Source organism: Vigna umbellata, chromosome 4 (genome assembly GCF_029865625.1).
Source record: "Vigna umbellata cultivar VRB3 chromosome 4, Vumbellata_1.0, whole genome shotgun sequence".
In the NCBI taxonomy this organism is placed as follows: domain Eukaryota; kingdom Viridiplantae; phylum Streptophyta; class Magnoliopsida; order Fabales; family Fabaceae; genus Vigna; species Vigna umbellata.
The window spans coordinates 25,544,730-25,666,625 of record NC_142168.1 but is presented as its reverse complement, the minus strand read 5'-3'; the positions used below and the strand labels follow the sequence as shown (position 1 = coordinate 25,666,625).

Sequence of the window (121,896 nt, the reverse complement as noted above, 5' to 3'; positions counted from 1 at the left end):
ATAGAGTGCTTCAGAAGATGGTGGCAAATTGCTTATTAATCTTTTATTGAAATATTTGTTAAATTGAGGGCTGCATAAATTACTCATAATTCCAATATTAAAACTTTACGACAAAAAGGGAAAATATTATTTCATGGCTGTTGTTTCATTTTTCATTTAGCTTTTAATCACGTAAAAGAAAAAAAAAACATTTTTAAATAATCCATTCAGACTATTCAATACACCGTTTTTCCACCGATTTTCATAGGCACTTAAGTAGTTCGATTAGTTCTTCTTAGTTTCCACCTGAAAAAACTAATCTCATTTTGTAGAACAGAATCTAAACAGAAGAAATAATCTCTATAAGAAACAAAGGGAATTTAAACGAATTATCTCTATAACAATACGTGAGATCTAATATATTCTCAATAATCTAATATAAACCGAAAAAACCGCTTTCAGTTTCCTTGAATCTTGGAAAATAGACTGAGTGTACAAAAAGCCTCGCATTTACGTAAGGTATTTCATGAATCTAAGACCTTTTTTTCCTTTGATCCATGGAAGAAGCAAAAGAAACCATGGAAGAGTTGAAGACACAAACCAACAAGAGACACAGAAAACTGGAAGAGAGAGAGAAGAGAGGGACTTTCTCGGTGGGTTGCCTCACGATGTTTTTCTTCACATTATCCATTTCATGAACACAGATGCCGCAGTTCGAACCTCTCTCTCATCGAAACGATGGAACAACCTTTGGAAATCTCTCACCACTCTCTCTTTCAGACGCCGCAATTTCAAAAACCTAGGCAACTACAACCAGTTTGTCTACCACGTTGTCTCCCATAGAGACACTTCCATTAGTTTGCATCGTCTTGATTTCGACGCATGCATCGCAACACAAGAGCTTCTCAACCTTTTCATTCCTCTTCTGCATTATGTCCCAAATTTGAGAATCTATCTCGATCACCTATCTACAAAATTTGTTTCTTATTCCATACCTATCATCTTTTCTTCACCCTCTCTCACATCTCTCACTCTCGCTGTTTCAAACCGTATCATCTTTAAATTTCCACAATCTCTAGAACTACCTGCTCTCAAAACCTTGAGTCTCACTAATGTCTCCTTCACCGCAAGGAACAGAGATGAGTGCGCCGAACCCTTTTCATCCTGTTTCTTGTTGAACAGTTTGGTCCTTATGGGGTGTTCTTTGAGCAACCCTGCCAAAGTCATCAGCATATCAAATCCCAACCTTTCTCGTTTCACCATGAAAAGGTACTCCGAAGTGAAGTACAAGATTGTGCTTTCTACTCCGAATCTCACCCATCTAGCTATCAGAAGTTGGATAACCTTTCACGAGGTCTCCTCCACTTGTGATCTTGCACTTCTTGAAGAAGCCAACATTGAGATCTCTATGTGTGCTTCTCATGTAATCGTTCTAAGATTGCTGAAAATGTTATACTATGCAAATATATTGATAATCTCTCAGTGCGTCCTTGCAGCATTTATACGCGAGTTACTTTTGTTCTGTGTTTTCTTCTCCCCTTGTTTGCATTCTTACGTCAATTTTTTTAACATAATCACAGTATCCATTATATGTGCTCTGATTGTGTAGGGTGTGCCAGAAGATGATATGTTTCAAAATGCAAGTATCCTACCCCCGCCCTTTGTTAGACTACAGACATTGAAGGTTGAAAACGGACAGAAGTTTTAATGAAGTACTTACTTCAGAACTCTCAACTGACCAAGTTGAAATCATAATTTTTTGAAATTTATAACTCTTTACAACCTCTATTAAGGCTGGACATAATTAACTTAGTTATTATACTGTTTTTTGGTGCAGTTTAAAAAAACTAAACTATTTTTATTAAGAGTATAGTTAACTGTTTTAAACTCTGAACTATGCTGTTTCATTTTTTTTCTTCAAAATAAATAAACATTGAATTATCTTTTAGATTATATATATATATATATATATATATATATATAATATGGACAAATAAATAAATAACAGACTTTATAAAGTTAACTATAATAATTATTATAATAAAATAATATTATTAAATTTATACTAAAATTCATTAAATATTTTAAAAGAACTAAATTCTATTAAATTGAAATTATAAATCAATAATTATTTTGTAAATTAATAAAATTAAATATATATATATATATATATATATATATAATATAGATAAATAAATAAATAACTGTTTTTAAATTATTTAAAAAGTTAATATAATAATTATTAAAATAAAATAATATTATTAAATTTATACTAAAATTCATTATATATTTTAAAAGAACTAAATTTTATTAAATTATAATTATGAATCGATAATTATTTTGTAAATTAATAAAACTAAATATATAGATATATATATATATATATATATATAATATGAATAAATAAATAAATAACTGTTTTTAATGTTCTTTAAAAAGTTAATATAATAATTATTAAAATAAAATAATATTATTAAATTCATACTAAAATTCATTATATATTTTAAAAGAATTAAATTTTATTAAATTGTAATTATGAATCGATAATTATTTTGTAAATTAATAAAATATATATATATATATAGTATGGATAAATAAATAAATAACTGTTTTTAAAGTTCTTTAAAAAGTTAATATAATAATTATTAAAATAAAATAATATTATTAAATTCATACTAAAATTCATTATATATTTTAAAAGAACTAAATTTTATTAAATTGTGATTATGAATTGGTAATTATTTTTTAAATTAATAAAACTAAATATATTTGTAAAATGAAAAGATAAAAGTGTGTATGAGAAAATAATTATAAAATATAATACAATTATATATATATTTTTCTATTTTGTGTGTGGTGTAAGTAATGATTAGTATTTTCTCTATATTATAAATATTCAATATTATTAATATATAAGCAAGATCGGTATATGTACGTAAAAATTCATTAGATTTCAAAATTTATTAATATAGATAAATAAATAAATGTTCTTTTTCAAGTCTCTTAAAAAGTTAACTATTATTATAATAATTATTAAAATAAAATGATATTATTAAATTTATACTAAAATAATTATATATTTTAAAAAAAACTAAATTCTATTATATTGTAATTATATTTCAAAAACTGGTAATTACTTTTATAACTTAATAAAATTAACTATAATTGTAAAAATAAAAAGATAAAAGTACTTATGTAAATAATTATGAAATATGATATTATATATATATTTCATTAACTCTCATCTTTCTTCTCTTCTCACCTTTTTCTGAATTCATATATATATATATATATATATATATATATATATATATATATATATATATATATATATATATATATATATATATATATATGAGAATTCAGAAAAAGGTGAGAAGAGAAGAAAGATGAGAGTTTTTATATTAAACTAGATAATTGTCAAAATTAAAAATATTTCGAATAACGCAAAACAGAGATAAACAGAAATATTTTTTAGAGATTAAGTTTTTAATCTATATAAAATAATATATAAACAAATTTATATTATTAAATTAAACTATATTTAATATGAGAATCAAATTTTAGACATTTTATATTTTTAAATTAATAATAAATAGTAATGATAAATAATTATAGTTATTAATTTAATTTTAATAATATGATAAAATAGTACCAATAATATTTCATTAATTTTTTTAAATTTTTTATTATAATTATTTACTAATTCTAATTATATAGATTTATAATTTAATTTTTTTAAATGATGTGATGTTATTGAATATTAATTTATTTGTTTGTAATTATTAAAAAAAAATCAAATTGAACTAATTCTTTTAACTCTATCGATAATTAGCCATTGACAGTTGTACAAGTGCAAAACTACATTTATTTATTAGAAAAAGGTGCATTGTAGTTAAGTGAATTGTTTTGTAGTTAACTGAACTAAAAAATAGTTTAGTTCAGTTTTTTTGAACTATTTTCTAGTGCAGTTCAGTTTTTTTAAACTATTTTATAGTTAATTGTAATAGATTTATAGTGCAGTACAAATAGTGCATTTGCCCACCCCTAACCTCTATAGATCTATATTCTTAGGTAGATAAATACTTTTACAAATTTTAATTTTAATTCATTTTATATTTCCTTCTTAGTATTTAATGGAGGTTATTTATCATACTAATATCTTAGTTGTCGGTTTTGTTTTCGATTTTTTTTTTCTTTTTCCGTGAGTAAAACCCTTGAAAGACTATGAGGATTACACACTTGCCTTGTGCTGAAACATTACATTAGATGACTTAATTAAATAATATGATTTTTTTATATGGGTTATGTTTTTGTGAAGCTATATGAAGTTCGTCCACATAAATGAACACCGGAGAATTTGACATTTGTTATTAGTTTATCTTAGACTTAATTGCTTATTTGGTTCCTACATTTAGAGGGTTTTTTTTTTCTCTTTAGTATCCGTTTTTAAAAATGTCTCTATTTTATTTTAAAATAGTATAAATTTTTCTCTCCTCTACTCTTCTCTAGCTTTTTCTCCCTCTTCTATTTCTAACACAGGTAACTTATCATCTTCCACAACACTTGAAACTTCACTAACCGATTCATACTCAATTTCCTTATTCTCGCACGAAACTTCTCAGGCAAGAGCTTCTTCACCTTCCTCGACCCAAACCTTTTGGAAGCACGATTCCACCACAGAACTCGAAATCACACGCCGCCCCACGTATTCTAGAAGTAGAATCGCGAACGTCGACACAGTGATTCCAATGGTGAGCCTCTTCACGCTCGTGACCACAATCAGCACCATCATAATCTTCACAACTAAACCGCGACTTGATTCGAAATCAAAGCGACGACATTTTGTTCAGTCTGAGGGTTTAGGAGACGAGGATCAGGTTGCGACGGCGGCATCAGTGAAGAGTTGGCCGGAGAGGGAGGTGGGGAAGCCCGTCTCGGCGACAATGGAGCCGCCTCATTTTGGCAATTGGAGATCATAGGAGATTTGACCAAATAAGAAATTAAGTCTTTATCTTAAAATATCCCATGTTTTCCTTTCTTATTAATTCAACGATTAACTTGCCATGTTACCCCGACTGAGAGCAATGCACCGAAGAAAGCACTAGTGCAGAAATCACTTTAAACGTATGTTAGTTTGGGATTTTAACGTCCGACCCCTACCCAACGTCTATATGGGTGACGTTGATGGGACGTCTAACTGTACAGGTCGGACATCTATATAGACGTCTGACTTGTACAGGTCGGACATCTATATAGACGTCTGACTGTACAGGTCGAACGTCTAAGACCCTAGAACGTGTTTGGCCTCTGTAATTCATTGGACGTCTTTGTATACACTGGCAGACATCTGTAGACGTCTGATGTGACATTAATAGACGTTTACTGGGTATTTTTTTTTTTAAAAAAAATTGATTTATTTTTGCAATAAAACTACATATGAAAAGTAGAAAATTGTCCCAGAACATTATAATATAATATATAAACTAGTTTCAAGTTAACAAAGTACTAAAAAACAATCCAAAACCTAAACTATCAAAAGTTAAAGTTAAACTAAATGTAAATATGTTCAACAACAATAATAAATCTTCCTATCTAAGTCTATCTTTGCAGAAGATAAGTTGTCCACTCCTGTCTTATCTTCTTAATTACGTCTTCTGGTATAGCAGATGTACTCTTGAAGCGTTGCAAAATGAATGCATTATGTACCTAAAACAACAAAGTTAAGTTGTTAGAAACTAATCTAAATAAGTTAAGCATCATTACCTCATTCCAGTCATCTGTAATGACAACTCGAATGATGGTTTTAATCAAAGACATGACATAGTAGCCACATTCCCCTGTTTTTACACTAAAATGACAAACTAAATAGTCAAGCATTTAGATCATTCAATAACTAGTAAAATAACTTAGAACTATAAATGACTTACAACCTTTGGATATAGGACGGATACTAGCTGACCTCGGTTTTTACTCATTACTCTATTTACATTGAAAACACAAGGTAATATTAATATAAATATATTTATCATAAAAGTTGAAGGTCAAAATGAATTTGAAACATAAAAAGAGAAACACTTACCCTTGAAGCATGTTTCTCAAATCATTTTTCATCTTCCTGTGCAACGACAAAAACCATACAATTTTACATTGTTTGGGAATGATGAGCATCAGTTGCCAGTGAGACCTATCATTATTCATAAATAGTTAGTAAACTAATTAAGAAAACTTTAATGAAATTTTACATAAAGCAACCCACAGCCATCAATGTATGGCACAAAGTATATGTCTCTATTTGACTTAGCCATTCATGTTTTCAAATATATTTGTTTGCTCTCAATTGTGCTACCAGAAGGTTGGATGGTCTGAGGTTCAACAAATTCATACATGGAAGACCGACCTTGATCCACAATGATTGTGTCCATGTACCTAAAACAACAAAGTTAAGTTGTTAGAAACTAAGAATGTAAATAAGTTTAATATGAAAGACAAAATTAACTATCTTACATACACCCATAGTTGAAGGATGGAAATATTTAACATCTTGTCTCCTCCAATGATCTCCAGTGCATCATTGAATGTGATATATACTGGGACATGGGGGATGCCAACTACTCTATTATCCTAGTACACTTATACTAGTCCTCTGTTCAACCTGGGTAATTTTGTCATGAGTTTTTTTTTCGATTTTGTTTTCTTAGTTGTCGGTTTTGTTTTCGATTTTTTTTTTCTTTTTCCGTGAGTAAAACCCTTGAAAGACTAGAGGATTACACACTTGCCTGTGATGAAACATTAGATTAGATGACTTAATTAAATAATATGATTTTTTTATATGGGTTGTGTTTTTGTGAAGGTTTATGAAGTTCGTCCCACGTAAATGAACACAGGAGAATTTGACATTTTTGTATTTGGTATTAGTTTATCTTAAAATATCCCATGTTTTCGTTTCTTATTATTTCAACGATTAACTTGCCATGTTACTCCCACTGAGAGCATTGCACGGAAGAAAGATGAGATGGTAATTTGGTGTTCTTAATTACTTCGAATTGCCGGTACCAAGATTATGTTGAATATTATTGGGTACTATAACAATTTTTTTTATAATTATTTCAAACTTATGATTTAACACTAATAGGATTACAAGTATAATTTGTTAGTAATTTGGGTTACTTTACCAAGTAGCTCACAAGATCCCAAACAGCAAAAACATCTCCTGCAGAGTACCCTTTTCTAAAACGATCTGACAATGCCAATGAAAACATTGATAAGTAGAAATAAAAAAAAAACTTACAAGGATCACATGCAAGTAGGAATCAAATGAGACGAAGCCTCAAGGAACAAATTGTGAGAAAACTAAAAGAGAAGGAAAACAACTTTTAATTAGAAAATAGATTCTATATAAGTAGAATATTTTTACATAATGAGACCTTTTTTTTTTATATTTCTAGTTATACTTAAACATTTTATCATTAAAATAATAAAGTATCATTACTTTTAAAAATAACTAGATAAACAACTCAAAATTATAAAAAATTATGTGTTTAAAATAGTTAATAAAAATATACTAACTGAAAATATTCATAATTTAAAAATAAACATATTTAAAATTATTAATTGCAAACAATGAAAATAAAGTGCACCGCATAATAACAATAAATATTTAAATAAACATAAGATACTAATTAATTTTAATTTATGTTTATTTTAGAAGCTAATAAATATTTGGACTGTTATATTAAACATTGTATTAAAATTAATTAGTATCTTATGTGTATTTAAAATAAATATTTGTTCCTTTATTGAAAAGTTGTAATAGGTAGTAGAACGTTATATTAAACATTGTACAGGAAATGTTGTATTATTTGGACTGTTGTCAGCCAAATCTCCCAAAGCGAAAGTCAAAATTCGCACGACTAGAAGAGGCAATTCGCAGTACCTGTTGCGAATATCATAAGTTGAAGTGTAGCAGTTAAGAAAATTCGTACAGCGCATACACACATGTGCGCTGAGCGAATTAATGAAGTTAAGTGGTTTAAAAAGATGTGACAAAAAGATAGAAACTATCTTCGGACACAAACAAAGCGAGAAAAATACTGTAGAACTTCAGGAGACGCTTAGGAGACATTTCAAGACATCAAAGACTTCACTTTCTACAAGGAATTGTTGTAAAGAGTACGTTTGAGATGTCTAGGATAGACTAAATTTTCTGTTCATTGAAATTAGTTGTATGACAATACAAGAATCTCTCATTTGAATGTTGCCAAGCGCATCCTAAGGTACTTGAAAGGTACACGTACCTATGGAATACTGCTGCCAAGAGGAGAACCAGGAAACGAGGTACAAATTACCTCTTATTTTGATGCAGATTGGTGTGGGGATAAATGTGACAGGAAGAGTACAACTGGGTATGTTTTCTTCCTTAGGGGAGCGCCAATTTCATGGAGCTCGACAAAGGAACCCGTAGTGGCTTTATCTTCCTGTGAGGCAGAATACATTGCTGCCTATGAAGCCACTTGTCAAGCAGCTTGGCTGAGTTCACTGTGGAAAGGGCTGAAGGTTGTTTCAACTGGAAAGATAAAGCTATTTATTGATAACAAGTCAACTATTAATCTAGCTAAACATCTTGCTTCTCATGGGAGAAGTAAGCATATAGAAACCATATTTCATTATATTAGAGAGCAAATGAGTATAGGGAAGCTGGAGGTCGTATACTACAGATCCGAAGACCAAATCGCAGATATACTGACCAAAGCACTAAAATGTGGAAATCTCTGATTTCAAAATCCAAATGTTAAAGGAATTTGAAATGAGTGATTTGGGAAGGTTGAGCTATTTTCTTGGGATTGAGTTTACTGAGACTGATGGTGGAATTGTGATGCATCAGTCAAGATATGCGCTGGAAATGTTAAAGAAATTTGACATGATGAATTGAAATTATGCAAATACTCCAGCAGAAGTGGATGTGAGGCTAGAGAAAGATCCCGAAGAAGAAGGAGTAGAGCCTACAAATTATAGGAAGATGGTTGGTAGCCTAAAGTATCTATGTAATACTAGGCCTGATCTCAGCTACAATGTAGGAGTTATAAGCAGATACATGCAGAGTCCAAGAATTTTTCATTTGAATGCTGCCAAGCGCATCCTAAGGTACTTGAAAGGTACACATACTTATGGAATACTGCTGCCAAGAGGAGAACCAGGAAAAGAGGTACAAATTACCTCTTATTCTGATGCAGATTGGTATGGGGATAAATATGACAGGAAGAGTATAGCTGAGTATGTTTTCTTCCTTGGTGGAGCGCAAACCCTCTATTCCATATTCTTAGGTAGATAAATACTTTTACAAATTTTAATTTTAGTTCATTTTATATTTCCTTCTTAGTTTTTAATGGAGGTTATTTACCATACTAATATCTTAGTTGTTACGTTTAATTGCAGATCATCCTGGAGAGAGACATGGTAACTCCCTTGGCTCGGATACAAGTTGATTATGCCATTAAGGCGGCTTAAGGTGGCAATTGTTTTTTTAGGCTTCTTCATTCTTTAATTTGAACATTAAAGCTGAATTATATAACTAGATTTGTACAAAATTATACTATAGTTTCAAATATAAGTTTATAATTTGATTTGTTTTCACAAAAATTAACATATAAAATTAGGATTGAGCAAAGCTTATAAGTACCGCTCATATCTTTTACAATAGGGCTGAACTTCCGCTATCAAAATTGAAATTAAGTAACTGAAAATACTATTAATATTAGGATAAACTTAAATTTTAGAGATTTATTAGTAATTTTGTTTAAATCTTATTTTAAATAATTGAAGATATGATTAATATTTGGATAAACTTAAATTTTTGAGATTTATTAGTAATTTTGTTTAAATATTATTTTATCATTTTAAATTTAATAATATTTAGTTTGATTTTGATAAAGATAAAATAAAGATATTACTTTTTTATTATTCATTTATTTAGATATAGTATTATTTTATTTATTTTATATAAGATAGAAATAGATTAAGAAAGTGTTTTTATTATGAGTTAATTGATATTTTAGTTTTTATTATTTTTATTTATCTAAGATTCTATGCTAAGATTACCAAAATTCAATGAAAATAATTATGAATTGAAGAGCCTAATTACTTTTTTCTATTTTTTCTTTAACAATTAAAGGGATGAGAAGTGAGAACAAGTTACATAACTTGCAGTATCAACCTTCAAAGATTTGCGCTTTTATGTTGACTTGTATTTTTTTTTCGGTTTTGTTTTCCTTTTTGTTTTTCTTTTTCCGTGAATGAAAACCCTTGAAAGACTAGAGGATTACACACTGGCCTGTGCTGAAACATTACATTAGATGACTTAATTAAATTCTGTGATTTTTTTTTATACATATGGGTTGTGTTTTTGTGAAGGTTTATGAAGTTCGTCCCGCATAATGAACACGGGAGAATTTGACCTTTTTTGTATTTGGTATTAGTTTATCTTAAAATGTCCCATGTTTTCCTTTCTTATTAATAATTCAACGATTAACTTGCCATGTTACTCCCACCGAGGGCATCGCACGGAAGAAAGATGAGATGGTAATTTGGTGTTCTTTACTTCGGATTGCCGGTACCAGGATTATGTTGAATATTATTGGGTACTGTAACAATTTTGATAATTATTTCAAACTTATGATTTGATACTAATAATAGGATTAACAAATATAATTTGAATCATATATATATAACAAATTATTAAATTTGTTACGATCATTATATTTTATTAACTAATATATTGAAAAGAGAAAATATAGGAAGAAAACTAAATTACACAGACAAAATTGATTGATGAGTTAACTGTAAAATTATTCTGTTTTAAATTATGAAACTCATTTATAAAAAAATTATTTATATTAAAATATTTTAATATTAAAATAAATGAGTTTTATTATTTTTAAATTACTGTTAATTTAAAACACAATTTTTTGTGTCTTTATAAATAAACAAATATATTTAATTTTTTAAATTAAGAAACGAAATAAAAAATCTCAATTATAAAAAATTATGTATTTAAAATAAATTAATATATTAATTAAAATAATTAATAAAAATATACTAACTGAAAATATTCATAAAACACGTTTAATAATAAATATATTTAAAATTATTAATTACAAACAATAAAAATAAAGTGCAACACGTAGTAAAATGAAATATTTAAATAATTGCATAACATACCTCATTAAATTTTAATTTATATTTAGTTTAAATACTAATAAATATTAATAAAAAATTAAAATCTTTTTATGAATATAACTATATTTATTATTTTAATGTATTTAAAATAATATGTTCTATTTATAAATTTATAAAAAATCATAGAAATTTAAAATATAAATAAGAATGTTGGGGTAGAGAAAGTTTTAAAAACTACATTCTTAAATAAAAAAAAATTAATTATTAATTTAACGGCAAGGGTTCATTCCATATTTAATATCAGAACTATCAATTGTCCATATGCTATGACAAAACAAAAATATATATGAATTAATATAAAAGACAAAATTATATTTTTATATTAAAAGAATAATTGCTACACTAATTTGTATTAAACATTTTGTAGGTCGGAATCTAAACAGAAGAAATATTCTCTTAAAAAAATACAGTGAATTTAAACAGAATTATCTCTAACAACACGTTGAAAATCTTAAAAGAAGATATTATTTCAAATTACCTTAATATAAACGGAGGAAAGTCCTTTGAATCTTGGGAAATAGACTGAGTGAACAAAAAACCTGCCATTCTTTAGGGAGTTTATATACGTAAGGTATATGATGAATCTAACACCTTTTGTCCTTTCATCCATGGAAGAAGAAAAAGAAAGCATGGGAGAGTTGAAGCCACAAACCAAGAAGAAACAGAATATCAGAAGAGAGAAAGATAAGATGGACTTCCTCAGTGAGTTGTCTGACGATGTTCTTCTCCACATTATGCATTTCATGGACACAACTACAGCAGTTCGAACGTCTCTCTTATCCAAACGATGGAACAAAGTTTGGAAATGTCTCACCACTCTCTGTTTCAAACGCAGCGACTTCAAAACTCTCGACAGCTACGACCAATTTGTCTACCATGTTGTCTCCAAGAGAGACACTTCCATTAGTTTGCATCGTCTTGATCTAGAAGCATGCACCTTAACACAAGAGCTTCTCAACCATATCACTCCTCTTCTGCATTACGTGCCAAATTTGAGCATCTATCTCGATTACTTTTCTCCAAAAGAGTTTTATCATTCCATACCTGTCATCTTTTCTTCACCCTCTCTCACATCTCTCACTCTTTCATGTACTCTTGGTATCTTGAAACTTCCACAATCTCTAGAACTACCTTCGCTCAGAACCTTGAATCTCACAAATGTCACTTTCACCGGAAGTGACGGTGATGAGTGCGCCGAACCCTTTTCATCCTGTTTTTTGTTGAACAGTTTGGTCCTTATGGGGTGTTCTTTGAGCAACCCTGCCAAAGTCCTCAGCATATCAAATCCCAATCTTTCTCGTTTCACCACGATAAGGTACTCCGAAGTGAAGTACAAGATTGTGCTTTCTACCCCGAATCTCACCCATCTCGATATCAGAAGTTCGATAGCCTGTCATGAGGTCTCCTCCACGTGTGACTTTGCCCTTCTTGAACAAGCCGTCATTGAGAGCTCTGTTTGTCCTTTAATCGTTTTAAGGTTGCTGAAAATGTTGTCCTATGTAAAGATAGTAACATTCTCTTATCCTGTCACATACTACTTGTTTCGAGAACCGTTCCTCCACACTTTTCGTGTTCCTCCAGACTTTTTGTTAATTCTTTTCGTCTTACACGAGTCTCTCTCATAATGTTTCTCAATTTTCTTTTCTTCAAAGTCAAGTCTACCTTTGGGATTTGTTAGATTGGAGAAATTGAAGTGGGGAAAACATTCAGCAAACAGGAGTGTTGATGAAGTACTTGCTTAAGAATTTTCTTATAAAATTTTGAAAGTTAGACCTGATTATAACCTCTATATTCTCTTATGTAAAATGAATACTTATATAATGTTTAATTTTAATTCATTTTATACTTCTCATCTTCTTCAACAAATTATTGGGTGTGTTATAATGTCTTTGTTTATACTTCATGAATTGTGGTGATGATTTCGATTCTTCATGAATTCACCTTAAAAGCTTTTGCTGTTGACTTGTTAAACATTACACAACATCCATGACATAGCGCAACATACTCATCACAATAATACTCATCACAATATCTTTCTTTCGATTAAGATAATCAATAAAAATCTCTTTAGCATTTGAGTAAATTTTTGTCTCTGTCTCCTTGAAGACTTTGATATCAGAAATCTAAAATTTCATTAGATATCTCTTGCCTCAAATAAATATTTTGGGTTAACATAATCAAAATATCAATATTCGTTCAATTACAAGAAAAAACAAAATTATTAATTCGTCAAGTCAATAGTAAGATAAATATATTGATAAAAGGAAATTTTTTTACAAGAAAAGATTATCAAAAATTTGTCTATTGACAAACACTACAAATTTTTTTTATAATTACCTAATAAAAAATTTGTGTACAAATATTGACCAATATGTTATTTAATAATTATTGTCGATCAATTATTTATATCTATATATATATATATTATATTATATTATATTATATTATACTATATTATATTATATTATATTATGTTATATTATGTTATATTATATTATATTATATTATATTGACAGAATATTTCTTCAATAATTATTGAATGAAATATTTGTCAATAATTACTAAAAAACAATTTCGTAGATAATTTAATTAATGTTGAAATATATACAAATACAGATGAAATTATTTGTTGATAATTTTAAAATATTTGGTAATGCAATTTGTTGTCAAGAGTACAAAAAGAGCTACGACCCCCGTTCAAAATACACTGATATTATATTGGAAGTAGTTAATTGATGTCAAAAATGACAATTTCAGAAATAAATTGATGTTAGAAACGATTATTTTCATATGTTAATTGAAGTCGAAAAATGTTCATTTATGATGTCAACTAATGTTTGAAAATGATCATTTCAAACGTTCATTAACGTCTTGAAGATTACCATTTTCGACCTTAAATGAGTTAAATAAGGTTCAAAAATGCACTTCCAAACGTCTCTTATCTTTGTCTTTTTTAATAAATGAATCATTTTAGAGTTTTTCTGAACCTACAAAACAGAAAACCAACAAATATAGTTCAGTTTTAGCATTTCATATATCTATAACTTATTTTCAAATTTATAGTCCAGTTTTGATGTTTTTAGAGCCATTTAAATTCACAAATGAGAAAGACTAATTCTATATTTTTGCTAATATTTGTTAATTGGTGTTGTGAATTGTGAATGTGATGTTTTAAGTTATGAATAAGTATTCCTTTACGATATGAATTGCATGTTTAACTTTAAAGTGGTGAATTTAAATGTATTTATGAGCCAATGATTTGATTTTGAAGTAGAGGTATGAAAAATTCTTTCTGACTTGTTTTGGATTGGAGAAATGCATTGAAACCGATTAATATGACGTTGAGAATGCCCCTTTGAGCGTGAATTGGGTAATTTGACATTGGTTGAGCCAAAAGGAGCTAGTTTTGTGATTATTGAAATGTTTAAACACTAAGAATCAACTCAAGGAGTGTCAAATTACATGAATCAAACTCAAAAGGACAAATGAAGATTTTTTTATATTGTTAGGTGCTACAGATAGAGTTGAGTGCCACTATGGTAGTGACTTCTCTAAGTTTGTTGTCGTTGGAGGAGGGTTCTTCTCACTTAGGCATACCAAAGTTAAATAGCTCACTGACTTGTCACTAGGTGCTAATCAGGACTATTGGGTACCAAAAATTTAATTATAATCTAGTGTCAACACCCAATTTCGTCCAGGTAATTGAATAAATAAAAATAAAGGATTAGAGAATAATAATTAATGGTGGGTAAGGAAAAAAAGGATGAAGAAAATAATAAAGTAAATTTCCCTAAAAAAATGTATACCTAATTTTCAAACTTTAAAATATTTTTGAAATATTAGTCTAATATGATAATAATTTGAATTAATATTATGCCAATAATTATAAGCAATAATTAAAATAATATATTGATATATTTTGCTGCGTCAGTTTCTTTTAAAGAGAAAAATATGATTTTAAAAATGGACAAAATTTTCTGACAATAATTATAATCAATGTCTTGAATATTATTTGATTTGTTTTTCGTGGAATCTAACACTTTTTCTTTTCCTATTTTGTTCGTTGTTAATTAATTCACAAGGCAAGATTACCATAATATTACAATGTTTGTATATAAATGCGCACACTATCATAGAAAAAAAGGGAAGGAAAGAAAAGAGAGATACTCAGAAATAATAGATAAAAAGAGTGAGAGAATATAGAGGAAAACAAGTTCTCACGCTAGAGGAATTCCGCCAACAAAAACTACCCACGAAGAATTAGGGGAGTACTAAAAGCTAAAAATGTATGTCACCTGTGCACCCTTCGTTTACTTTTTTTATTGTACTTTGAAGGTTTTTCTAAAGGTTTTATTTTTTTTACTACATATAAATAACGTTTTTCTAAATAATAAATTTTGGAATATAAGTATGGCCGGTTTCTTTCTTTTTTCTTACCATTCTTGAAATAAAAAAAATACAAAATCTTTAAAACAAAAAAATGTCAATTTTGTTAAACCAAACTTTTTGTTTACTAGAACTACGTGATCCCTAATTTTTCATCATGAATGGATATACATAGGAGCAAGATCATTGTCGGGTTCATAAAACAAAAAATATTTTTTTGTTTTTTATTAGTTTCTTTATATTATTATTTTTTAGAGAAAATTAAATATTTTGAAAATTTTCGTCAACTTTATACATTTAATTAAATGTACTGCTTTTGGACAGACACAATAGGGTGCTAATACCTTCCTTACATGTAACCGATTTTTGAACCTAAAATCTAGTTTTCGTAGACTACAGTTTTATTTTATGGTTTTTCATAGTTTTTCCAGAATAAATTATGGTGGTGACTCCCAAAATCTTTTCTTAAACTTGTTCATTTTTGGTTCGTTGTCCCGTCGCGATCTTGGTTGTGACACTTAGGAGTTCCAAGGGTCCTTTTGCTGGGCGACCACTAGGCACTTAGGCTGGTGTTAGGTGCCACTTAGGTTGCGCTGGGTGTTACTCTTTCAGGGACTCCTGTTTGAGTGGTGTTGGGCGATAGTAAGTGATGTTAGGTGATGGTTGAGTGACTTTAAAAATGGTTTCTAAACTTCACAATGTGTTATTTGAGGTATATATGTGTAGATGTTTATTTATTGATGCTACAAATGTATGAAATATGTTAAGTTATGATTTATGTAGATGAATGGATTTTGAACGAGCTAATGATTATATGAATGAAGTAAAGTGTGGTTGTTTTGGAGAAAGGAATTGCATGGAGAAGTTCCATTTGTTGTGTAATGTATGCATTGATGTTGGAGTCTAAGGTTAGAGGTTATTCTGACACTCTAATAATCATTCTGACTCAGGTAGAGTAGGATATGTGTATGTGGTGAGAATTACAAGAGGTCCTAGTTTAAAAAACAATGTAGTTCTTATGATAGTAGATGATTAACCTTGTTAGTGCTAGGTTGAGACCTATCCTCTACAATGTAGTAAACTATAAGTGTAAAACCTCCCAAGATTCGACATCAATGTTTGTATTTGGATAATTGAGTTTAGAATAGTCTTTGATTTTATATTTTATATCTCTATGAGATGTTGGAGTGCATTGTATTGTGATATAGCATGTTTTATGAATATATGATGTTCCTTTTGTATATTAACTTATCCTCTCTTGTTTGTTTGTATTTTTTTGCAATGATCACCTTATGAGCAGATAAAGATACAAGTTTAGGGCTTTCTCTAAGATATGATGAACTAGTTGTTTGAGTCATGGAACGATTATAGATCATGTTAAGTATATCTTTGAAATAGAACCGTAGTTAAAAACTTGAGATGTGCATGTTTTATATTATTATATGTGGATCACTATACTAATATGATAAATACATTGGATAAACTATTTTATGAATATTTATAATAAAATGTTTTATTTAGGATGATTATGTTTTTAAAATGAAATGTTACATATTTTATTTGTATATTAATTATTTTAATTTATAGTCATATTTTTCATATTATTAATAGTATTTTATATCTTAAATTTTTTTTAGTGAAGTTTAACATTAAGTACGTTAAATATATATGAAATATTTCCTTTAATAACAAAGGTGTTGGTTTAAAATGAGGAAGTTAACATTGTAATATTAAAATAATAGTTATAATAATAGAAAAAATAAACTAACACTAGTGCAGTCAAGAAAAACGACAACGGTTTATTTTCGCCCCTAGGCAACGATTCCTGAACCGAGACATATACAGGCGAGGTAAAAAGGGGTAGACCTTTTGCCTTGGTTCAGAACCAAAACAAAATGGGGTAGGATTTTGCCTCGATTTACAGGTAACTGAAGCAATAGGGTTATTTTTTGAAGAACTTTTTGCCTCGGTTCCTTCTGAACCGAGGCAGTAAAGCGTTTTTTTTACTTTTTCGCTTTCTACATCTTAGCTCCAAACGGTGATCAAGCATTTTTTAATTTTTTTCCTTTTCTTTAAATATCTGAGATCAAGCCTTTGTCCATCATCTCAAATGATGTATTGGGTCTTGAGCCTACTACATATTGATTTGATTTGATAGGTCTTCTAGATCTTTGAGTAGCCTGCAAAAATAAATAACAACTAATCAATACTTCATCAAAAATTAAAAAGCTGATGAAGATTACAGGAGGTATATATCCATAGTAAAAAGTGAAAACATCATGATTCTTACCACTCTTGTTCATGTGTATTCCTCTTATATTTCAATAACCTATTATTAATTCAATAAAGTAAACAAAAGTAATATTTCCATTAACGAGAATATTTCCATTTGGCCGTGAGACACGATGACCAAGTTCATCTTTGTTTTACTCTCCTCAGGTGGCTGATACCTTCCAATATTAATATTTGTTCTCAACCACAAGTATAAAAATTTGCATCAGTACTTAACTTCATAACTTTGATTCCTGAACAACATATACGTATTAATATTACCAGTGATTCTATCATACACATTAGCCGTGGATTCTCCATCCAAAAATCGGTAGAAGAAACAACCATAAAGCTCCCGAAGTGCCTTTTCCACTCACATTTTTTCTTTGTTTTGAAAATCCCCTTTTGAATCACCAAAAGTATATATATGTTCCTCTCCTGGCTCTTGAGATTCTCACTGTTCCTGATGATCATAGCCAGCCGACAGCCATCCACAATGAACCTACCATGTGCCGCCGACAGCCATCACTGCAACCTAGCACCACCACTGATCATCTTCACGGTCAATGCCGCCGTCATCAAACCCTAATTTGCACCACCACCGTCAATCTAGACCTGCAATCAGAAAAACCCCAATCGAAAGTCGCCGCACTCATCTTCTTCACCACCTAGCACCACCATCAATCCATGTTTGTTTCCATGGCACAACCCCGTTCAACCTCCATTCATCTTCACCAGGCAACGTAAACCTGCAAAATCAAACCAAACCCAGAAATAGATAAATCCTAAATCCCAAGTCGCACCTCCATGACTGAAACCACAAAGCTTCAACCTCCAACGAGAAAAGTACCATACAAAAATCGAAACCTATAAGGGATGGTCTGAACCCTAAAATCATAGTGAAGAGGGGGAACCTTGACTTTTTTGGTGTTGATGCCGAGGATTGAGCCTCCACCGTGGAAGGGTCCCAAGCTCTAACAAGCCACCTGGAGCCACCCTCCGGAAGCGCAACCGAGGTCGAGAACGGTAGCGCCACGGTTGATTATGTGGTGTTGCTTCTGAATCTGAAGCAGTTTGAAGGTGGGGCCCATCTCTCCCCATGCTTCTAAATTATCCAACTAATGTGCTTCGGGTCCCTAGGAGGCAGAATATCAGGATTCATTCAAAAAGCAATTTTTCAGGTGTTAAGGCATCAGTTGAAATTTTAACCGAGGTCATATGGTGTATATAACTCGGTTCCCCTTGAACCGAGGCAAAAGAGGTTCGACTAAACTACGAAAATGCCACCACGTTTTGATAGGCTTTTGTTGCTCCTATACCGAAGCCTATTGTGCGAGTTTAAATCCTTTTTTTTACTAGTGTAAGTATATTATTATCATTAATTTTTTGATGTATAATATTTAATGAATAAATTAAATATTGAAAATATGATATCATTACAATAAAAGTATAATGAATAAATATAAAACTACATTTAAAAATCATTTTTGTATTCAAAATTATCCTCAAGAAGTGAAATTATATATAAAATAGTGTTTTATAATGTCATGGTAACGATTCTTTTATTATACAAATATACTAGTATAAAACTATTAAATATATGATAATACTGAACATAACAGTAATACTAGTATATAAGATGTTCTACATTTAGTATATAAGATGTTCTACATTTGCAACTCAAGGAACTTAAACTAGTAATGGATATTGCATAGTTTTTCAAAACACTGAAAAAAAAACATGGTTTCCATGATTCTATATTCATATAACTGCATCATCTTCTTCTTAAGCTAGTTCAACCCTTATATCCTCACGCCAATGAATGGTGACTATCACAAAAGAAGAAGATACAAACCACACAAACCACAAAATTTGCAAGGGTAAGCTAAGTTTAAAAAGAAATATCATACATTAATGAATCATATTGTATCACAATACAATGCACTCAAATCATTCATGTTATTATTTCAATTCAAGGTAAACTAACAACCAAACATTCAAACTATACATTTCAAATGCAAGGTAAAATTAAACCCAATTGTATACATGCATTGAATGTCGGAATCATTAGAGACATGCACTTGTGGTTCTGCAAAGCCATTATTAATGAGTTTCATTCTACCACTCACAAGGTTAATCCCTTCCGTGTCTGAAGCCATTATCATGCCTTCAGACTAGGATCTCTTACTACTCGAACCATATAATTCATTCTAATTTACATAAGTATGAATGATTATCAAAGTATCAAGATACCCCTTTACTTGAATCCTTACATCAATGCATACACTAAAGGGACAATACCATAAAATATTCCTACAAGATTCCTGAAATTATGCTAAACATATACTTCCCTCCATAAATATGATGCCACACCAAGATCCTAATACCAAACAATCACCCATATTTGTATTCATTTATGCTAAATGATATCATATTCATGATAAATTACAACTAACATATATTTTCATATTTCATCATACTTATCAATCTCAATATATAAATACTAGTACAAAAATACGTACAACGTCGAATATTCTGGGCTTTTAACGGCGAATTCGCGAACGACGTCATATTAGGAGACGTTAAATTTACGTCGAATTTAAAAAGTTTGGCATTAAATTAACGCCGAATTTTGTTAATATACGTCATTAACTTAACGTCCAATCTTGTCAATATTCGACGTTAATCAATTTTTTTTGTTGTTTTTAATTAATTGTGATCCTTTTTTACAACTCTACGATACCTGAAAAGCAAAAAAACAACAAATTTTAGTTTTTGGTATATTTTATAAAAGCATGAACTATGAACATGTAGTGTATGTAGTATCAACAACAAACAATAATAACCAACAACAAAGAAGTTCAATCAAACAACAACAACAACAAACAAGTTCAACTAAACAACAACAACAAACAAGTTCAACAAAAAAAACAACAAACAAATTCAACAAATAAGTTCTTCAAAACGAAAACTAACCTTCAAAAGGTGGGTACGTCGGAATAAAGTTTCGTTACAGTGAGAGAGAAAGCAGAATGCACCTATGAAGAACAAGAGCATGAAAATAATTGGTTAAAACAAACAAAAATCATACATAAAGTAATTACTTAACATGCATTTGTATCAAATGAAAGAAAGATTACATGTGATGTTCGTCAAACTTCGTTCGAGAAAAGTTTGAGAAGAGAAGAGGGTATCGCGCGCTAAGATAAAGTGAATGAATTTTCAATCTCCCGCTCAAAATTTTATTGAATTCACTAACCTTTTGACGTCGAATTTAAAAGTCATTCGACGTTTTATATCCTTTTACGTCGAATTACAATTCTAAACGACGTTTAATAATTTCATTTATTTACAAAAATGCCACCGCTCATTTTTAACGTTTGTTATTTAGTGGTTCGACGTTAAACACGTGACGTTATATGCTGTTTTTGTATTAGTGATACATACATTATGTCCTTGTTTCACCAAGTTTAAAATCCATATTACCCCTACAATAAATTACATTCATCATAAACTCTCATACCACTTTCTTAAATATATTTCACAACAACTTAAAAACACATATATGAATGGATCAGGATTTTAGAAGAAAAAAACTACAACTTCCAAAAAAAATAAAAAATTTATGTTCTTTCATTCAAATTAAAGATAATTAAATAAAGAATGAAATGAAAAAAAAATCAACTCATCCAACTAAAATAAAACAATTTCATCCCATAACCATACTATAAAAGTTTAATTTATCAACTTAAAACTAGAAAATTATTAAAATTAAACTAGTTTTTGTTACCTTGTGATAGACACTTCCTACTTCCTCAAGGTTGCTCCAACACTCACAATCTCACAAGAAATTTCTATCGAAGGTTTTGATAAGTTGGAATCAAAGATTTCTTAATCGCGATCCCAACGTTGGGAGTGAAAAAAAGTTTTTTGGAGAATGAAAGACAAGAGAGAGTGAGAACTATGGAATGTGAGATGATTACAATGAGTCTCCTCCTCATTCACCGTGCTGTTGTGAATTATATTGAAGTGGTGAAGTGATTATGGACTCTATTTTGTTACAAGTTTCTCTTTTTCTTAATTATGAAGAGAAGACAAAATTAAAAAGAATGTGATCCAATAACCATTCCTTCACGGACAAAGTCATTAATTTTAGCTTTAGCATTTATTTATTTATAGTGCTATATTAGTCGATACATTATGTTTGGACAAGGAAATAAAGAAATAATATACATAAAAAGAAAAAGATAAGAAAGTGGGATGATACAAAATAATGAAGTGTTCACGGGTATTACAATTTTTTTCGACAACAAAATTTTTTTATCTCGAAAATTAAATTTACCAGAAAACAAATATGGGTATGATTTCCTCATATCCTCACTACAATAAAAACGCTTATTACCAAAGGGCATTTACCGACGGTCTTTAAGCCTTCGGTAATGGGATGATTACCAAAGGATTTATCGGCGACCTACTTTTCTATCTTTATAGACGGCCTTTGGCCTTCGGTAATGTCCACAGTGCATTAAATTCGACATTGGGGTATTCCTTCCCCAAATTCCCCAAAATCAATTTCAGTACTCCTTCTCCTCCCTTCCTTGTTCTCTCGACGTAAACCTTGTGTGGGCGCAAGGTTGGTGTTCCCTAGCCTGTTTGAAGAGCGTGGTGGTCCGGACGGTGGCAGCGGTTCGTTGGTGGGTGGGTGTCTTCCCTTCCCTTCAAAGATTCGTGCATATTGGCTTCAATTAGCGCGAGGTTGGTCGCCCTAAGCCGGTTTCAAGAGGTTGTTCTTGGGGACGGTGACGGTGGTTCCTTGGTGGCTGGTTTACGAGTTGGGTGGCTAGGGTTCTTCTTCTTCGTTCTATGTGTTGCGGCAGGGGTTGTGGTTTGTGGAGCTTGGTGTCAGGAGGGCTTTGCCGTGAAGTTAGGTTGGTTGTTGCGTAGTGCTTTGTTGACACATTTTTGTAGTCAGGTTTGGTTTGGTATTTTGTCACATTTTTTTGAAGCACTAATAATAATATTCATGATTTATAAAATGTCCACGAAATGGTAGGTGTTAATGATGCTCAAATGTTAGGAATGATTTATAAAATGTATGGTGTTTGTGACAATTGTGGCATAAATAGAGATGTTAATGATGTTGAAATTTTTTGAATGTTGACTTTGTTGTAATGGTGGATAATATATTGTTATTTGAAGATGATAATGTATTATTATGTTGCTTTAAAATCAGTGTGAAAGTATGTGTAATGTATATGGGATGATTGAAGGTGTACTTTATGGTTTGTATGTGCTTATAAAGTGTTTAAACCATGATGTTCACTGGGAATATGAAAGAGATTGAATATAAATGTTAGAAATGTTAACTATATGAACCTAGAAAGCAAGGTCAACCTTGGTGAAAACAGGACAACCACTAAGTAATCCTAGAATCAACAATTAAAAAGTATCCTAACAAGTTTAGAATAAAACCTAGCTAATTAAAAACTCACTACAAAAGGTACCTAAAACTCAAAATATGACAACCTAGAACCTAAAACTAGTACTTAGAATACACTAAAAGTACTAAAAATGCAAAGTGTATTAAAGTACTAACCAAAACAATAAACTAATTATCTAGACAAGTTTTAAAACAAAAAAGAAAGATACAAATGAGGTGACAATTCCAAAATACCAAGAAAATCAAAATTTAACCATTGAGTACCTAAACTTAGAGCTGTCAAAACGGGTAACCCGGCCCACCACGGGTTGACCATTTAGTGAACCAACCCAACCCGGCTCATTTATTAGCGAGCCAAAAAAATTCGAACCCGACCCGACCCACCACGGGTTGGTGGGTAAAACGGGTTGGCTCATTGGCTCACTTAATTAACTTTTTTTTTCACCCTTTTCTTCTGAGATTCTTATAACATGTTACTTTGAACGATCAAATTGAAACAATAATAATTGAACCAATTGATATAAGAGAAAATGAAACAAAAGAAATATATTGTTATATATATATTCTAAGCTATCAAGCATAACATTTTGCCAATTTAGTTGAATGAGACATACACAACTATTTGACCAAGAAACTACATATAGCCGTTAACAAAAATATATAGTGCAAGATAAAACTGTCATGCTTGTAGATAGGTCTAAAAACAAGGTAAATTCACAGTATTATCCATTTATTAAATTGGAGTCCTAAATGGATAAATTCACAGTATTATGCTCTCTTGAAGCGTCTTCTTCTTTATCTCCATCTATAATTATCCTATCTATAATCTTAGGGTTTTATTTGTAGAGGGGAACTTTTGGAAAGACAACAGCACGAAAGGCTCTATTGCTAAATAAAGGTTGTGCGTTTTGAATAATTAATTTAATTAATTTGGTTTCAATAAAAAAATAGGATTTGAATAATTAATTTAATTAATTTGATTTAATTAAAAAAAAGGTGGATTGGTGAGCCAACCCGACCCACCACGAGTTCAACCTGTGTGAGTTGGGTTCTTAGTGAACCGGGTCAAAATTGGCTCGCATCAAAATTTTTGCATTTTTTTCCCAACCCAACCCGGCTCAAACCCGTGGTGAGCCGGGTTAGCTCACGGGTTTCAACCCATTTTGACGGCACTACCTAAAATTACACTAGAATATGTGATAAATTCGAAATTAACCTAAATTAGCCTAAGAATGGGTAATCTTCATATCCTAACAAGTTTAAACTAGTAAAATGAAGCTAAGAAACATGTCAAATTGGATCAAGTACCTAAAACTCAAAATTGCACTACTTAAAACCTAAAAAAGTGTACTAAATAGGTGAGAAATTGGAAATTCACCTAAAGTAACTGAAGAATGTGTATTCTACACATCCTAACAAGTTTAAAGTTGGTAAATGAAGGTATGAAACATGTCAACTTAGATCAAGTAGCTAAATCTCAAAGTTTGGCTACTTGAAACCCAAAAAAGTGTACTAAATAGGTGGGAAATTGAGAATTCACCTAAAGTAACCTAAGAACGTGTATTCCACACATCCTGCCAACTTTAAAGTAGTGAAATGAAGTTAATAAACATGTCAAATTAGATCAAGTACCTAAAACTCAAAATTGGATTAGTTAAAACCTATAGAAGTGTACTAAATAGGTGAGAAATTGGGAATTCACCTAATGTAAACTAACAATAAATAATGTTAATATTCTAACAAGTCTAAAGTAGTTAAATGAACCTAGGAAACTACTAAAATGATAAGAACTACTTAAAACTCAAAGTTTGAGTATTTAGAACCTAAAAAGGTCTACTAAAAGGATGAGAAAGTGGGAATTCACCTAAAATAGACTAACAATAACTAATCTTAATATCCTAACAAGTCTAAAGTAGTGAAATGACACTACCAAACTACTGAAAAGCAAACAAATTCGTAAAACTAAAGGTTTTAGTAGTTAGAACCTAAAAAATGTAGACAATTCACCTAAAGTAGACTAATTTTAATTAATGTTAATATCCTAATAAGTCTAAAGTAGTCAAATGAAGGTAAGAAACTACTCAAAAGCAAACAAATACCTAAAACTCAAAGTTTGAGTAGTTTGAACCAAAAAAATTCACTTAAAGGGTGACAAAAGTTCACTTGAATCTGTCCAGTTTAGAACTTCCTGCTGGACATCTTTTAATTCCTTCCTAGAGTTTTGTTCAACTTTTAATCACTATCCTAGAGTCATATTAATTGTTTCCAGATCAGTTTGATTCATCTATTGAATTTTGATTGGTGAATTGGCTTAAATTTTGGTGTTAAGAGCAACTCAAACAATGAAATTATGATTTGCAAGTATTTAGCCTCTGATGGAAGCTTACACAAGTCTTACTTGGTAAAACAAAGTTGCTCAAATCATAAAATTAAGTGTCCAAACTCGTTTGAGCAAAATTGCCATTCATACCACCAAATTTTCAACATTTTTCTTATATGAGCTGCAAAATTTCTTGAATCTGTGTTGCTGTGATTATTGCACTGAATTTCATCTTAAATTGGTAGCAAAAGCTTGGTTCAATTGATTAAAAAGAAGTGCACAATTCAAAATTAACAAACAGCCTGCATTGTAAAAAGTGCGTCAACTAGTGCCAAGCCAAAGTTTCAAAATTTGATGCATATATTTTATAGCAGCTCTCTTATGCATTTCATCAAACACTTTTGCCTATTTTAAAATTGAGTTCGAATTAGCTATATCTTCAACTTATAATTGTTTCTTGCTTTTTAAATCCACTTTAGAGTCTCTCCTAAGTTCATTTTGAGTGCCACCTTTCGTTGCAAGCCTATTAATTGCTTGATTTAATTTGTTGGAAAATCCTACACCTAAACTGTTTGATGAAAGTCCAGTGGTGCATTTTGGTTTAGCATTTTCTAGCAGCAACAAAGCTGATTTTCTAGCTTCTTAATTGTTTTTTTTCCGTTGGTAATTACAGAAGGCTTTTGTCCTAAGTTCCTAGTGATGGACTTTTCTCTAAGTTTCTTTGTCTAATAGTCATTTATACCACTAGGCTACACCTTCACTAGGAAATTTTCTCTAACTTGCACATCTTTTACTTTGAGAACATGAAACAGATTAGACACACAGTTTCTTCACACTTGTCCATCCAAGCAAACAATTGATCTTTGCGAGTCAATTATGTTAAAGGAACCACTATTTTAAAAAATTATTCTATAAATCTTCTATAAAATTCAATAGACAAATAAAACTTATGATTTCCATCATAAACTTAGGTCGCTTCCATTACAAAATTTCAACTTTAGTTGGGTCCACAATTATCCCTTGAGTTGATATCACATGTCCTAGAAACTATACTTCCATCATCCAAAACTCAAACTTGGATAATTTGACATACAACTTCTTCTCCCTTAGAAGGCCAAGCATCATCCTTAAGTGTCAGTATGCTCCTCGTGAATCTTGGAATAGATAAGAATGTCGTCTATAAAGACTATGACAAACTTATCTAAGAAAGATCGAAAGATCCTGCTCATATAGTCAATGAACAGTGTAAGAGCACTAGTTACATCAAAAGGCATAAGTACATACTCATAGTTTCCATATCTAGACTTGAAGGCTATCTTTTGCACATCATTAGCCTTAACCAAAATCTAATGGTACCCCAATCTTAGATCAATCCTTGAAAACACCACAACACCATGCATGTGATCCCTCGGATCAACTATTCTCGACAATGGATACTTGTTCTTTATGGTTAACTTGTTTACTGTCTGTAATCAACACACAACCCAGAGCTACTATCTTTCTTCTTCACCAACAACACAGGTGCTTCCTATGGTGACACGCTTGGCCTTATGAACTGCTTCTCCAAGAGCTCCTTTATGTGCTTATTTAACTCAACCAACTTTGTTGGAGCCATACAGTATGGGGCCATTGATATTGGTCCTGCTCTTGATACAAGATCAATTAATAGTTCCATTTCTCTCCTAGGAGGAAACCCCGGTACTCCATTCGAAAGTACATCTTCAAACTCCCTCACAACAAGTATCTTTACACTTTCTATCATCTTTCACAACCTCTAAGTGAGTTAAGATAATAAATCATTAAGACTCTCCTTTAAAACTTGATGAGATGATAATAACTTTAATTCTTGTATGCTAAGAAACAACAACTTCTTCTCATTGCAATCAATAAGAATGTAATTGGCAGATAATCATCCATTCCTAAGATCACATTTAATCCCTATAATGGTATGCATATCAAGTTGAGTTTCTCTAACACTACCAGACATCTAATACATAATGCAAACATCTGGACTAAACTTGAAGTTGGAGTAGATACCATTAGATCATACTACAACTCCTTCACAAGAAATCCAACTCTTGAACACAAAATTTTGGCACAAAGGAGTGTGTCGCTCTAGAGTCTTACAAAACACTCAAATTCCTACCAACTGTAAAAAAAAATCCAATTATAAGGTAACCTAAACTAGCTGCCTTTTCTCCGGTCATAGCATAAACTCTTCCTAATGCCTAAGGTATGCCGCCTCCCTTATTCTACTAGGTTGAGATCTTGCTATAGCATTCCTATTAGAAGGACATTATTTTGCAAAGTGCCCCTCTTTCCCACACATATTTCACTTCCTTAAACCAACCAATTAAGGCAGACACTCCTTAGATGTAGGCCTCTACACTAAAAGCACTAAATCTTGCATTGATGAAACTGCTACTAAGAAGAAAACCCCTCTAGACCCCTAAGGCTGAGGCTAGAGTATGATTTCTTCCTCTGTTCTACTTAGGCTTGGACCCAGATGGTCCTTCAACCTTGTATTGTTGCCTTTGTTGAGCTTCAACTTTCACCTTCAACTTCTCCATCACCCTTTCTTTTTATACTAAGGCGATAAATTATTTAATAGAGAAAGGTGCCATTATCAACTTGACATCACCTCTTAAACCATTCTCAAACTTTCTACAATGTCATTCTTCATCCATGATTATGGTGTGTAAACGCCTCAAGTGTCTAGACCCTTTGACATACTCAACAACAGACGTGTTCCCTTTGCACAAGCTCTAGAAACTTCGCTTCTTTAGCATATCTCATACTATTTGGGAAATATTTAGCAATGAAGTTTTGTTTGAATAGATCCTAGGTCACCACTTCTCCATTCTCCTCTAACACCATCCTCATACTAGCCCAATGATGTCTTGCTTCTCTAATGAGCATGTATATGGTATAAGTCAATCTGTTCTCATACAAGCACTTCTTAGCATAAAAAACTCTCTCCATATCTTTCATCCTTTGATCCACTTTATTTGGACTTGTCTTCCCATTTAACTTTGTTGAATGATGCTACAAAAAATCTTCTAAGCTCCACTCTTATGGGTGGAGGGGTGAAGCTTGGAAACGAAAAGTTGTTTCAACTACATTAATGCAATCCGGTGTCGTTCCTTGGTTGCCTCGTGAGACATTCATCCTTAAGACACTACAAAAATAATATAATATAGTAGGGGTTTTTTTTTGAGTTTCTAAAAACTTCTATTAACTTCCTGCGGTTTAATAAAAACTCCGGTTAAGTTTTATTTTTTCCTAAATAAAATTTTCGACGGTTTAGTACACATAACCGCAACTGAGTTTTTTTATTTCTAATCTTAAATTATTATTTTTTGAAAAGCGTTAGTGTTAAAATCTTTGCCACTTTCCTTTTTCTTTTTCACCACTTCCGAGTCTTTACATTTCCATGCATACTCTTCATTTTTCTTTCTTTCCTTCTCAGCTTCCCTTATCACTAACCCTTTTTATTCAAATTTCTCAATACCTTTCAGATTCTTTACCACTCATTATCTTCCTCTGGTAACTCTTTCTCTATTTCTTCGATGGGGGCACAAAAGGTGAAACGCTGCGCCGCGACGAAACAACCCGCAACGGCTTCTCTGCTGTAATCCGGCATTGGCCGAGTCGCCAACAATGCCACCTCGCCGAACGCTAATGTTAGCAATGTTTCCCATCATAAACCACATAGCCCTAGCAAGATTGAATTATTTCTGCCCCAATCAGAGGGTTATGAGTACTCCACAATCAAGCTCGAATGTGAGCGTGCTTTCAGCACACTCTGCCGCGGGAACCACAACAAGACAATGACGCTGTTGCGGGAGATTTGTGCTAGTGAGGAGGGTTCGCCACACTCCGCGTTCGTCTAATGTCACGTGTTTCAAGAAGACTCTTCACTTCACAGGCTCTTCACTCTTCCTGGCTCTTCAATTTTATCCCTTGCTTCTCCTTTCAGCATCCACATTTATCCAATTTAGGATTTATGAAGTTGATTTTGCTCACTTTGTTTTTTGTCTTCTTTTCTTTTGGAGTGGAGTGTATTTTGCAGAGTTTCGTCAACACACCAGTTATTCTGGAGAGGTTTGTTAGCCTTGAAAACGAAATTCTTCATATTGAAAGTTCATTTCAAGCAAATGCTTTATCGATGTCCAATGGAACTCCTTATGAAGGTACGACTGGAAGCTGCATCTTAAGAATGTTTTAAGGATATTGCTCCATGAATTGCTTATTGTTAGGTGGTATAATTAAATTCCAACCGCTGTATTTATTAAGTCAAACAATCATGATTGAATGAAGTATGTGCACATAATATTTTCTTCAAAAGAATTTTCTCTTGCTTCTGGTTATTAACTTCGATGACTCATCATTCCAAGATGCTATATCTTTTGTGGATTTTGTAGATAATTTTTTGTCTTGCAGAGATACTTCCATCAATGTTTTCAATGTTAATTTGAAGTGTCACCATGACCTTGATGATGGACATTTGGTAGATGCCATCATTGACCATGTTATTGATACATCATCCATCACCACTACCATTGAGGTATTTACAATCCTTGCTGAGTGTTTTGTGAGCAACCTTCTTAAACTCTCTGTATGTACATCTCTCACTACTCTCAAACTTTATTACATATCTACTGAGTAGGGGTGGGCAAATTGTCTTATAGTGTACTGCACTGTAAAAGTTTATAGTTAACTATAAACCAATTTAGGAAAACTGCACTGAACTAAAAAATAGTTCAGAGTAACTAAACTGAACTATTTTTTAGTTCACTTATAATCAGTGCGGTTCAGTTAACTATTTTTATAGTGCAGTATACTGCTCACAGTCCAACCAACTCTTTCAACACATTAAGAGTTTTCCTTCCTTTCAAGCTTAGTTCTTTCTACAATACTGAAGCCTGCTCCTCTAGTTTTTCAACGCTGAGCTCTACTGTGGGGATAAGTGAGATACTTAAAAATTTAACTCAACCAAATACTTAAAAAGGAAATTTAACGAAAAATCAATATTAACCGATAAAGTAAGTATAATGCCAAGGACAAAACGTAGATAGAAATCCCTTAGTGCTTTTGGTGTTCTCTGATCAAAATTAAAGTTTCAATTTAGTAATTGGCATAATATAGGTTTGGGTTAAAGATCAACACAGTTAATGATGTATTTAAATTTTTTCCTTAAAACACCAATAGTTTCATTCCAATTTACCAATCAAGAAATCAATACAAATAGCATTTTTTATCTTTTTTTCCTTAGATTTTAACAATATTATGCATAAATGACTTAAACTACAGTTCATGGGATCCAATCCTCATACAACACAAATATAAAAACAAGGAAGGAGAGAGAGATTTGAATAAAATTTGTTGTTTGCTTCAAAGGTTTAGAGGGAAGGGAAAATGAGGAACTCAAATACCTCCCCTCCAATTAAGAGTTTTCTTATAGAAAAAGATGTTTTTTATTTTTTTCCAGTTCCTCTCCTCACTTGAAACTAAACCATAAGTCCAAGGTTCTAAATTGCAACTATAGTGATGGTTTTGTCACAATCCAAGACATTACCGAAAACTAAATAAATAGAACAAATGCGGCTCCATTTATAACTGGAGACCCCAAAAAGCTTTGAAATTGTGGCACAATTGCATCTGCAAATCATTTTTGAAACCTTGAAAGAGTCTGTAGATCTTTTAAACCCTTGAACAAGATTTTAAAAAAATAGTCCACAACCACGCTGCAATTTCCTGCAATACCAAGAACTCAACAAAAATAGACTCTGCGACCATAATTTAGAACCTTAATCTTCAAAGAGTTCCTTAATCTTAATCCACGAGCCAAAGGAAACAAAGAGAAACAACCTAGAATCACAAAAAAAAAAACCAATTTTTCAAGAACAAACATTAAGGAAACAGCACAAATGGGTCCATACACTGTAACATATCACAACTTACTACAGGAACAGAAAAAAAAAAAAACAAAAGAACCCCAGTTTCTCCCACTCCACACAAGTAAAACAACAGAGACACTCATCAAAATTCCATAAAAAAAAGTACCACCTTTTCCACTGAAAAGGGAGAGAGGCATACCAAAACAAAGAAATGGCAGCATTTCAGCTTGTGCGGTGCTATACGTAGCAATGCCACAACATTAGAGAGACAGCGGCAAAACTTCGATGGCGGCAAACCTTCGACGGCGACGACCCTTCGGTGATGGTGGTAGAGCCAACCGTTCGGCGACGACAAAATGCGGAAAAACCTTCGGTGAGTCTTCAACGGCGGTGAGCCTTCGACGGTGGAGAGCCTTCGACGGCGGAGAGCCTTCGACAGCGGCGAACCTTGGACGGCGGCAAGCTTTCAATAGGGCAAGAGTTGAGAAAGCAATGTAGGATGTAGGAGACGGGGAGAAAATTGTGATAAAAAATGACCTAAACCACAGTTCACAATTAACTGTACTATTAAACAGTACAATTGGGTTTTAGTAATTGGTTTTTAAACTGAACTATTAAACAGTATAATTGGTTTTTAGTAAAAATAGTTTAAGTTTTTTAAGTACAAAACAATATAGATAAACTGTAGTTTAGTGTTTTTAAGGAAACTGTGCCCAGTCCTACTACTGAGCCCGCAACTTTTGATCTTCCTTCTCTTAAAAACATGTACATCTGTGGTTGCCGATTTGAGTGTGGATGGGAAAATTCTTTTGATTCATTTAAGGGTTGTGTCAATTTTGAATCTCTATATTTTGATAGTTGTATATACTATGGGGAAATCAATACCTTCAAAATCTCTGCCTCCCACCTTGTAGACTTAAATATATTAGGCTTTAGAGAATTTTAATAGTTGTTGGATTCCTCTGGGAGAAAGCTTCAACAGCACCAGAGAATTTTCCCAATCTCTTTCCCAACCGAAATGGGTAAGTATTTGTCATCTATATCTTTGTAGTAAGTATTTTTCTTTTGTCAAATTATAATACTTTACAATATCATTGTAGCCTAATGTGATAATTCATTTTCTTTTTGTAGGTTTTATCTATGTTTTCTGATCAATTAGAGGATAAATGTTCTCCTTTCACTAGAATGCAAACTTTTAAGTTAATATGTGATGCATCTTCCTCCTCTGCATGCCTCAGGATGTAAAAGAATATTTATTTGGTGCATCTTGTTGATTTAATTTACATGGATGTGAAGGTAAGTTATACTGAAAGTGTTTTTTTAATATAAAAACACACTTATTTCTATTTCTAAATATTATGGTGTTTATTTTGGTTACAGGAGCAAAATGGAAAAACCAATATCGTTGATGTCTTTTTGCGGAGAAGTTAAACGGAATTAGATGTTATAAAATGGCTTCATTGACTCTTTCATTGTCTGGATCATGAGGAATTGTACTTGAAAGTGATATAATCACCAATGACCAGAATAGCATTGCTTCTGATGAAAAAAGTACTTTTTTTAACTCTTTCTTCCTTTTCCTTTACCTTGACATTTTTTAACTCTGCCAGAAGAAGCTACACCAGTTAAGTATGTAATGTAATAGTCCAATAAATTATTTTTCTTTTTAAAATAATGATATTAATCATCTTACTAGACAGTTTTTGTATCTTTTTGGATTTTAAAATTCTTACTTGGCTTAAGTTTCTATCAAGGGTTCTCAAATTCCTTACACTTTATTAAAAAAATATTTTCTACATTAATTAATTTTTTATTTATTTTCTAGATCCATTTTCAGTTCTTATAAATCCATTCAGTATAAAAAAAATAGTGTTTTCAAATCTGATTATTGAATTAGTATAAGAAATGTTAAAGGTTAATTACTCATATTCATGTGTTCTGATATAAAAAATGTTAAAGGTTATTGAATCTGCCACAATGTTATTTGCTGCTTATTTTTTAGTAAAGAAAAAAAATAGTAGAATTTATGCATTATATGTTACTTTACTGTCTCCAGTTCATTATATGATTTTATATTTTTATATGCTAAAGTTTAATTTGTATTATTATTTTTATTAAATATATTATCGACTAAATATTATGTTATATTACAGGTATGTCAAACCATGAAAGTAACAAGAAGAACAAAATTAGACATTGTTTCTTTTTTAGTAATGTAATGAACATCTTAGTCATATTTTTAGTATTTTAATTTAGTATTGAACATCTTTCTTTTAATATTGAACAATTAATTATATGAACATATTAATATGTTGAACAATGTAATTTATTTAATATATAATATTCAGTTTTAGTTCATATTATTTCATAGTCTATTTGGTTAATAAAACTAATTTTATCATAATTTCATTTTATTACAATAAAAAACAAAAAAAAATGTACACGTTTTCGGCGGTTTTAGAATTCCGATTGGGTAAACCCTACAAATAGGGGCAGTTTTAGAAACCTTAGTACCAATAGTTTTAACAAACGCTGGTTAGTTTTTATCGACAGTTTTATCAAACCCCGGTTAAATCGGTGGTGTCAGCAAAACTCACGCTAAATCCAGCGGTTCCAACAAAACTCCCGCTAATTTCGACAGTTTTCTCAAAACTCTTGAAAATTGCGACGGTTTCTAAAAAAACGTCGATAATTACTTAGCGACACAACTTTTTCCAATAATTTTTCTAACCTCGAGTAACGCACTTTTTAAGAGTTAAAACTATTGGAAATGAAAAAAATAACTCTCGAAAAAAATCTATATTTTTGTAGTGGGAGTAAACTATTCTTTTTGCCATTTGCTTTTGTATTTCTATAATTTTTACCTCCATCTTCATAGTTTTATATCTTTAAAATAAAATTATTTTATATTTTAGATTGTGTATTTGAGAATATAAAATAAGAAATACATTTTACTTTATTCAACAGACAAATATTAATTACTAATATAATATCATAAAATTTACACATTAAGATTTATTTAAATAATTAATTTAAGATAAACTATTTTTTCTATAACTCAAATTATTCTACTAATTTTTCAGAAAAAAATATATAAATCACCTTAAAAAATTTAAATATGTAAATAATATGGATAAATTAACCAAAAATTAAAAAAATATAGTATATTTAGAAGAGTATAACTTCAAATAACTAACATAATTAAAGTGTATAGTTAAAAGTGTAATATATATTTACACGAAGTCAACTTAAAGGTGAAAAATGGAATAAAAGATTGAAATAGATGAGTCAAAATGTAGACAATCTCTGCTGCAGTTTTCATGACAGCATTTTCTCTAGCAGCATCTTGAACTTCTAAGTTCTCTGCTCCTTTTTCTGAATAACTTTCGTTGTTATACCAACTATGGACTTTAGACAAAGGTTTTCTATATTTCTCTTTTTCACAACTTTTTTGACAGTATCCTGCACATCAGAATTATACAATATCCATAACTTATTATTAAAGCATAAACACAATTAATATTTTATTAAGAAAAGTGTAAAAAGTCAATAATATTAGTGCCTCATGGAGAACTCACCCAGAAATGTTACAACTAAGCCCTATTTCTTGGGATAACTCCTTCACAATGAGTGGATAATTGATCATCAAAATTGCGTAAAGCTTTCAAAAGATAGCCAAAAAGAATTCAAAAAATTCTATAAATGGATTATATAGTATTGCCTGCAAAAACCAAGACCAAATACTTCAAAAGTAAATCATATATACAATGTTAGAATAGCCACTTTGTAATCCAGATGCACATGTACAACAACAGATTCTACACAAATCTGTCATACATTTTCCTAATTGCATTTTTCTCAAAAACAAAACAGGATAAAATGTCAAACTTGGTATAGTTCATTGGATAAAGCGGGCAAGGAAGAAGGAACCAACATCATGAAGAAATCACACAAATGGATACATAAAGAAAGTTGCAGATAAATACAATCAACACTCCTTAGAGTAACACAGTGAGAAAACTATATGATGTTACTTTTTCCTGGTTTAATCCTAATAGGCCTTCAACACGAATGTTAGATACACAAATATATGTCACACACAATTGATGATGAATGGTACTATCTCTCTATATATATCTTTGATGGTATCTCCTTTCTTTGCACCTGTTTTTCGGTTCATAACATCAACATTATGGTTCTAACTCAAAAAGACTACCTATAACTTGAAATGGCTACGCATATATTTCAATTCAAAACTAAAACATGTTGATTCATTTTAAACCTTTACGAATTTATTGACTCACAATCAATTTCTTCTTCAAAAGTTTTGTTTCCAAATTGTATGTTTTAAAACACATCTTATTCATTTCGAGATAAGCTTTCAAGTTATGGTTAGCACATCATTGAATATAAAATTAAATAATAATGATCCGCTTATAGATATTTTTTTTAAATTATATCTAAGGTGTAACTAAATTTTAGTTACCTTTTAAATTTGGATATGCTGGAGTGAATTATTTTTTAATTTATATGTAAATAATATAATATTTTAATTTATATTTTTATCTTTATATAAATATTTTCTTTTCATTATTTTAGGAACTCTATGACTAATACCTTACAGTATACGCGTGCTAAACCATGTGTCATCATGAGAATTCAAGCTAATTTTTATCTTAAGTAATTCAAATGAACTATATTTGAGTTCCATAAAATGAACTATAAATTTACATGTTGCTTCCTGTAAATTTTACATGTGTCTAAGACACATGCAATTTGTGACTGAGGATCTAATTTTCTAAAATAGAAAGATGTGCAAGAAGATATATGAAATAACTAGAAAATTCTCGGGCTACTGTGATTTCCCTTAATTCTAATGATACATTTACCATAATTTCAAACAGAACGTGGTTTCTAACATAAGTTATCAAATTATAATACTATTTTTAAGAAAATCTCAGTATTAAGTAGTATTTAAGTGGAATTAAAATAATTTTGAGTCGTCTATCAATGAATAGGAAATTGTTTTTCAATATTTAACTCTTATGAAGGTTATGCAATGTTCAAGAATAAAAGTGAGAAAATATGCTAATGAAGTTAATGTTTGGAGAATGTTTGAAAAACAAATAGGAAACATAGAAACCAATCAAAATTTCTAGATTATTCACAATAAATTCAACTAAACTACATTCTCAATTAAATCCTATTTTGTTTAATCATGTCTATTCTTAAATCTCCTAACCAAATTAAAAACTAATTAATCAAAGTAAATTTTCAATTAATTATAGTTGAAATTATTACCACCAATCAAAGTACATTCTCAATTGATAGCAAAAACTCATTTAATCATATGAAAGTTCCTAAATTCAATCAAAGTAGATTCTCAATCAAACCTAGAAACCCTTGAACTCATATGATTAATATGCATGTGGATTCAAACACCTTATGATGCAAAAATCATTGGTTTTAATATGATTAAGAGATGAAAGACATAGAAGAAAAATAATTCAAATCAATAATGAAAAGAAAAAAATTCATCAATTCAACTTAACCCCAAAATCCATAATGAAATTATAGTGGAATAGCCCTAGAAGCTTAACCCTCCATGAATGGAGTGAAGCACATGATAAAATAAAAGTGAAAGGAGGGATGAATGATAGCCTCTAGTGGATGAGTCTGAGAGAATGAATGAGTTGTGATTTTTGTCTCTCCTAGATCTCTTTATATAGGGCTTGATTGAACTTAAACTCTGAATATTTTGTTGATAAAATATTTTATCTTATATCTTATATCCTTCAAATATTCATCAGATTTAATTAGTTGTTAAGAATATTTTATAGATATTTAAATTAGTTATAAACTGAATTGTCCTTGAAATTCCTTTTACGTCCTTTTGAATTTTTCAAAATTGTAGAAAAACCTCTGAAAGTTATTCTAATTGTACTTTAGCCCCTTCTGAATTTTCCAAAATTTCACCAGAACCTCTGTTTGATTACCTTTGACCAAAGAAGACTTGTTGACCAGCTTTGACTGAGACGTTACGTGACCAATGAGGGATGCCACGTGTAAGCCTCTTCCCTACCCCAAAATTAAGGTTTTGTAGATTGGGGGAGTGAGAATTTTCGCCTGCTTCTACAAAATAGATTATGCCCCTTTCGGCGACGAGAACGCGAGGGAGCCAAGGTCTCCACGGTGCTATGCAACAAGGTCTTGAATAACACTGGAGTTGATGTCAAACTATACACTGCTCGACGTTATATTAACATCACCCTGTACATTGATCGACGTTAAACCATTTACAATGGATTACCATCAGAATGCAACGCTGGACGAGTTTCTCTCTAGCTCAGCAAGGGTAACATCGACCATCCAGCAAATTCGACGTCAACTTTGCATCTAGTCCTTATACAGAGGACGCCAAATTTTCCTCTAAATATAACTATTTATTCACATATTTGACGTCCAACTCTTCATTGCTTGACGTTTTTATAAATAAGTAAAGTCGGTTTACATAATTCGATGTCAAATTTATGTTCAACCTTTTTCTATTGAATGTCTCGTCCCCTTACAGTGGACGTCAAATCTTCCTTTAAATATAACTATTTATTCACATATAAAACGTCGTATTCTTTACTACTCGACGTGTATATAAACAAGTAACTTAGGCCTATAATCTTCGACGTCAAACTTACGTTTGAATTTTATGGTTTAATGTTTATCCATATCCTTTGCTTATTGGTTGATTGAAATCTTATGATTGATTGAAATCTTATGATTGATTGGATGTTGGATATCTGATTGGAATCATTGTGTGAATGATTGGATATGATTAAAAGATTGAAACTGTTTGTATGAATGCAATATTACACTTTGTATGAATGCAATCATAAACAGCTGGTGTGTTCTCAGTCAAAAGCAGCGGTAAATAAGAGTAACACAAAAAACAGTATTGAAATTCAGCCAAAAATAAATGGTCAACATATAAAATTACGCTGTCACGTTTAAGGAACAATTACAATTTTATCAACCACCTACAATAGTCTAACGATATACTCTAGACCATTAAAAGGACAATAACTTCTAACTTTCCTAAATCCAACTTTAAACCAAATTCAAGGTTCCAGATTTGAGGTCTGAGAATAAATCACAAAATTAAGTTTTAAGCGTGTTGTAGACTTGTATCACAAACATTTTCTTTGCAGTCAGAAAAAGTATCTCAAGTTTAGAAAATGAACAATGAGTCATTTAATAGAGCTTAACCATGAAAAGCAAGATGTAATGTAGGACATATTTTACAGCTAGAGATACATAAATTAATCAAAAGAGATGGTTGCATATCTGGTCCCTAGACTCCAAAGAAGTTAGGTTTAAAATATAACACATCGAGCTGATTACAGCCACTTAATAACTTTGATGTCTTTCAATCACTTTTGTATTAAGCATTGGGCCGTTAAGTGATTCGCTCTAGTTACTATCATTGTCATTTGAAAGGTAGTAAACAGATCAATTTCAAAGGTTTCTTAATGCAGTTTCAATTCAGTAGTTTCAAAGGTAATAAATAAAATTTTTTAATGCAGTTTCAATTCAGTAGTAAACAGATCATTTTCCTCATCATTTCAAAGCCTCCAAAACCAACATCAAAACAATGAAAATTGTGTTTCAAACACTGTTCCTCTTAGGGGTAGCTTATTAAATTTTATAATTTTTATCTGCTAAATTGAAAGAAAAAAAAAGTACATTGAAGACACGCAAACACAATCCATAACTTGCTACATAAGTGCAAAAATAGAAACATGAACAAAGTAAAACTGAACAATTTGAAAAGTTTTATACCCCAAGAGCTAAGCATGTATATCTCTTTCATCAATCAACGTAGTCATACTCAATTTTGGTCATTGGAGAGTTCTGAAGTAGGTATTTCAATGATCTTTTTAATCTATCATCAGATGGCTCTTCGTATGGTAGTTTCCTCACCATCAATGCCTTCAATTGACGGAAACGAGGAGGTTGAAGGCCCGCTGAGAGAGGTTTTGATAGATCCTACAGATATAGAGAAAATTGGAATTGAAGACATACTTTGATCAACATTCTTAATTGCAAGACTAAGTCATAGAAAAAAGATGGCACAAGAACAAAAGAATCTTATGAGCCTTACGAAAAAATAAAGAGGTAAAGAGTAAAAGCATAGTAACTAACTTGTAGTATTATGTCAAGAGCACTCAGAGACACTGTCATTAACTTTACATTTCTTATCCCTTCCAGCCAGCTTATGATGAGTAACTCTGTCTTGTGATAACATATACTTCCACGTGACTCAATGGTTACCTCCTCGAGTAAAGAAAGATTGGGTGAGCCAATTAATGGATGATCAGTATGACCCGATAGAGTGAGAGAAGTAAGGTTTGGAGTACAAAGATCAATTGGGAAAAATCCTGCTTCAAAGCTACCATCCAGGGTCAGATTGGAAAGGTTTGAATTAGATATACGGAGGAAATTTTGATTTTTATGCAAGGAACAACCTTCAAGTATCAAAGTATTCAACACGGGACAATAACAAAATGGCTCAGCATAGTCACAGCCATATGCAGTAAAAGTGACAGACTGAAGTTGCATGGTTCTTATTGCTGGCATGTACAGATACTCTGGAAGTACTATCATAGAAGGATCATAAGTATTAACATAAAGCTTAAGAAATGTCAAGGTGTCACAGGAAAAGATGTAAGGGCGAAAATCAAAACTGCATTTGTTATTCAAAGTTATAAAGATTGTCAACTGTTGAACATTGTGCCACGATGCATATTTCATGAGCCTATTCAGGAGGTGGGGTTGAGCATAACCGCGACGAGTGAATTCAAGATTAAGCAGGGAAATGGAACCATCACGTTTAGACAGAACGTGAGACACAAATTTGCTGAAATTGACAACATTATTAAAGAAGGATGTGTTAAATGCAAGAGTGGTGAGCTGTTTCCAGAGATCTTTCCATCTTTTAGACAATACACAGGTTTGAACAGCATGCTTTGTGTCCATAAACTCCATCATGTGGATCAGAACACAATCAGGCAATTCACTCAGCCTGTCCCTCTTCCCTTCTCTATCTTTTCTACTTGGCCTCTGTCTCTTCTTCCTTGTCTTCATAATCAACTTTCCTACTTTTCCTTCTATTGATACCTGACCAAAGAAATGTTAGAAACAATATTCTTTATCTCATATATGCTTTAAATTGAAGGAAATTAATAACCTCTCTAAGAGTATTTTTCATTTTTATAGGAAAACAACCATTTTATTCATATAAAGGTGTAAAACAATATCACATTAGCATATGAAAATAAGAAAATTCAAACCAAATCCTCTTGTTGTCACTTTAGTCTTTAAACTTAATTACTTATTGTCACTTTAGTCACAAAGGATCTGATTGCATGCAAGTTATAGTAAAAAAGGATCTGATTTTACATGCAAGTTATAGTCACAAAGGATCTGATTACATGCAAGTTATAGTCACAAAGATCGGATTAAGTTAAGGTCACAAAAGGATCTGATTGCATGCAAGTTATGGTCACAAAGGATCTGATTGCAAGCAAGTTATAATCATAAAGGATCTGATTGCATGCAAGTTATGGTCACAAAGGATCTGATTTTACATGTAAGTTATAGTCACAAAGAATCTGATTGCATGCAAGTTATGGTCATAAAGGATCTGATTGCATGCAAGTTATGGTCACAAAGGATCTGATTTTACATGCAAGTTATAGTCACAAAGGATCTGATTGCATGCAAGTTATAGAAGCGTGTTTCAGACCATAAAGACTGGAAATGCATCAGTAGATAAACATCAAAAGCTCTTCTAACAGTGTATCCACAAAAGGCCTAAGTGTTTTTCAGAGTTTCTTGACTGGAAATATAGAACTTTTTCCTATTAATAAATACTCTAAAAAAATCCTTCAGGCTCTTATTCAATCAATAATTTGAATTTGAATAAAAATAAGAAACAAGTTACTCTCCCTATCTCTTTTCTCAAGAATCTTAACATCTGATGATAAACCTTAGTCCTCCCATTATGTTTTTTTTTTCTATGAAATAAAAAACCCATTAGAAGTTATCATAGTTAAGAAAAAATCTTGTTTTGCTGTCATTTCTAAAATAATTAGAAAAGGAAATAGGAGGCAAAAGAAATACCTTGTCCTTTGGAGATGTCATAGTTACAAAGCGGCGGCTTCAAATTTCTTTATTGAATGTTTGGTTTAGGGTTTGAAACATGAATCGTTGAAACCGATGAAACCAATTTGAAACTGAAGCGCCGCAGACCGAGTGAAGAATCATTACATAGTTTGTTTGAGTGACACATCCTCCGCTCTCTCGCTCTTATATAGGCGATTTTATTTATTTTTTTATTTTTATTGCGGGTTATTTATTTATTTTTTCTATTTAATACAATACTTTATTTAAGTTACATCTTTGATAACTTATAAATTTAATTAATTTGGTTATTAAATTTTGTGATACTATATATATATATATATATATTCTGTCTATCCATCAAATAAATACATAAATAATAAAACTAAGATAAAGAAAGAACAAATTTATAAGAGCACCACTAATTAAATGTAAAAATGAAAGCAGAAATAATTAAAATATTGTAACAAAAGTATATATTAAGACAACAAAAATATTATAAAGACATATAAACAATTATTATTTACTAAATTTATAGATCTTAATATTTCAAACATATACATCTATGTATGCCCTACAGCTAAGGTAGTACATGAAACGACAAAAGGTGATTTTATGGTGTAATTATTATAAAAAAAATGATTAAAAGTATTTAAATAAAGAAATTGATTAAGACAAAAGTCGACTGTTTGGATGAAGTATGAGTCAAGATAAAGAAATAGGTTTGACTCATATTTTATGAATACCTTTTATAAAGTTGGTAAATGAACAAGATAGTTTATGTTCTAAGTTGACCACACTTATTATAAGGATTTTTCTATTCATAAGTCAATACATTTTGGACAATTATCATATATAAAAACATTATGAATACATTTTGGACACTTATTGTAATCTAGTAATTATTAAACATTTATTGAATATTATTAGTTTACTCATTATGAATAATTATGAATAAGTATGAACAAGTATATGAAGGGTGAATTTAAAATATTTTAGGATTGTTAAGACATAATGTAATTAATTAAAATTAGAATAAGTGTAAATTTAAATGTTTGTTTATAAGACATTTGAAGTTTTTGTGATAATAAATAATGCAAAACTTTTGATTAATTTAATGAATTGGTAAGGAATAAAGTTTTGATTAATTAAATCAATTTGTTAAGTGTGAATTTAATGATGTTTTTAAACAGGACTTGTTAATTATATGTTCATAGGATTTCATACATGTTCATAGGATTTCAAAGTAAGTGAATAATTGATTTAACAACAGACAAGTCAATAATAGAACTAAAAACACCTGACAAGAGGTAAAAAACTAGATGAAAATGAAAATTACATATTGCATATACACTTTAAAACTTAAATCTTTGGCCATGTGTATGAATGTCTTCTAAGGATAAATCACAAATAGATCATTACACACAAACAACCTACCTTTTGAAGAGATTTATGCTCGTTTTAGTGTGATACAATAAAATATAATTGATGAGATAAATGATATGTTCTCTACTTTATCTGAGGTATATATTCTCTCTTCTACTAAACCTACTTCTTAATTGTAACTCCTTTATTAATTAATCTTTTGATTTGTTGGTTGGGAATACATGAACATTAATTTGATGAATTTCAATAGATTTTGGGGTTCTTATTTTCAAAACATTGATTCTTTGCATTTCTATCAAAAATAGGATTTTGGAATGTTGTGACCCTTTTAAGCAATATTTTTATCTATCAACAAATCTAGCATAAGATTTTAAGGTTTTTGGTTAATCCATCATATATAGTATTTTCTATGTTTTTTTTTTTTTTTTTACTTTGGACAGTGTTGATATTATGATTAATATTATGATTACACAGAAGTTGTTCATCTTTTTCATGATTAATTAATGATTCAACTTTACAATCGAGTGTAATATTGTTGATTTAAATAATTATTTATATTATATAAGTTGTTTCTTTTTATTGTATTTTTGCATCACTTTTCTTCACATAGGTTTGAGTATCACAAACTTTAGAATAAAAATAGTAGCAGGCTTGAAGTTAAAATGTTTTTGTATTATTGACGGTAAAATAATGAAAAATTGTTTCAATATTTAAAACTTAAAAAGAGTAACTACTCACTAATATTTTTATCCTAATTTTAATTCACTACTCTAATCCATAATTAAAAAATTAACTAAATCCTAAAAATAAGGAACAGACTTTGACTCAATTAAAATTAAAAATAAAATATTCTTAAAGCATTTTCTTAACACTTATTCTTGCTTTAGGAATTGCAAAAGTCAATCAAGTGTCAATCTGGCTTTAGTAAAAAAATCTTTGAATCCTGAATTATGAATTTCAACATAACCCTTCTTGATAGCTTTACGTTGATTTTATTAGCACCTTCAGGCTCCTTCTCTTCATCGTCTTCATAGTCAAGAAGGTCATCCTCGTACGCCATGTTCTAATAACGTACTAAATTTTTCCTAGTTCATCCATGGTCATCCATGATACGATCATGGCCCCTTCCACATGGTCACCTATTGTTATATGAACCTGCTGAGGAGCATTATAGCTAGATGAGGCAGCAAATACATCACTTTATAGGAGCATGTCCTCAATCCTATTGACCTTCCTGATGAAAGAAATTGTTTTGCCTCCATGGAAAACCACAACCACATTGAGAAGGATAAAAACAAATGTTGTAGCCATTGTTGCAAAATAAGAGAAACTTTTTGCACCCAACATATGATGAGGATGTCTTTTATGCCAGATTTCTGTCATATTTTCCTTGAGTGAGAATACAATTTGCTCCTCCTCCAATAGTTTTAGAGCAAAGCTTTTCCCTTTCATTTTCACCTCGAACATATCTTGACCAACTGCATCTTTAATCAAGCAATTTTTGTCTTCAAAAATAAATTTAAATCCTCTTTCATCAATTGACCAACACTTAAAAATTTTGGTCAATTTCTGGAACAAAAAGAACGTCTAGAATAAATTTTGTGCCTGCACAACTTATAATTGCAACTTTCCCCTTTCCTTTGACTGAGATATAATCACCATTGCCTATTCTGACTTTGGTGACATCAGTTGGTTTCATATCTCTAAAGAGTGCCTTGTCAAAGGTCATGTGGTTAGTACAACCACTATCAATTAACCAAGATTCACTTGAAACATTGGTTGAAAAACAGGTTGCAACAAAAAGTTGATATTCTTCCTCTTCATTTGGAATTTGAGCATCTTCTTCGTGCTGCTGATTTTGGTTCTTGCATATGACAGCTTCATGCCCAAGTTGATTGCACTTGTTGCATTTAGCGTTAGGCCTTCTCTCACACTTGAGTGGAGGATGACCCATCTTGTTGCAATGCTTGCAAGAAGGATACTTTCCCTTGGAGCTTCCTGCTTTGCTTTCATTTTTAACAACACCTTCTCTATTTGGTTGTTGGTTCCTTTTTTGTTTTTCCAACTATCTTCATGTTTAGTAGGCAAGGCTTCCTTAAGAAATCCTTCTTCTCTCATAGCCCTTCGTTGTTCTTGTGCCTGCAAGGAATTCTGCAACTCTGAGGTGATCTTGGAAAAATCCTTAGTGTTTCCTAAGGTGGTTATGATAGTTTCAAATTTTCCATGTACGGTAACTAGAATTTTTTCAACAATACAAGAGTCCTTAAATTCAGAACCAAGCAATCTTTCTTTGTTTGCTATGTTTATAAGCTTTTCAGAGTACTCCTTAATAGTTTCAGATTCCTTCATCTTCTACAATTCAAAGTCTTTAATGAGATTCAACACCTTCATGCCTTTAATTCAATCATCTCCATCATATTCTTCTTTGAGATAATCCTGATGTGTGAATAAAATGTAATTGCATTCATATCTTAGTTAAGGCCATTTGCATACATAATTGCATTAATTGAATGATTTCATCATACATTATCCTGGTTTCAGATCATACATGGGGATTTTGTCTTTTTCTTGTAAATTAGTGATTCTAAGTGTCAGAATCACAACTTGGGATGAATTTAGGTACAAAATGCAGATGCAAAACAGAGAATTCCATAACTTAGCTGTGGATAGTTCCACAACCTGTGGATTTTGCTTTAGGAAGTACAAAATTGAATCCAGAGAAGAGCACAAGCATATTGTGGATTTTTTCATGAAATGTGGAATGTTTCAAAGCAGTTATTAACCTCTTTTATGACGTGGATTTAAAGAGATTTAAATTAAATAGAAATTAAAGGAAAGTTACTGAGAGAGAGTAACCACTCTCTTAAAAAGAGGAATGAGGGGGATTAAAGGAGGGGGGATTGAAAACATAAAGAAAAGAGGAACGTACGAAGAGGACATCAACATTCACGCGACGACTTCAACACTTCTTCTTCTTCTTCTTCTTTTGGTTTGCTTTTGAATTTTACATTATGCAGAACTAAATTTCCTTTTGTTAGAGGATTGATGTAGTACTTTGGATTATGATTTCTGAACCTTTTCAATTGATGTTTAGTTAATTTTAATTATCCTAGTGTTTTATTTATGTTTTAATGTCTATTCTATTAGTAGTTTCAAAATTGAGATATTGGGGATTGTTTGCGATTATAAATAATCCACTTTCGTGAACAATTTTCTTCACGCGATCTTTCTTCGTCCTCTAAGCAAACATTATTCTCCAACACTGCCCATTGCTCACGCCTCCCCCTTCCCGTTCGTCGCGCCTCCCTCGTCATTCTAGCTCCACCTCCGTGGCCGTTGTCGGACCACCTCCTTCGCTCCTCCCTCTCGAGGACTCGCTTATATCTCGCGGTTCTTGTGACCTTGTACCTTTGTTGCTCCGTTGTCGTTGGTCGTCGCCACCAGCGTTCATTGCTGCCACCTCCGTTGTTGTCACGTCATTGGTGTCGCCGCTGCTGCCTTCGCTGGTGCTTCCATCTCGGTTGGCCTGATATTGTTGCGATATTGGGGTTAAAGTTCAGATTGAGAAACTTAGGGTTTTGAGTTTGGGGAATTTCTTTTTAAGGATCTGTTCGCGCTGTTCTGGTCCGCGAGGGTTGTTGATGGTTGCGCCAGTTGGAGAAGAAGACTTTGCATGGTGGCCTGTGGTGGTCCAGTAAAGGTGGCACGATTGTTGGGTGGTGGTCCGATGTGAGAATGGAGTGTTGAAGATTGGTGGACACTTGTTATCAAGCTTCTCGATAGTGCAAGCGAAAAAGCAAACTAGACCATGGACACAGGTCACAATCAATCGTCTTGCGAGAGGCGGAAAAGTTGGGGAAACCGAACATTAAAAAATAAAATAAAAAATGCTCTACTGTCTCGGTTAAGGTCCCAACCGAGGCAGTAGAGTCTAAGATACTGCCTCGGTTAAGAAGGAACCGAGGTAAAAACCTACCCCTTTTTGACTCAGTTCAGAACAGAGGCAAAAAACTTATCTCTTTTTATCTCGCCTGTATATGCCTCGGTTGCAGAACCGGTGCCTATAAGCGAAAACAACCGGTGTAATTTTTCTTGACTGCACTATTATATCAATTATATTTTACTGTATCACACTACAACGAGCATAAATATCTCGTAAGTTGTTTCAAAGGTAGGTTGTTTGTGTGTGATGATCGATTTGTGATTTGTCCTTACAAGACATTCTTAGACATGTCCAAAGATTTAAGTTTTAAAGTGTATGCAATATGTAATTTTCATTTTCATCTAGTTTTTTTACTGTCACATGATTTTAGTTCAATTATTCACTCTGTTCTTAAGTCAATTATTTACTTACTTTTGAGATCCTACGAACATATAATTAACAAGTTCTGTTTAAAAACTTCATTAAAGTCACACTTAACAAATTGATTTAATTAATCAAAACTTTATTCCTTACCAACTCATTAAATTAATCAAAACTTTTGCATTATTTATGATGACAAAAACATCAAATATCTTATCAACAAACATTTAAATCTACATTAATTTTAATTTTAATTAGTTATATTATGTCTTAACAATCCTAAAATATTTTAAATTCTCCGTTGATTCGGATTTGTTCATACTTATTCATAATTAGTAAACTAATAATATTCAATAAATGTTTTATATTAAGATAATAATTACTAGATTACAATGTTATAACAATAAATGTTTTTATATATGATAATTGTCCAAAATGTATTGACTTATGAAAAGAAAGATCCTTAAAATAATTGTGGTCAACTTAGAACTTAGAATATCTTGTTCATTTACCAACTTTATAAAAGGTATTCATAAAATATGAGTCAAACCTACTTCTTATTATCTTAACTTATACTTCATCCCAATAGTCCACTTTTGTCTTAATCAATTTTTTTATTTCAATATGTTTCATCATTTTTTTTATTGATAATAATTACACCATAAAATCACCTTTTGTCGTTTCATGTACTACTTTAGCTGTAGCACATAGATGTATATGTTTGAAATATTGAGATCTATAAATTTAGTAAATAATAATTGTTTATATGGCTTTATAATAATTTTTTTTGTCTTCATATATACTTTTGTTATAATATTTTAATTATTTCTGCTTTCATTTTTACATTTAATTAATAGTGTTCTTATAAATTTGTTCTTTCTTTATTTTAGTTTTATTATTTATGTATTTATTTGATGGATAGACAGAAGATAATATATATATATATATATATATATATATATATATATATATATATATATATATATATAGTATCACAAAATTTAATAACCAAATTAATTAAATTTATAAGTTATCAAAGATGTAACTTAAATAAAGTATTGTATTAAATAGAAAAAACAAATATATAACTATTACATAGATACGGAATAAAAAAATAAAAAAATCGCCTATATAAGATCGAGAGAGCGGAGGATGTGTCACTCAAACAAACTATGTAATGATTCTTCACTCGGTCTGCGGGGCTTCAGTTTCAAATTGGTTTCATCGGTTTCCACAATTCATGTTCCAAACCCTAAACAAAATATTCAATAAAGAAATTTGAAGCCGCCGTTTTGTAACTTTGACATCTCCAAAGGACAAGGTATTTCTTCTGCCACCTTTTCTTTTTCTAGCTATTTTAGAAATGACAGCAAAACAAGATTTTTTCTTAACTATGATAACTTCTAATGAGCTTTCTATTTCATATTTTTTATCTTTATATTGAAAGAAGAAAAAAAAACATAATGGGAGGACTAAGGTTTATCATCAGATCTCAAAATTCCTGAGAAAAGAGAGATAGGGAGAGTAAGTTGTTTCTTATTTTTATTCAAATTCAAATTATTGATTGAATAACAGCCTGAGGATTTTTTAGAGTATTTATTAATTGGAAAAAGTTCTATATTTCCAATCAAGAAACTCTGAAAAACACTTGGGCCTTTTGTGGATACACTGTTAGAAGATCTTTTGAGTGTTTATCTACTAATGCATTTCCTGTCTTTATGGTCTGAAAAATAGTTTTGTATCCAAACACGCTTCTATATCTTGCATGCAATCAGATCCTTTGTAACTATAACTAATCAGATCCTTTGTGACCATAACTTGCATGCAATCAGATGCTTTATGACTACAACTTGCATGTAAAATCAGATCCATGACTATAACTTGCATACAATCAGATCCTTTGTGACTAAAGTGACAATAAGAGGATTTGGTTTGAATTTTCTTATTTTCATATGCTAATGTGATATTTTTTTACACCTTTATTCATAAAATAGTTGTTTTACCTATAAAAATGAAAAATACTCTTAGAGGGATTATTAATTTTCTTCTATTTAAAGCATATATGAGATAAACAAATATTTTTTCTAACATTTCTTTGGTCAGGTATCAATAGAAGAAAAAGTAGGAAAATTGATTATGAAGACAAGAAACAAGAGACAGAGGCCGAGTAGAAAAGATAGAGAAGGGAAGAGGGACAGACTGAGTGAATTGCCTGACTGTGTTCTGATCCACATGATGGAGTTTATGGACACAAAGCATGCTGTTCAAACCTGTGTATTGTCTAAAAGATGGAAGGATCTCTGGAAACAGCTCACCACTCTTGCATTTAACACATTGTTCTTTAATAATGTTGTCAATTTCAGCAAATTTGTGTCTCACGTTCTGTCTACACGTGATGGTTCCCTTTCACTGCTTAATGTTGAATTCACCCGTCGCGGTTATGCTCAGCCCCACCTCCTGAATAGGCTCATGAAATATGCATCTGGGCACAATGTTCAACAGTTGACAATCTTTATAACTTTGAATAGCAAACCCAGTTTTGATTTTCGCCATTACATCTTTTCCTGTGAGACCTTGACATTTCTTAAACTTTCTGTTAGTACTTATGATTCTTCTATGATAGTACTTCCAGAGTATCTGTACATGCCAGCAATAAGAACCATGCAACTTAAGTCTGTCAGTTTTACTGCATATGGCTGTGACTATGCTGAACCATTTTGTTATTGTCCCGTGTTGAATACTTTGATACTTGAAGGTTGTTCCTTGCATAAAGATCAAAATTTCCTCCGTATATCTAATTCAAACCTTTCCAATCTGACCCTGGATGGTAGCTTTGAAGCAGGATTTTTCCCAGTTGATCTTTGTACTCCAAACCTTACTTCTCTCACTCTATCGGGTCATACTGATAATCCATTAATTGGCTCACCCAATCTTTCTTTACTCGAGGAGGTAACCATTGGGTCACTTGGAAATATAGGTTATCACAAGACAGAGTTACTCATCATAAGCTGGCTGGAAGGGATAAGAAATGTAAAGTTAATGACAGTGTCTCTGAGCGCTCTTGACATAATACTACAAGTTAGTTACTATGCTTTTACTCTTTACCTCTTTATTTTTTCATAAGGCTCATAAGATTCTTGTGTTCTTGTGTCATTTTTTTTCCTATTACTTAGTCTTGCAATTAAGAATGTTGATCAAAGTATGTCTTCAATTCCAATTTTCTCTATCTCTGTAGGATCTATCAAAACCTCTTTCAGCGGGCATTCAACCTCCTTGTTTCCCTCAATTGAAGACATTGATGGTGAAGAAACTACCATACGAAGAACTATCTGATGATAGATTAAAAAGATCATTGAAATACCTACTTCGGAACTCTCCAGTGGCCAGAATTGAGTTTGACTACGATCATGATGATGATGAAGAAGATATACATGCTTAGCTCTGGGGGTATAAAATTTTTCAAATTGTTCAATTTTACTTTGTTCATGTTTCTGTTTTTGAACTTATGTAGCAAGTTATGGATTGTGTTTGCGGTGTCTTTAATGTTCTTTTTTTCTTTTTCAATTTAGCAGATGAAATTTATAAAATTTAATAAGCTACTACTAAGAGTAACCGTGTTTGAAACACAATTTTCATTGTTTTGATGTTGAAGTTGGAGGCTTTGGAATGATGAGAAAAATATCTGCTTGCGACTGAATTGAAACTGCATTAGGAATTTTGTTTGGGTACCTTTCAAATGACAATGATAGTAACTAGAGCTAAATCATCTAACGGCCCAATGTTTAATACAAAAGTGATTGAAAGACTATCAAAGTTATTAAGTGGTTGTAATCAGCTCGATATATGTTATATTTTAAACCTAACTTCTTTGGAGTCTAGGGACAAGATATGGAACCATATCTTTTGATTAATTTATCTATCTCTAGCTGTAAAATGTGTCATACATTACATCTTCCTTTTTATGGTTAAGCTCTATTAAAGGAGTCATTCTTCATTTTCTAAACTTGAGATACTTTTTCTGACTGCAAACAAAATGTTTGTGATGATACAAGTCTACAACACTTAAAACTTAATTTTGTGATTTGATTCTCAGACCTCAAATCTGGAACCCTGAATTTGGTTTGAAGTTGGATTTAGGAAAGTTAGAAGTTATTTTCCTTTTGATGTGCTAGAGGATATAGTTAGACTATTGTAGGTGGTTGATAAAACTGTAATTGTTCCTTAAACCTGACAGCGTAATTTTATATGTTGACCATTTATTTTTGGCTGAATTTCGGTGTTACTCTTATTTATCGCTGCTTTTGACTGAGAACACACCAGCTGTTTAAATACAGTGTAATATTGCGTTCATACAAACGGTTTCATTCTTTTAATCATATCTAATCATTCACACAATGATTCCAATAAGATATCCAACATCCAATCAATCATAAGATTTCAATCAACCAATAAGCAAAGGATATGGATAAACATCAAAATATCATTAAACCATAAAATTCAAACATAACAAAATATAATTGTTCAGACACTAGTACAAAAAAGCGTAGAACGTCGAATATTTTGACCTTTTAACAACGAATCCGTAATCGATGTCACATCGGGAGACACAACTTTGACGTTGAATACTAAAGGCCAACATTACTTGTTATATACATGTCGAGTAGTAAAGAGCACGATGTCTAATATGTGAATAAATAATTATATTTAAAGGAAGATTTGACGTCCAATGTAAGGGGACAAGATGTAAAATTGATGTCCAATGGAAAGAGGTTGGATGTAAAGTTGATGTCGAATTATGTAGACCGACGTTACTTGTTATTTATAGACACGTCGAGCAATAAAGAGTTGGACGTCAAATATGTGAATAAATAGTTATATTTAAAGGAAAATTTGGTGTCCTTTGTATGGGGACTAGATGTAAAGTTGACATCGAATTTGCTGGGCGGTTGATGTTACCCTTGCTGAGCCAGAGAGAAGCTCGTCTAATGTTCACTAGTACAATAAGAGGAAAAGACACCGGTTGTTTTTGCTTATAGGCACCGGTCTGCAACCGAAGCATATACAGACGAGGTAAAAAAGGGTAAGCTTTTTGCCTTAGGTATGGACCGAATCAGAGGAGGGTAGGATTATGCGTCGCTTTTTTGGTAACCGAGGTAGTAACTTGTTTTTTTTCATATTTTAGGCTTTTAGGCCTGTATTGAACCATGCTGTAATTTTGGATTTTTTGTTGTTTAGAAATTTTTAATATATAATGGTAGAAGGAAATTTAACAGCAGAGGAGTTTTTCATAACAATTCAGCACAAGACTTTAAGCAATTCTTCATCATCAGCAAATGCTATATAGCCATCAGCAGTAATTCCCCAATTCATCCAAAAGACCTAGTCGGAGATCCTAGGTCCTCTTCTCCATAGCACACAAACAAGAAGAACCAAAAATTAAAACCATATACTTATTGAAAGCAAAAAGAAACTTAAGTTCTATATCACCTTTTACCAAGGTGTTCCGAGGATGAGGATTCCCAACACATCCAAAGTAGTGTTCACATGCCTGAGAGTATGAATATACATGAATCACAAACCCATATTATTTTTCAACTACTCTGTTAAACCAGCAGTGAACATTAGGATTACGTACAACACCCCAAAAGGCCAACAAATTTCAATGACATGCCATTGTTGTTAAGAGATACAAACGAAATCATGCCACCGCTATCAGACATGGATGAAATGTAGTACCACAAGCTATCCATTGTCGTTTTCTCCCACGTGGCACCACACACCCAAAATCAAAACAATAGCACAAAATCCCAACCCAAGATCAAAACAGAGACCCAAGATTTCCCAAATGCGTGTCTCCTCACAACAAAACTTGTTCGAAAAAGAAGATTGTCGGACTAGGGCGGCAACAACATTCCATTAAGGGGTGAGATGGTAGCTGCGACTCGCGGTGAGGATTTGACGACAAGTGTCGCGGCAGCGATGAAGGAAGGCTCGCCAATCTGGTGGAACTTGGCAATTTGGGCTTGGCGATCTGGAGCGATGGATGAAGATGAAGATACTCTCTTTGATTTTAGGGGGAGGAGGCAGAAACCCTAACAAATTTGGCCATTTGGGCTTGGCAGTGGCAGAGGAAGTAGAGGCGGAGGCAGCGGCAGAGGCTACAACAGCGACATAAGCGGCGTCGTTAGGGGAAGCATGGCAGGTAGCAGCGGCAGGACACCAATGGGGCGACGACGCAAGCAGGAGGCATGGCGCCAAGAACGACAACGAGCAAGAGGCAGGCGAGACCACTGACAGAACAGGGAGAGGAAGAATGGGAGAGCACTGGTAAGGAGTGGCAGTGGTGGAAGAAACCGTAGAGGGGAAGAAAGAAGAAGTTGTTGGGCTGTGCAAATGAAGCGTGTGTAGGTTAAGATCTGAGAAGTAGAGTGAAGAGCACAATATGGCACCGGTTAAGAGCCAAACCCGAGGTATAAAGTGCTGAAATGTCAGGTGCAGCAAGTATATAGGCGAAAAGCCTGACTTGCACAAGTGTATACGCAGCGGTTGTGTGGCAACCCAAGGCAATAGGGCCTTTTCAAAAAGTTGTCAGACAAAAAGTAGAGGATAAGTCTCGGGTCTTCTTCTAACCGAGGCAATTTCACCATTCTGCCTCAGGTCAAGGTGTAACCGAGGTATATAACCTTTTACGCTTCGGGTTTTGCGTAACCGAAGCATATATGGCACGTTAGAATCTACTTTTTTTACTAGTGGTTGCATTGCGTTGCATTTTGATGGTAATCCACTGTAAATGGTTTAACCTCGATCAGTATAGTGTACATGGTGACGTTGATATACTTATATTAATGTCGAGTAGTGTATATTTCGACGTCAACTCTAGTGTTTTTTTATTTTAATTTGGTTCATTTTTGCTCATTTAACGAGGCCTGAAATACAAAAATCAGTTTTTCAATTCATATATTCACAAAATTCATCAATTCAAAATTTAAATCATGCTATCATCAATTCATCAATTCCATTTCAAAAGTAAAACTAAAAGACTAAAGTAAATGCTATCATCAAAACAAAAGAACCTAGTTTTTCAATTCATATATATTCACATAATTTATCAATTCACAATTTATTTAAATTGTGTTATTGTCAATTCATAAGTAAAACTAAAAGCTAAACATATGATATCATCAAAACAAAAAACACCTAAGGCTAGATATATTTAAAATGTTTATTCAAATATCCTGCCCATTCCCCTCTTATCTTCCTTATTACGACCTTTGGTAATGAATTGGTACAGTTGAACCGCTGCAAAATCAAGGAAACTTTACTATTAAATTCATTCAAATGTGAAAAGTTTATTGGTATTTGTAAGCTTTCAAATGTAAATTTTTACTTCAGTCCAATATGTTGTGATTCATGCTCAGATTATTGTCTTCATCCATGACATGATGTAGTAGCCACATGCCCAGGAATATGTCTACTTGTTACACTAAACATGTGAAAGAACTTAGTCAATGTAATGGTTTAAATTTGACTACGAAAATTAATAAGTTAAAGAGCAACAAATTCCAACCTTAGGATATATAATTTCAATTTGTTGTGCTCTAGGCTTAGCCACAACTCTTAACAAATTTGAAACATTAGAAATATAAGTTAATATATTAATATCATAATGAATTGATATTAATGAATGTAATACCTACGTTTGTAATAAGGACTTCAAATCTGATTTCATCTTCATATGAAAAGAACAAAACCATACATCTTGTGCCTTTTTTGGAATGATCGTTATCATTTGCCAATGGCCCCTAACATGTACCAACAACTAGTTTATTGATTAAATTTTGATAAAAGTTGACAATATTGAGAAACACATATCATCAATGTGTGACGCGATATACAATTCTCTTTTAGACTCATTCATCATTGTTTGCATATATGATTGGTGTCCATATACCTATAACAATAAAGTTAAGTATATTTATTAAAAGTAATCATACTAATATTCCAAAAGTTAAATAAAAATTCAAAAACATATATGCACCATAGTTGTATGTATGAAATGTTCAACATTAGAAGAATTTTCAGAGGTTTTTCTACAATTTTGGAAAATTAAGAAGGACGTAAAAGAAATTTCAAGGACAATTCAGTTGATAACTAATTTAAACATCTATCACATATTCTTAACAACTAATTAAATCTTATGAATATTTGAAAGATATAAGATAAAAAATTTTATCAAAAGAATATTCAAGTCCAAGTCCAATCCAGCCTTGTATAAAGCCTTATATAAAGAGATCTAAGGAAGGTAGAAATCACAACTCATTCATTCTCTCAGACTCCTCCACTGGAGGTTATCATCCATCACTCCTCTCACTTTTATTTTATCATATGTTTCACTCCATTCATGGAGGGTTGGCTCCTAAGGCTATTCCAATGTAATTTCATTATGGATTCTGAAGTTAAGTTGAATTGATGAATTTATTTCTTTTGATTATTGATTTGAGTTATTTTTCTTCTATGTCTTTCATCTCTCAATCATATTAAAAACAATAATTTTTGCATCATAAGGTGTTTGAATCCACATGCATATATGAGTTTAAGGGTTTCTAGGTTTGATTGAGAATCTACTTTGATTGAATTTAGAAACTTTCATATGATTAAACGGGTTGTTGATATCAACTGAGTGTGACCTATTTTTGTGTATCTAACATTCGTGTTGATTAAACCAGGTTAAAGTAACATCATATAGTTTTCTCAGTGTACTCTAAGGAGTATTGATTTTATTTTTCTGCAACTTTCTTTGTGTCTATTTGTGTGATTTCTTCATGATTTTGATTATTCCCTCTTCCTTGCCCTCTTTATCCAATGAACTATAACAAGTTTGACATTTTATCCTCTTTGTTTTTGAGAGAAATGCAATTAGGAAAATATGACAGATTTGTGTAGAATCTGTTGTTGTACATGTGCATCTGGATTACAAATGGCTATTCTAACATTGTATATATGATTTACTTTTGAAGTATTTGGTCTTGATTTTTGCAGGCAATACTATATAATCCATTTATATAATTTTTTGAATTCTTTTTGGCTGTCTTTTGAAAGATTTAAGACTAATAGTCTTCTGTGGATGATATATTTTACTGCAGAGTAAAATTTTGATGATAAATTATCCACTCATTGTGAAGGAGTTATCCCAAGAAATAGGGCTTAGTTGTAACATTTCTGGGTGAGTTCTCCATGAGGCACTAATATTATTGACTTTTTACACTTTTGTTAATAAAATATTAATTGTATTTATGTCTTTAATAATAAGTTATGGATATTGTTTAATTCTGATGTGCAGGATACTGTCAAAAAAGTTGTGAAAAATAGACATATAGAAAACCTTACTCTAAGTCCATGTAACAATGAAAGTTATTATTCAGAAAACGGAGCAGAGAACTTAGAAGTTCAAGATCTTGCTAGAAGAGATGCTCTTTGTTCTCTTGTCATGCAAACTGAACCAGAGATTGTATACATTTTGACTCGTTTATTTCAACCTTTTATTCCATTTTTCACCTTTAAGTTGACTTCGCGTAAATTATTACACTTTTAACTATACACTTTAATTATTCTAATTATTTGAAGTTATTCTTCTAAATATACTATATTATTTTAACTTTTGGTTGATTTATACATTTTATTTACACATTTAAATTTTTTAAGTGTGATTTATATATTTTTTTTTCTGAAAACATTAGTAGAACAATTTGAGTTACAGAAAAAAAATAATTTATATTAAATTAATTATTTAAATAATTCTTAATGTGCAAATTTTATGATATTATATTAGTAATTAATATTTAATATTTAAAAAAAGTAATTATATACGAATTTTTCGTAGGTAAGTATATGCAGAAAAATTCATATATATTTACATAAAAAAAATCCGTATGTAACATTACCTATAATCATAGATTGTTAGAGTATCAAAATACTCTCTTAGTGAATCGCATACATCAATACATACACTCACTTATCAAAAAAAAATTCTACTTGAAATTTCTTAAGCACTACCATCATACATGCTTACATAATAATTTCACCTCAATTAAATAACAATCAAAATCATAAACAAAAATAAGACCAATCATAAATTTATCTCAAACAACCAAAGGAAAAAAATATGACAAACATAAAATCGATGGCACTCCACGCCAAACATCTCGCAAGAAGTGGCACTCAATTCTTCTCGTAAAAGTGGTGCTCAGCATAGGCTTGTTGCCAATCAGGACAAAAGCATTCACAAAGTATGATGCTCAATTCTATAATGTGGAACTCAGTTCCCTAGAGCTCAAATGCTCCCGACCTGCATAACGGGGCTAGCGCACGCTATATTAGAAACCAACATTTTTGTTCACTGATTGCGCAAAATTTGACTTGTCTAACTGATAAATTTGGTATTCTTCTTTCAGTATTTTGAGTCAAAACAATTTTTCACAAGATACCAATCGCTCAATTGTTTATATTTCAATTGTCTTATTCACACTCCCAAACAATCCCAAACACCCAACATAAATTATCAATCAATTCATACAAAACCAAACACACACCCCAAAGGGATTCATATCAAAAACCAAATTCATTCTCAACATTCAAAACAGTAGAAACATGTAAATCATCAAAATTGGAAAAGCTCCCACATTAGATATCAAAATTAGTTTTCCTTAGTTGACTAAGTATCTCACAAGATCCTAAACAGCAAAAACATCTCCAAACTTGCGTAGTACCCTTTTCTAAGCTTAGACAATATTCAAAACGATCTGACAATGTCAATAAAGAGATTGATTAGTAAAAATTAAGAAAAAACCCCACAAGGGTCACATGCAAGCAGGAAAACGTCACATGCAACCTAAATAAAGCGAATAAGAGGAGAAAAGAGCGAAAAAATAACTTACCTCAAAAATAGAAACTAATCGATTAATTTTGACGAATTCACCGCAAGGGACAATCCTACTTAGACGAAGAAAATGATCAACAAATAGTAAGAAAATTTAGAGAAAAGAAAAAGAGTCGTTAGAAAAGAGTTTATAAAAAGATAGAATATCTTTTATTTAATGAATTTTTTTTATATTTCTAATTATACTTAAAAAAATTATTATTAAAATAATTGAATTCATTGTTTTGATGATAATAATGATATTTCTAGTTATACTTAAATATTTTATCATTAAAATAATAAAATCTTATTTTTTTAAAACACTGTCATTTCTAAAATATAATTTCTAAATTATCATATTACCATTAAATGATAATAAAACAATTTTATATATAAATTAATTTCTTAATGTCTAACATAAAAAACAATTTTATATTTATTTATTATACTTTTATCTTAAAGATAATCTGATTTTCAATATCTACTATATTTATTGAATATTATAATTCAAAAAAATAATGGTAATAATATATTCACTAGTAAAAAACCACGTAAAACATCACGCGTTCAACGTCAAACCATTGAATAATCAACGTTAAAAATGAGTATAAAATGTCGAATGAATTTTAAATTTAATGTCAAAAGGTTAGTGCATTCAATAAAATTTGAGCAGGACTCAGCGCACGATATCACTACAAAAAAAATGCTATTTAGTGGAGGTTTTTTTTTCAATTTGCGGAGGTTCTTACCCTCCGCAAAATAATTTCTGGAGGTTTTTCAAACCGCCGCAGTTTGAGTCGCCACAACCTATCTGCGGGAGTTTTTTGCAACCCCTGGTATCAAATTCAATTTGCGGAGGTTTTTTTGTGGAGGGTAAAAACCTCCTTTATTACTGGTTATTATTTTGTGGGAGTTTTTAACCTCCTTTATTTTCAACTATTTGATTACAAAAAATATTTGTATTTTTTACACTATTTTTTGTATTAATATATGTTATTCAATTCACGAGCTTGCTGAAATAATAATAAAAAATAATAAAATATATAAAATTGTAAAATATACAAAAATAATTCAAATTAATTTTATTAATGATTTAAAATAATATAAATACATTCCTTCACAATTACAATGTAAATATAAAAAAGTACATAATGTTTAGATAACATTACAAGATTGACCTGGTCGAAAACTACAAGACCAATTAAAAACCTATAGACTAATGTTGATAACCTAAACAAAATCACTAACTCAGATAAAAGTTTAACATGAGACACTCTGCATTTGCTTCCTATGCTGCGAAGTAAAAGAGCTTCACTTCATCAACTACTTCCCTTAAACTCATTCCTCCATCACTACTTTTTTAAAATTCAACAATGTATGTCCAACAAGTCATTGTTCGTAGACTCTCCTGCTTTCATTGCTTCTAATCTTTGGTTGATGATATACATACAAAGTTTTGTGAGATTGTAAGCATGATAAACAAGATGAACAATGGATTCATCATCCATTTCCGAACCTACAAAGTTGAGATTCTTCATACAAAAATTTATGACAATATGCAAACTAGAAAAAACAAGATAAATATATAGAAAGGAATTTACCTGTCTTTGATATGCAAACTAGAAAGAACAAGAAGATAAATATATAGAAAGGAATTTACCTGTCTTTAATGTTGGCACTAGGTTGCATCATCTCTTGCTTGACAACTACTCTGGGTGACTCTCTTGTTCATATGTGAAGTGCAGTTGAGTAAACATCTGCCAAACAAGATACAGTCTTACAGAAGCAAAGCAAGTGATCATGAGAAACCACAAATGATAGATATTTTCATTTTACCTTCATCCCATCAACACGCCAAGATCGACAGTTTACAATTACCACTTGGAGTACTTCATTGACTGGCCATCCACCATCTATTCTTTGGGCATCCATGCGACTGTTAAAAAATTCTAACACCTGCAAATATAAAATAGACCACATTACTTGAACACTCTTGAGACATGTATTATACAAAGACAATATTCACAAATGTAACTAAAGACTATGAAATGTGCTCCTTTAAAGTTGCAAGATTTTAAAGGGAAAATGCATAATGTTATAGACTAAGAAGGAAATGCATGTTTTAGACTAAAGACAAATACAATATTATATAAAGTTATTGCTATTAGTTTCAACTTTCAACAAATGTAAAGAATTTATAATATATAATTATGCTTAAAACAAATAATTAAAACATAAAAATTTTATTAAAAGACTATAAATATAGTTCAAAACAAACCGGCCCTTGTACAATATATACAATATAGAGTTGAATATTAACTAAAATGTAATTTACACCTAAAAGTAAAAATATTTCCTAAAACATTTGAAAAAGGAAAGAAGAAGAGGACTTTACAGTGTGAAGTCAATCTTCCATTACGCTGTCGTGGCCATCAATGTTGCATTTAATTATTAGCAAGGATTACCTCAAATATCCAAGTCAATTATTATAAATAAGATAGAATTCAATTCTATCAAAGAATGTGGTTAGACTATGGAACCTGACATTATGATAGTGTAAGGGTCAAACAGAACAGTAGCTAACATATATGTATTTCGTGATTAAGAATGAAGGATTTCAAGGAGTAAGAAGCATCACTAACATGTCAAACTATATCTATGAGTAATATTTGTTCACTCACAGAGTTTTGTGATCAGGTTCTATTTATAAACTCTATCAATCACATGTCAAAAATCTATCAGTTTTTAATGAAATATTAAAAGAAAAAGTTGTATCAGATGAGAGAAACTTCTAAGTTTTAGGTGCTGCTTTATATTTTTACTTTAAACTAATTTAGTTCTTGAAACATAATTTAGTTCTTTAAACTAATTTAGTTCTTGAAACATAATTTCATAAAATGGACGATATATAATTTTAATTACTAAGAAAAAATCCTATTCAATTCACATTCCACAATCCATACCAGTAGTAGTTTAATAGTTTTATTCAATCAATTTGATTCATCTCATATAGATGAAGAAAATTATAAAATTAAAACGAGAAGGAAACTCACACAAACAAATCCTTTACTGCAAAAGGAACTTGCTCTGTAAGCAGAAGAGAAATTATAGCTAGGTAGAAAGCAGAGGGTTGTCTACCACCAGTGTGCATTCTTTTATCTGAGAACTGGACTTTGAAACTATGAAGAAAGAAGGTAGATGTCTGCAAACGGAAAATATATATGTATAAGGAAGATGAATATGACTTGAAGATTTCTACTTAGAATGTAAAGTTGGTCATTCATAGAATATATCTTATCATGTATCAAAAGACTAGCAAACTTACAAGAATAACAACTAATTTGGCATCAGGGCTCCACACGGCCTTCATGTTTTCTCCTTCACTCTGCAATGAATGAAAAGACTAGAAAACTATTTTACACTGTCAGTGCATTACCATTAACTAATGTTTTAATTCACTAACATGTAGCTTTAGTTAACGAGTTCATAATTAATTTACTAGAATAACAAAAACATGAAAATGAACAAATGTTTTGCCTCATTCTCAAAATTTAAAAAAATGCAAGTTAATAAAAGAGACAAGGCTATAGAACATTCCATTATACTTTAATATGAACAGAATGTTAGAAATGACCAAGAAGTGAACTACCAGGGTGGACAAAGTTGTAATCCTGTACTTGTGTAAGTTCCTCCTCAGACAAGCTATTGTAAAAGGAATCATGTCATTACTATTTATCAGATCCTACCTTTGTGCATTGGGATCCAACCTTCAAAATCAAAACAACAGATGAAGTTAATTATATGTGCATAGCGATAGCCATAGTTTTCTTAAAAACCCTAAAAATCACGATGCATCTTGGATTTGGATACCTTGAGTGCTAGATAATAAGCCCCATCACGAAGGCATTGGTGAGTTGCGGATCCGAAACCCTAACCACTTCTCTGCCCTCGACGTCGTGGAGAAGCGACCCCATCATCCAATACTCCACGCTGTGCTGCTTCTTCAGCCCCCCAATTCGTGGGCCACGGTGGCCAGTCCTCCACGGTGACGGGCGTCTCCACCGTATTGAGGTGGTCAATCAAGGGTGAAGAGAAAACTGAGACAGTGAAAGGTCAGGGAAGAAGCTGAGGCACGAAGGGTTTCTTTCTTTTGGGTTTGTTGTGTTCTAATTCTAGAAAAGAAGAATCTAAAATTTGGAGTGAAAAAAAGTAAAATTTTGGGAGGGAATGCTAAAAAAATGTGAGGGAAATGAAAAATAAAAGTATTATAATCTATTAAGCTAACCAACCTCTTCCAAAAGAAATCAAAACCTCCGTTATTCTTGGCTTTAAGATGATTTATCAAAATAATTTTAGATAATGTTTATTTGAGGGGGTTTTTAATAACCTCCCCAAAATAATCCCTACTAAATACAATATTTTTTGTAGTGTATCCTCTTCTCTTCTCAAATTTTTCTCGAACCAAGTTTGACTAGCATCACATGTAATCTTTCTTTCATTCGATACAAATGCATGTTAATTAATTACTTTATGTATGATTTTTGTTTGTTTTAACCGATTATTTTGGTGTTGTTGTCCTGCGCATTTTGCTTTTCTCTCTCACTATGTCCAAACTTTATTCTGTGTTGTTTTTGTTTTAAAGAACTTATTTATTGAACTTAGTTTGTTATTTTTTTATTGAAATTGTTTGTTGTTGTTTAGTTGAACTTGTTTGTTGTTGTTTGATTAAATTTCTTTGTTGTTGGTTATTATTGTTTGATGTTGATATTCCACTATGTTCATCATTAAGTTATAAAAAATAGATTACAATTAATTAAAAAAAATTGATTAACGTAAAATATTTACAAAATTCAACCTTAAATTAAAGTGAAATTTTTTAAATTCCACATAAATTTTGTACCAGTGGTTTGTTTTATCTTTTCTTTTCTGTTACTATTATTATTTTTTATTTTAATATTACCATGCTACCTACTTTTTTTAACCAACACCTTATTAAACCAAATGTTTCAAATATATTTAACGTAATTAATTTTAAACTTAGCTGCAAATAGTTTAAGATATAAAATATAATTAATAATATGAAAGATATGGTAATATAAATTTAAATAGTTAATCTACAAATAAAACAAATAAAATTTTTAAAATAACGAGATAAACAACTCAAAATTATAAAAAATTATGTGTTTAAAATGAATTGATATATTAATTAAAATATTTAATACAAATATATTAACTGAAAATATTCATAAAACACGTTTGAAAGCAAACATATTTAAAAATATTAGTGCAAAAAATGAAAATAAAGTGCACCGAATAATAACAATAAATATTTAAATATGCATAAGATACTAATTAATTTTTAATTTATGTTTATTTTAGAAGATAATAAATATTATTATAAATATCAAATCATTTTAGTTATAAATATAATTATATTTATTATGTTGATGTATTTAATATTTAACTATATTTTCTATTTCTATATTTATACAAAAAGTAGAAATTTAAAATATATTTGTTTGTGTTTGTTATTATTATGTTCATATAGCCTGTAGATTAGATAGAATTATAATTAATTTTGTTATAATCTCAATACTTAGTTTGAATGATGATTCTCATTATTTAAAATGCTATCAGAGCTCTTGAAGAGTTCTGTTGTGCCTCTGATCTTCATTGGGTTCTTGCCCCTTCTTGATTTCTTTGCGTTTCTTTAGAAACCAACTCATGGCTGCCATTGATCAAAATCTTATCATGAGTAATATGAGTATGTTAAATGCAGCCACAACAAATGCCACTAACAAGGTATCTTGCACATTCTGTGGAAAAGATTACCACATGGCTAAAAATTGTTACAAAAAGAATGGTTATCCATCAGAATCTTCAGGATCCTCATACAATAAAAGGATAAGAGGAATAGAGGAGGCTTTGGCGGAAGATCAAATTTAGGTTCATACAACTCAAAGGTTTGCCAATATCACTGGACACACGGTTGATGAATGCTTTAAGAAGCATGGTTACCCTCCTAGGCATAAACTGCACATACCTGTTATGGTAAACAATGTTGCCACAAGTAACACTGAAAGATCATTGATCACAATCAAGTATCTGACTCGAATGAGTTAAAAATCACTCCTCAGCAATATCAACATTTGATAGCCCTGCTGCCACAACAAGCACAATTAGGATCCTCTACAACTACTTCCTACATAAATCAAATTGGTACAAATTTTTCTCCAAATACTTCTTTTATAGGTAATGTGCTACCAATTTTTCATGCTATAGACCATGTCATGTGAGGAGCCAATGATCATGTATCTTCTTCCCTGAATCTATACTCATCCTATAAGGTTATTGACAACAATATTTTTGTTGAGTTTGATGAAAATTGTTGCTTCTTGAAAGACAAACTCTCAAGGAAAGCTTTTTTAAAAGAACTTAAAAATGGCTTGTATCAACTATTTGAAAATAAAGACTCTTATTTCTACATATCTCTTGAAGAAAGTTAGCATAGGAAACATGGACATCCCAACAATATAGTTCTAGAAAATGTCTTGAAGGAATGTAATGTGAAAATATCATCTAGTGACTCATTCACATTTTGTGAAACTTGTCAATTTGGAAAATTGCATATGTTGCCTTTTAAAGGTTCTTCCTCACATGATAATGAAATTTTAGATTTAATTCATACTAATGTTTGGGGTCCTACTCCAATTCTTTCTCCATTTAGGTTTAAATGTTATGTTCATTTTATTGATGATTTAGTAGGTTCACATGGATTTTTTCCTTAAAGACAAAATAAAAAAACTATTGAAAATAAGTTTTAAAAATAAAGTTAAAGTCATTCAGTATAGTAAAAAATGACGTTTTTAACTCGTACATTATGACTCGTTTTTTACTCAACCGAAGCATATCAAAACGCGGTGGCAGTCTCGTTGGGTTGTTAAGCAACTGGTGTCTGAAAATAATATTGGCCTTTAAATCGAGAAAAGCCTGATCATTTCCCCAAAGCACCTCTCCTCTTCTCTGCCTCTTCTCCGCCTCGCGATATTCTCCTCCTGCAATGTGCAATGTGCGACGACGGTGGACGCGGCGAGGCAGCACCAACGGTGGACGCAGCGGCGGCGAGGACGCAACGACGAGGACACAGCGACGAGGACGCAAAAATACTAAAACGTACCAACATAATACATAAATTATCAATTTCGTCTTTTTTTTAGCCCAAAAATTATGTCAACAAGAATTTTGTTCTCATTATTAATCCAATTTTTGGTCCAAACTAATTGTAAAAAAAACTGAATCTATCAAACTAACTCATTTTTTTAATGGAATATATCTCAACTTTAAAATAAGAAAGATATATTTTTAGGATTTTATAAATTTAGGAACTCTTAATTGAGTTCGGAAATTTTTTTATGGAGGGATATTAAATGACTATAGTGGTTATCTATTCCCATGTTATTTTGTTATTTTAAAATTATATAATTTATGATTTTATAGTTTTATAACATGATTTGATATACAAATTAATACATTATTTTGTTTGAAAAAATTAATATTATTTTAATTATTAAAGAAACATAATTGTTATTTTGTAAAATTTTCATTTTTTTATATATGAATTTAGGTACCACTTATACATTTTTTGTATAATTCTATTTAGATGATACACTACAATAAAACATGGAATTACCGACGGCTTTTTATCGACGGACTTAGTTCCGTCGGTAAATGATGCATTACCGACGGCTTTTACCGACGGATGAAAAAAAATGTATTTTACCGACGGATATGGGCCTTCGGTAATTACCGACGGCCAAAATCCTTCGGTAAAGCCTTCGGTACTTACCGACGGCCAAAAGCCTTCGGTAAAGCCTTCGGTAAAAAGAGCGGCAAAATTCCCGCCCATTTTTTCACTCTCTCTGCGCAAAGTTTATACATTTTTATCACTCACAAATCGCTTCCTCTGCTATATTTCTCACCTTTTCTCACCTTCTCTGCCCCCATTTTTCTCAGCTGTGCAACCATCTTCCCACACTGTCACCGGTGCCGCTGGGAGAACGCCACCGCTGCCTTTGGGAGGACGCGACTGCTGCCGTGGGAGGACGCCACCGTTGTTGCGGCAGAAGCGCCGCTACCGTGGGAGAAGTTCCGCTGCCGTGGGAGAAGCGCTGCTGCCGTGGGAGAAGCGCCGCTGCCGTGGGAGGACGCCACTGCTGCCGTGGGAGAAGCGCCGCTGCCGTGGGAGAAGCGCCGCTGCCGTGGGTGAAGCGCCGCTGCCGTCACTGGAGAGCACCACCGTTGCCATGGGAGAACACCACCGTGCAAGCTTCACTGCCATTTGGGATTTTTTAAATTTTAGGGTTTCTAAAACAATTAAAGAACCGAAGTGTAGCCTTTGATTTTGGTTTTGGAATGAATAAAATTGTTGTTTTGGTTTAGGAATGAAGAAATTTGGGTAAAAAAAACTGAAAAACGAAGGATACAGGAGAAGGGGAAAGAGGAAGAAGATGAACCAGATCGACGTATTTACCGAAGGTTTTTGGCCTTCGGTAAAGCCTTCGGTAATTACCGACGGCCAAAAGCCTTCGGTAATTGTTAGCGACAAGAGATTTACCGACGGCTCGATGGCCGTCGGTAGGCCGTCTGTAAATGTCTTTTTCCGACGGCTTTTGGCTGTTTCCGAGGGATTTGGGCCTTCGGTAATGCCCTTTTTTTTTGTAGTGATAAAAGAGTAAAGTCCATTTAGCCACAAAGTATTACGTCAGTGTAAAAATTTAGGATTTTATTAGGTATTTTTTTTTTTATTATTGACACTCCCAGTAAATACATTATAAGCGGTTGGGAAAGCGATTAGAAAATCGCCGTCAACAAATAATTTTTGACGGTTTTGTGTAAAACCACTGCTACTTGTGAAAGTTTTTTTAAAACTACCGTAACTTATAGGGATTTTTTAAAAAACCGTCGATATGAACATAGATTTTTTAAGAACTGCCGATAGTTGCAGGAAATTTTTAAAAATCACGAGTATTTGAAGGGATTTTTTGAAAACAACCGGTACTTATGAGAGTTTCCTAAAACCGGGGTAGTTTGGTTGATATACATATTTGGAGTTTTCAAAAACACTAGTAATGAAAATAATTTAATTATTTTTATGACTCAAATGATTTTATAGAATTAATTATTTATTGTATAAACTAATAAACCAGAATTAATTTTTTTTACAATGCAAATAATAAATCACAATGAAATACAACATTTAAAACATTAAATATTAAAAATAAAATATCAATAATTGAATAATCAAATTAAATGTAATATCCCAAAAATACAGCATAAACCATATCTAGAATATCCACGTATTAACAATATTACAGTTCAGTTCTGACGTTAAGAAATACAATTCAGATCAAACAACCTTACCAAAATACTACATAATTTAAACTTTACAATTCTACCGCTTAGACTGAACAGTTTCCAAAATCATCTATATCGAACAGTTCTACAAAATAGAAGCAACAATACTAACCGAACGGTTCTACAAAATAGAAGTAGTAATACTAACCGAACGGTTCTAAGGTTTGGCCTTCACTTCCACTTCTACCAGAGCTTCTTCCAGCAACTTATCTCATTCTGCTCACATCCACAGGATGATCATTGCAACTGGACAACACGACCGAACAGACAAAACAAACCAGACAGGAAGAATACACGGTAAGCTTATGTAATTTAATTAATTCTATAAAACATGTATTTCACATAAATTTGATATACAATCAAATAATTAATCATGCAATCATCAAATCATACACTTCCAACCAAAATCATACGTCAAAGCATGTAATGACCAACCATATCACTCTGACTGTCGGGACTGTATGAATTCTGTGTAACTACGACGTTTTTCCACCCGGATGATGTAATAACTGGGATATCCTCACCAGCTGCAACGGATTTGTCCTTCGGTAATTACCGACGGCCATAAAAAGTCGTCGGTAAAGGTTACCGACAACATTATTATCGACGGAGTTAGGCCCGTCGGTAATCTGTCGGAAAAATGCCATTATCGACGGATTTTTGACGTTTCCGACGGATTTTGGTCGTCGGTAATAAATGCTTTTTTTGTAGTGCACCTGAGGTTAGTCCGTTCCGCCAAAATTCACCTTAGGACCTCCTACCATTCCCACACATGAGTTACCCTTCTCTACGTGAGAACGAGTAATCACGGAATATTAGGATAAACGTCAACTAAGCTTTGTCCACATTCATACTTTACTATACCATTCCATTCATATCACATTTCCATTATCATCATACTTTAACATTAACACATTCAAACTGAATTAAGAAAGACATAACCCATTCCCAAAACAAGACCGAACGAACAACCACCTTTTAAACTCATCTAACAGCACACTTAGCGTAAGACCGAGCGATCTTCCACTTGTACACAAAACAAGACCGAACGGTCCATGCGAGATAAGGCTCATAATCAACTATACACTCTTGAAAATATTTCGACACTTACTTGAAACTCAACAGTTACTACAGAACAGTAATTCACTGGATAGAAAACCTAAGAATGTAACAAATACTAAACAATACCTATGATTTTAGACTTAACCAAAAATTATAATAACTTTTGGTGGAACGTGGGAATTTAAAACCGAACCCTACAAACTTGCCGAACACTATTAACTTAGACCGAACGCTTAGGAGTTTAGCCGATCACTCTTAATACCTAATGCAATTATATTAAGAAATATTATAAGACCGAACACCACTGAAACCGAGCACTTGGTTTATGACCGAGCACTAGTGAGAACGAATACTGTTTGACGCAGAATATACGAAGAACACGAAATCCCATAAAGAAACCGAGAACTAATACAATACCGAGTACTAACAATAATAATTAGTTTTAGTCTAATACCGAACACTGAAGAGACCGAGTACTATTCTCAGACCTCGTACTGTAGAGACCGAACACTCTAGTTAAAAACTTATATATATATATATATATATATATATATATATATATATATATATATATATATATATACACCCGACCATGGAAACAACCTAACCTCTATTCTCGTACTGAAATGACTATCGTAATAATTTACTTAACTCATTTGAATATTCTGACTAAGTGAACATAGAAAACTAAACATACTACGTATTTTAGTATAACAACCTACCAACCGGAGACCGAACGGTCATTAACTTCAATTCTCTTTAGAAGGAGAATCCAGTTAAGACCGAACACACCAAAGGAAAACCAAACGGTCACGAATGACTCTCGGTTACAATTTACATAATTCTGTAGATTATTACAGAATCACTTTGAGACTTTAATCCTACTCATTTCATGGCTTTCATCAATTATCAATACTTCCAAACCAACATGCAATATTTCAACATCAACCAAATCATCAATCATAACACCATTCCAGCAATAAACAATCATCAAACAAGAAACTTAATTAAATTACAAGCTTCCCTTACCTCTAAAGCTTAGCCGAACACTCATAGTTTGCAGAGAATAGTTCACCACCAGAAACCTTAGAGTTCTACAGTCACGCTTTAAGAAACTAAACCAAACAGAAGACCAGAAATACTCAGGATAAGATGATTCACTCATGCAACCAGAAATCTGGTTTTGCATGTCAAAGAAAACGAACGTTCTAAGGAGAAAGTAAATCACCGGCTTAAAACCACAACTTGATCGATTTAAATGAAAGCCCTTGATGCCGGTAGAGTTCAAACGGTGTATGAGTGGTGATTGGAATAAGAAAAGATTAGAATTTCTTAGAGAGAAGGTGGAGATTGTAGAGAGAAGGAGGAGAAATGGAGTTCAACAGTTTGGAGAAGAAAGGTGCATGCAGAAAGTGGGAACGAATTTCAAAATCTCAACTTAAATACATCCTGCTAAAATCGATCGGTCCACTCTCTTGCAGCCACCTGTCTTCCACTTTTTGAAAATCTGAACCCTTAGAATTTGGTAAGTAAGGACCAATAAACTTTGGCGATAGCTTCTTAGGCCGAACGGCTCTGCCAACGCCAGTAGTCGGATTCAGCCTAAGGAAAACATGATCTCCTGCAGTGAACTCCAGAGGTTTTCTCCTCTTATTGGCATAAGACTTCTGCTTACTCTGGGACGCTTTCAACCTATCTTGAATCAGTTTCACCTTCTCGGTCGTTTGCTGAATGACTTCCGGTCCAGTTAACACCACTTCTCTCTCTTGAAACCAACAAAGTTGTGTTCTACACTTTCTCCCATAAAGAGCTTCAAAGGGTGTCATTCCAATGCTGGACTGAAAACTATTGTTGTAGGTGAATTCTATTAACGACAAGACTTCATCCCAAACTCCCAAGTGATCTAATACACACGTTCTTAGCAAGTATTCAAGTGTTTGAGTGGTTCTCTTATACTGGCCGTCCGTTTGAGGGTGATAAGTTGAGCTCATTTGTAAACGACTTCTCAATTCCTGCTGAAGCAATTGCCAAAACCGAGAGGTAAATCTAGGGTCTCGGTCTGAAATTATGCTAGATGACACTCCATGCAACCGAACGATCTCCTTGATGTAAAGTTGAGCCAGCTTTGTCATAGACATCTTCAAGTTGACCGCAAGAAAGTGGACACTCTTTGTCAACCAATCCACTATAACCCAAACTTAGTCATAGACAAACTATTTGAGTACTTTCACTGTAAAACCTCACAAGAACAAGCTATATGAAATTTTTGGTTACCCTTTCATGTCTCATCAAACTCTCCAATTGGAATTGCTCTCGTCTTGTGCATTGCTTTGGTTCTGGTTTTGGTGGGATCTGCATGATATTCACAGTAAATTTCATCAATTTTTTCAACTAGTCACTAGTGCAGGAACAGTATACGGCACCGGTTCATTTTAGCCATAGGCTTCGGTTTTTGAACCGAGGCATATTCAGACGAGACAAAAAGTGGTAGTCCTTTTGCCTCGGTTCTTAACCGTGACATTTTGTAATTCTCTACGGCCTCGGTTAGAACCTAAACCGAGGTAGTAGGATACTTTTTTTTCTTTACCCTCTTTCGTATCTGATTTCAATTTCAGATTTCAATTTCAAATTTTAACTTCAAATCCCAGTAACTGATTTCAATTTCAGATTTTAATTTCAGATTTCAATTTCAGATTTCAATTTCAAATTTTAATTTCAAATCCCAGACTGAAAAACGAACTGAAAAATGAACTGAGAAACGAACTGAAACGGACTGAAAATCAGCACACTGTTTCACAAAATCAGCAAACGTTTCACAAAATGAGCAAATTCAGATAACACAAGAACCCCAAAATTAGATGAATAACTGAAACCCTAAATTGCAAAAACAAGAACAAAATCCCAAATCTGAAAATGAAATTTCAGAAACCCTAAAATGCAAAATCGATTCACTCCGCTGCTGCTGCCGCCTTCCTCGCAACGCGCCACCGCCTTCCTCGCCGCGCCTCGCATCGCCGTGCCTCGCATCGCCTCACCTCGCATCGCCGCGCCTCGCATCATCGCGCCTCACCTGGGCGCGCCTCGTAGTGCCTCGCCTCGCATCGCCGCGCCTCGCTGCGCCTCACCTGGCCGCGCCTCGCGGCGCCTCGCAGTGCCGCACCTCACCTCGCATCGCCGCGCCTCAAGGGAAGAAGAGAAAGGGAAGAAGCGTGGCTGCTGGGGCGCGTTGAAGATGAGGATCTGAGGGATCTGGTGCGAGGGAAAGAAAGAGATCTGCTGCTGTGCGGTGTGCGGTGTGCGGTGTGCGGTGTGCGAGGGAAAGAAAGAGGGAAAGAAGTTTCACCCTTAATTAGGTCGTGGGCCACGAGGATCTGGGCCTATACGGCCTCGGTTCTTTAATTTAACCGGTGCCTATTCTTCACTGATTTGACGTGTTGCAGATCTTTATGCTTCGGTTCTGCGTGCAACCGAAGCAGTATTATTTTTCTGACCATGTTTAGGCACCGGTTGCCTTTAAAACCGAAATAGTATAGCTGTTTTGCACCGGTTTTTTTTTAACCGAGGCCTATAAGGTTTCTTTATTTACCAAACTGCCACCGCGACTGAATAGGCAGCGGTTTGATGTAAACAGAAGTATAATGTGCGAGTTTAAAAGCACATTTTGTACTAGTGAGTGAAGACAAAAAAGTATTTTTGACAAAATTCTGTACCACGGGATAATCGGTGGTGTAAGGGTATGGATTAGCCTTGGGAATCCTTGCTATTTCCTCTTCCAATTGTGCAGAAGTTTCATGATCAATTTCTTCTCTTTCTCGGCACTCTTTCCTGTAGTGATTAAGAATGTTATTTCCCGTTAATCATGCACAAGACAAAACAAGATCAAATGCAGAAAGAAAATTTTCTAAACTATAACGTGTATATTATTTCGCACTGCATCCTCAAAATTAGTCCAAACAAAGTTACCTGGGAAGTTCAATATCACAACAGCTTTTATACGAGATTGAACGAGGAAGAGGCAAATGTTGTGCAAGAACAGTCTTTCAAACACAAATCCTCACACTTCTCGAGGCTCAAACTCTCGTTATACAAAGAAGAAGAAGTGTTTGACAACTTCATTCCAGTGTCCTTCAAATTTTGTTGAGATTACCAATGCTCCATTTATACTTTGCAAGTCAACTTCTTGAGAACAGTTTCAGTGAGTAATTGGAGAGGTGAAGCCGAAGAGAACAGTGTTCAGGTTAAAATGCAACAATATATTTGGATTCCCTATATTACATTAACTAATAAATATTTCATAAAAAATAACCATAATTAATGTATGAGATCAAATATTTACATTTACATGTTAGCAAAGATGTGAGACTGCATGAGAGTTTACCCTCTTAGAATAAATGTGCCATATTATATTTTCACCATGTTGCGACGTAATTGGATATGAGTAGATAAAGGTCAGGTGGAATTTAAATGGGGATTATGGGTATGAAAAGCTTTTGACAGTTTAACCTGAATTTCATACAAAACCGCCACCAAATCGGAAAATAATTCCTATTAAAATGTATTATTTTTTAACCTATTTTGTATTTTTCTATATTTATAGTCACTATGCACCACATAGGTAGGTAAATAATGTTGTGAAAATAATAGGAGAGTTTATATATATATATATATATATATATATATATATATATATATATATATATATATATATATATATATATATATATATATATATATTTATATTTTAAAATATATAATTTAAATTATTGAGATCAAATGTTTAAATATTTTTTTACTTTTTAAGTTATTTTTTAAGAACAAAATTGTGATAGAGTTTTAGATTTCGAAACGATCAAAATCAAAATAATTGTACTTTTTATTTTATATTTTAAAATATATAAATAGAATTCAATTTTTTTTTGTATTTATTAATATAAAATCTGAAATATAAAATTTATATTTTGTGTTGTGTAAATTAAAATGTATTTTTTAATTGTTGTTCGATAAACTTGAGATTTGAACAACTGTAGTTTATATTTTATACTCTGAAACATATATAATATAAAATACAATATTTTGTATTTCATAATATACAATTTGAAATATAAAATTTATATTTTGTGTTGTATAAATTAAAATGTATTTTTTATTTATATTTTCAAATACACAATCTAAAATATAAAAAAAATTGTTTTAAAAATATAAAATTATGAACACAAAAGGAAATGGCAAAAGAATAGTCTACTCCTAAGGATGAATGTCTCACGCATGTTATAACGAGGGCGACCTAAGAGCGAAACCTGGTTGCATTAATGCAGTTGAAGGAAAATAGGACAACAGTTTGTCCTTCCCAAGCTTAGCCCCTCCATCACAAGAGTGGAGTGTGGAAGATTTTTCACCCAACAAAGTTAGATGGGAAGACAAGTATGAATAAAGCGGATCAAAGGATGAAAGATATGGAAAGAGTTTTTTAGGCTAAGAGGTGCCCGAACAAATTGGCTTATACCGTATACATACTCATTGGAGAAGCAAGGCACCGTTAGGTTAGCATGAGGATAATGTTAGAGGAGAATGGAGAAGTGGTGACCTGGGATTTATTCAAACAAAACTTCATTGCTGAATATTTCCCAAATAGTATGAGATATGAGTTTCTAGAGCCTGTGCAAAGGAACATGTCTCTTGAGAATGTCACAGGGTTTAGACACTTGGGACATTTACACACCATAGTCATGGATGAAGAATGACATTGCAGAAAGTTTAAGAATGGTTTGAGAAAGGATGTCAAGTTGATGATGACACCTTTCTCTGTTAAATAATTTCTCACCTTAGTAGAAAAAGGAAGGGTGACGAAGAAGTTTACGGTGAAAGTTGAAGCTCAGCAAAAGCAACAATAGAAGGTCAGAGGACCATCTAGGGTCCAAGCCTTAGTACAAGAGAGGAAGAAATCATACTCTAGTCTCAACCTTAGGGTTCCAGAGGGGTTTTCTTCTCAGTAGTAGTTTCTTGTGAAGGAGTTACAATATCATTTAATGGTATCTACTCCAACTTTAGGTTTAGTCCAGATGTGTGCTAGATGTCCGGTAGTGTTAGAGATATGTGTAAGTTCAAAGTCAAATTCATATGCATATCATTATAGGGATTAGATGTGATCTTAGGAATAATGGATTGACTATCTGTAAATTGCATTCTTATTGATTACCATGAGAAGAAGTTGTTGTTTCTCAACATAGAAGAATTATAGTATTATCCTCTCATCAAGTTTTAAAGGAGGGTCTTAATGTTTTATTATCTTAACTAACTTGGACATTGAGAAAGATGATAGAAGTCTAGAGATACTTGTTGTAAAGGAGTTTGAAGATGTATTTCCGGATGAAGTACTAGGGTTTCCTCCTAGGAGAGAAATGGAATTATCAATTGATCTGGTGTTAGGAGCAAGACCAATATCAATGACCCCATATTGTATTGTTCAATAGAGTTGGTTGAGTTAAATAAGCAGATAAAAGAGCTATTAGAGAAGCAGTTCATAAGGTCAAACGCGTCACCATGGGGAACACTGGTATTGTTGGTGAAGAAGAAAGATAATAACTTTGGGTTGGGTGTTGACTACAAACAATAGAACAAGTTAACCATGAAAAACAAGTACCCATTGTCGAGATAGATAATTCGATGGATTAATTGCATGATGTTATGGTGTTTTCAAAGATTGATTTAAGATCGGGGTACCATTATATTTTAATTAAAGCTTATGATGTGCAAAAGATAACCTTCAAGTCCATATATGAACATTATGAGTATGTAGTTATTCCTTTTGACGTGACTAATGCTTCCACACTGTTTATTGACTATGTGAGTAGGATCTTCCGCTCTTTGTTAGATAAGTTTGTCGTAGTCTTTATAAACGACATTCTTATCTATTCCAAGACTCGTGAGAAGCATACTGACGCTTAAGAATAATGCTTGGCCTTCTAAGGAAGAAGAAGTTATATGCCAAATGATCCAAGTTTGAGTTTTGGATGATGGAAGTACAGTTTCTAGGGCATGTAATATCCACTCAAGGATAGTTGTGGACCTAAGTTGAAGTTGTGTTGTAATAGAAGTGACCTAAGTCTGTGATGGAGATTAAAAGTTTTGTGGGTCTGGTTGGGTTTTATAGAAGATTTACACAAGGATTTTCTAAAATAGTGGCTCCTTAGACATAATTGACTAAAGTAAAAGATGTGCTAGTTAAAGAAAATCTCCTAGTGGAGGTGTAGCCTAGTGGTATAAATGATTGTCAAACAAAGAAACTTAGAGAAAAGTTCATCAATTTAGTCAAGGTTGTCTACGATAGGAGAATGAGTGAATTTATTATTTAGGAGTTAGAGGAGGATATGAGGAAGTCGTACCCACGTTAGTTCTATGATAAGTTTAATTTTTGAGGTTAAAAATTTTAGTTGTTGAAAAGAATTATAATATTCGTGAACACTTCATTATTTTGCATCATCTCCATTTTTTTACCTTTTTCTTTTTATGTATGTTATTTTTCTAAAGCTAAAATTCATGACATTTCTCGTAAAGGAATGGTGTTTGTATCACATTCTTTTTAAGTTTGTCTTCTCTTTATAATCAAGAAAAAGAGAAACTTGTAACAAAATAGAGTCCATAATCACTTTACCACTTCAATATAATTCATGACAATGCCGGTGAATGAGGAGGACACCCATTGTAATCATCTCACATTTCATAGTTCTCCCTCTCTCTATTCTCCTTCATTCTTCAAAAAACTTTCTTCTACTCCCAGCTTTGGAATCACGGCTAAGAACTCTTTGATTCCCACTTATCAAAACCTTGATAGAAATTTCTTGTGAGATTGTGAGTGTTGGAGCCAACTTGAAGAAGTGGGAAGTGTTTATCACAAGTAACATAAACTAGTTTAATTTTAATAATTTTCAAGTTTTAAGTTGATAAATTAAACTTTGATAGTATCGTTCTTGGATGAAATTGTTTTATTTTAGTGGATGAGTTGATTCTTTTAACATTGCGTCCTTTTTTTTAATTATCTTTAATTTGAATACAAGAACATAAATTTTCTATTTTTGTTGGAAGTTGTAGTTTTTTTCTTCTAAAATCATGATCAATTCATACATGTGTTGTTAAGTTGTTGTGAAATATATCTAAGAAAGTGGTATAAGAATTTATGATGAATGTACTATATTGTAGGGGTAATAAGGATTATAAACTTGGTGAAACAAGTACATAATGTATGTATATATGTTGGTTGATAAGTATGATGAAATATGAAATATACATATTGGTTGTAATTGATCATGAACATGATATCACTTAGTATGAATGAATACAAATATATGGGTGATTGTTTGGTATTACGATCTTGGTGTGGAATCATATTTATGGAGGAAAGTATGTGTTTAACGTAATTTCAGGAATCTTATAGGAATATTTTATGGTAGTGTTTTCTTAGTGTATGCATTGATGTAAGGATTCAAGTAAGGAGATATATGGTAAGAGTAGCAAGAGATCCTAGTATGAAGGAAGGATAATGGCCTCATGAGTGGTTGGATGAAACTCATTGACAATGGTTTTACAGAATAGTAGAGGTCATCACAAGTGCATGTCTCTAGAGATTCCGACATTAAATGCACGTATACAACTGAGTCTAATTTTACCTTGCTTTTGAAATGTATATTTTGAATGCTTAGTGGTTAGTTTACGTTGAATTGAAACAATAACATTACTTATTTGACTGCATTATATTGTGATACAACATTATTCATTAAGTATGATATATATTTCTTTTCAAAATTTACCTTACGCTTGCAAATATTGTGATTTGTGTTGTTTGTATGTTCTTCTTTTGTAATGATCATTATTCATTGATGTTAGTAGATGAGGATACAAGGGTTGAACTAGCTTAGGAGGAAGAAGGTGATGCAATTGTGTAAATATAGGATCATGGAAACTGTCTTTTTAAATCATTTGAAAAACTATGCAATACCTATTATCAGTTTTAAGTTGCTTGAGTTGGAAATGTAGAAAATCTTATATACATGATTATTTTCGATGATTGTAACACTATTATGTTCTCTTTTAACTGCCATGAATTATCATCTATTTAATAGTTTTATACTATTAAATATAATATTTGTATAATAAAAGAATCGTTACATGATAATATAAAACACTATTTTATATATAATTTCACTTCTTAAGCAACATGTCGAATACATAAATGATTTTTAAATGTAGTTTTATATTGATTCATTATACTTTTATTGTAATGGTAATCATATTTTCAATATTTACTTTATTCATTAAATATTATGCGTCAAAAAATTAATGATAATAATATACTTAGTTTATTTTTTCTATTATTATAACTATTATTTTAATATTACAATGTTAACTTCTTGATTTTAAACCAACACCTTTGTTATTAAAGCAAATGTTTCAAATATATTTAAGGTACTTAATATTAAACTTAACTAAAAAAATTTTAAGATATAAAATACAATTAATAATATAAAAAATAGGACTATAAATTAAAATAATTAATATACAAATAAAATATGTAACATTTCATTTTAAAAACATAATAATGCTAAAATGAAACATTTTATTACAAATATTCATAAAATAGTTTATCTAATATTAATATATATATATATATATATATATATATATATATATATATATATATATATATATATATATTAGTAAAGTGATCCAATAAATAAGATTATAATAATATAAGACATGCACATCTCAAATTTCTAATTATGGTTCAATTCCAAAGATATACCTAACAGGATCTATAACTGTTCCACGACTCTAACGGCCGGTTCATCATCTCTTAGAGAAAACCCTAAACTTGTATATTTGTTTGCTTATAAGGTGATCGCAAAAAAAAAAGAATATAAACAAATAACAAACAAATAAGAGAGGGTAAGCTAATATATAAAAGAAACATCATATATTCATAAAACATGTTATATCACAATGCAATGCACTCCAACATCTCATAGAGATATAAAATATAAAATCAAAGACTATTCTAAACTCAATTATCTAGATACAAATATTAATGTCAAATCTTGGGAGGTTTTGAACTAATAGTGACCTTTACTACAGTGTAGAGGATAGGTCTCACCCTATCATTAACAACGTTAATCCTTTACGGTCATGAGAACTACATTGTTTTTTAGACTAGGATCTTCTGTAATTCTCACCACATACCCATATATATCCTACTCTACTTGAGTCAGAATGATTATTAAAGTATTAATATAACCTCCAACCTTAGAATTTTACATCAATCACATACATGCAATTCCTTACATATATAACAAATGGAACTTCTCCATGCAATTCCTTTCTCCAAAACAACCACACTTTACTTCATTCATATAATCATTAACTCATTCAAAATCCATTCATCTACAACCATAACTTAACAGATTTCATACATTCGTAGCATCAATAAACAAACATCTACACACTTATATTCCTCAAATAACACATTGTGAAGTTTAGAAACTAATTTTAAAGTCACCAGTCATCGCCCAACATTTCCTACTATCGCCCAACACCACTCAAACATGAGTCCTTAGATGATTAGCACCCAGCGCAAGTGGCACCCAACACCAGCCTAGGTGCCCAACAAGCCTAGTGATTGCGCAACGAGAGGACCCTTGAACTCCCAAGTTATAATTAAATTTTTGGCACCAAACCCCAAACTTGAATGGAAACTTGATGCAAAAATGAATGGAAGAGAGGTTTTGTGAAGGGGGAAGAAGGGAAAAATGAAGGGAACTTTTGGGAGAGTGCTTAAGTGTATGGGAGGAGTGAGATCTGAAAGTGCCTACCAAAACGCACCCTAGGGTATGAAAACTAATGAGCAAATCCTGCTGAGCCCAATTGAACCAAACCAGTCCACCCAATAGTCGCGCTCAACGGCGACATCAACTCACCTTCTTCCTAGCTTGCCCTAGGTGTCTTATACCAATGCCTCTCACTCACTCATTGTATTTAGGTTCTCACATCACTCAAACATTCAATCCCTATAATGCAACTAGAACAAAATCAACACAAACAAACAAAAGTAAATTCAATCAACTAGGTTGCATCCCAGGTAGCGCTTGTTTAATGTCACGAGCCTAACCCAAAATTCTCCAGCATCCTTCAGTAGACGCATATCTTTATCACCAACACCCATTAGTAGGTGTATACAAACATAGTATCCTCTAGTAGATACTCAATCACCTAGCATCCATCAATAGATGCAAATCCTTTTCATCAACACTCATCAGTAAGTGTTTGATAGAATAGTATCCTTTAGTAGATACTCAATCACCTACGATCCATCAGTAGATGTTGTGCTTCTTCACTTGATGATCTTGTGCTCTTAATACAGATTTTTGAATTTGATCCTACAGACACTAAAGAACGCTGCACTAGAACACTCAATTAGCACAAAAGATAAAAAAATAAAAAAAAAAAGATAAAAAGAAAACAAAATAAAAATAGAAAAAAAAAATAAAAAGATAAAAAGAAAAAAAAGAAAAAAAGAAAAAGATAAAATGATAAAAAGGTAAAAAGAAAAAATTTTAAAATAGAAAAAGATAAAAGGAAAAAAATAAAAAGATGGAAAGATAAAAAAATGAAAACATGAAAATATAAAAAGATAAAAAGAAAAGAAAAAAAATAAAAAGATAAAAAGATAAAAAAAAATAAAAAGATAAAAAGATAAAAAGAAAAATAAAAAGAGAAAAAGATAAAAAGATAAAAGGATGAAAAGATAAAAAGATAAAAAGATACAAATAAATAAAATAAATAAGAAGATAAAAAGATGAAAAGATAGAAAGATGAAAAAGATAAAAAGATAGAAAGATGAAAAGAAATAAAAAGATAAAAATTAAATATAAAGGTTAATCGTTAAGAATCACACAAATAGAATACTTATACCACGAGTTCCCGGCAACAGCGCCAAAAACTTTATAAACAAATTTTTAATCCTCGAAAACGGAGTCAAAAACTTGTTAAGACCTCGGCAAGTGTACTGAATCGTATCAAGTAATAATAAATGGTAAGACCAAGTATCATTTCCCAAGAGACTCACGACACTTTACAGTTATGTAATTACTCAACTAATTAAGACTCTAAAGAACCAATTTTGGGGATTTTGAATGCAAATGCAATAAAATAAACATGAATGCAATTTGATCAATTGTGGCTGAACACAAGAATGAATGGATGAAGTTGATAATATGAGATGAATATGTTGTTTGAGTTTGATTTAGAACCTGATCCCTCGGCGCAATAAGCCTGCCTTAATTCCTAGTTCGTGCAATTCCTAGTGTTCCTAGAGAATTAAGTCTGAAGATCAAGAGCTTAAGACGACCAAGTACTCATACCCTCATCCCTGAAAAATATTACGCTTGGGAGAATTCAACAAAAACCTGAATTGTAAGGAACCTCCCGACACTAATGCAATTCATAAATCATGCACTAAATGAGTTAAATAGAGCAAGCATTAGAAACAGATGAATTCCCTAACAAATAATGAATAAAGCATATAAATTAAGAATCAATTCAAATACATGAGAGTTTATAAGGTTACATCTTTCCCAACAACAATAAGGGTTAGCCCTCCATCGTCATGGAAAAACTAGATGAACAATGGAATGAAAGAATGGAAGAGATAAAAAAAGCCCGAGAAAGAGAAGAGGAGACTCGTCACCATCCCCAAATCTACCCCCAAGGGGTGAAAAGTGTGTTTCTGTGCTTAAGTCATCAAAAGACACAATCCCTAGGACGCGCAAGTCCTTAAATAGAACATAAAAATAACAGAAAAAAGGTCAAAGCCCATAAAAATATCAGAAAACAGGTCCAAGGCCCACGTCGCCGCCGCTCAGCGCTAAAATGGCGCTCAACAGTAGGTGCGGCACTCAGCAGATGAATCTAACCGATCAGTTTCACTTTTGACCGAACGGTCTCACACTGTTGACCACCTCTCGGCTTCAAACCGTTCGGTTGTGTCTATCTTTTTCTCCAACCGTTCGGCCTCAGCTACATCGTCAAGCAGTTGTCTTCTGTATAATACCATTTCGTCCAGTACTACCACCCTTTTGCTCTCTATTGCACCGTTCGGCAGTTGTCTTTCTTGATCACGTCACTCGACCAAGTACCATCACCTTCACACCGTTCGGTCTCTGCTATGAACCGTTCGGTCTATCTTCTCCTGTATCTGACCATCCGATCTGGCTTCTTAACCTCTATCAGACCGTTCAGTTTGGATTCTCTCGCATCCTACTATTTAGTCATGTTCTGTTTTTGTCCTTTCTAGGTTCCAACTCCTTGCTACTTCAACTTCTTCATCTAATTCATCCTAATTCCTGTCAAAACAAGGAAAAACAAGCATAAAACCCATCCAACTCTCTTATTTTCAAAACTTAAACAAAAGCATGATTCCAAGCTAGTTTCTAAGTCATAAAGGGTATTTTTAATATCAAAATTAAGTATAAAAATAACGGTTTTTCAACCATTATCACACCCAATGGTATAAAAATCTCCATTTCTCCTTCTGAGTTTGATTCATATAATTTGACACTCCTTGAGTCGATTTTGAGTGTTAAACATTTCAATGATCACAAAATTGGTTCCTTTTGGCTTAATCAATGTCAAATTACCTCATTCACGCTCAAAAGGGCATTCTCAACATCACATTAATCGATTTCAATTCATTTCACCTTGGCTCATAAATACATACTACACAAACTTCAAAATAAATCATTGGCTCAAATACATTTCAATTTACCACTTTAAAGTTAAACAAGTAGTTCATAATCACATAGCAAAGAAATACATATTCAGAACTTCAAACCACATTCATAATTCATAACACCAATTAACAAATCTTAACCGACAAAAATCTAGAATTAGTCTCCCTCACTTGTGACTCAGCTCAAATGGCTCTAAAAACACAAAAACACCTCTAACTCCACATGATGTTCTTCTACATATAGAAATATCAAAAAGATCGATCAAGACATACAATCATAATCATTTATCAGAAGAGACTCATATTGATGACTTAAACGACACTTGAAATAAAAAAGAAGGATTACATGCAAAGACAAAATAGAGTGGACTGGGAGAAAATATGTAGAAAACTAACTTACACTAGTGCAGAAAGGGCTTTAGACGTCCGGTCATTGGGCCTTTTGACGTCCGACGTTCCCCCGACGTCTATGCGGGTGACGTCGTTCAAAACGTCGGTTGTCAGGCCGGACGTCTATATAGACGTCCGTTGTGTCAGGACGGACGTCTATATAGACGTTCGCTATGACATGCCGGACGTCTATATAGACGTTCGCTCTTAACAGCGGATTCAAGCAACGCGCACACTGCTTAAACGTAGCAACCATGGTCTTCCCCTTAGCTGTGCGCTTCTCCGACTCAGGCTTCTCGTGCAACTCCTGCTTCCACTTGTTCAGGAGCTTCTTAAAAAACACCAGAATCTTATCCTCGTCGCACAGCTCCTCAAAATTCGCCTTCATACGCTTCAAATCTTTATCGGCATCAGCGCCGCTAGAGCCTCCCTCGCTCAAGTCGTCGTCGCCACCTCCACCCTCTCGGTCCAGCCTAGCATCTTCGTCCTCCCCGAAGAGCGTGACTGGCTGCTTTAGGAAGCGGAGGCGGCGGATGACCTCAGGTTTCGGGAGGACGAGGTTGTCGATGTTTTGTTCGTCAGTAAGGGAGGTGGAGGCGGCAGATGAGGATGATGCGGAGGCGGTGTTCGAGGAGGTGGGAGCGGTAGTAGCGGGGTCGGAGGACGTTGCTTGGCGCTTTTGCGACTTCATTTCCAATTCGCGCTTCTCTTGCTCGCGGAGTTTTTGGATTTCCTTCTGTTGTATCTCCGAGCGTCTATAAGATATTCGTGGGTGGTTTTAGACGTCCGGCCTAGGTGGGACGGATGTCTATAATATTATAAACGTCCGGCCCCGTCCAGAACGGACGTTCAAGAGGCTGACAGGGTAGGTCAACCCGTCACCCTTTTGAACGTCCGTCCTGAAGGGGGCCGGACATTTATAATATAATAGACGTCCGTCCCCCTCCAAGACGGACATTCAAGAGGCTGACAGGGTGGTTGGAGATTAATTGTATTCAGCCCCTTAAACGTCTGATATCGGGGGACGGACGTTTATTATATTATAGAAGTCCGAGCCCTCCGAGGACGGACGTTTAAGGGCTGACATGGGGAATTGAAACGTTCAGTTGTTCAGTGTCGTAGACGTCCTGCCCTTTCACACGGACGTTTATAATTTTATACACGTTCGGCTCGTCCAGGACGGACGTTTAAGGGCTGACCATGGGGACTGAAACGTTCAGTTGTTCGGCCAAGTAGACGTCCGTCTCGACCAAGGACAGACGTTTAAGGGCTGACATGGGGACTTGAAAACGTTCACTTGTTCAGCCTACTATTCCGTCACCCCACACGGACGTTCATAATATTATAAACCTCCATCTCGCCCCAGGATGGACGTTTAAGGGCTGACCATGGGGACTGAAACGTTCAGTTGTTCAGCCTAGTAGACGTCCGTCCCCCTCACACGGACGTTCAGAATATTATAGACGTCCGTCTCGACCGAAGATGGACGTTTAAGGGCTGACATGGGGAGTTGAAACGTTCACTTGTTAAGCCTACTAGACATCCGTCCCCCCCCCCACACGGACGTTCATAATATTATAAACGTCTGTCTCGCTCCAGGACGGACGTTTTAAGGGCTGACCATGGGGACTGAAACGATCACTTGTTCAGCCTAGTAGACGACCGTCCCCTCACACGGACGTTCATAATATTATAGACGTCCGTCTCGACCCAAGACGGACGTTTAAGAGCTGCCATGGGGAGCCTAGGAGACGTCCGTCCCCCTCCCACGGACGTCTATAATATTATAAACGTCCAGCTCGGCCAAGGACGGACGTCTCGAGTTTCACTTATTTACGAATATGCCACCGGTCAATTATATATGTTGGGGCTTGTGTGGACGGACGTCTATGGGAGGACGTTAAAAGCCAATTTTGCACTAGTGTTACACAAATAAAGAATCACTTCAATAGTATGCGAAAGATTGTGTGTTTTAAAATTATGAAACTCATTTGTAAAAGAATTATTTATAGTAAAATACTTTAATATTAACTTATCGTACCTAGGGTAGACCAAACGGTCAGCATTCAGCACCCTTCAGTCCATCCACTCAGGGTCATTTGGTCCATCCGCTACGGTTAACTGGGTTAAAGATTGAGCTGCAATTAGGACAGCACTTAAGCTATTATTGGGCCAATAGTCTAGCAGATGATAAAATCAAAGAATATCTAATTAAAGATATTGATAAGCAGGTTATAAACAATCAACCGGATTTTCAGGTAATCTGTTTATATCTTATTCTATTTATATTTTATTGGGCTTGTATCAGCTCAGGATCCATGAGGTAAATTATAAATACAAAATCAGGACTGAAAGTCAGGTACGTTCTATTCACGCTGAATCCATACTCCAATATGTTTCACTCACAATCACCCGATTCTATTTATAAATTAGTAACAAAATATAAATTCAAAATATAAATAAGAAGAATGTTGGGGTAGAGAAAGTTTTAAAAACTACATTCTTAGATAAAAAAAAAAAAGAAAACAATTAACTATAAACTATCCATATGCCATAACAAAACAAAAATATATACGAATTAATATAAAAGACAAAATTATACTTTTTATATTAAAAGAATAATTGCTACACTAATTTGTATTAAACACTTTGTTGGTCGGAATCTAAACAGAAGAAATAATGACCTCTTAAAAAAATACAGTGAATTTAAACATAATTATCTCTAACAACACGTTGAAAATCTTAACAGAAGATATCTTTTTCAAATTACCTTAATATAAACGGAGGAAAGTCCTTTGAATCTTGGGAAATAGACTGAGTGTACAAAAAACCTGCCATTCTTTAGGGAGTTTATATAGGTAAGGTATATGATGAATCTAACACCTTTTGTCCTTTCATCCATGGAAGAAGAAAAAGAAAGCATGGTAGAGTTGAAGCCACAAACCAAGAAGAAACAGAATACCAGAAGAGAGAAAGATAAGATGGACTTCCTCAGTGAGTTGTCTGACGATGTTCTTCTCCACATTATGCATTTCATGGACACAACTACAGCAGTTCGAACGTCTCTCTTATCCAAACGATGGAACAAAGTTTTGAAATGTCTCACCACTCCTGCTTCAAACGCAGTGACTTCAAAACTCTCGACAGCTACGACCCAATTTGTCCACCATGTTGTCTCCAAGAGAGACACTTCCATTCGTTTGCATTGTCTTGATTTAGAAGCATGCACCGTAACACAACAGCTTCTCAAGTGTTATAGTATGATATCTAGGTCGAACAGTTAGCATCCAAGATCGTCTATCTACTGTAGCAGCGCTTACTCGTCAACAATCGCGTCCGTCAACCATGTCAAACCAGGACAACGCTCGTCAAGCAATCTATTATACCTACTAGAGACCAAACGGTCATACACTTTCGATCACCACTATGGCCAACCAGAGCAAAAGGTTCTGTTAAAGCTAGGCCAACACTTATATTATTAGATTAAAGATGTTGATAGGCGGTTTATGAGCAACAGGATTTTAAGATAAGTCTTTTTATATTTTATTGGATCGGTGTCATTTTAGGGTCCATGAGATAACTTATAAATATAGGATCAGAACCAACATTCCTTCAGGTTTCTCACACTCAACTCATATTCTAAAATGTTCATAAAATAGTGATAACCATTCACTAAAATCTTCATAAAAATAATGATAAACAATCCTAAAATATTTTAAATTCTCCCTTGATTCGTATTTGTTCATACTTATTCATAATTAATAAACTAATAATATTCAATAAATGTTTTATATTAAGATAATAATTACTATATTACAATGTTATAACAATAAATGTTTTTATATATGATAATTGTCCAAAATGTATTGACTTATGAAAAGAAAGATCCTTAAAATAATTGTGGTCAACTTAGAACTTAAAATATCTTGTTCATTTACCAACTTTATAAAAGGTATTCATAAAATATGAGTCAAACCTACTTCTTATTATCTTAACTCATACTTCATCCCAATAGTCCACTTTTGTCTTAATCAATTTATTTATTTAAATATGTTTCATCATTTTTTTTATTGATAATAATTACTTACACCATAAAATCACCTTTTGTCGTTTCATGTACTACTTTAGCTGTAGCACATATATGTATATGTTTGAAATATTGAGATCTATAAATTTAGTAAATAATAATTGTTTATATGGCTTTATAATAATTTTTTTGTCTTCATATATACTTTTTGTTATAATATTTTAATTATTTCTGCTTTCATTTTTACATTTAATTAATAGTGCTCTTATAAATTTGTTCTTTCTTTATTTTAGTTTCATTATTTATGTATTTATTTGATGGATAGACAGAAGATAATATATATAAAGTATCACAAAATTTAATAACCAAATTAATTAAATTTATAAGTTATCAAAGATGTAACTTAAATAAAGTATTGTATTAAATAGAAAAAACAAATAAATAACTATTACATAGATACGGAATAAAAAAATAAAAAAATCGCCTATATAAGATCGAGAGAGCGGAGGATGTGTCACTCAAACAAACTATGTAATGATTCTTCACTCGGTCTGCGGCGCTTCAGTTTCAAATTGGTTTTATCGGTTTCCACAATTCATGTTTCAAACCCTAAACAAAATATTGAATAAAGAAATTTGAAGCCGCCGCTTTGTAACTTTGACATCTCCAAAGGACAAGGTATTTCTTCTGCCACCTTTTCTTTTTCTAGCTATTTTAGAAATGACAGCAAAACAAGATTTTTTCTTAACTGAGCTTTCTATTTCATATTTTTTATCTTTATATTGAAAGAAGAAAAAAAAAAACATAATGGGAGGACTAAGGTTTATCATCAGATCTCAAAATTCCTGAGAAAAGAGAGATAGGGAGAGTAAGTTGTTTCTTATTTTTATTCAAATTCAAATTATTGATTGAATAACAGCCTGAAGGATTTTTTTAGAGTATTTATTAATTGGAAAAAGTTCTATATATCCAATCAAGAAACTCTGAAAAACACTTGGGCCTTTTGTGGATACACTGTTAGAAGAGCTTTTGAGTGTTTATCTACTAATGCATTTTCCTGTCTTTATGGTCTGAAAAGTAGTTTTGTATCCAAACACGCTTCTATATCTTGCATGCAATCAGATCCTTTGTAACTATAACTAATCAGATCCTTTGTGACCATAACTTGCATGCAATCAGATGCTTTATGACTACAACTTGCATGTAAAATCAGATCCATGACTATAACTTGCATGCAATCAGATCCTTTGTGACTAAAGTGACAATAAGAGGATTTGGTTTGAATTTTCTTATTTTCATATGCTAATGTGATATTTTTTTACACCTTTATTCATAAAATAGTTGTTTTCCCTATAAAAATGAAAAATACTCTTAGAGGGATTATTAATTTTCTTCGATTTAAAGCATATATGAGATAAAGAAATATTTTTTCTAACATTTCTTTGGTCAGGTATCAATAGAAGGAAAAGTAGGAAAATTGATTATGAAGACAAGGAAGAAGAGACAGAGGCCGAGTAGAAAAGATAGAGAAGGGAAGAGGGACAGGCTGAGTGAATTGCCTGACTGTGTTCTGATCCACATGATGGAGTTTATGGACACAAAGCATGCTGTTCAAACCTGTGTATTGTCTAAAAGATGGAAGGATCTCTGGAAACAGCTCACCACTCTTGCATTTAACACATTGTTCTTTAATAATGTTGTCAATTTCAGCAAATTTGTGTCTCACGTTCTGTCTACACGTGATGGTTCCCTTTCACTGCTTAATCTTGAATTCACCCGTCGCGGTTATGCTCAGCCCCACCTCCTGAATAGGCTCATGAAATATGCATCGGGGCACAATGTTCAACAGTTGACAATCTTTATAACTTTGAGTAGCAAACCCAGTTTTGATTTTCGCCCTTACATCTTTTCCTGTGAGACCTTGACATTTCTTAAACTTTCTGTTAGTACTTATGATTCTTCTATGATAGTACTTCCAGAGTATCTGTACATGCCAGCAATAAGAACCATGCAACTTAAGTCTGTCAGTTTTACTGCACATGGCTGTGACTATGCTGAACCATTTTGTTATTGTCCCGTGTTGAATACTTTGATACTTGAAGGTTGTTCCTTGCATAATGATCAAAATTTCCTCCGTATATCTAATTCTAACCTTTCCAATCTGACCCTGGATGGTAGCTTTGAAGCAGGATTTTTCCCAGTTGATCTTTGTACTCCAAACCTTACTTCTCTCACTCTATCGGGTCATACTGATAATCCATTAATTGGCTCACCCAATCTTTCTTTACTCGAGGAGGTAACCATTGAGTCAGTTGGAAATATATGTTATCACAAGACAGAGTTACTCATCATAAGCTGGCTGGAAGGGATAAGAAATGTAAAGTTAATGACAGTGTCTCTGAGTGCTCTTCACATGATATTACAAGTTAGTTACTATGCTTTTACTCTTTACCTCTTTATTTTTTTCGTAAGGCTCATAAGATTCTTGTGTTCTTGTGTCATTTTTTTCCTATTACTTAGTCTTGCAATTAAGAATGTTGATCAAAGTATGTCTTCAATTCCAATTTTCTCTATCTCTGTAGGATCTATCAAAACCTCTTTCAGCGGGCCTTCAACCTCCTCGTTTCCCTCAATTGAAGGCATTAATGGTGAAGAAACTACCATACGAACAACTATCTGATGATAGATTAAAAAGATCATTGAAATACCTACTTCAGAACTCTCCAGTGGCCAGAATTGAGTTTGACTACGATCATGATTATGATAAAAAAGAGATATACATGCTTAGCTCTGGGGTATAACATTTTTCAAATTGTTCAATTTTACTTTGTTCATGTTTCTGTTTTTGAACTTATGTAGCAAGTTATGGATTGTGTTTGCGGTGTCTTTAATGTTTTTTTTTTTCTTTTTCAATTTAGCAGATGAAATTTATAAAATTTAATAAGCTACTACTAAGAGGAACCGTGTTTGAAACAAAATTTTCATTGTTTTGATGTTGAAGTTGGAGGCTTTGGAATGATGAGAAAAATATCTGCTTACGACTGAATTGAAACTGCATTAGGAATTTTGTTTGGGTACCTTTCAAATGACAATGATAGTAACTAGAGCTAAATCATTTAACGGCCCAATGTTTAATACAAAAGTAATTGAAAGACTATCAAAGTTATTAAGTGGTTGTAATCAGCTCGATATATGTTATATTTTAAACCTAACTTCTTTGGAGTCTAGGGAAAAGATATGGAACCATATCTTTTGATTAATTTATCTATCTCTAGCTTTAAAATGTGTCATACATTACATCTTCCTTTTTATGGTTAAGCTCTATTAAAGGAGTCATTGTTCATTTTCTAAACTTGAGATACTTTTTCTGACTGCAAACAAAATGTTTGTGATGATACAAGTCTACAACACACTTAAAACTTAATTTTGTGATTTGATTCTCAGACCTCAAATCTGGAACCTTGAATTTGGTTTAAAGTTGGATTTAGGAAAGTTAGAAGTTATTTTCCTTTTGATGTGCTAGAGTATATAGTTAGACTATTGTAGGTGGTTGATAAAACTGTAATTGTTCCTTAAACCTGACAGCGTAATTTTATATGTTGACCATTTATTTTTGGCTGAATTTCAATACTGTTTTTTGTGTTACTCTTATTTATCGCTGCTTTTGACTGAGAACACACCAGCTGTTTAAATACAGTGTAATATTGCGTTCATACAAACGGTTTCATTCTTTTAATCATATCTAATCATTCATGATTCCAATAAGATATCCAACATCCAATCAATCATAAGATTTCAATCAACCAATAAGCAAAGGATATGGATAAACATCAAAATATCATTAAACCATAAAATTCAAACACAACAAAATATAATTGTTCATACACTGGTACAAAAAACGGAGAACGTCGAATATTTTGGGCTTTTAACAACGAATCCGTAATCGATGTCACATCGGGAGACGTAACTTTGACATTGAATACTAAAGGCCGACGTTACTTGCTTATATACACGTCGAGTAGTAAAGAGAACGATGTCTAATATGTGAATAAATAATTATATTTAAAGGAAGATTTGACGTCCGATGTAAGGGGACGAGATGTAAAATTGATGTCCAATGGAAAGAGGTTGGACGTAAAGTTGATGTCGAATTATGTAGATCGACCTTACTTGTTATTTATAGACACGTCGAGCAATAAAGAGTTGGACGTCAAATATGTGAATAAATAGTTATATTTAAAGGAAAATTTAGCATCCTTTGTGTGGGGACTAGATGTAAAGTTGACGTCGAATTTGCTGGGCGGTCGATGTTACCCTTGCTGAGCCAGAGAGAAGCTCGTCTAGTGTTCACTAGTACAATACGAGGAAAAGACACCCGGTTGTTTTTGCTTATAGGCATCGGTTCTGCAACCGAATCATATACAGACGAGGTAAAAAAGGGTAAGCTTTTTGTCTCGAGTATGAACCGAATCAGAAGAGGGTAGGATTATGCCTCGGTTTTTTTGTAACCGAGGTAGTAACTTGTTTTTTTTTCATATTTTAGGCTTTTAGGCCTGTACTGAACCATTATGTAATTTTGGATTTTTTGTTGTTTAGGAATTTTTAATATATAATGGTAGAAGGAAATTTAACAACAGAGGAGTTTTTCACAACAATTCAGCAGAGGACTTTAAGCAATTCTACATCATCAGCAAATGCTACATAGCCATCAACAGTAATTCCCCAATTCATCCAGAAGTCCTAGTCGGAGATCTTGGGTCCTCTTCTCCATAGCACACAAACAAGAAGAACCAAAAATTAAAACCTTATACTTATTGAAAGCAAAAAGAAACTTAAGTTATATATCACCTTTTACCAAGGTGTTCCCAGGATAAGGATTCCCAACACATCCAAAGTAGTGTTCACATGCCTGAGAGTATGAAAAGACATGAATCACAAACCCATATTATTTTTCAACTACTCTGTTAAACCAGCAATGAACATTAGGATTACGTACAACACCCCAAAAGGCCAACAAATTTCAATGAAAGGCCATTGCTGTTAAGAGATACAAACGAAATCATGCCACCGTTGTCAGGCATGGATGAAATGCAGTACCACAAGCTATCCACTGTCGTTTTCCCCCACGCGGCACCACTCACCCAAAATCAAAACAGTAGCACAAAATCCCAATCCAAGATCAAAACAGAGACCTAAGATTTTCCAAATGTGTGTCTCCTCACAACAAAACTTGTTCGAAAAAGAAGATTGTCGGTCTAGGGCGGCAGCGACATTCCATTAAGGGGTGAGATGGTAGCTGCGACTTGCGGTGAGGATTTGACGACAAGCGTCGCAACGGCGACGATGGAGGGCTCGCCGATCTGGTGCGACTTGGTGATTTGGGCTTGGCGATCTGGAGCGGTGGATGAAGATGAACATACTCTCTTTGATTTTAGGGGGAGGAGGCAAAAATCCTAACAGATTTGGCCATTTGAGCTTGGCAGTGGCGGAGGAAACAACGACGGAGGCTACAACAGCGACATAAGCGACGTCGTTAAAGGAAGCATGGCAAGCAGTAGCGGCGGGGCACCAATGGCGCGGCGACGCAGGCAGGAGGCACGGCGCCAAGAACGACAACGAGTAGGAGGCAAGCGAGACCACTAGCAGCACAAGGAGAGGAAGAAAGGAGTGGCAGTGGTGGACGAAACCGTAGAGGGGAAGAAAGAAGAAGTTGTTGGGCTGTGCAAATGAAGCGTGTGTAGGTTAAGATCTGAGAAGTGGATTGAAGAGCACAATATGGATTCGGTTAAGAGCCAAACCCGAGGTATAAAGTGTTGAAATGTCAGGTGCCTAGCAGGTGCAGCAGGTATATAGGCGAAAAGCCTGACTTGCACAGGTGTATACGCAGGGGTTGCCTGGCAACCCAAGGAAATAGGGCCTTTTCAAAAAATTGTCAGACAAAAAGTAGAGGTATAGGTCTTGGGTCTTCTTCTAACCGAGGCAATATCACCATTCTGCCTCAGGTCAAGGTGTAACCGAGGTATATAACCTTTTACGCTTCGGGTTTTACGTAACCGAAGCATATATGGCGCGTTAGAATCTACTTTTTTTACTAGTGGTTGCATTGTGTTGCATTTTGATGTTAATCCACTGTAAATGGTTTAACCTCGATCATTGTAGTGTACATGGTGACGTTGATATACTTATATTAACATCGAGCAATGTATATTTCGACATCAACTATAGTGTTTTTTTATTTTAATTCGGTTCATTTTTGCTCATTTAACCAGACCTGAAATACAAAAATCAGTTTTCCAATTCATATATTCACAAAATTCATCAATTCAAAATTTAAATCATGCTATCACCAATTCATCAATTCCAATTCAAAAGTAAAACTAAAAGACTAAAGTAAATGCTATCATCAAAACAAAAGAACCCAATTTTTCAATTCATATATATTCACAGAATTCATCAATTCACAATTTATTTAAATTGTGCTATTGTCAATTCATAAGTAAAACTAAAAGCTAAACATATGATATCATCAAAACAAAAAACACCTAAGGCTAGAGATATTTAAAATGTTGATTCAAATATCCTGCCCATTCCCCTCTTATCTTCCTTATTACGGTCTTTGGTAATGAATTGGTATTGTTGAACCGGTGCAAAATCAAAGAAATTTTACTATTAAATTCATTCAAATAAGTTTATTGGTATTTGTAAGATTTAAAGTGTAAATTTTTACTTCAGTCCAATATGTTGTGATTCATGCTCATATTATTGTCTTCATCCATGACATGATGTAGTAGCCACATGCCCAAGAATATGTTTGCTTGTTACACTAAACATGTGAAAGAACTTAGTCAATGTAATGGTTTAAATTTGACTACGAAAATTAATAAGTCAAAGAGCAACAAATTCCAACCTTAGGATATATAATTTCAATTTGTTGTGCTCTAGGCTTAGCCACAACTCTTAACAAATTTGAAACATTAGAAATATAAGTTAATATATTAATATCATAATGAATTGATATTAATGTATGTAATACCTACGTTTATAACAAGGACTTCAAATCTGATTTCATCTTCATATGAAGAGAACAAAACCATACAACTTGTGCCTTTTTTGGAATGATCACTATATATCATTTGCCAATGGCCCCTAATATGTACCAACAACTAGTTTATTGATTAAATTTTGATAAAAGTTGACAATATTGAGAAACACATATCATCAATGTGTGACGCGATATACAATTCTCTTTTAGACTCATCCATCATTGTTTGCATATATGATTGTCTCGAATCTAATGTGTTTCGAGATGGTTGAATGGTCTGAGGTTCAAGAAAGTCAAACGTTGTTGCCCGACCTTGTTCCACTGTGATGGTGTCCATGTACCTATAACAATAAAGTTAAGTATTATTAAAAGTAATCATACTAATATTCCAAAAGTTAAATAAAAATTAAAAAACTTATATGTATCATAGTTGTATGCATGAAATGTTCAACATTAGAAGAACTTTCAGAGGTTTTTCTACAATTTTGGAAAATTAAGAAGGACGTAAAAGAAATTTCAAGGACAATTCAGTTGATAACTGATTTAAATATCTATCACATATTCTTAACAACTAATTAAATCTTATGAGTATTTGAAAGATATAAGATAAAAGATTTTATCAAAAGAATATTCAAGTCCAAGTCCAATCCAGCCCTGTATAAAGGCCTATATAAAGAGATCCAAGGGAGGTAGAAATCACAACTCATTCATTCTCTCAGATTCCTCCACTGGAGGCTATCATCCATCACTCCTCTCACTTTTATTTTATCATGTGTTTCACTCCATTCATGGAGGGTTGGCTCCTAAGGCTATTCCAATGTAATTTCGTTATGGATTCTGAGGTTAAGTTGAATTGATGAATTTATTTCTTTTGATTATTGATTTGAGTTATTTTTCTATGTCTTTCATCTCTCAATCATATTAAAAACAATGATTTTTGCATCATAAGGTGTTTGAATCCACATGCATATATGAGTTTAAGGGTTTCTAGGTTTGATTGAGAATCTACTTTGATTAAATTTATAAATTTTTATATGATTAAACCAGGTTAAAGTAACCCTAGTTTTCTCACTGTACTCTAAGTAGTATTGATTTTATTTTTCTGCAACTTTCGTTGTGTCTATTTGTGTGATTTCTTCATGATGTTGGTTATTCCCTCTTCCTTGCCCTCAATGAACTATAACAAGTTCGACATTTTATCCTCTCTGTTTATGAGAGAAATGCAATTAGGAAAATATGACAGATTTGTGTAGAATCTGTTGTTGTACATGTGCATCTGGATTACAAAGTGGCTATTCTAACATTGTATATATGATTTACTTTTGAAGTATTTGGTCTTGATTTTTGCAGGCAATACTATATAATCCATTTATAGAATTTTTTGAATTCTTTTTGGCTATCTTTTGAAAGCTTTAAGACTAATAGTCTTCTATGGATGATATATTTTAATGCAGAGTACAATTTTGATGATCAATTATCCACTCATTGTGAAGGAGTTATCCCAAGAAATAGGGCTTAGTTGTAACATTTCTGGGTGAGTTCTCCATGAGGCACTAATATTATTGACTTTTTACACTTTTCTTAATAAAATATTAATTGTGTTTATGTCTTTAATAATAAGTTATGGATATTGTTTAATTCTGATGTGCAGGATACTGTCAAAAAAGTTGTGAAAAATAGACATATAGAAAACCTTACTCTAAGTCCATGTAACAATGAAAGTTATTATTCAAAAAACGGAGCAGAGAACTTAGAAGTTCAAGATCTTGCTAGAAGAGATGCTCTTTGTTCTCTTGTCATGAAAACTGAACCAGAGATTGTATACATTTTGACTCGTTTATTTCAACCTTTTATTCCATTTTTCACCTTTAAGTTGACTTCGGGTAAATATATATTACACTTTTAACTATACACTTTAATTATGCTAATTATTTGAAGTTATTCTTCTAAATATACTATATTATTTTAACTTTTGGTTCATTTATACATTTTATTTACATATTTAAATTTTTTAAGTGTGATTTATATATTTTTTTCTGAAAAAATTAGTAGAATAATTTGAGTTTGTAGAAAAAAATAATTTATATTAAATTAATTATTTAAATAATTCTTAATGTGCAAATTTTATGATATTAAATGAGTAATTAATATTTAATACTTAAAAAAAGTAATTATATACAGATTTTTTGTATGTAATTACATACAGAAAAATTTATATACAATTACATACGAAAAAATTCGTATGTAACATTACCTACGATCATAGATTGTTAAAGTATCAAAATACTTTCTTATTAAATCTCATACACCAATGCATAATCTTAAGCACCACCATCATACATGCTTATACAATAATTTCACCTCAATTAAATAACAATCAAAATCATAAACAAAAATAAGACCAATCATAAATTTATCTCAAACCACCAAAGGAAAAAAATATGACAAATATAAAACCGGTGGCACTCCACGCCAAACATCTCGCAAAAAGTGGCATTCAATTCTTCTCGTAAAAGTGGTGCTCAGCATAGCCTTGTTGCCAATCAGGACAAAAGCATTCACAAAATAAGATGCTCAATTCTATAATGTGGAACTCAGTGCCCTAGAGCTCAAATGCTCCCCGTCCTGCATATCGGGGTTAGAAACCAACATTTTTGTTCAGTGATTGAGCAAAATTTGACTTGTCTAACTGATAAATTTGGTATTCTTCTTTCAGTATTTTGGATCAAAACAATTTTTCATAAGATATCAATCCCTCAATTGTTTAGATTTCAATTGTCTTATTCACACACCCAAACAATCCCAAACACCCGACATAAATTATCAATCAATTCATACAAAACGAAACACACACTCCAAAAGGGATTCATATCAAAAACCAAACTTTTTCTCAACATTCAAAACAGTAGAAACATGTAAATCATCAAAATTAGAAAAACTAACACATTAGATATCAAAATTAGTTTTCCTTACTTAACTAAGTATACAGCAAAAACATCTCCAAACTTGCGTAGTACCCTTTTCTAAGCTTAGACAATATTCAAAACGATCTGACAATGTCAATAAAGACATTGATTAGTAAAAATTAAGAAAAAAACCCACAAGGTCACATGCAACCTAGATAAAGTGATGAAGAGGAGGAAAGAGCGAAAAAATAACTTACCTCAAACATAGAAACTAATCGATTAATCTTGATGAACTCACCGCAAGGAACAATCTACTTAGACGAAGAAAATGATGAACAAATAGTAAGAAAATGACCGAGGCAGTATACCTTGATTGCACCAGTGGTTGTTGGAAAAGAGTTTATTAAAAGATAGAATATCTTTTTATTTAATGAATTTTTTTTATATTTATAATTATACTTAAAAAATTATCATTAAAATAATTGAGTTTCATTGTTTTAAAATATTTTTTAAATAATGAAACTTTATTTTAATGATATTTCTAGTTATACTTAAATATTTTATCATTAAAATAATAAAATCTCATTGTTTTAAAACACTTGTCATTTCTAAAATATAATTTCTAAATTATCATATTACCACTAAATGATAATAAAACAATTTTATATATAAATTAATTTCATAATGTCTAACATAAAAAACAATTTTATATTTATTTATTATACTTTTATCTTAAAGATAATCTGACTTTCAATATCTACTATATTTATTGAATATTATAATTCAAAAAAATAATGATAATAATATATTCACTAGTACAAAAACCACGTAAAACGTTACACGTTCAACGTCAAACCATTGATAATCAACGCTAAAAATGAACGGAGACATTTTTGTAATTCGACGTAAAAAGATATAAAATGTCGAATGACTTTTAAATTTAAGGTCAAAAGGTTAGTGCATTCAATAAAAGTTTGAGCATGACTTAGCGTGGGATATCCTCTTCAAACTTTTCTCGAAAGAAATTTGACTAGCCTCACATGTAATCTTTCTTTGATTTGATACAGATGCATGTTAATTAATTACTTTATGTATGATTTTTGTTTGTTTTAACCGATTATTTTCGTACTTTTGTCCTTCATAGGCGCATTCTGCTTTCTCTCTCACTCTCTCTCACTCTGCCGAAATTTTATTCTGGCTAGTTTTTATTTTCGTTTTAAAGAACTTATTTATTAAACTTGTTTGTTGTTCTTTTGTTGAACTTGTTTGTTGTTGTTTGATTGAACTTCTTTGTTGTTGGTTATTATTGTTTGATGTTGATAACAAAAAATTCAACCTTAAGTTAACGTGAAATTTTTTAAATTCGATATAAATTTTGTACTAGTGGTTTGTTTTATCTTTTCTTTTCTGTTACTATTATTATTTTTTATTTTAATATCACAATGCTACCTACTTTTTTTAACCAACGCCTTATTAAACCAAATGTTTCAAATATATTTAACGTAATTAATTTTAAACTTAGATGCAAATAGTTTAAGATATAAAATATAATTAATAATATGAAAGATATGATAATATAAATTTAAATAATTAATCTACAAATAAAAAAAATAAAAATTTTAAAAGTAACGAGATAAAGAACTCAAAATTATAAAAAATTATGTGTTTAAAATGAATTGATATATTAATTAAAATATTTAATAAAAATATTTTAATTGAAAATATTCATAAAACACGTTTAAAAACAAACATATTTAAAATTATTAGTGCAAACAATGAAAATAAAGTGCACCCAATAATAACAATAAGGGTTAAATATGTTTTTGGTCCCTTAACTTTCAGCGAAAATTGGAATTAGTCCCTCTTCAAAACTTTGGACTAATTTAGTCCCCAAACTTTAAAAATGTGTGAATTTAGTCATTTTAACCAAATTTTGTTAACTTTATTTGATGTTTCAAACGCATTTCTCAGGAAACATTGAAGCAAAAATGTGTCAAACGGTATAAATAACTCAAATGCTATCATGAAATGCACTTGAAACATCAAATAAACCTAACAAAATTTAGTTAAAAGAACTAAATTCACACATTTCTAAAGTTTCGGGATAAATTAGGCAAGTTTTAAAGAGGAACTAATTCCAATTTTCGCTAAAAGTTAAGGCACCAAAAACATAATATGCATAAGATACTAATTAATTTTTAATATTTATATTTATTTTAGAAGATAATAAATATTATTATAAATATCAAATCATTTTAGTTATAAATATAATTATATTTATTATGTTGATGTATTTAATATTTAACTATATTTTCTATTTCTATATTTATACAAAAAGTAGAAATTTAAAATATAAATAAGAAGAATATTCGGGTAGAGAAAGTTTTAAAAAGTACATTATGAAATAAAAGTACTTTTTTAACTATTATTTCTAAAATTTGTTAAGTGTGAACATATTTCAAAGACTTTTAGAAATAGGATTGAATTCATGTTATCCAACGAAAGTGAAAAATTAAGCCTATTTGTATATTAAAAAATATTTGTTATAATTATTTGTATTAAAAATTTAAATATTGATAAAAACATGTTTCATTTTAGAAATATTAAATTATATTTTAAAACTTAAAAAATATATATTTTAAATAATATATTAACACCATTCAATACACATTACATGGGTATAAAAAAACAAACTTTTGTAGAAAAAGAAATAAAAGGTAAAGAAGAACAATATCAAATATTTGAAATAATTTGTATCTGAAAGTATAATTCTTTTCTTCTTTTCTTCTTTTAAATTACCTTAATATTCTCAATTATCTATTATAAAAAGAAAAGTCGCTATCAGTTTCCTTGAATCTCCCGTTCGTTTAGGGAAGTTATACATATTAGCTATTTCATGAATCTAACATTTCTTTCTCTTTCAACCATGAAAGAAGAGAAAGAAACCATGGTAGAATTGAAGACACAAACCAAGAAGAAACAGAAAAGTGAGAAAGAGAGAGAAGATGAGAAAGACTTCATCAGTGCGTTGCCGGACGATGTTCTTGTTCACATCATTCATTTTGTGGACACAGCTACCGCAGTTCGAACCTTTCTCTTATCGAAACGATGGATCAACCTTTGGAAATCTCTCACCACTCTCTCCTTCAGACGCTGCGATTTCAAAAACCTAGTCAACTACAACCAGTTTGTCCACCACGTTGTCTCCCATAGAGACACTTCCATTCGTTTGCATAGTCTTGAATTCGACGCATGCGTCGCAGCAAAAGAGCTTCTCAACCTTTTCATTCCTCTTCTGCATTATGTCCCACATTTGAGAATCTTTCTCTTTCACCTATCTACAAAAGTTGTTCATTATTCCATACCTATCATCTTTTCTTCACCCTCTCTCACATCTGTCACTCTCGTTCATTCAAACCGTATTATCTTTAAACTTCCACAATCTCTAGAACTACCTGCGCTCAAAACCTTGAGCCTCACTAACGTCTCCTTCACCGCAAGGAACAGTGATGATGAGTGCGCTGAACCCTTTTCATCCTGTTTCTTGTTGAAAAGTTTGTTCCTTACGGGGTGTTCTTTGAGCAACCCTGCCAAAATCCTCAGCATATCAAATCCCAACCTTTCTCGTTTCACCATGACAAGGTGCTCCAAAGAGATATACAATATTGTGCTTTCTACTCCGAATCTCACCCATCTAGCTATCAGAAGTTGCTATACCTTTCATGAAGTCTCCTCCACGTGTGATCTTGCGCTTCTTGAAGAAGCCAACATTGAGATCATTATGTGTCGTTCTCATGAAATCGTTCTAAGATTGCTGAAAATGTTATCCTATGCAAAGATATTGATGCTCTCTAAGTGCGTCCTTGCAGAAATTCTACACGTGAGTTACTTTTGTTCTGTGTTTTCTTCTCCCCTTGTTTGCATTCTCACGTCAATTTTTTTAATATAATCATGATCTTTTAATCACAGTATCATTAAATGTTTGCTCTGACTGTGTAGGCTGCGCACAAAGATATGTTTCATCATCCAAGTATTCTACCTCCGCACTTTGTTAGACTACAGACATTGAAGGTTGAAAACTTTCACCAAACAGAATTTTTGATGAAGTACTTACTTCAGAACTCTCAACTGACCAAAGTTGAGGTCATAAATTTTTGAAAGTTATACCTCTTTACAACCTCTATTCTATATTCTAAGGTAGATACATACTTTTACAAATTTTAATTCATTTTATATTTCCTTCTTAGTATTTAATGAAGGTTATTTACCATACTAATATCTTAGTTGTTACGTTTCATTCCAGATAATCCAGGAAAGAGACATGGTAACTCCCTTGGCTCGGATACAGGTTGATTATGCCATTAATGCCTTTCAGAAAGGAACTGCATATTTCGTAACTATAGCGATCTGCTTCTATAAAAGATAAGGCGGCTTAAGGTGGCAATTTTTTCAGGCTTCTTCATTCTTTAATTTGAACATTAAAGGTGAATGATATAAATATATTTGTACAAAATTATACTAGTTTCAAATGTAAGTTATGATTACTTTTCCCAAAAATTAAAGTAAAAGGAGATCGTAATAAACTTAAATTTCATATGTTTCTTAGTAATTTTATTTAAATTTTATTTTATAAGAATTTAGTAATATTTAGTTTAATTTTAATAAAGATAAAATATGAATAAGTAATTTTGATTTTTTATTTATTAAAGTTCATTATTATTTTATTATTTTGATATAAGTTAAAAACATATTAAAGATTTGTTTTTATTTTAAGTCATTGATATTTTATATGTTTTTAGTTTTTATTATATGTATTTGGTCGAAGATTCTGTTTATATTTATTTAAAGATATCAAGATTTAATAAAAATAATCAAAATAAATAAATTAAACAATCAAATTATTTGTGTCAAATTTTTTTTAACGTAGCATTATCAACCTTAAAAAATTTGCACTATCTTGACTTATATTTTCTTTTATCGGTTTTGTTTTCCATTTATTTTTCTTTTTCCGTGAATGAAAACCCTTGAATGTGCTGAAACATTACATTAGATAACTTAATTAATTACTGTGATTTTTTATATGGGTTGTGTTTTGTGAAGGTTTATGAAGTTCGTCCCACATAAATGAACACTAGAGAATTTGACATTTCTGTATTTGGTATTAGTTTATCTTAAAATATCCCAAGTTTTCTTTCTTATTAATTCAACAATTAACTTGCCATGTTACTCCACATAGAGCATTGCACGGAAGAAAGATGGGATGGTAATTTGGTGTTCCTTATTTCGGATTGCCGGTACCAAGATTATGTTGAATATTATTGGGTACTATAACAATTTTGATAATTATTTCAAACTTGTGATTTGACAGTAATAGGACTAACAAGTATAATTTGTTTTAAATTTAGGTCATTTATATATATATATATATATATATATATATATATATATATAACAAATCATGTATTAATGTTATTATATTTTATTAATTAATTATAAACGTGATTAAGAACATATATGTCATAAAATGTATTATGTAGAGAAAAAAAAATAATATTTTAATTTGTTAAGGGACCAAATTGAAATAGTGAAACCTAAAAGAAGTAACCTACCGAGATTGCATAAATGGTCATAGTCTCTGTATGTGCGCACGCTCACATAATTTCTTTCTCTCACATAATTTCTTTCTCTTCGTTCCATCATAGGAGAAAATCAAATTTAGTGACAAGATGAACGTCCTCTCACATATCACTAGTACAGGACACGGAAATGGCACCGGTTAATTTCGTTTATAGGCACCGGTTCTACAACCGAGGCATATAAAGACGAGGTAAAAAGGATAAATTTAATAACTCGGTTGCGAACCGAGTCAAAAAGAGATCGGTCGGTTTTTGCCTCGGTCTTTCTTTGAACCGAGACCGTATCTTAGAAAATTCAATAAAAAAAAAATTCAAAATACTGCTGAACCTGCTGGGATTCATTACAGAGCACCAAAGTTCATTACAGAGATCAATTCAGATACATTACAGAGCATATAACAAAAGCCACTGGGATGAAAGAATTCATGTTGTTCATTACAGAGCATATAACAAATGGAAACAAAATCAGAAAATATAATCCAAAAATCATTACAAAGCATTAAAGTTCAGATACATCAGAAAATCAGAAAATAATAGTTCAAATATATTACAGAGCATATAACAAATGAAAAGAAAAATCAAAGAAACCAAGGATTCATACTTTTGAAACCCAGCCTCAAACCCCATTTCCCAGTTTCTGAAAATCGTCAATGGCAGGCGGCTCCCGACGGCAAGCGGGAAGCGGGAAGTGGGAAGCGACTCCCGACGGCAAGCGGCGAGCGCGAAGCGGCGAGCGTGAAGCGGCGAGCGTGAAGCGGCGAGCGCGAAGCGGCGACCGACGGCAAGCGGCGAGAGCGAAGCGGCTCCTGACGGCAAGCGGCAAGCGACTCCACCACTGGCACGGGATCTGGATCTGGATCTGGATCTGGCCACCGCTTGCTCTTCACTCGAGAGGCGATGCAGTAGCAGGCGAGGTGGAATGGCGGTGCTTGCAGGTTTGTGCGTGGTGGCCGGCGGTGCTTGCGGCGCTGATGATGGGTTTGGTGGAGAGGAGAAATCAGAGGGAGGGAGGCAAACACTACAAGAAAATGATTAATTACCGAAGGTATATTTTCGACGGCCTTTTGGCCTTCGATAAAGTTGATTTTACCGAAGGACTTTAACCTTCGGTATTGGTATAGTGATTTTACCGAAAGAATGTGGCCGTCGGTGTAAGGTTCGACTTATGAAATTAGAATTTGAGATTTTTCTCTCCCATTCTCCCAAATTTTGTCTTCCTTAAAACTCTCCCGCACTCCCTCGCCTACCTCCCGCGCCACCCAGAGCCGCCTCCGTTCCTACCACCTCATCGTCCGGCTCCGCCGACCGCACCGTCGACTCTGCCGACCGCGCCGTCGACTCCGCCCTTGCTGCTGACCTCGGCCTTCGCCTCGTCCACGTCGACACCTCGCGCACCGAGGAGATCGAAGACACCGTCATGGGGATCTTTGAAATCCGGCTGGCTCGGCTTCGTCCAGCCTCTCTGCCGTGGGATGCGCCGCTGTCGCGGCCTTGTTCTCGGCATCGTCGGAATCTCCGCGTCGGCTAGGTCTTTGGCCACTTGCAGTTTGGCCTTCAAAACGAGCGTGCTCTATTTTGATACTCAAGCAGTACGTATTTTTAGTCTTTCCTTCATTGAGTGAAGATCCCTTCTTCAGTTGAAATTAAAATAGTAATCGATGTATCAATGCTTTAATTTTGTGATCCACTTGTTGTTTGAGAGACTTGATTCTTAATTGATATTGTAGCATTTGTTTCATGATTCTGAAGCATTTTTTGTTTTTGTGGCACTGTAACTGGTGTGTAACAGTTTGGATTTTATGATTAGCATGTGCGTTAACACTATTGAAACTGGTGTGTAACATAATGAATTCAGTTTTTGATAGAATTAGAATAACATGTATGGATTTGTTGTTCAGTCCGTGCAAACAAGCATTTTTGTTACTGGAATAGTGTTAGCTGGAATAGTGTAGCGACCATTGATGTTGATATGGTGTGTATTGCTTATTCACTGTAAACTACTGACTTGCTATTTATTTAATTTTATATTATGTAGTTAATTTGCTTTATAAGTGAACTATTGTCATATACTGTCATGTGTTGGTAAGTCATATGTATGATTTGTGTAGACCTGCACTGCAAAAGAAAGGACACCTTGTTGAAATTGTGCTTCCCAAATATGATTGTAAGCAATATGATCGTGTCTGCAACTTACGGGTATGCCATTTCATTAAGAAAATAATTGAACGTGTTGATAGTCTTGGTAGTTGGTATCCTGCACTACTTGAAATAATGTGATTATTCATTCAGGCTTTGAGCGTGGAGATAGAATCATACTTTGATCACCAATTATACAAAAGTAAAATCTGGGTTGGCAGTGTTGTAGGTATTTTATTAGATATTTTCGTTTTAATTGATTGTCTTTTACTGGTTCAGTAACTTCACTTTGACTGTGCAGGTCTTCCTGTTTATTTTATTGAGCCCCAGCATCCTTCTAAGTTCTTTTGGAGAGGAAAATTTTATGGCGAGCATGATGATTTCAGACGATTTTCATTTTTTAGCCGTGCTGCTCTTGAGTTTCTTCTGCAAGCTGGCAAGAAGCCAAATATCATTCATTGCCATGATTGGCAGACAGCATTTATTGTATGAGCTGTATAGTTCTTTCTAGCATATTTTTGCTCTTTCAGTTACTAATAGTATGGCATATCTGTTTCTTTGCTAGGCTCCTCTGTACTGGGAGATATTTGTACATAAAGGATTAAATTCAGCTAGGATATGCTTTACATGCCACAACTTTAAGTATCAGGGGACTGCAGCAGCTTCAGAGTTAGACTCATGTGGTCTTGTTAGCCAGAATCTAAACCAATCAGATAAAATGCAGGACAACTCAGCACGGGATAGAGTTAATTCTGTCAAGGTAAGGTCATAAAATATTACTGATCATATTATATATCTTCAATAAATATAGGTAATAGAGATTTTCCTTTCATGATCAGGGTGGGATTGTTTTCTCAAACATTGTGACAACAGTTTCACCTACTTATGCCCAAGAAGTGAGAACTGCAGAGGTATGGTTTATTTCTTGTTCTAGTGCAGTATGTATTTTCTAGTTCTACCAAAATATCTTTTGTCTTTAATTAATTAATATAAATAATAAGGCAACAACACATGTTGGCACAAACATATAGATGTCTCCACGTAATGTTTTTCAAGGGAGTTGGTTCTTGACCATGACATATTGAGTCTTTAGAATTTGATTTTGCAACTTCTGCGTCTCAAATCAACTTTAGAATTTGATTTGGGGAGAATTTATTTTGTTCATTTTTCAAGCCCAAGTAGCTTTCAAGTGCAGGTGTGCTCCACCTAACAACTTAAGCTTTCTGTAAATTTTGTTCTCAACAAGAATAAAAAGGGCTATGCTACTAATAATAATGTAGGATTCTAGCCTATGTCTTTGTATCATCATTTGGAATTTGTTATTATTACCTGTCTAACAGAAGGGAACTTAGTTAGCTGATCCAATTTGCAAATTGGCATGGTTTGGAAATTATTTGCATTTAATTTTACGAGGATTTTTCTGTTTTTCTATATATTAAGAAAACGATAGAGAGACATACAATTCATTCTCAACGTTATTTAACTTTAAACTAGTGCTCTTCCTAATTTTTCAGTCTTAAAAAAGTTGTTCCAATAAAAATGCAGGGAATCCTGATGCATGGAATCCTGCCACTGATGAATTTCTTCCAGTCCAGTACAATGCAACTGATCTGCACGGGAAAGTAGAGAATAAGCAAGCCTTGAGAAGGAAACTAGGTCTTTCATCTGCAAATATTAGGAGGCCATTGGTAATTGGTAGAATATTAAATGGTAGTTGGTAGAATATTAAATGTTTTACTGGAAGGTACTAGAAGTTGTTATAGGTTTTTAGAAGATTATAGAGATCTCTTTGTAATTATTACTGTAGGGTTAAGTTCTCTATTTATAGAGACCGCTGTACTGTTTAAAATTAATCAATTTGAATAACAATCTTCTTTCAAGTTGGTACTAGAGCTCCGAACTTGTAATTGAAATTTGATATACAGGTCTGGGTTGCACAGGAAATGCCATTTCTCTGAAACCTGCTCTGCAATTTACCGAAGGCTTTTGCCCTTCGGTAAATGCCCACTGTTGGTCATTACCGAAGGCTTCTGCCCTTCGGTAAATACCCTCGTTTGGTCATTACCGAAGGCTTTTGACCCTCGGTAATTACCGAAGGCTTTTGGCCCTCGGTAATTACCGAAGGGCGAAAGCCCTCGGTAATTGTTAGCGACAAGGGATTTACCGAAGGATTTTTGGCCGTCGATAAGCCTTCGGTAAACACCCATTATCGACGACCTGTGGCTTTTACCGAGGGCTTCTGGCCTTCGGTAATGCCCTACTTTTTTGTAGTGAAAGATGAGAGCGAGAGCGCGAGATATGAGAGCAGAGTCTGAGAGGTTGCGGGAAGAAGAATAGTGAGAGTGAATAATAAAGTTTTGAACTTTAACCCTAATCGAGGCAAATATAGGCCTCGGTTATTTCCAACCCGGTGCAGTAAACTCTTTTCAAAAGCGGGTTTAAAAAGAACCGGTGCAGTATACTTTTTTCAAAAGCGGGTTTAAAAAGAACCGGTGCAGTATACTCTTTTTAAAAGCGGGTTTAAAAGAACCGAGGCATATAGTGTCTCTAAAATTACATTTCTGCCACCGCGTTTTTATATGTCTCGGGTTTTCAAAAACCGAGGTATAATACGCGATTTTAAAACTCTATTTTTTACTAGTGTATGGGATAGTGACTCCTATACCTTTTGTAATATGCAATGTTTCAATTTGATCCCTCAACAAATTAAAATAAAATTAAATATATTTTTAGTTTCTTAATTATATAGCAACTGATTTTAGATTTAGTGTCTCTCAAACTTTGATACACTTGAGCCTTGTCTTAAAAAAAATTATAAATTTTCGTTTCCTAAAACTAACGCAGTTGAATTATTATAAATTTTCGTTCCCTAAAACTAACGCAGTTAAATTTGGTCTGAGATGACTAAAGCATGATCAGGTGTGATGACATCTTTTATTTTAGTTGTGTGTTACGTTTCTATTCTTCCCTTGAAAACAAGAAAGGTCTTGATGGCAAAGGAATCGTACGAGTGTGACCCATTTGGTCTTGAACCTCCACGACGGTTGTTACCGGTGATGGAGCCATGGCGGCGCTTGTAGCTTATTCCTCATCGTTGCAAGGTTGCTTTTTTTGCATTCTGACAAATATAACCTTCCCCATTTCCCTGCAGTGTATCTTCTCTCTTTCGAAGAAGTGTGTGAATGGATTAACAAGTCAAAGAAATTAAGCAGAATTTTTAATGGCTGAAACTGCCCACTGTTTCAAAACGAAAAGGAAAACCTTTTAAAGTGTTTTAATGGCGGAAACCTTCCCATTCTTTCCTATTTCCTTAATTACTTGCATTCATACTACATGGTCATTAAACTCAATAAAAAATAATAAATTATATGTATGGTAACAGTAAAATACCTATAGACCATTTAAATGCCCCGGTTTCAGAATTTTAGAAATTTAAACTAAATATGATTTTGACCAGTCAACTGTTTGCTAGAACTAAATATGATTATGACCAGTCAACTTTTTGTTAGAGATTTGTAAATTCGTGTTAGGATTTAATATTTGTTATGATTTAATAAATTGTTAGGATTTAAAATCTTGCTTGTTCACTAGTGCATTCAAGGAATATGACCTCGGTTATTTTCGGTTATAGGCACCGGTTCCGTAATCGAGGCATATACAGACGAGGTAAAAAATCTATCTCTTTTTGCCTCGGTTGCGAACCGAGCCAAAAACCGATAGGATTTTGCCTCGGTTGCGAACCGAGCCAAAAACCGATAGGATTTTGCCTCGGTTTCTGCTGAACCGAGTCAATATCTTGGATTCTATTGTCCCGCTTGGACCTGAACCGAGGCGTATAGTGGTTTTTATTTTCCAGAAAATGTTCCAGGAAGTTGCAGAAAGCACTGAAGCAGAAAGCACAGAAAATGTTCATGGGGTCTACTACCATCCAAAATTGCAGACCCAACTAAGCTCAATCTGCCCCCAATCCAAGAGTCTACTGCCATCCAGTGCCCTCAATCTACCTCACGGTCAAACCCAACACAGATGCAACGAGCTCTAAGCTCTCAAAGAAACCCATATGCAGCGAACAGACCCAAATCTCACCTTCTCAGACCGAGACATTCTCCGGCACAGAGACACCACCGACCACCGAACAGAGCCGCTTCTCCTCCTCCGCCGCTTCTCCTCCTCCGTCGCTTCTCCTCCTCCTCCGCCGTCATCAAACCCTAATTTGCACCACCACCATCAACATCAAACCCCAATCGCACTCACCTTTTTCACCAAAAAATCCATTGACACACTAGCACAGAAAACACTCCGTTCATCACCACCTAGCACTGCCGCCACCATTGACGCACCACCATCGGTTGCTCTTTCATCCAGAGGCGACGCACTAGCAGTAGATTTTGGAGGCGAGAGCGAGGGGAGGGAGGCGAGAGCGAGAGCAAGGGGAGGGACGCGAGAGCGAAGGGAGGCAAGAGCGAGGGGAGGGAGGCGAGAGCGAGGGACAGGAGGCGAGAGCCAGAGCGAGAGCGAGGGGCGGGAGGCGAGAGCGAGGGGCGGGAGGCGAGAGCGAGAGCGAGAGCGAGGGGCGGGAGGCGAGAGCGAGGGGCGGGAGGCGAGAGCGAGGGGCGGGAGGCGAGAGCGAGGGGAGGGGAGGCGAGAGCCAGGGGAGGGAGGGAGGGAGAGCCAGGGGAGGGAGGGAGAGCCAGGGGAGGCGAGAGCGCAGAGGGAGCTAGGTTAACTTGGGGAAAATTTTGGGAAAAAAAGAGAGGCTTATATGCCTCGGGTCTGAGGCAGTAGAGGCTTATGCCTCGGTCTCTCCTACCAACCGATGTCGTATAGCTCTTTCACCTCGGGTTTCTCTTAACCGCGTCAGAAACTGCGTCAGACATTGATAATTAGGCACCGGTTGCCTTCACAACCGAAGTGATATCTCTTTTTGGCACCGGTCTCGTCTGAACCGAGGCCTATAAGGTCTCGTTAATTACGAAACTGCCACCGTGTCTCAATAGGCAGCGGTTTGGTGTAAAAAGAGGTCTATTGTGCGAGTTTAAAAGCATATTTTGTACTAGTGGTTGTGTTATTATTTTGTTGATATAATTGGTAGACTAGATAGAATTAAAATTAATTTTGTTATAATCTTAATGTATAAATATCTGTATATGCATTATGCATGTATGGGGATAATACACAAACTATTTTTGCTTCTCTATTTTTCTTACTCTACAATCTCAATACTTAGTTTGAATGATGATTCTCATTATTTAAGATGGTATCAGAGCTCTTCAATTGAAGAGTTTTGTTGTACCTCTGATCTTCATTGGGTTGCCCCTTCTTGATTTCTTTGTGTTTTTTTACAAACTAACTCATGGTTGCCATTAATCAGAATCTTATCATGAGTAAGTTAAATGCAGCCACAACAAATGCCAGTAACAAGGTATCTTGCACATTCTGTGGAAAAGATTACCACATGGCTAAAAATTGTTACAAAAAGAATGGTTATCCATTAGGATCTTCAGGATCCTCATACAACAAAAGGATAAGAGGAATAGAGGAGGCTTTGGCGGAAGATCAAATTCAGGTTCATACAACTCAAAGGTTTACACTTTTTGCAATATCATTGGACACACTCTTGATGAATTCTTGATGAATGCTTTAAGAAGCATGGTTACCCTCCTAGGCATAAACTGCACAGACCTGTTATGGTGAACAATGCTGCCACACAATGCTGCCACAAGTAACACTAAAGGATCCATTGATCACACTCAAGTATCTGACTCGAATGAGTTAAAAATCACTCCTCAACAATATCAATATTTGATAGCCCTGCTGCAACAACAAGCACAATTAGGATCCTCTACAACTACTTCCTACAGAAATCAAATTGGTACAACTTTCTCTCCAAATACTTCTTTTATAGGTAATGTGCTACCAATTTTTCATGCTATGGATTATAGATTCAGGAGCCGGTGATCATGTATCTTCTTCCCTGAATCTATACTCATCCTATAAGGCTATATACTCATCCTATAAGGCTATTGATCCCATCACAGTAAAACTACCAAATGGACAACAAATCACAGCCTCATATTCTGGAACAGTAAAGATTAATGATTCTTTGTCTATTTCTAATGTCTTATATCTTCCCCAATTTAATTTCAATCTTTTATATATATATATATATATATATATATATATATATATATATATATATATATATGTTTCCAAGCTTACTACAGTCCATAATTGTCAACTAATATTTCTTGACAATCAATCTTTTATACAAGACAGACACAACAAGAGGATGATTGATATAGTTGATGCTGGATTGTATACACTCAAGACTTCTTTTAACAGACCTTGGATGGTTATAAAAAAACGAACTTTTGTAGAAAAAGAAAATGAAAGTATATTTTTTTCCTTTTTCAATTACCTTAATATTCTCAGTTATCTATTATGAAAAGAAAAATCGCTGTCAGTTTTCTTGAATCTCGCATTCGTTTAGGGAGGATATACATATTAGGTATTTCCTGAATCTAACACTTCTTTTCCTTTCAACCATGGAAGAAGAGGAAAAAACCATGGTAGAATTGAATACACAAACCAAGAAAAAACAGAAAAGTGAGAAAGATAGAGAAGATGAGAAAAATTTGATCAGTGGATTGCCCGACGATGTTCTTCTTCACATAAGTTACCGCAGTTCGAACCTCTTTCTTATCAAAGCGATGTAACAACCTTTAGAATGTCTCACCGCTCTGAGTTTCCGGCGACTTGAAAACCGTCCCCACCTACTACCAATGGCGGAAACCTTCCCCCATTCTTTCCTATTTCCTTAATTACTTGCATTCATTGTACATGGTCATTAAACTCAATAAAAAATAATAAATTATATGTATGATAAAAGTAAAATACCTATAGACCATTTAAATGCCCCGGTTTCAGAATTTTGGAAATTTAAACTGAATATGATTTTGACCAGTCAACTGTTTGCTAGAGATTTGTAGATTCCAATCAAATCCATATAAAACATCTTTATCAACGGATTACAAAGATGAGAAAATTGTTCAATTTACATCTCCAGTTTTGAAATAGTTTGACTATTAATCAGTTTTTTTTTTAGGCAAAAGGACCTAACACCTAAACTGAGACTCAATTTTCACCATTCGAGTTAGTGGTTACAAATTAAATGTTTTCATGCTTGATGAACTCGTCACATTTCCCAACTTCTGCTACATAAACAACATGGTATATAACATTACTGAATGAGAAGTTGTAAATACAGCAGATTCAGTAACATGGCATAAAAAGGCCATGATGCTTTTTTACATAACAAACTGATTACAAGCTACAGTTTGCAAATCGCCTCATTCAATAACAGATTGAAGCTGCTGAAATGAGCTGAACCTTGAGCCTTAGTACAGTGTAATTAGAATGAGCACCTAACATAAATAAAAAGTTCCTATAGCTATGTTAAAAATAAGCACTCTACAGCATCCAAGACGCATCCTAACTATTGCCAACGTTTAAGGGGCTTCGCCGAAGAAGAGCTACTGGCAGTGGGTTTTCTAACCCCTACATGCCAAGGGAGATTGGGTCTCAGATCAATTTAAATAGGGATGTGAGAGTAAAATATTAGACATAGCAGAATAAAAGTATAGGTTAATTGAATATGCATACTTGATGGAGCCTTCGAGGAGCTTTTGCTTAATGATAGCCTAGAAGGTATTGTCCGCAATTATGAGAATGATGCACATTGCAGAAATAATTAGTACGAGTACAAGTTCAAAATAGATTAATTATATAGATTTGATCACTATTCATGTGTGTTTGGTTTTGGTTTTAAGAAGAGTATATAGATTAATTATCTCTGTGTGGCCAATTTCCCTCCCATCCATCTTTTAAGCATCTCAAGTGCAGCTTTTGGTTGATCCATAGGAACCATATGCCCAGCCTCATATATCTATCATGATATCACATTACAAAGAGTTACCAAATGTGAAATTAACAGTGCCTCACTGCAGAAGACAGCACAGAACACAAACCTTGAGAAAAGATACAGGTCAGCTGTTTAAAGACCCTGCATCTACACCATCAACAACAAATTTCACTGTAGGAGATGTTCCAAACGCCTTTTCATCCAATCTTGAATCATAGACAGTAATTTTCTTTTGTTTAGGTTCAACTGTAAAATTGAAATTGAAATTGAAATTGATGATTGCGATGAGAAGAAAGATGTACGATGGAGAAGCTTTTGAAAATTATTTAGGATTATGTGATTTTGGTGTTCTTGAGTTCTGATTTGGGTCTCTATAGTGGTGAAGGAAGATGAACTGATGCAAGATGAAGGTTTCTAGACTTTGATTTGGTTCCGCGATGGTGGTTTATGTTTGCAAGTTTGCTTTGCCATGGCAACGCGAAAGTCGTGTGAAGATGAAAATGATGATGGTGGAAGGGGTGTAACCACGTTATGGTGGTGATGGTTGTGGAAAGAATGAGAGTTTTTGAGTGTACAATGCTAGTATCAATCTGGCACACGGTGGGCAAGTAAGTTGACATCATACGTGGTATACCGTTAGCCACATAAAATTAAATTTAATATAATTGGTTTTTGAGGACTAAAAATTAAAGTTTCTTAAGGTGAATGGTCAAAGTGTACCAAAGTTTGAAAGATGGAGCAAATCTAAAATCGCATGATAGTTGAGAGACTAAAAACATATTTAACCCATTAAAACACTACTTATGACTGCTACACAATAATCCTTTCATGACATATATGTTCTTAGTCATATTTACTTAATTAGATCACTTTATAATTTTAACACACACATACATATTATATATATATATATATATATATATATATGTATGTATAATTTATGTATCTGTATGAATGATCTAAATTGCTAACAATCTTCCATATGTCACAAATATATATGTCCATATAAATTCTTACAAATGTGTTAGACTTTATAAGTTCAAAATTGTCATTATATACCTTGAGCATATTCAAAGTTCTTGTTCATTGATTATATCGGCATGTAAAAGCAATTTTTATTGCATCAATTGTAATCAAACCTAAGAATGATCATTAATGTTGGCAGAATCAAATGCATGGATTCAGCATGAAATGTGTAGCATCAAAATTACATGAAGGTCACATATATACATTTGTTTTCAAGTTATCCTTACTTTATCTCAATGGGACCAATAAAATAACCTTAACATACAGAGTGTAATTTCTGAATAATAAATCATATATTTATTTAACCAAAAAAAATGTCCATGAGAATGTATACATACGAAAAAAATAAAATACAAATAAACAAAAGTGACTAACTCCCACTAAATAAAAAATTATAGAAAGATAATATTTTTAAATAATGAAACTTCTTTAATTTATAATTATACTTAAAAATTTTTGTTATTTTAAAATTTCACTATTTTAAAATATTCATTTAAATAATAAGACTTTTTTAATAATATTTCTAATTATTCTTAAACATTTTATTATTAAAATAATAAAGTCTCATATTATTTAAGAAAGCAGTTTCACTTCTAAAATATAATTTCTGATAACAGAAAACAATTTTATATATAAATTAAATTCTTAATGTCTAACATAAAAAATAATTTTATATTTATTTATTATACTTTTTTATCTTAGTTATCATATTTTCAATATTTACTTTAGTCATTAAATATTATACTTCAAAAAATTAATGGTAATAATATATTTAATATATCTTTTCTGTTACTATTATTATTTTTTATTTTAATATTACAATGCTAACTACTTTTTTTAACCAACACCTTATTAAAACTTAACTGAAAATAGTTTAAGATATAAAATATAATTAATAATATGAAAGATATGATAATATAAATTTAAATAAATAATCTACAAATAAAACAAATAAAAGTTTTAAAAGTAATGAGATAAACAACTCAAAATTATAAAAGTTATGTGTTTAAAGAATTGATATATTAATTAAAATAATTAATAAAAATATACTAACTGAAGATATTTATAAGCACACGTTTAAAAAGAAACATTTAAAATTATTAATTGCAAACAATGAACATAAAGTGCACCGAATAATAACAATAAATATTTAAATATGCATAAGATACTAATTAATTTTTAATTTATGTTTATTTTAGAAGTTAATAAATATTATTATAAATATCAAATCATTTTAATTATAAATATAATTATATTTATTATTTTGATGTATTTAATATTTAACAATAATTTCCATTTCTATATTTATACTAAAAGTAGGAATTTAAAATATAAATAAGAAGAATATTCGGGTAGAGAAAGTTTTAAAAACTACGTTCTGAAATAAAAGTACTTTTTTAACTATTACCTGTAAGTATAATCTAATAGTAAGGGTCATTCCACGTTTAATATCACAACTATCAATTATCGTATGCTATAAATTTATAAGAAAGAAAAACGAATAAAATAATATAAATTGATTGACAACATTATATTTGTATATTAAAAAGTATTTGCTATAATTATTTGTATTAAAAATTTAAATATTGATAAAAACATGTTTTATTTTAGAAATATTAAATTATATTTTAAAACTTAAAAAAATATTTTTTAAATAATCTATTAACACCATTCAATACACATTATATTTATTTAACAGACATTGGATGGTTATAAAAAACAAACTTTTGTAGAAAAAGAAATAAAAGGTAAAGAAGAACAATATCAAATATTTGAAAAATTTGTATCTGAAAGTATAATTTTTTTTTTTCTTTTCAATTGTCAGTTTCCTTGAATCTCGCATTGGTTTAGGAAGGTTATACATATTAGGTATTTCAAGAATCTAATACTTCTTTTCCTTTCAACCATGGAAGAAGAGAAAGAGAGCATGGCAGAGTTAAAGACACAAACCAAGGAGAAACAGAAAAGTGAGAAAGAGAGAGAAGATGAGAAAGACTTTATCAGTGCGTTGCCCGACGATGTTCTTCTTCACATCATCCATTTTGTGGACACAGTTACCGCAGTTCGAACCTCTTTCTTATCAAAGCGATGGAACAACCTTTGGAAATGTCTCACCGCTCTGAGTTTCAGACCCCGCGACTTCAAAACCGTCGTCACTTACAACCAATTTGTCTTCCGCGTTCTCGCCCAGAGAGACACTTCCATTCGCGTGCATCATCTTGATTTGGAAGCATGCGACAACGTAACAGTAGATTCTCTTTGCCTTTTCGTTTCTCTTCTGCATTTTGTGCCTAATTTGATACTCCATTCCGATAGTAAACCTACAAAGCAATATTATTATTCCATACCTGCCTTTTCTTCACCCTATCTCACATCTCTCACTCTCACTCTTACAGAGCAATATGCTTGTCGTATCTTGGAACTTCCAAAATCACTAGAACTACCAGCACTCAAAACCCTGAATCTCACCCATGTCTCTTTCGCCGCAGGGGACAATGATGAGTACTCTGAACCCTTCTCATCCTGTTTCTTGTTGAACAGTTTGGTCCTTGTGGGGTGTTCTATAAAGAACCCTGCCAAAGTCCTCGTCATATCAAACCCAAACCTTTCTCGTTTCACCGTGAAAAAAAACTTCGAAGCAAAGTACAAGATTCTGCTTTCTACCTCGAATCTCACCCATCTCGATATCAGAAGTTCGACGACCTTTCATGATGTGAACTCCACGTGTGATCTTGCACTTTTAGAAGAAGCCAACATTGGGATCACTAGAGCTTCTCATCTAAACGTTCAAAAGTTGCTGAAAATAATTTCCTATGCAAAGATATTGACACTCTCTGAGTATGTTCTTAGAGCAATACTACGTGTGAGTTACTTTTCTGTGTTTTCTTCTTCCAATGTTTGCATTCTTATACGTCAATTGTTTTTAATATAATCATAATCATTTTAATTATCCGTTAAAACATATGCTGAGTTTACTCTGATTTTGTAGTGTGTTTCAGATCCACGAATTCTACCTCCGCGCTTTGTTAGACTGGAGACATTGAAGGGGAAAAAGATTAAAGGAAGAAAAGTGCTGATGAAGTATTTACTTCAAAACTCTGAACGGAAAGAAGTTGAGGTCATAAATTTTTGAAAGTTATACCCTATTATAGTCTATTCCATACACATGGCTAAATAAATACTTTTACAAATTTTAATTTTAATTCAGTTTATATATCCCTTCTTCTTGAACAAATTATCGGCTGTGTGTTTCTGTTTGGTTACATCGTTTATCCTAAGCGGCTTTGTTCATATTTAGCTTGAATATCTTTATTTTAAAAGACAACTGTCTATTATTATGATGTTGTGGGTAAAATTCATGCTTAAGTTAAAGTCTTCAAGCAGATGACACATATATAGAGATAATATTTTCACTGAATATTTGTCTAATCTTTTCTTTGGTAAGCAATCACTACAGGTAAGGGTTTTTTGCACTGATTATTTTAAAAATTATGTTTCAGTTTTATACTCTTCATCAACAGTCACTATTACTTTTTTCCATTTTCACATTGACGGAAAGAGATTAAAAAAGTATTTGCATTAGAAAAAACATTTTATGAAACAGAAAAAAAATTGTAAGACGAAAGAACCAATGTTCGTCATGATAATATAGCGACATACTTATGTCCCTACCAGGAAGGGAAGGAAAGTGAGTGGATGACAAACATAGCAGCATGGTTTTTGTTTGGTGTCTAATGTGACTCTTGCAGTAGAGAACTAATGTGTCGTACATAAAATCTTTTTTGATGGAAGTAACTTTAACATTAGCATAAGAATAGGCTTCAATTCTTTTAAACATAATAATTTCCAAATATTTTCACAATTATACAAATATGTATAGTTTTCAAATAATTTAAAAAATGTCACTTGTGAATTTTTATAAATTTTTAAAAAATTACAAACATGGGCACTAAAGAACCTTAAAAAGTTATAGACCTTAATTCTTTAAAAAAATATCAAAACTTTTTGGTTATTTTAGAATCAAAGCTTACAAAAATTTCACCGTTGGAAAGACTTCCGTTTTTTTTTAATTGAAGCATATTAAACAATTTGAAAAGTCTTTTCTTAGTAGTAAATGTTTGAAAGAAAATGAATATTGAGGAAATTGAATTTGTAGAAAACTAGTTACTTGATAGAAGTATAGATAAGAACCGGATCGGTGACAACTCATTTTTTTCCAATTTTTTCCGATAAAACTTTTTTTTTTAAGTTTTGATTTAAGTTAAAAGTTGATATTATATTCTTTTGCGTGTTGGTTCATGAACTAGTTGTGGTAATTTCCATTTTTCTTTAAGAGGTTGTTGATACATTCTTTTTTTTTTTTCGAGTGTTTCCTTACATGTTAATACTTCAAAATTTCTTGCATTTTTGGCATGTCACTTTGTTTCCATGGCAGGCCACTTTAAATACAATGAAAAATTTGAAGTGCTTAATTTGTCGTTTCTCTTTATGTTGCATCAACCTTTTCTAGATCTTCTTCAAAATTATTTTTGTTTATGGGATTGTGGTTAAGTCTTCTTCTACAAAGTGTCTCCTTACTCTAGGCGTAAGTCACAATTTAGTCCTTAGATGTCATTATAACATGGTCTACCCAGATGCCACCTATATAAAGCACTTAAATGCTCAAGTCAGTGTTTGTCTGAATAGTTATGTAATAAATGTGTAATAATAAGTAAGCAACTACCTGAATATCAAACATGTATTTATAGACTTTTATAATGAGCTTCTTTTCAGGGTTGATCCAATTTCGGTCTATGTACCCGTAACTTAGTTTTAGGTTAATCTAATTATTTTAACAACTAATCTTGTTAATATTCTTATTGATCGTTTTGTTGCTTTTCATCACGTAACTTAGTTTTAGGTTAATCTAATTATTTTTACAACTAATCTTGTTAATATTCTTATTAATCGTTTTGTTGCTTTTCATCACGATCGCCCGATCCATGACTGACCTGACATACGGTACAAAAGTGAATCGCATAGTGTTTTTTTTTTGTGATTTAGGTTAAGAATTGTTATTTTTAAAGAAAAGTAATGAATCTATGTATACAATTACTTTCAAAAGCAATTGAATAATTAGGTCTAAAGTTATTTATATCATTGCAAAATTAAAATAGAAAATTATTGGTTTTCTTGGTATGTAAATATATCATCTAAACACTATTAATTTAAGGATTAAGAAAAAGTTTCAAAGTTTGTCTAGTTAGATAGAATCAAATATCTAGTTAGATAGAATCAAATATTATGTTAAATATTCTATTATTTATGACTCTTGATTTTAGCTATTCACAATATCAATTTATATTTATTATATAATATTACAATAACTATTGTAATCACCCATTAATATCAATTTATAATAGTATTTGTTTTTATTAGCACAATTATAGTTTATTATTTATTGTACGTTACTTTTTGTACTTATTGTTTGTATGTCACTTTTGTATTTAAACACATTCATGATCAATGCAAATCATACGATTCAATACATTTTTCTATCTTGGTATCAGAGCCTTTGATCCATAAACACAATAATCATGGCATCCGCTGCCAACCAAAAACAATGACCTCATATCTACAATCTTTGTCAAGTTGGACAGAGACAATTATATACTATCAGTGATTAGAGAATGCAAACTTGATGGCTATATGTTAGGAACAATAGAATGTCTTGACTAATTGCGAATAACACGACAAAATAAGTCAATCCCAGTTGTGAGGATTGGCAAGCCCAAGGTCAAGCCATTTTATGATGGTTCATGAATTTTATGTCAATTAACATTGCAAGTCAATTGTTTCATTGTGAAACATCTAAAGAGGTTTGGGATGAAGCTTAAAGCCTTGCTAGTGTGCACACCAGATCTAGAATTGTCTATCTTAAATATGAATTTCACAACACACGGAGACTTGAAGATGGAGTAATATCTTGACAAGATGAAAAACCTTGCTAATAAGTTAAAACTGATTTTCACCAATTTCTAATTTAGTGATTCAAACATTAAATGGTTTGGATTTTGATTACAGTCTAGTGGTTATCAAATGTCATTAGATTAACATGAGTTGGATTGAATTGCAAAGTTAAACTTTGAAAGTCGATTAGATCAACTCAATAATTTAAGTAGCCTTAATATGAATGTCTCTACAAACTTTGCTACCAAGAATGAGTCCAGAAGCAATAGATCTGGATCTCAAAGTGATTAGAAAGATTCTAATTTTAGAACCACGAGAGGTGGTAAAGGAAGACGTAGGATGTCAAAACCAATATGTCAAGTATGCAGAAGGATTGACCATGCTACTATACAATGTTATAACCTATAGAGGAAAAAATTCCTCTCTTGATAGTGACAAACAAAAAACACACAGTGCATTCATAGCTTCACCTTATCAAGGTCAAGATCAAGAATGGTATTTTGACAATGGAATCAACATCCATGTGACTGACCAAAGTGACAAAATTAAGGAACTTGGAGAAAATAATTGTAAGAATTATTTACTTGTTGGTGACGGTGAAAAGCGAAAAATAATGGCATCAAGATCAACCAAATTGAATAATCTTCATTTTCATGATGTTATTTATGTTTCAAAAATCACAAAAAAATTTCTGAGTATTTCAAAATTGACTGTTGACAACAATATTTTTGTTGAGTTTGATGAAAATTGTTGCTTTGTGAAAGACAAACTCTCAAGGAAAGCTTTTTTAAAAAAAGAACTTAAAAATGGCTTGTATCAACTATGTGAAAATAAAGACTCTTATTTATACATATCTCTTAAAGAAATTTAGCATAGGAAACTTGGACATCCCAACAATACAATTCTGGAAAATGTCTTGAAGGAATGTAATGTGAAAATATCATCTAGTGACTCATTCACATTTTGTGAAGCTTGTCAATTTGGAAAATTGCATATGTTGCCTTTTAAAGGTTCTTTCTCACATGTTAATGAAATTTTAGATTTAATTCATACTAATGTTTAGGGTCCTACTCCAATTCTTTCTCCATTTAGGTTTAAATGTTATGTTGATTTTATTGATGATTTTAGTAGGTTCACATGGATTTTTTCCTTAAAGACAAAATAAAAAACTATTGAAAATAAGTTTAACAAAAAAAAGTTAGTCATTCAATGTGATAAAGGTGGTGAATTTAAACTAGTTCAAAGGATTGCCTTAGAATTAGGAATTATATTTAGAATGTCTTGTCCCTACACCTCTAAAATAACGACAAGGTTGAGAGAAAACACATACATGTTGTTAAACTTGGCCTAACCCTATTACTACAAGCCAAGTATAAAGCATATGGTTAAATCGAAAGAAGAAAAAGTAAGGCTTTTTGTAGAAGGTTTCCATCAAATAACAAGCATAAACTTTGATGAAACTTTCCGTCTTATTATCAAGTCCAGCTCTGTCATAATTATGTTAGCCATTACATTACATTTCAATTAGGATGTTAGGCAACTTGACATAAACAATGTCTTCCTAAATGGAATTCTGAAGGAAAAAAATTTTATGCATCAATCTGAAGGCTACATAGAATCAACCAAACCAGATTATATATGTAGATTATCCAAGGATATATATGATTTGAAGCAAACACCAAGAGCTTGGTTTGATAGATTAAGAGACATTATTCTATGTTGGGGTTTCCAAAACACAAAAAGTGATTATTCTTTATTCATTCGTATACTAAGAGAATAATTGATATTACCGACGGTCGTAACTCATCGGTAATGTATAAAATTCATCGGTAATTTTCGTTTACCGACGACTTACCGACAATCAAAATGTTGTTGATAAAACCGTTGTCGGTAACCTTTACCGACGGCCTTTTCAGCCGTTGATAATTATCGAAGACTATTGGTCTTCGATAAATCCGTCGGTAATTATCGAAGCCTTGTGGCCTTCGGGAAATCCGTCGGTAATTACCGTGATCTTGTTCATCTTCTTCGTCTTCCTTCCTATCTCCGTGTCATTTTTTTTCGTTTTCACGAACTCTGCCACCAAAAAAGCATCACGCCAATAACAAACTCACTTCCAAACAATCAAACAACCAATTTATTTTCAATAGTTAAAATCATAGAGAATCATAGAGAGTTTCTCTGCAATTCTCACACAGATAAACTTTGCAATGGCTCGCCAGAAAAGTTGAGCTCGCCGAAAAAGTTGAGCTTGTCGGAAAGACTAAAAAGTGAACAATGGTGGGTTGCAACAGTGGCGAGC

General features: G+C 32.5%; 10 protein-coding genes and 2 long non-coding RNA genes across 14 annotated transcripts; 9 read left to right on the top strand and 3 right to left on the bottom strand.

Moving 5' to 3' along the window:
* The first annotated feature begins 673 nt into the window (after window positions 1-673).
* On the top strand, window positions 674-4,961 carry LOC148199693 (putative F-box/FBD/LRR-repeat protein At5g56810). The gene is made up of 3 exons (XM_088112762.1): window positions 674-1,402; window positions 1,589-1,663; window positions 4,605-4,961. The coding sequence occupies exons 1-3, from the start codon at window positions 674-676 to the stop codon at window positions 4,959-4,961; spliced, it is 1,161 nt and encodes a 386-aa protein (XP_087968888.1).
* A 3,317-nt stretch (window positions 4,962-8,278) lies between these two features.
* Window positions 8,279-9,486, top strand: LOC148199692 (uncharacterized). The gene is made up of 4 exons (XM_088112761.1): window positions 8,279-8,384; window positions 8,468-8,620; window positions 8,931-9,184; window positions 9,415-9,486. Exons 1-4 carry the CDS (start codon window positions 8,279-8,281, stop codon window positions 9,484-9,486), a joined length of 585 nt encoding a protein of 194 aa, XP_087968887.1.
* Window positions 9,487-11,903: 2,417 nt separating this feature from the next.
* Window positions 11,904-12,839, top strand: LOC124836186 (putative F-box/FBD/LRR-repeat protein At5g56810). Its single transcript, XM_047311289.1, has one exon. It carries the CDS (start codon window positions 11,904-11,906, stop codon window positions 12,837-12,839), a length of 936 nt encoding a protein of 311 aa, XP_047167245.1.
* A 16,967-nt stretch (window positions 12,840-29,806) lies between these two features.
* On the top strand, window positions 29,807-33,126 carry LOC148199691 (uncharacterized). The gene is made up of 4 exons (XM_088112760.1): window positions 29,807-29,824; window positions 29,980-30,296; window positions 32,249-32,827; window positions 32,912-33,126. Exons 1-3 carry the CDS (start codon window positions 29,807-29,809, stop codon window positions 32,475-32,477), a joined length of 564 nt encoding a protein of 187 aa, XP_087968886.1. The 3' UTR covers window positions 32,478-32,827; window positions 32,912-33,126.
* Window positions 33,127-39,248: 6,122 nt separating this feature from the next.
* LOC124836187 (F-box protein At4g22280-like) lies at window positions 39,249-41,871 on the bottom strand. Its single transcript, XM_047311290.2, has 3 exons — window positions 41,708-41,871; window positions 39,728-40,702; window positions 39,249-39,571 (listed from the first exon to the last, which is right to left on the bottom strand). The coding sequence occupies exons 1-3, from the start codon at window positions 41,726-41,728 to the stop codon at window positions 39,395-39,397; spliced, it is 1,173 nt and encodes a 390-aa protein (XP_047167246.2). The 5' UTR covers window positions 41,729-41,871; the 3' UTR covers window positions 39,249-39,394.
* Window positions 41,872-48,462: 6,591 nt separating this feature from the next.
* On the top strand, window positions 48,463-51,086 carry LOC124836185 (F-box protein At4g22280-like). Of its 2 annotated transcripts, none has more exons than XM_047311288.2 (3): window positions 48,463-48,717; window positions 49,500-50,474; window positions 50,632-51,086. In XM_047311288.2, the coding sequence occupies exons 2-3, from the start codon at window positions 49,533-49,535 to the stop codon at window positions 50,833-50,835; spliced, it is 1,146 nt and encodes a 381-aa protein (XP_047167244.1). In that variant the 5' UTR covers window positions 48,463-48,717; window positions 49,500-49,532; the 3' UTR covers window positions 50,836-51,086. The 2 variants fall into 2 exon arrangements, with proteins under 2 accessions (XP_047167244.1, XP_087970347.1); XM_088114221.1 differs by lacking the exon at window positions 48,463-48,717 and adding an exon at window positions 48,784-48,920.
* An 8,282-nt stretch (window positions 51,087-59,368) lies between these two features.
* On the bottom strand, window positions 59,369-62,488 carry LOC148199690 (uncharacterized). The gene is made up of 5 exons (XR_015785546.1): window positions 62,182-62,488; window positions 61,637-62,078; window positions 61,365-61,513; window positions 60,148-60,267; window positions 59,369-60,068 (listed from the first exon to the last, which is right to left on the bottom strand). It is a non-coding gene; the product is annotated as an uncharacterized LOC148199690 (long non-coding RNA).
* Window positions 62,489-83,094: 20,606 nt separating this feature from the next.
* On the bottom strand, window positions 83,095-85,789 carry LOC148199689 (uncharacterized). The gene is given in 3 exon segments (XM_088112759.1): window positions 83,095-83,210; window positions 83,213-83,706; window positions 85,722-85,789. Coding segments are annotated over 3 exon segments (678 nt in total).
* A 1,718-nt stretch (window positions 85,790-87,507) lies between these two features.
* Window positions 87,508-89,864, top strand: LOC148199688 (F-box protein At4g22280-like). Of its 2 annotated transcripts, none has more exons than XM_088114194.1 (3): window positions 87,508-87,656; window positions 88,429-89,403; window positions 89,561-89,864. In XM_088114194.1, the coding sequence occupies exons 2-3, from the start codon at window positions 88,462-88,464 to the stop codon at window positions 89,777-89,779; spliced, it is 1,161 nt and encodes a 386-aa protein (XP_087970320.1). In that variant the 5' UTR covers window positions 87,508-87,656; window positions 88,429-88,461; the 3' UTR covers window positions 89,780-89,864. The 2 variants fall into 2 exon arrangements, with proteins under 2 accessions (XP_087970320.1, XP_087970321.1); XM_088114195.1 differs by lacking the exon at window positions 87,508-87,656 and adding an exon at window positions 87,727-87,846.
* A 10,009-nt stretch (window positions 89,865-99,873) lies between these two features.
* LOC148199687 (F-box protein At4g09920-like) lies at window positions 99,874-101,352 on the top strand. The gene is made up of 3 exons (XM_088112758.1): window positions 99,874-100,806; window positions 100,926-101,069; window positions 101,230-101,352. The coding sequence occupies exons 1-3, from the start codon at window positions 99,874-99,876 to the stop codon at window positions 101,350-101,352; spliced, it is 1,200 nt and encodes a 399-aa protein (XP_087968884.1).
* Window positions 101,353-104,529: 3,177 nt separating this feature from the next.
* Window positions 104,530-105,338, top strand: LOC148199686 (uncharacterized). Its single transcript, XR_015785633.1, has 3 exons — window positions 104,530-104,758; window positions 104,852-105,184; window positions 105,264-105,338. It is a non-coding gene; the product is annotated as an uncharacterized LOC148199686 (long non-coding RNA).
* Window positions 105,339-115,551: 10,213 nt separating this feature from the next.
* Window positions 115,552-116,778, top strand: LOC124826390 (F-box/FBD/LRR-repeat protein At4g26340-like). The gene is made up of 2 exons (XM_047299216.1): window positions 115,552-116,508; window positions 116,635-116,778. The coding sequence occupies exons 1-2, from the start codon at window positions 115,552-115,554 to the stop codon at window positions 116,776-116,778; spliced, it is 1,101 nt and encodes a 366-aa protein (XP_047155172.1).
* Window positions 116,779-121,896: the final 5,118 nt, after the last annotated feature.

Excerpts from the sequence above, each read along its gene's own strand:
- LOC124836187 (XM_047311290.2), bottom strand. The coding sequence starts at position 41,728 with ATGACATCTCCAAAGGACAAG. Across the intron at positions 40,703-41,707 it reads TGACATCTCCAAAGGACAAG|GTATCAATAGAAGGAAAAGT; the intron begins GTATTTCTTTTG and ends TTCTTTGGTCAG. Across the intron at positions 39,572-39,727 it reads CTCTTGACATAATACTACAA|GATCTATCAAAACCTCTCTC; the intron begins GTTAGTTACTAT and ends CTATATCTGTAG.
- LOC148199687 (XM_088112758.1), top strand. The coding sequence starts at position 99,874 with ATGGTAGAATTGAAGACACAAACCAAGAAGAAACAGAAAAGTGAGAAA. Across the intron at positions 100,807-100,925 it reads TCCTTGCAGAAATTCTACAC|GCTGCGCACAAAGATATGTT; the intron begins GTGAGTTACTTT and ends CTGACTGTGTAG. Across the intron at positions 101,070-101,229 it reads CTCAACTGACCAAAGTTGAG|ATAATCCAGGAAAGAGACAT; the intron begins GTCATAAATTTT and ends GTTTCATTCCAG.
- LOC148199692 (XM_088112761.1), top strand. The coding sequence starts at position 8,279 with ATGGAATACTGCTGCCAAGAGGAGAACCAGGAAACGAGGTACAAATTA. Across the intron at positions 8,385-8,467 it reads GACAGGAAGAGTACAACTGG|AATACATTGCTGCCTATGAA; the intron begins GTATGTTTTCTT and ends CCTGTGAGGCAG. Across the intron at positions 9,185-9,414 it reads GAGGAGAACCAGGAAAAGAG|ATCATCCTGGAGAGAGACAT; the intron begins GTACAAATTACC and ends GTTTAATTGCAG.
- LOC124836186 (XM_047311289.1), top strand. The coding sequence starts at position 11,904 with ATGGACTTCCTCAGTGAGTTGTCTGACGATGTTCTTCTCCACATTATG.
- LOC148199691 (XM_088112760.1), top strand. Across the intron at positions 30,297-32,248 it reads CTTTATTACATATCTACTGA|TCCTACTACTGAGCCCGCAA; the intron begins GTAGGGGTGGGC and ends AACTGTGCCCAG.
- LOC124836185 (XM_047311288.2), top strand. The coding sequence starts at position 49,533 with ATGAAGACAAGAAACAAGAGACAGAGGCCGAGTAGAAAAGATAGAGAA. Across the intron at positions 50,475-50,631 it reads CTCTTGACATAATACTACAA|GATCTATCAAAACCTCTTTC; the intron begins GTTAGTTACTAT and ends CTATCTCTGTAG.
- LOC124826390 (XM_047299216.1), top strand. The coding sequence starts at position 115,552 with ATGGAAGAAGAGAAAGAGAGCATGGCAGAGTTAAAGACACAAACCAAG. Across the intron at positions 116,509-116,634 it reads TTCTTAGAGCAATACTACGT|TGTGTTTCAGATCCACGAAT; the intron begins GTGAGTTACTTT and ends CTGATTTTGTAG.
- LOC148199693 (XM_088112762.1), top strand. The coding sequence starts at position 674 with ATGAACACAGATGCCGCAGTTCGAACCTCTCTCTCATCGAAACGATGG. Across the intron at positions 1,403-1,588 it reads TCTCTATGTGTGCTTCTCAT|GGTGTGCCAGAAGATGATAT; the intron begins GTAATCGTTCTA and ends CTGATTGTGTAG. Across the intron at positions 1,664-4,604 it reads TTAGACTACAGACATTGAAG|GCAAGAGCTTCTTCACCTTC; the intron begins GTTGAAAACGGA and ends GAAACTTCTCAG.
- LOC148199688 (XM_088114194.1), top strand. The coding sequence starts at position 88,462 with ATGAAGACAAGGAAGAAGAGACAGAGGCCGAGTAGAAAAGATAGAGAA. Across the intron at positions 89,404-89,560 it reads CTCTTCACATGATATTACAA|GATCTATCAAAACCTCTTTC; the intron begins GTTAGTTACTAT and ends CTATCTCTGTAG.